The sequence below is a fragment of the Homalodisca vitripennis genome, chromosome 8 (assembly GCF_021130785.1).
Source record: "Homalodisca vitripennis isolate AUS2020 chromosome 8, UT_GWSS_2.1, whole genome shotgun sequence".
Classification (NCBI taxonomy): domain Eukaryota; kingdom Metazoa; phylum Arthropoda; class Insecta; order Hemiptera; family Cicadellidae; genus Homalodisca; species Homalodisca vitripennis.
The window spans coordinates 30,203,029-30,311,539 of record NC_060214.1 but is presented as its reverse complement, the minus strand read 5'-3'; the positions used below and the strand labels follow the sequence as shown (position 1 = coordinate 30,311,539).

Below are 108,511 nucleotides of genomic sequence, written 5' to 3'. Positions count from 1 at the left end.
AGGGTTAGGATAATACAAATATCACATACAGTACTTATTTAAGCTTTGTGGCACTTCGTCACACTTTCTAATTTTTATTCCTGTTTATTGATTTCAATAGCTATTTTTATTGTATTTAGTTTAGCAACTAGAAATTTTTTGCTTGTAAAGTTACATAATAATTTAGACAGTTATAATAAATAACGAGGAAACAAAATATAATACAACAAGACATAGACTATATAGTGATAACATAATACATTATACAATTAATGTAAATGCAACATCTTAAACCATATTTAGTAACAAATTATGTTACTTTCTTACAAAACAGAGACCACCCATTAAGAGCTCGCTTTGGCTTTTATGGTTCTAAACTTTGATGCTGCCCAGCATTGATGGCCATAGGCATTTCAACTATTAGTTCCTTTTACAAGATTTTTTTTTCCATCAGGCTTTTCAAAACTTAGAACAGCTAAAGCGTGATCTGGATGTATGACTTCTGTTTAGTCATAAAGTACTTAATTAAATAATTTTGTATCAAAATAAATGTTGTTAACCTTACCACTGTCCCCAGGAGGGTTCACTTCTAGCTGGTTTATAACTACCAGTTGAATCTACAACTGGGTACAGCAAAAACTGATGTGTTACTTAAATCTAGGGGCAACCCAAGTGATGTCCATGAGGGGCACATCACTAACCACAAATATCGAAATACTGGGGTGCAAGAGTAGAGTGATAGGTCTAGTCTACTGTGAGGGATGACTGTTGGAGTTGGTGGGGTACCCTAAGTGTCAATGGCAGTTGCCTAAACATAAATGTTTGCCACCCCGTGTTTTACTGGAGTCTGGTTCATAGCTGGCTTCTCCTTCTTCTCAGGAGACATGACTGAGATTAATGCCCAAAATTCTTCCTCATGGATCTTCATGGTTAAGAGGTAGCCCCTACCCTCAATCTTACCCGTCCAGATATCCTGACTCCGCAAGCAGCGTAAAGGTTATTTTAGGAAAGTGCAATTTCTAAGGTAGGCTACCATGACCTACTTGGTAGGTCAAAAGTTGTAAATTTGTTCAATGTCTATCTTCTGGAAAACGAAATGCAAATTTGAAAATTTAAAAATTTAGGAGTCCGGACCCCCTTGGATCCCTCGCTGGCTACGTCCTTGTTCCATAACTAGTCTTGTAACATGTAATTAAAAAAAAAATTATAGTTATGAAATTTCTGAAAACTACTGAAATCATTGGAACAATCGTAGAACTAAATATATAAAACTGTACACGAAGACAACACCTTAAGTTTGCCCGGATTCCGTAACATCTTTCAGTATCAGTAAGTCGAAATAAAGAAATTACGAAAAACATTTTTTAGTAATTAAAACTTAATGATTTATATTTAAAAGTAAATAAACTGCATATTATAAATTAAAGGTTAAGCAATTTCCAGTATAATTTGATTGCAGTACTTTTAACCGAAACACCGTAAAAACTTCATTATTACATGTACATGTTTTCTAATGTTATTTAATATTTATGAAATATTCATAAATTTAAGAAAGTCTCTTAGGACTAGCGAAGGATTAATTACAATTCACTATCGTTCCTGAAGCCCACTACACTTGGTTTGAATTGGGGCCGTTATAAAAGTTCAGTGTTCATTAATGGAAGCAAAAATAAATATCTCTTATATGTATACTTGTTAGCTAAGATGGAAAGCTACGAAGACGTAGTTTTTGATCTTTTGGAGGCCATGCAACTTTAGGAGTGGTCTAGCATCTAGTGTCAGGTTTTCATTAATAACTTACGACATAAAACCTTTAGTGACTGGACATATATGTGTCATGTATGGAGATAGAGACTCCAGTGAAGACAATATAGTCACTTCCAGGGCCGGGACCTTGTACTGGGGCGAGTTGGGTAAGAAGCCACGGGCGTTAGGTCAGGGGCGCTTAAGCTGGATACGATCATACGGAGTGTACATAACACCCCTTCCACAACTTTGTGTATAACCATTCATGCAAAAATAAAACAAAATTTTCCTCTTACTTGTGCTGATACATGTTACAACAACAGTGCTTTGCTTTCTCGTTGACATCATACATGTCATTGTTGTTGTTAGCGCTATTGGTAGCACAATTTTGGAGTGTTAAAATCAGAAATTTATCCATGATAGTACTTAAGAAAATAGGGGTTATTTGTTATTACAATGTGTAAATTTGCAGATCTCAGATGGAAAAGGAAGAATAGGAGGAGACACGACTCACGCATGTGCTAGCTTTGTTAATGGTAAATACTTGTGTAAAAATCTTAATAACCCGTATTAAAAGTCGCGAAAGTTTATTCAAAAGATTTTTTAAAATATGTTCTTCATTTACAGTATCCAACAGAATTATTAAAGTCATAGGTTTATCCCTTAAAAATTGTTGCAAGCCGTGGTGTAGTCCGGGAAAGAATGCTTGGACCACTTCTTTAATTTACACATAGTTTTAATTGTGAATAACTAGTATGTAATTTAAATTACGTATATTGAAAATAAACTTGTGAAACAACTGTTTGTATTTGCAGATTCCACGGCTTTGGTATTTTCAGATTGGGCTTGAGGAGGAGGAAGTTCATGACCAGATATTTTTGGACAAGAAGATTAAGAACTAGTTCTCCTGCAACTGTTAATGTGCCAACATTAACAAATATAAACACCCCTGAAAAAGATGACCATCAGATCCACTTCTCCTACATGCAGTACTACGTGGAACATTGACCCAAAAGCCGCTAGCGATTAGTTAGAGGTCCAAAATAAAAATTGTTCTTTACATAACTCGTAACTCTGTTTATTTGATAGAAATCTTTATTTTTGGCAATTAAACCCATTTTAAATTATCTACTCCTAATTTATATTCGTAGTAATAAGGAAAATGTTTTCAAGAAACGAAGTCTATCATTATTTTACCAAGATACGGATTAAAAATTGGACTTAACATCCCATGCCTGCCACGTTAATTTGGAATCTGTTTATTTTCGCCAGACGTGCATTAGCTTCGTTTCTCTGTGTTATTACTTTAGGGCCTGCGGCTGCAGTGTTGGAGGGCGGATGGAGGTAATGAGTGGTAATATCACGGAAAACAACTGACCTATAGTCTAAATTTTGCATACAGTTTTATTTCAATTTGAGTAACATCGAGTTTGATGACGGTGCATGTATACAACCTTGGGATTTGGCTGAGTGATGTGAACATTTTCACGTGGGTCTCATGACTAGAACGAGAAAATCGTAGAATGATTATGTACACTCATGATATTATAACATATGATATTTAGTGGATTGGTTGGTAAGAGTTTCGTTATGTTCTATTGGGTCCTTCGCTACTCCTTTGCAAAAATGTATTTGTATAGAGACAAGATACAGTTCCATGATGGTCCCTCCATAGGATTGGGCTTAGCAAAGTCCATAAGTCGAAGTGATATATCGTGACTGAACTCAGCTATAAACTTGAAATTCTGTATATTTTGATTCGCGCCATAATTAAAGGTTTTGCGGATACCGTGTCTGTCTGTGCGTCCTTTTCCATTGGAAATCTCAAGAACAAACTGGAGGTGTGGACTTGAAATCTTTGGATGTAAGATCATGTACACTTAGGCAACGTCCTTTTTGACGAAAGACATGTCCCTCTATGCAATTTGGCTGATACTATATGAATCCTAACTATCCACAGGATATCTCGATAACGTTTCCTTCCAACTGTATACTTTAATTTTGAATGAAACTGGATTTCTACATAGACAAGAATGATATATCATTGAAGTTTATTACTGAGTGGGCTGGAAGATTTTGTGATATGAACAGAATGCATATCAACATCTAAAGAATTCAAACTATAGACTTGAAACTGTGCGTGTAATTTCAGCGTGGCATGTCACGTGACATGTGGTTTAGTGTACTCCTACCTAGTTACACACATAGAACCATTCAAGGACTCATATTTCTTTTCAATATTAATAAAACTATACACATTTACTTCATTGTTTAATAGTCTATCCTTATGTGTACTCTATACTTATTGACTATCATAATGAATACATGTGGTTGATTTTTGTGTTCAATACCATCACATACTTAAGCGAGGTTAATGTGGACAACTGAAATTGGCTCTAGTTTCGGCCGTAGACTAACCTGGTTTATTTGTCCGCAAGTACGTATTAATTACGTAAATATGTGTATAAAAGTATTCAATAAATCTATAAAGAACAAATTTTATTTTATTTCATAGAAATAAAGGTTTAGTCTTAGGAATAGCTAGCATGTAGGTGGGGGTTTCCCCTTGTATTTTTGGTTGAAGTTTTTATGTTGGAATACGGGTCGTAGTCATATTTGTTTTCTCGGATATTTTTTTCCGGACCCTTTTCCTTCTTCCATTTCAATCCAAATCAACAGCCCCGCTTTGGTGTTGTATTTTAAGAATTATCAGGATCATCCAATCCAGTAACGCTACGTTTGTAACATAAACAATTTACGAGATGTTTTGACTTTTTGATTGTGGCATTAATTTTACTTTAAATCCTAATTCAAATGTTTTGAATTGGAATTTTGCAATAGGCCAGGACATTAAAATATTTATAGAAATGGTCATACTTTTTTCTAAAATTTGAGCAAGCATTCCATATCAAACTCTCATACAGTATTTCTTATGCAGTAATACTGTCAGAACATACAGCATTTTCAGTCACACTACATTCATTCATAGCAATTTTCCCATTTTCCAACGCCGGTTGTCAGTCTTGCAAGTGTACGCGGTCACCCAGTCGAAAACCATAAATTCGTCAGCACTATAAAATGCTTGAGACGCTAGAAAGCGCTTTAAACGAGCGTACCATAGCTGGGTGTGCGACGCGGTGTTGCCAGTTTTTATAACCGAAGAGAAACGTTCTTCTTTGATCGCGGAAACAGCAGTGACAAGAATCAAAATATCTTTCGCACTACATGCGTCATGTTTTGTCGTTGTCATCATCACTTCGAGGGTATCGTGGACATTGATTTTGACGTCGGGTGCGTAAACGACAGACTTTTTATCGTACAGCTAGGTCGGGGCCTTAAGATCCAGTTAGTGAAGTAAGACCTTCCGAAAAGAAGGATACGAAAAAATTATAACCTTGAGATTCTATTGTAGAGTCTAAGACCATCAATATAGGTGACACCATCGATTATGTCATAGCAAGAAGAGCAAGAAAAAACGGACTGCGCACTGCATTATTTACAATGCAAGAGGAGCAAAGAAGTCTGTTGGTGTCCGGCCAATAGTGGCGTGGATCGTTGCCGTTTTTGCCATGTTTTACACGCCACGCAAAAACGACCTCGTTGTAGTAACTTTAATTATGTTAGAAAAAGTATTCGAATGCTTCAGACGTTTAATATCAATAAGTATAAGTAACTATTACTGAAATCTATTATAGTTACCGTTATTAGGAAACAGTACACTGTCACTACTTCGGTTTCTATTACCCAACACATTTCGTTTAATAGCCATTATCGATAGAAATAAAACCTGAATATTCATTTTTAATACACTTTTTAACAAATATTGGTAAGGAGTTTGTGTAATCATATTTTAAGGACTATTATTGAAATTTACTTGTAAAATCTAGCTTGTTTTCATATTATTTTAAATAATTTCTAATAACTACCAACACAACTAGAAAACTGTGAAATATCATAAAAATATTATTGCACAGGGTGTATTTTTAATTTAAAAAAGAAATTAATTGTATATTAATGATTCATATTAAATTAAATAGTAACAATTTATAATATCATATGTTTAATAAATAAAACTCTGACACAGCTACACCTTGTTTAGGGTTTAGTGTTTACTAAAAGCGGCTGTTATAGGATATTGGTACTCTCGTCTTGTCATTTAAGACTATGGCTAAAACGTGTGAATCTGTGATGTAATGGTTGTCATATTTTGATGTCATTAAAGTCGCTGTCACTATTATTGCCAGCTTGTTTAACAACAATAATCTATACGAGTCAACGTCTTGAATGACACGGTTGAGTGCCTCGTGTCAGCTCTTTACCATGGACGAACTTAAATTTGTTTCTATTTCTGAAACTGTTATCTTCACTTTTAATTTTATTAATTCATGCATGAAGCGTACAAGTACGTCCAGTTTGTAAAATTCGTCTCATTCTCTAGTCTAAAGAGACGAATTTTATGAACTTTCATTATCAGTTCCGGTACTCAGAAAAGGGTAAATTTTTATTCCTAAACCACTCTGGATGTTAACACATTTTTTACACTATTAGCCAATATAGAATATAAATTGCACAATAGTCTAAAGCGAAAATAAAATAGCAAATCTTTCTGCTCTTCTTCTTATTTTTTTTAAGGAATGTCGCCTTGTGTAAAATTATTAGTACATAGTATTATTGGTCTAATTACCGGGACACGCTTCTGTTGCTACCGGACTGATTTGATTGTTTCGCTCCGTCGCGGGAAAACGCACTCGTGTTTTTATTATTTTAATAACAACCTTATTCCAACAATACTGTTACAAGTTGTAACACATAGGTATATACAAATCGTGCACCTTGCGCCCTATACGGCGCTCTCTGAAGCTCTCTGATTAATTATATAAATGTTAGATATATTATTTATATAAAACAATGACTCAAGGGTACTTACCTAAACCATTCCATAGTCCAAATTTGTAGTCCATGAATTGAAACAAATTGCTGACGATTTGTGTAATAGCTAACAAACTAATTGAGCGTAATGTTTTTTACTCTAACATACTCTAATTTTAGGAACAGTTTTTGCCCTATCAAATACTCTAAATCTTTACCAAGATAAAGAAAGATGACTAAGAATTGTGTACTAGAACCAATTTCCGAGGATATGAATTTTGTTACGTAAAAAATGGTATCTGGTATACTTTTACTATTACTAAAGGTATATTGATCACTTGAAACGAAATGTCCACTAAAATGATGCATTATTTGAACTTTTATACATTTTTCAATAGCTTCAATACAATAGCAAGCAATGATATCGGTCTTAATTTATACATTACTGATTAACACCTGATTTGTAAATAGGAACGCATTGGAGGATTCTCCTGTTCTGATACCTAAACATGAAGTGTAAGTTAAAAGTATGGATATGCACTCTGTTTAGTTTGTGGTGGATAAAGACGGAGAGACGGAACTCGGGACACCTTTCTAGGAAATAGACGTGAACTTTTTAGTCACTGTTACAACTTTGACTATTTCCCCAAAATGTGATTTTGGGGGGATTGCTCAAAATTGTTCAGTGTAAGGCCTATATCTGACACCTCGTTTGAAAGGTCTTGATAAAGTGAAGAAGAACAGTAGGAACTAGAGCTTTCTATCTCGACCCAGTACAAAATGGCAGCTCATTGAAATGAATTAAGTTAAGAGCATGGATGGATCATGCTCAACCTTCAATGGATAAAGATAGAAAAATTACACTAAGGACAGCCCTCAGGAATCACAAGCGAACCATTTTCCCAAAATGGGCTTTTTGGGGGGTAGTTTAAAAATTGCAAATGTAAAGTTACAGTAGCACTAGTAATGACAATTTTACGTTAAGCAATAAAACAGCTATAACTTACTAACCTGTGTTTTTATATAAAATGTTAAAACTGCTGTCCCAGGACAGTTGACAATGTCCAAGCCTGTTGTAGAAGCGTCACGTTGCAAGTTTGAGCCGTGATTTTCCATATTTATTCATTAAAGGTTGAGCGTGATTCATACATGCTTTTAACTTAATTAATTTCAATGAGCTGCCATTTTGTACTGGGTCGAGATAGAAATCCATTAAATGTAATTAATGGATCTTTACATTTAAAAAGTCTGAGCTGCCCCTCCAAAATCCCATTTTGGGAATGGGAAAAGTTGTAACAGTGAATAAAACGTTTACTTCAATTTTCTAGAAAGATTTACAGAGTTCCATCCCTCCATCTTTAACCATCAAAACTAAACAGAAAAATACATACTTTTTACCCACACTATATAATTATATAAGCAATCCGGTAAAGGAAACCGAACAATACTTATAAAAATTAATATCACATGTGAGAATAAAATTATAATAAGAAAAACCTATCTATCACAATAGGGTTGACAGTCTAATGTATAATCGGCTTCCAAATTAATAACTAATGTACTAATTTAAAATTAGTATATGCTTCATACATTGAGTGGGATATAAATTGAGAGCAATGTAGATGATAAAACAAATACGTATTAGTAACCAATTTAATTTTCATTTTAAAAAAATAACGCAGCCAACATCAGTTTGTTATTATTTTATAAATGTTGACATTTAAAGACTAAGATAAGCAAATTATAGTACAGTAATCGAAGAGTATTAGATGCAAAACTTCAGAAACAGTTTGAATTATATACATTCACACACGCGCGCGCACACACACACGCACACACACACACACACACACACACACACACACACACACACACACACACACACACACACAATACATACGAACGTACGCACATACACGCACACATACAGGACTTATAACGTAACCCAATATTAGCAATAAAACATATTACATTTCTTACTATTAATAAATTTTAACTTTATACACCGTGTCCCAAAAAAAACTGAACAACTTTATTAGATTGTAATTATTTTAATAACACACATATAAAAGAATTTTTTGATTTAAAGTAACACGCATAATCTTAAGTTATTTTGGGTACAACCTTTATTTGTGAACCTCAACATGGTTTCCATTGTTGGCAAAAAGATAGTCGATTCGGCTATCTAACTCTGCCCACACTCGATGACGCATTTCCTCATTAATTTTGGAAAAGGCCGTGATAATCCTTAGTCTCAATTCTTGAATGTTTAACACTTTAGACTTGAAAACCTGGTCTTTTACAAATCCCCAGACAAAAAAATCACATGGTGTTATGTCTGGGGACCGTGGGGGCCAGGCTATGGAACCACCGCGCCCAATCCACCGACGAGGGAAAGTGTCATCAAGTGATTCTCTTACAAATAAGTTCCAGTGCGGAGGGGCACCATCTTGTTGAAAAAAAAAACGTTGGGCTGTAGGTCTTCTAGCTGTGGGTAAGCGTAGTTTTCTAGCATGTCTAGATAAATGTTACCATTAATTGTTTTTTCATTGAAGAAAAAACGGGCCAATAAGTCTGTCATAGGAAATAGCACACCACACATTTAACTTGGGACTGTCTCGAACATGTTCCCGAACTTGATATGGTCTTTCTGTACCCCAAATACGCACGTTATGTTTATTCACTTTTCCACATACATGGAACGTGGCCTCATCAGAAAACACTACCTTCTTTAGAAAGTTCTCATCAGCAGTTAAACGATCAAGCACAGTAACTGCAAAGTGTTTACGTTTAAGTTTGTCATCTGGAGTAATTTGCTGCAAAATTTGCAGCTTATAAGGTTTCATTTTCAAATTTTTCTTTAAAATTCTTTGAACACTGGATTTTGATAAATTTAACTCACGTGCTGCAGTGCGAATAGATTTTTGAGGACTCCGTAGAAATGTTTGTTGCACGTTCTCAATAGCTTCATTTGGCAGTTTAGGCCTACCATTGTTTTTTGAATGTTTTATGCTGCCAGTTAACATGAACTTATCATACCAGGCTCGAATGCTGTTCCTTGATGGTGGATGGCGACCATAGCGTGTTCTAAACCTTCTTTGCACTACAATATCTGATTTGGTTTCAATGTACCACTCAACACACTGCGCTTTCTCCTGTGCATTCATAGTGACTGCTTTATTGTAGGTTATGTTTTGGGGTTAAGCAGTTTGAGCAAACAACAATGAAACAGCTGATCTTTACAACTAACATTAAAAAAAACTTTATAAACTCTACCTTCATGTGGTCATGCTTATAATAATCTAAATTTAACTTTGCGGATTTTATTAGGCTTTAAAGTTGTTCAGTTTTTTTTGGGACACGGTGTATTTTGATGCTCTTTTAATACATTTAGATTCACTACAGTTCCTATCCTATGTGTTTAATTAAAGAATTGTTTATCTAGATATCTGAGAAATAAATAATTAATAGCTCCATTGTGTTACTAGTGTATACTTAACATACTAATTATTTTATTAAGCTTCTGTACAAAAACAAAAACCTCTCGCACAAGTTATTAAATTTAAACTAAAAACCAACTGACCTCTTAGTTAATGCAAACTTATTTACATTAAAAAATTAATGTGGGGTATTCTACAAGGTTTTATTTTAGAGCCAGTCTTATTTCTAATTTGTCTAAGTGAAAATTTCCTTATACAGTCACGTGTATACACTTTTCACAGTTCACTATTTTCGACATTAAAACTCGGCCATATAGCTGACCTCGTACACATCACTTATAAAATATCGCCTTGTAATAAATGATCCAACGCCGGCAGCTGTTATTCATGACTAATTCCTAAGAATAACAAACGACCAGAATACCAACAAACTATTGGTCACGTGGGCACGAGGCGAGATTCCTATTGAGGAAGATCGTGTCTTGAAATTTATAAGAATGCGCCTAGATTGATACAAGTATGAATGACTGGGTATTACCATGAAGATTACATATGCTCAATGATCTCTACCAGCCGCGCGTTCTAAGAAACGTGGAAAGTTTATGCATTTAATATTGCCTATTATAGGCTCACAATTCCCCATACCCCATGCAAATACTTTACTCTGCACAGCTGCGCTAATTTTGCTTTTTATGAGATACTGGCATTGTTCGAAGACATACTACATGGTTTTTGTGGTAGCACTCCGCTATTTCAATACAGACCTGCTGTGATACTGGGCGAGAAGGTCCTGGATGAAGTTGACTGTACGAAACTCCTATAAATGATATATATATATATATATATATATATATATATATATATATATATGAATGTTTGTGTGTTTGTCCTTTATGGAATCGTGAACTATTTGACCGATCATCATGAAAATTTGTATGTACATGTATTTTTCCATGGAGAAGGTTTATATTGTATGCCCATTGATGTAACTTGCCACCAGGCAGTGCTGCGAACATAAAAGTTTTGAAAGCGCCTACAAGTTATAAACTGCAATCACGACACAGTTACGTATATTAAGTAGCCGAAGACTATTTGAAGGCGCTAAGATGGTGTAAATTTGTCTTAAAAATAAATTATTTATTGAACTTAAAACTTGAATAGAAGACCACTTTATAATAAAGTACATGTGTGGATACAAAAATAAAAACACACTTTTGACAGATTTTCCTGATCGTGGCAACAAGGCCAAATCTACATCGGTGTTGTAAACATAATTCGCTTGAACCAGAAGTGTTCATACGCGGGCAAAGCTTAAGAAGAGCGTGCGAAACCGCGGGAAACAGGTAGTATTTTATAAAAGAGAATTGTGACTTTCTTTTATAAAATAAAAGAAAATTAACATTGCCATGTTTGTATATACTGGAAACTACTGTACACTGTCAGTTTAAGAGCCAAATGGTTCGAGGTCGTGACATTCACAACTGCGATACAAGATATCGTGAAAATCTCGGACCTGCGCGGCATAGATTGAGAAGATACGAGCAACATCCAAAGTTTCTAAATGGGCTCCCTGAAGAAATAAAATCAATGAGTGATCTAAATCGGTTCAAAAGTGCATTGCGACACGTTTTAGTGTCTCATTCATTTTATATAGTTGGTGAAGTCATGGACCATCTCACTAGCTTCAATGTGCGATAGTACTGCTTAAGAATTTTTATTGTTAGTTAAAATCGATATTGTTTACGATATTTTAAAAATTAAATCGTTGGAATAAGGCATTTTATTATTTTAATGAATATAAAATTATTATGTGACGCATTCAATGCAGTGTTAAAATTGTTTCTGGCAATAAAGGTATACTGTATTGCTAAAAAAAGAATATTCCGATAATTTTTAAAATCACAGACAGAACGTGACACAGCGAAAAGTTTAAAGTTAGATGCTTTGACACTGCCATCCTTACACGACACGATTCTCGGTACCGATGTGACATGACTACAGGACGATACGGAAATGACCACGGAGCGAGAGGTCAACACAAGCCTAAGGACTCACGCTTCAGACATACGCAAAATATTAATGGAGCCTATTTTAAAACACGGCAGATGCACTTTCAGCCGTTTAAAACCACATCCGGGATAGTTTATTTATGGTTCCAAATAAGAGTTTCTCTTGCTGACCTGATCAAGAATACATACATAAGTATAAGAATGAAAAGAAGAAGACTTTGTTACAATCCTTCAATATTTTGACACAAATGTCGTTCTCTAAAAAATATAAAATATAGTTCAAATAAGCCAAGAATAAAAGTAAACACATAATACATTTTTACTATCAGTTAAAATGTTTTAATATAAATTTAAATGTATTGTTCAATTCTTTACTTCTTGGCATATAATTAGAAATTTTGGGAAATGGCCTAATATTAAGATTACAAATTGTAACAAATATGTCTTAACAACTTAAAGTGAAAATAAAATGTAAACAATTTTGTTGTTTTTGAACTGAACATTAAGAACAAAAGGAACAATATATTATACAGAGTGTCACAAACTTCTGTGGCTGATAGTACTGATCATTTCAAAAACAAAAATGTCATATAAAATAGGTCGAAAAATGCCTTATCGTTTAGCCGCTAGCCGTCATTTTGTATTTTTTAAGAATTTATTATTTCTGAAACTAGTTGTGGTAATGAAAGCAAATTTGGCACATAAGTTTTAATAGACAAGAGGGAAATTTAGAAAAATAATTGTGTATTTTCTTTAATATGAAAAAACGGCGCATGTTGAAGATTTTTAAAGTCAAATAACAAAAAAGCAAGTATAGTTATAAAACAATTAATAGACACCCACTATTTGGAAAATGTTATTAGAATTCCAACGGTACTTGTTTAAACGAAATCCGTCAATGCATAAGCGAGCACGACCATAATCAAAGGTACGCTTGCACAAGCCGGAAGCGTCAAACGTCCTAGTTGAGGGATGTAATTTGTTTGTTGCTTTTATATATATATACTACTACTAACAGTATATATTTTCTACTTCCGGTCTACGATATTAATTTTGGTTCCTTACCTCGATCAAGTAAAGATATACATACGTAAGTTTCAAAAGACTACTAAGATAAAAAAAGTATCTTCCAACAGTTGTGCTTTCGTATGGGGGAAAGAGTGGAAAACCTAAAAACTAAGTTAAATATTTATAAATTATAGTTTATTATAAGTTGCGTGATAAAAATCAGTTTTTAGCGCTGTAGTCTGGGAGAGCAAGGCTCGTTCAGGCGTGTTAGTTTCCATTCTCCACGTTCTAAGCCACAATAAAATGTCATATCAAAATGTCAAGAAAACCAACCGGTTTCGAGTACCGTATGTGCAAACATTCATAGGTGTACATAAATGTGAGTTTTATAATAGGGTTTTAATCATATTTACAACGCTAAATTCTATTGTTTAAATTCCTTGCTGGTGCAATCCGTAGTAAAATCAGACATTAGCTTGGTTTTTTCCAATATACATCAAACTAATGATCTAGAATTGCATATTTATTATTTTCTAAAATTAATTTTAAACCAACGGTTCAGCCTTTTTGGCTTAATTATTTGAATATTTTAACAGCTGTTCAGTGTCAGTTAATTGGATTACATTTTGTAAATATTATATTATAAAATGCTACGGGGAAAATTGTTCGATTTTTCTCTTAAATCAAACCTTTTTTGAAAAAAATTATTTTTTAATTAGCCAAATTGGTCTAGCCGTTCTCGAAATTAGTGCTTAGCTACAAATGTTTTATTAATTTTTATTTCTATATATATAGTTTTCATTTATATTTATTAAAATTATATTTTTATAATATATTGTTATACACATAAGCATGATTATAGCATGTACGAGTAATTTCAGAAATGTTTATTTTTAATTAATATATTATTAAATAGAGTAATAATATTCATGCTTGTTTAGTAAAAATTCTAAATAAGTTCCCCCAATTCATATAGTACGAACAATTTGCATAAAACACACACACACACACACACACACACACACACACACACACACACACACACACACAGTTGAAATCAGTAGAAACACACTAAGCAAAACAAACAAATTTACTAACTTTATACTCGTGGCTTAGTTTCTGTTATATACTTCCTGAATCCTTTTTAAAAAATACATTATAAAGAATGAGTGGTTTAAGAGGATAACAGGTGTTACAATTTCGTAATGCCGTAATTATTTAAGGCTTGGGTTTTCCTTCTTCATGGGTAGTTATAATTAACTTCTAAGGTCCTGGGATTATCAGCACACCTGGGATGGTCATCAAGGATAATATAAGCTATTGTAATTTTCCCTCGACATACCAAGAATACTTAAAATACTTCTTGTAATCTAGAGATCGAGGTAAATTATGTTCGAAATGCAACTGAGGCCACTCCAGGAAGCTGATGAAAAAGCGTTTTAAAGTGTATTTGTACCATCCAATAGCACAGCTTACTAACATCCTAAATACTCATCCTTATAATAATATCCTTATGCCTACCATTCAAATATTAGCATTAGCGTTCTATTGACTTCTTTAATGGAATGTTTGAATATTTCCTGGAAGAATAAAGGGATTTCAGACATTTGCATCAAGCATCATTGTATGTTAAAAAAAATATAACACAACGTTTCAAAGATTTAAATACACCCCTCTTCCTCAGGTGTGAAATCCCTAATACGTGTGGTTAAACAGCATAAATAATTTAATAATAATACAGTTTTAAAAACAAAAAAGGTTTTTTCGTGAAAGTGAATAATTTATACATTACTCCGAATAGGGTAGATTGATAAAAGTACTTTTCACATTCTGGAAGCTTGAATTATTTTAGTGGAAGCTTGAAAAAGTTATTGTGTACGTGTGTATATCATTAAACTCCTCCTAAGCGGCTGGACCGATTTTGATGAATATTTTTGTCGACCGATTCACAATTCGGTCCAATTTAAATAGTATATTTAATCAATATTTTATTTATAAACTGTTGTTGATGTTGGAATGTTTTTGAATTGGATACAGCACACTGCGCTACGACACATAATACAAAGTGAACTGAAACAGCTGTTAACACTTTCAGGAAACGGTATTTATAAGCTGTTATAAAACGACCTAATTGTACAAAGCTGTGAATGTTTGCATCGAATCTGGTTAGCTCCTTTGACATTAGAATGGCATTTTTACTGTAGTTGAAGAAAGCAAATGGGGAAAGCATACTATTGCCCTTATACTAGAAGCATATACCCGTATTCATATTTATTAATCAGTGAACATATCAAAATCACTTAAGCACCAAAAATTAATCTAATTTGGATACATTTACTAACATATGAGACATTTTTTTTTGTTAGTGCAACAGCATAATTCAGTTGTGGAACCGTAAATAGATTAGACCGGGAGTGAATTTAAACGACCAGAACAGACTCATATTGACCTCAGCAACTTTTTAGTAGTACGATACACTTTCGTCATTGAGACAAAGAGGCAAACTTTTATTGTTATTGAATTCGTCTGAGAACTTCTAAAAATTATTATGGCATGTTGAAGGGAAATACGAATCTTATAAAAGCTGTTTCACCTTACGACTAAAACGAGGATTCTAAAACACTGTTCTTTAAACTTAAATCTAAAATGGATCAGGAGATTGGAATAGCTTTGAGTGACTATCGATTATCTCAGGGCTGTTTATTATGTAATAGAGAAAGAACACATGAGTATATTGTCCGGTTTTTCAACAAGCCGTGGGCAACTGGTAGTTTATTTATAAATAATCAATAATGTAGCTTAATATAACGTTACGTAAAATATTATAATAAGATTATTGAAATTATATTAAGAGCAGTCATCTTTTAAAAACTCCTGAAGGTTAGATCTAAATGAGCTACATGTACATTGTTTTAGATCCGTTGAGTTCTGTTGGAAGGTCATTGTACAATTTCGAACAAAAATATGAAAAGCTTTTGAACCAACAATCTCTCATTCAGGGAATGGGGTTCCTTCCCTGTATGACAGGGCTTATGGAGTTTAACATCCTACATACGGCTTCCATTTTCAACAAGCTGACATCACGATAAGTCGTCACGTGAACGAATAGCGAATAGCAGAGTTCTGAAGTGAATCCAATCCATGTCGCTCCGTGAGATGCTATTGCGGTGCGCAGAATAGGCTATTCTGAATAGCAATAGTGAACGTCGGAAAAACCATCGACTGCACGAGCTAAAGCATCTGTACAAGCCTCGCAGCGTGCCGAGAGCACGCTGAATAGCTTGAGTGACGTGATCAGAGAATGTAAGATCGCTATCAAACAAACCCTCAAGAATTTCGACTTGGTCACTCACCGCGGAAAATTCATCGTCAACATTCCAACACCTCTATCCGTGATTGCCTATACAAGACGCTGAATAGCTTGAGTGATGTGATCAGAGAATGTAAGATCGCTATCAAACAAACCCTCAAGAATTTCGACTTGGTCACTCACCGCGGAAAATTCATCGTCAACATTCCAACACCCCTATCCGTCAGTGCCTATACAAGACGCTGAATAGCTTGAGTGACGTGATCAGAGAATGTAAGATCGCTATCAAACAAACCCTCAAGAATTTCGACTTGGTCACTCACCGCGGAAAATTCATCGTCAACATTCCAACACCTCTATCCGTGATTGCCTATACAAGACGCTGAATAGCTTGAGTGATGTGATCAGAGAATGTAAGATCGCTATCAAACAAACCCTCAAGAATTTCGACTTGGTCACTCACCGCGGAAAATTCATCGTCAACATTCCAACACCCCTATCCGTCAGTGCCTATACAAGACGCTGAATAGCTTGAGTGATGTGATCAGAGAATGTAAGATCGCTATCAAACAAACCCTCAAGAATTTCGAATGGGTCACTCACCGCGGAAAATTCTTTGTCAACATTCCAACACCCCTATCCGTCAGTGCCTATACAAGACGCTGAATAGCTGGAGTGACGTGATCTTAGAATGTAAGATCGCTATCAAGCAAAACCTCAAGAATTTCGGTCACTCACAGCCAAAAAGTCACCGTCAAGATTCCATAACCTCCCGTCAGTGCCTGTACAAGATAGTGTGGGACAACATGAAGGACAGTGCACTTGCCCAGATTGAGCATAAAGGCATTTTCTACGGACCATTTACTGATATTATTAAGACCTGAGTTTGTACCAGCAAAAGCCTTCCGAACCGCACCAGGCTCACAAAACAACTGTAGATCAACATATTTATTAAGCGCTTACAAAGATATTTTAACCTTGAATCTGAAAAAAGGTAAAGAACATATTTTTCCACCTGTGAAGTTGCATTTTTGCAAGAAATTTTTCTTACTACACTGTGACCAGTTACCGAAATTGGTGTAGTTTGTTGGTATGATTCGTGAATGTCATTTCGTGGTATGGTGAATAAATATCCTTAGGTAACAATTTAAAACTTAAAAATGTATTTTTGCACATTTTAAACTGCAACCAAAAATATAAATTAAAATTTTGGTGTTGTTTCCTAGTAATTAGTGTTTAACATAGTTCCCAAAATATAAGCAAAATATTTTTGGTGCACCAAATATTTCACCACTAATATGTTTAAGCCTTTTTTTACTAAAAATAATAATGCAAATACAACAGGGTACAGGGAATCCAATACGAAATAGTTAAGAGGCTCTATGTTATTTTTCCGAAACATCTTTTTTATAAAGGCTACAGTTATTATACATCTTGGGGGCTTTATAATATCTTCTATTACATTTCCCCGTAAAGTGGACACTTATACTATTTGTCCTTAAAGCTTATATGAAGGATCAATATGGTCTGTAGACACTGGTTACGGCAAGTAGAGGCTCTCTCTCCATTTGTAGTGGTTGAACAGCCATTCTCTGATATCATAACTCAACTTTTGCTCGACGTTTCAAACAATTATGCTATTATCGCTCAGAGTTAACGAGAAAAAGTTATCTATTTAAATTCAAGATCACGTCATGACGTTTGTTTAATGATTTACAGTGAAACTCGAGGAGGCATTTGTTGCTGATAGTGAGTTTTATGTCACTTCAAACGACATGCTAGACATGTCTTCACGAATCTCCGCAGTTACACTGTAAACATGGCCTTTTGGTTCACTTGTCCACATGATTAGGTGGTAGGGTTTTCCCTTTGAAATATATATAAAAGACATTTTAATGGAAATAGATGTTTCATCAAAAATAAATAAATCAGACAGACTTTGAACTTGCTACACATAAAGGTTACAAGTTTAACACATGTTTATGAATAAAGCAAACAAGTGGCTACTCAACAGGAACAATCCGGTTGTTTTCAACTATTTTAAATCGATTTTTCGATTTTTAAATCAATTGAATATCAATCAACCTCTGAAATCTTCCAATCACTATCAGGCAATTGGAGTTGTAAATCCGTACTGAGCTCGCAATTTCTTGGACCATCAGGTTTGTGGGAGTCTTTGTCATAAGGGTACAATCGGTATTTCAAATCCATAGTCCCTAGAGCTTAGACCTCAGCCATGTAAATTCTCACTTTCTGAACCTCTATGTCCTTAGGTTATTACCAAACTCGGCATTTCAAAATAATACGGTCTTGATAAGATACCATCTTCTGAGTCCACTTGTCCTTCAAGAATTTTCTGGCTTTGGGTACCATTTGGTACTTTTAAACTCTTATTATACGGCTATAAGTTAACAGACGCTATAAGGGTAAAGATGTTATGACTTTTTATTATTATATAAAGTAAAGACCAACCTCGATTATTCATCGTTTCAAATCCCCATGTATAATTTAATTTTAATCTCAGAATTAAGTGGAGTTCAAGAGAGTGAAAATTACTATCAACTTTTGTAACATTCAATATTTGAAGAAAAGAATATAAACCAGGTAAAATCATTATTTAACCACAATGCAGTAGCTTAGATTGAGTTTGCTGAAGGAGAAAATGAAGAAAGGTACTTGTTATTGGAAATCTAATTTGAATTGCAGAACGAACCACATTTACTTTTAATTGCCTTATCAGTGGCGTAGCGAAGGGGGGGGTCCAGGGGGTCCGGACCCCCCCAGAAATTTTAAGACATATTAAAAAATAAAGCATGGGGCAGGAAAAAAGGACAGTTATCATTACTCTTGTCTACAAACATTAAATTGATTGATTTCACTGATTGAAGTGACCGTTGTTAAAAATATTATTGTCCTTTCGTTTAAATCATAAAGTATCAAACGATACTTTTGGACTCGGCCTTTCGAATAGTGTAGTGTAATCACGGTATTTCTATAGGGCGCGGTCACGTGACGTCGCAAAGTAACCTGAACCGTAACACGGCGAACAGTTTAAATTAGCGACCACTTCGTTCAAATTCGTCGTGGGGACGTAAAGTGACTGCTTAGAATTAAGTTACGACGTTGATTTTAGGTGTCATTAAACTGTAAACGTGTATATAATTATCGAAAAAAATCACTTTCGGTCGGATAATACACTTGAAAAACTCTATTGATTAGAACTTCAACTAATTTGGACTTCAATGATTGAGGTAAACGTGGGGTTTTCGATTGAGTTAGGACGACGATTTTTGTTATCATTAAACTGTACACCGTACCTATATAATTATCGAGAAAAAAATCACTTCCGGTCGGTAAATACCGAAGAAAAGCTCTCTACAGATTCAAGTTTTGACGATTTTGGATTTCATTGGTTGAGTGGTTGAGGTAAAAGTGGTACTTAGGATTATGTTAGGACGGTGATTTTAGGTATTAATTCAACGCCGACTAATACATATATAATTATCGAGAAAAAAAAACAATTAAATCACTTTAAATTAGCGACTTTTTTCCTATGGAGTCCCACAGGGATCTATACTTGGACCAGTCTTGTTCCTTGTGTACGTCAGCAGGCTGAACTCATCGCTCCTGAGAGGGAAAATGGTCCAGTATGTTGACGCTGCATTAAAGCTCCAACAAAACATGAATTAGAAATCATTTTCTTTTTAGAACTGAATTCATGTATTCAGTTTTTTTTTTTTTTTTATTAAATCTGAGGACCAATAACTCCAAATCGAATGCACTAAATTTCTGTTTGCGGTAAAGAGAGATTGAGGATCGCGCTGCTGTGATGGCGGACGATGTCCTCATAGAGGAAACTGATTCCACCTAGTTCCTCGGAATGTACCTTGATCGAAGTCTGACTTGAGACAATCACATTGAAAGTACCTGCTCAAAGGTTTCTTCAGGCATTTATGCTATACGGAACCTTTCAAAACTTTGCTCCCGGGATGTACTAAAAATGGCCTACTTCGGCCTTGTACACCCCCATCTAACGTACGAGTTGAGGCTATGGGGCAGCTGTCCTAAATTCAAATTTGAGCGAGTATTTAGAAGTCAAAAGAAAGCTGTCCGCATCATTTCAAAATTGAAATCCCGAAATTCATGCAGAGATGCCTTTAGGGAGCTGGGATTGCTAACTTTGCCCTGTCTCTACATCCTCGATGTCGCCCTGTACTGCCGATTTAAGTGCGAGTTGATCCGGGGCAGGGACGTCCATCAATACGGGACAAGAGGCAGGGACAACCTTCGGTTACATCCGCACAGAACAGCCGCATTAAAACGTTTGCCATTCGAGGTTGGTGTTAAGTTGATCAACAAACTCCCTGATGAAATCAAAAATTTGAATGAACCAACAAAATTTAAAACTCAATTGAGACACTTTTTGGTGTCGAGGGTGTTTTATTCTGTGGAAGAGTTTATGATGAGCCGCTGGGATGAAATTTAAAGTAATTCGATCATCCTCTATTTCTGGTGGTAAATTTTAGAAGAGTTTTAAACGTATGGCTGTAAGTATGTATGAGACTTAGGAATGTGTGGACTGTGTATGAACGGGTATGAATGGGGGCAATTTAAAATAGATATACATATTTCTAAATAATTTAATTTGACGATTGTATGCAATTTTTATAATTGTTGACACAATAAAAAGTATTATTATTACCTCCGGTCGGAATATACCGAGGAAAAGCTCTACTGATTCAGATTTTAACGATTTTGGATTTCACTGGTTGAGTCGTTGAGATAAAAGTGGTACTTAGAATTATGTTAGAACATTGATTTTAGGTATCAATTTAACGCCGACTAATAACTATATAATTATCAAAGAAAATTTTAAAAAATCGCTAATACACCGGAAAAACTCTACTGATAAGAAGTTCCGACTACTTTGGATTTCACTGACTGAGGTATTATTTCATTTTCCTTAGTATATTCCGATCGGAAGTGATTTTTTTTTCTCGATAATTATATATTTATTAGTCGGCGTTGAATTAATCTCTAAAATCAATGTCCTAACATAATTATAAGTACTACTTTTACCTCAACCACTCAACCAGTGAAATCCAAAATCGTCAAAACGAATCAGTAGAGAGCTTTTCTTCGGTATTTACCGACCGGAAGTGATTTTTTCTCGATAATTATATAGGTAGTCGAGTACAGTTTAATGATAACAAAAAATCGTCGTCCTAACTCAATCAAAAATACCACGTTTACCTCAATAACCGAAGTCCGAAGTAGTTGAAGTTCTAATCATTAGAGGTTTTCAGGTGTATTTTATTTCCGACCGAAAGTGATTTTTCCGATAATTATATGCTCGTCTACAGTGTAATGATACAAAAAAATCGTCATTATAAATCATTCATAAATACCTCAATCAATGAAATCCAAATTGCCCGAACTTCTAATCAGTAGAGTTTTTCCGGTGCAGATTCCGACCGTTAGTTTGATCTGTACCCGAGCAACGCTCGAAAATCGCCCTTCTTTTCTAAAGGGTTTTCGGCCGTCAGTGGCCCAATATCCCCGAAGGGGTATTTCATTTTCTTCACAAAATATATTTGAGTCAATTATACGCTTGAGTGAAGCTCTGTTTTGTTCTTTTTCTTTCTTATCCAGTGAATCCAACATCACTTTGGTGCCTTCTACTCGGCCAGAATCGAACTTCGTAAAGTTTCTGTAGCTGTACAAGAAAATTTGTGGTACTAGAGTTGCTGTGAGAGTTTAATTTGCCTATTACATCTTTCCACTTTCTATAAGGCGTAGTTACTAAAGCTCCATATTTTTGGTATTTACCTTTTACCAGTGAATTCATTGGCAAATAACACACAAAACGTCCCCGAAATTTCTGGCTACGCTACTGTACCTTATATACGAATGTTTCATCATCTTTTTAAAAAGTTGAATTGGTTAAGACATGTTTCTGTAATAAGATTGATATCTATCATTGGCTATGTCAAATGTATTCCATTTTATCGTTCAGTGTCATGTAAGATCCATTACCGGTTCAGATGAGGGTAGAAAATAGAAAACGGCTCTCTAGCTGTAATAAACAAGGCAGAAGTGCGCCACACCGCGTGTGCTTCGCTGAGGTTGCATTCAAAATTTCAAATCTAAAGCGTATTTCATTCTCGAGATGACCAGCAGATAAATAGGCTGATGATCATAAACAAAGAAGTTGACACATAAAACGATGCAAAATAGAGCCATCAGTGTTTATATAATAAAAGTTCTCACTCCAAGTCACTATAGAATAATGCCGTATGTGTTGGGATTGTTAGGCTACAAGTGAGTGTTAATATGGCACAAGTGTTTAAATACTGTATTTTATAGGTGTTATAAGCTTGCTTACACATTTATTTACACAACTATTATTTCATTGCCATCATGGTTACCCATAAGATCAATGTAAAAATAGTCCCTAACACTCAGCCGAATCCGATGGAGTGACATGCACCATCATTGAACTCAGTGTTCCTCACATAGAAATGAAACTTCGTGCACAAATTCAAGTCTATGGGTAATTTTATTTACGAGATGTGGACAGGCAGACAAAAATAAACTTTTCCAGCCCCACGAGTGATAGATAGTCTCCGCTAAAGCCCAACCAATAAATAACTAATGAATAATAAACAATACTGTGCTGATTGATTATGATAATATGTAATTGGTTCCATAATGTGACAAAGTGGACATATTATCAGATTCTATTATATTTTGAAAGGTTCAAGTGATCAATCATTTTGAACAATCCTTGAAATAAAAAACGTACGTTTTTGTGAGTGGTAGTCTTTTAAATCACAAGTTTTAACAGCAAAAATAGTATCGGTCAAATATGAGTTAGCTTCTATAGCTGAAGGAAAGTAACGTCGTGGTCGTTAACGTTAGATACGTAGTTGGCAATACGGATGCGGTAATTCCTAAGAAACGAAAGAACGTTGATTTTGTGCTTTCTTACATAGTTGGATGGGCGTGGTTGGATATACCATATGTTCCAAGGTTTGTTACATGATAAATAGGGATTTGGTACATGATGAACGAGATTTGGTACAAAATGAATGTAAATTTTGTAAACTATTAACGGGAATTTGTACACGTTGAAAGGGATTCGGTATAGCCTACAAGGGATTTGATTATGGAGAGGATTTGGCCCTTAAGAAAAAAGTTTACATACATGATGAACCGGGTTTGATACATGAATAATAAGGTTTTGTTCCATGATCAACAAAGTTCATTAGATGCTAAACATGATGGTTAGATTTGGTACATGATGCGGAAGATTTAGTATGTGATATACAGGTTTTGTTACATTATCATCAAGGTTTCGTATGTGCTAAACAGGATTTGGTACATTATACAGAAGATTTCGTATGTGATTACAGGTCTTGTAACTTGATCGACTAGGTTTTGTGCATGCTAAACATAATTTGGTACATGATGCGGAAGATTTAGTATTTGATATACAGATTTTGTTACATGATCAACAAGGTTTCGTACGTGCTAAACAGGATTTGGTACATGATGCAGAAGGTTTGGTATGTGATTACAGGTCTTGTAACTTGATCGACTAGGTTTTGTGCATGCTAAACATAATTTGGTACATGATGCGGAAGATTTAGTATTTGATATACAGATTTTGTTACATGATCAACAAGGTTTCGTACGTGCTAAACAGGATTTGGTACATGATGCAGAAGGTTTGGTATGTGATTACAGGTCTTGTAACTTGATCGACTAGGTTTTGTGCATGCTAAACAGAATTTGGTACATGATGCGGAAGATTTAGTATGTGGTATACAGGTTTTGTTACATTATCATCAAGGTTTCGTATGTGCTAAACAGGATTTGGTACATGATACAGAAGATTTCGTATGTGATTACAGGTCTTGTAACTTGATCGACTAGGTTTTGTGCATGCTAAACAGAATTTGGTACATGATGCTTAAGATTTAGTATGTGATATACAGGTTTTGTTACATGATCAACAACGTTTCGTACACGCTAAACAGGATTTGGTACATGATACAGAAGGTTTGGTATGTGATATACAGGTTTTGTTACATTATCAACAACGTTTCGTACACGCTAAACAGGATTTGGTACATGATACAGAAGGTTTGGTATGTGATATACAGGTTTTGTTACATGATCAACAACGTTTCGTACACGCTAAACAGGATTTGGTACATGATACAGAAGGTTTGGTATGTGATATACAGGTTTTGTTACATTATCAACAACGTTTCGTACACGCTAAACAGGATTTGGTACATGATACAGAAGGTTTGGTATGTGATATACAGGTTTTGTTACATGATCAACAACGTTTCGTACACGCTAAACAGGATTTGGTCCATGACGCAAAAGGTCTGGTGTTTGATAGATGGGTCTTGTAACATGATCGACAAGGTTTCTTTCATGCTTAACAGGATTTGGTCCATCATGCAGAAGATTTGGTATGTGATAAATAGATCTTGTATCTCATACAACAAAACCAACAGGGTTTCGTACATAATGAGCACGATTTGGCATATGATTAAAGTCGGGGGTTAGTACAACATGTAGGTTTTGTGAAGGACAGCTCAAGATACGCGTCTTGGAAAGTAAATGAATACACCATGCATGAATACACTTACCTAACTTACTGGTTAGGTAAGTATAAGCATGTTGGCGTTTCGTTATTGGATAAATATTGAAGAAAATTTGTTTAAAATAAATTTGTTTCGTATGAATACTTGTGACAATACACCAAAGAAATCGAACTTAACTTATCTACTTTTTCCGGTAAATTGACAGCAAAGAAATAAAATTGAACTGTTTTATACGAAAAGAGAATAAACTTATTGTCCTGCCCTTTTCTCCGTTTTCTTAAGGCTTATTTGATATAACTCTATGGATTGAACAGAATGGTGGTGGCCACTTATTACGAAAAATTAGGTTGTTAACAGATGTTGGCTCTTACCGTTTGTTAGTAAACTATCTTTCAGTATAAGTACCCACTACAATGCATTAAGTCCATACACTTCAGCTACCCTTGTGGAGATCGACTTCTTGTTCTTTCTATGGTACCTGTACGCGTTTTACACGTAATCACATCACATACAATTACTTTGTGTAAACGCACTTGGATTAATGTTTCCAAAATTGCACATTCTCATATGCTACTTTGTCTTCCTCATGCACAACGTTTTGAAATGAATGGAAATGCAATGCAAAATAATAGTAAAGGGCAAACAATCTTTGAAAATTCTATTTGGCTTGATCTGTCATTCATTCTATGTTCAGTTACAATATCTGTAGTTAACATGAGAAATTTTATATACTTTGGACTAAATCTGTTTGAAATATTGTTAACAGGGAATATTTTAGTATTAAAACAATGATGTTTTCGATCGACAAGCATAATTTAGTATTTAGCTGCAGTATTCGTTTGGTTGCAGTTTTGCTTTACTGGGGTTATGGCTACTAATAAAATGTAACCAAGTAAAACCTTTGAACAGCCGCCATTTTGTACTGGATCAATCTTTCTGAGTGCGGTTTGCGGCATTAAACTCTGCTAGATAAGCCTTTAAAATGATGTGCATATTGACCTATGCTCCTATTTAAGATTTCGTTCTGACTCCTTGCGGGACGTCCCCATGATATTACAGAAAACTGATAGTTCCTTCAAAAAGTAGATTTTTAGGTGTAGTGTTGATGTACCAAATCTTGTTGATTTCTCTGTTATCGTTCAGAAAATATTATACCTGTGCAGGACTTTATGAACACCCGGTATATTGGTTAAAACAATAAATGTAGTAATTATAAATTTGCTCTCGCAAAATGCTACAATTTTATGAAAAATGTAAACTCTTTAAAAATTGCCATGTGTATGAGTGTTTTTCAGTTTTATCTGCAAAACTATATAGTATCTAACACTTCATTATATGTAGAAAAAATGTTTAAATTTATTCATTTTATCGAAATTATTACCTACCTTAAAGAAAATCGGAAAAATGGGCAAAAAGTTTAGTGTCAAAATATAGGCTATATAATAATAATACTGAAAACTGGTTGTATAAATGTATAGATTTTTTTATTTGCTATTTATTAAAATTATCTTTGGCCAATGAGGATGATGATGTAATTTATTTCAAAAATAACCACGAAAACTATATTACAACCAATATGATCAAATACATTGACAATGAGGGAAAATAACCTTAAATAGCACACAGGGATCAACTTTACAGGACAAGTAAAAGTGTTTTTTTTTTTTTACTGAGTTGACAGCAGGCAAGTATGGAGGCCAGTGGTGGGAATGGAAGCTTAGTGGTACCAAAAAAGAATATATGGGTACCAAAATTTCCTTGACAAATTTAAACTGAAAAATATGAAAAAGAAATTTATGTGGGGTCCTGTGGACCCCAGTGTGCTCTTTGAAGGTTAAATCGCTTTGGTAAAAAGACATGTGTAAATGTTGGAGTGACAGAACAACCATTCTCTGCTAGCTAAACTCGACCAGTGTTTTACGTTTCTATTATCACTCAGGGTTTAAAAGAATGAGATCCCTATTCAGATTCAAAATCACGTATTTACGTTTGTTTAATGATTTACAACTCTAGCAGTTATCTGTTACTGATTGTTAGTTTTATGCCATTTTAAGCGACTTGCATGTCAAAATATATTCGCGAATCTCTGCAGTTCCATTGGAAACAAGGCCTTATGGTTTACTAATACGCAAGATTAAGGCATTTTACCTTTGTAATCCATTGAAGAAATTTTAATATAAATAAATGTATCAACAAGAAATCATTCAGACAAAATTTGAACTTGCTACACATAAACGTTACACGTTAACATTTTTATGAATAAAACAAACAATTGTTACTCAACAGGCACAATCCGGTTGTTTACCACTAAACCAAATCCTTAATCACTAAAATTATAGATCGCATTTATTTTTGGGAACTTTTAGCCTCTGGAATCTCCCAATCACCAATCATTTACTGGAGCTGCAAACACTTTCGGGAGTTCTCAACTACTTAAAGTACCTGGTTTATGGATTCTTGTATATGGGTACATTTTTCCTATATAATATATAATCTCTAGAAGATCATAGATACTCTGGAATCCCCCAATAATTATCCAGCAATTAGGGTTGCAAAAACTATCTAAGCTCGCAATTCCTGGACCACCAAGTTTATTATTTAGTATCAGATATGTGAGTACAATCAATATAAATAATCCAAGGTGTCTAGGAGATCTCAGCCTCTGAAATCTCCCAATCACCCTCCAGTAATTAGGGTTGGAAAGTCCTTACTGAGCTTGGAACTCTTTGGACCATTTAGTTTATTAGTCTGTCATAAGGATACTGTCAGCACTTATAGATTCCATATTGTCCAGTTCTTAGCCTCGTGAACTCTCACCTCTGTATCAATATTTCTCTAGGAGCATCCACCCTCTGAAAGCAAACAGCTGTCTTTAATTCCTAGGTATTTGAAAACACATACGGTCTTGATAAGCTTGCTAACCAATTCTTATTACAACTTTTAATTGGATGATTTATCCCCCCAAAACCTAACATACAACACTGATTCTCTCGGCAATTATTTACTTGTTTTGAAGAATTTGAATAACTACTCTCGGCTCAAAAAGTTTAGATGCCCGAGTTTGATAGTTGAGCAAACTAACGATTACATCTACTTAGGAGGAATTACATTAAAATTGAACTTTAACATATTGCTCCGTTTAAACAAATGCGGCAAATAATTTACAATAACAATAATACCCAGTCATTATGAATATAACAAATAAATTTTAAAATCTCATAACCAGGAAACTTGTGATCTGATTAAGAGAACAAGACGTTTGTTTATACAAAATTAATGAATGAATGATGAATAAACAATGCCTTTATTAAAGAGGTGGAGTTAGGGCTATCAAGCCCTCTCTACCACTCAACCTCATGTTGTATACAGATAATTTACAATAGTTTATACAATTGTGGTAAATTATTAACTTATTCTTTAAATAGAAAAACAAAAATGCTTTACCTATGCAAAATTTAATTATTTTAAAGTGAAAATCTGTATATTTAAATGAATTCTTAAAATACAAAAGAAAATCTTTATACATATTATCATGAATACAAGATGATTAAAAATGAAGAACAAACAGCAAGGAACATTCAATCACTCTAACACATTGATTGACCACAAAACCGCAACAAGCAGCACCACCCGTCACCCCCACAGGCCCCCCTGCAGGAAGCCCCTAACCCCCGTCCCGAAACGAGCACGGTCCTCAATACATCTGATATCGTCGGGGAGAGCGTTCCAAAGGCGACAAGCTTGGACAGTAAAGGGCCTATTAAAAATTGTTGAACGATGAATTGGAATTGATAGTACCTAATGTGGCCCCCTTCTTGTAGGTCGTTCACTAATATCAGAGAAAAAGTTGAAATGGGGTTTTATACTGTTGGCATATAAACAGTATATTTGGTTTTGATAATTAAATTTAGAATAGAAAGAATGTGGAATTTACGTAGTATATGAAATTTCATGAATTGCTGAAAATATTACTTAACGCGATCTTGACGTCTGAGATTAAAAATAAGTACAAGTATATTTAGATTTAAATTATTATCTTTTATTTTTGGGTGGTTAACAGAAACTCGGCATAACTCATGTTATGGACATTTTAAGTTGCCTTGACCGTGTCATTTTGTAAACCACTATTTAAAACTCTTAATTTTTAGCACAGGTTTAATTGTACAGGTTTTATTAACTTGCCGAGAGTGAGGTCTGCGCGTTTAAACGTGCACATCGCCATATTGTCCAGGGTGATGTCGCCATGGAGAACCACTTTATCACCGCGTTTAGACAATGACAAACGAATTTCTTGGCTAGGTCGCAACCGTTTCCTTATAAGGAAGTCGGAAAGTCCTATCTCATAAATGTTAAATTTGCGTTTTTCGGTACCTGTTTTTCAGCAACCATATAAGATGGGAGCGTAACATTTTTACTCCAATTTAAGATTATTAATGTCTAAATAATTATAACTTTAAGTAAAAAGATATGTAATACTTTTTCATTTATACGTTTTATAACTTTATTCTGTTTCTTGTTATATAAAGTTTTTTTAATCTTTTATATTATTTTTCTATTAGGCACTTTATAGGTATTTAAACGTTATAATTATTCTATAGATCCTATGAAACAGGTACCGATAAGTGAAAAATGCGGAAAAACTAGTTTAATGGTAAAAGAATTCAATATATGTGAATATACTTACATTGGTAAGCTCTAATAGTGTTCAGATGCATAGAATGGATTGTCAGGATCTTATCCCTCCAGCTTCTTTTAAGCGGATGCTTTTGACTGATGATCCTTATTTTGCAGTTCTAAAATTTGTTTTTCAGTCTTCAGAATTCTTTGTATGTCCATGTTTCCTAGTATTTCAGCACATTCCTTCCCCGCAGGTATACCAATTTTTTTTTAAACTATTTTGTAATATTACCTTTGTTGACAGTGGCTGCAGCATCATATACATCATATACGCCAAGTTATAATGTTTTTCAGTGAAACAAAAACATTTTTTGGCACTCAAGTCCATAAAACGTTATTGAAGGACTCGTTTGGTTTCTGGCTTTTCCCACGCAGAAATGTTTGTAGTAACTCAGGAGCTGCTGGGTCTTGAGATACCTTTTTTACTGCTTCAATAAAATTTTCAGGTAAACGAAAGAGTTTGTCCATGGTCATATGTTGTATTTTCGGCTTGGGCTCGCTGAAATTAACACCATCTTGAAGATCCTTTGTGACAGAAACCATGATTAGGTTTCTTATTTGACGAGCATACATGGAGGAAACTAGTCTAAACTCCCTCCTTCATTTGGTTTATACTCCCATTTGTATGTCTTTTTATATCTCCCCATGTTTTTAAAATGTAGTAACTTCACTAAGTCGAGCACTCAAACTTAGGCTAAAGGCAGAACACAACGACATACTAAATGTAACAAAACGCCATGAACATTATTTTTGGCGCCACTTCTCAACCATCCAAGGTAAATCCGAACTTTTAAGTACAAAAAAATAGCTTTTAAGAGAGCTTTGATAGGTGTAAAGTCATACCTTGCTAGTTGAATACATTAGATTATACGAGTTTGAAATATCCCAACTTTGTGTATTATCCTTTCAAAATTAGCTGTAGATTAACATAGTGTCCGGAAATAAAAAATAATTTAACTGTATTTGTTAAGAGTGTAAAGGAGATTATACTTCTAATTTGAAATAGGCGATTTCTGCTCTTACAATCTCAAAACATTGTGTGTACCTTGATATTTCTCTGTTTACTCAATATTTTATTTCTAGAAGTTACGTATTAAAATAGCACAAGAATTAGTTTTCCAAATTTTATTTACAATAATAAAGAAACATAGATACATCAACCCTCCGCCACCCCTCAGTCTTGTGTAACAAAACTAAGACGACTCCTTGATATAAAATTTTGAAAGATCCAGCTGCACATATTTGAAAAATACTGCAAAATCCAGACACAGAAGACAATTTACTCACTGCTGTCAGTCATGGAGTTTGGAACCAGCAGAGCGCTACGTCAAAAAATGGTGTCCATGCGAGAGATTTCACCACTGCTGTCAGCCATGGAGCCTGGGACATGCAGAGCGCTAGGACGAGGAATGGTGTCCATACGAGAGATTTCACGTCTGCTGTCAGCCATGGAGCCTGGGACCAGCAGAGCGCTAGGACGAGGAATGGTGGCCATACGAGGGATTTAACCACTGCTGTCAGCCATGGAGCCTGGGACCAGCAGAGCGCTAGGACGAGGAATGGTGTCCATACGAGGGATTTAACCACTGCTGTCAGCCATGGAGCCTGGGACCAGCAGAGCGCTAGGACGAGGAATGGTGGCCATACGAGGGATTTAACCACTGCTGTCAGCCATGGAGCCTGGGACCAGCAGAGCGCTAGGACGAGGAATGGTGGCCATACGAGGGATTTAACCACTGCTGTCAGCCATGGAGCCTGGGACCAGCAGAGCGCTAGGACGAGGAATGGTGTCCATACGAGGGATTTAACCACTGCTGTCAGCCATGGAGCCTGGGACCAGCAGAGCGCTACGACGAGGAATGGTGGCCATACGAGGGATTTAACCACTGCTGTCAGCCATGGAGCCTGGGACCAGCAGAGCGCTAGGACGAGGAATGGTGTCCATACGAGGGATTTAACCACTGCTGTCAGCCATGGAGCCTGGGACCAGCAGAGCGCTAGGACGAGGAATGGTGTCCATACGAGAGATTTCACGTCTGCTGTCAGCCATGGAGCCTGGGACCAGCAGAGCGCTAGGACGAGGAATGGTGTCCATACGAGAGATTTCACGTCTGCTGTCAGCCATGGAGCCTGGGACCAGCAGAGCGCTAGGACGAGGAATGGTGTCCATACGAGAGATTTCACATCTGCTGTCAGCCATGGAGCCTGGGACCAGCAGAGCGCTACGACGAGGAATGGTGTCCATACGAGAGATTTCACGTCTGCTGTCAGCCATGGAGCCTGGGACCAGCAGAGCGCTAGGACGAGGAATGGTGTCCATACGAGAGATTTCACGTCTGCTGTCAGCCATGGAGCCTGGGACCAGCAGAGCGCTAGGACGAGGAATGGTGTCCATACGAGAGATTTCACTTCTGCTGTCAGCCATGGAGCCTGGGACCAGCAGAGCGCTACGACGAGGAATGGTGTCCATACGAGAGATTTCACGTCTGCTGTCAGCCATGGAGCCTGGGACCAGCAGAGCGCTACGACGAGGAATGGTGTCCATACGAGAGATTTCACGTCTGCTGTCAGCCATGGAGCCTGGGACCAGCAGAGCGCTACGACGAGGAATGGTGGCCATACGAGGGATTTAACCACTGCTGTCAGCCATGGAGCCTGGGACCAGCAGAGCGCTAGGACGAGGAATGGTGTCCATACGAGAGATTTCACGTCTGCTGTCAGCCATGGAGCCTGGGACCAGCAGAGCGCTACGACGAGGAATGGTGGCCATACGAGGGATTTAACCACTGCTGTCAGCCATGGAGCCTGGGACCAGCAGAGCGCTAGGACGAGGAATGGTGTCCATACGAGAGATTTCACGTCTGCTGTCAGCCATGGAGCCTGGGACCAGCAGAGCGCTACGACGAGGAATGGTGGCCATACGAGGGATTTAACCACTGCTGTCAGCCATGGAGCCTGGGACCAGCAGGGCGCTATCTTGAAGAAAGATTAACTATCCTCCCATCCTTTACTATAATCCACTCTCCAGCGTGGAACCATACAATCACCTCTGGCCATCTTGAACCAGAGGTGGCTCATTCTTCTTGGCCCATTAAAATGGGGTAAAACTGCTCGACATTCTAATATCAACTCTTTAACTGACTATCAATCATTGTGGGCAATTTAAAACAATTTGGGCGCAGCTGGAGTTGTGAATATGAATAATAAAATCGGACCTAAACGTTGTAGCATGTGTACGCTTCAATTTCGAATTTTGACTAAATATTTAACATAGATTACCATAGAAACAATTAAATATGTTTCTTGATTGTTAGCATTTTTGTCATAAATTTTAACTTTTTGTGTCAGCCAGTTACTCGTAAATAATACTGTTTTCACTCTGGAGCATTTACGTTCGTCGTTTAGTTCCACCCACCTTATATTTATCTTTCGGCAAATCAATGTTTTCATGAAGAATTGTAAAATGATAAAAAATTATATCTATGCTTGATTTAAAATATTTTAAAAAGTTCCTTATGTAGGGAGAATGTTGCAAATTGCCACCAGTCTTTCAACATAAAAAAATTAAGGTTATAAAAAGGGCCTAACAATTATTACACTATATTTTTAAAAAAATGCATGTGACCATCAAAAATACTAATCTTTGCATAATTTTGTGCCATTAAGCACCCCATTGTGTTCTCCTAAATTTGCCTTTTGATATTCAAAAGTGTCTACCACTTGCTTTTAAAACACTTTCCGTACACTAAAAGTGTTAATTCCTATCAAATTTAAACGTTAATTGCGGTCTATTTATTAGTGGCCTGGGATGGTTTGTTTAATAACAAACCACATAACAATGCCAGCTATGTCTTAACCTGTTTTAGTTAATCTGAACACGTTGTTGCAGTTCAGTTACTTTCTACCGGTATGGACAAGCTTACCCTCAACAGCTGCTGAACCTTTTTGATCAAGTTCGGGAGAAATGATAACATGCACGAAGATGTATATTTTTCCCCAGCGTTTAATGGCGACCTCCCAAAACAATGGACAAGTGAACCGCCACAACATGAGATTCTGAGTTTTTCAGAACTTCACTGGATGGGTGAGGTAGCCAACCAAAGGTACTGGACACTCAATACTTGGTGCGGTATTGCTGGTATCCAAATTGTTGGCCCGTTATTTTCTAAGACCCCTTACGGAAATATGTTTAAAAACTTTCTCATAGATTACTTGCCTAATTTACTGTTGAATATTCTTGAACAAACAAACTCAGGAATGCGGTTTATGCATGTTGGGGCGCCAGCCTGACTACTCTGAAGCGGTGTGTCAAACTCTCTTCCACTCAACTATCCACCCAGATCCTAGGATTTAACGTGCGTGAACTCCTATTATGTAAGTCTCAATGCTGCCGGTTTTCAGCAAAATCTTTGAGAAGCTTTTTCTTTCCCGATGTCTAAATTTTCTGGATAAGCACCACCTGCTATCTGCAAACCAATTCGGATTCCGAAGCGGTAAATCGACAGTAGACGCAGTCGCCCGTTTAGTCGATGCAGTGGTAGAGGGAATTGAAGGTCGAGGGAATACTTTGAGTATATTCCTTGACTTATCAAAAGCTTTTGACTGTGTCGACCACCAAATCCTCACTCACAAACTGGAGTATTACGGGATACGAGGAAGGTCACTCAAGTGGCTTGAATCGTATCTTAGTAATCGAACACAATTCGTAGGCATTTCAGGCGTTAGATCGGAGGAGCTGGGGCTGAACTATGGAGTTCCTCAAGGCTCAATACTCAGCCCTTTTCTCTTTTTGATCTACGTCAATGATGTTGGCTCATCTGTGCAACAAGGGCGGCTCGTCCAATACGCAGATGACACGACTCTCTATCTCAACTCAGAATCACAAGAGGCGCTCGAAAAAATGTCTTTCATTGAGCTAAACAATTTAGTTCAACACTTCAACGAGCTCAATCTGAAAACAAACCCATCGAAATCATCTTTCATCAAATTCAGTTTGCGACAAACAGATTCAGATTATAGTCCAACAGTCATGTTGGATGAAACTGAAATCACTGAAGTCTACGCTATGATATTCCTAGGAATACACCTAGATCGAGGTTTGACTTGGGATTCTCATGTAGATCATGTTTGTTCAAAGCTATCCTCAGGCATTTATGTCTTGCTGAAACTGTCCGAATACTGCCCAACCCAGGTACTGATGACGGCATATTACGGACTGATCTACCCGCACCTCTCCTACGGAGTGGCTTTGTGGGGAGGTTGCACAAACGCAAACTTTTCCAGAATTTTCATCCTTCAAAAAAAAGCAGTCCGAACAATTGCAAAACTGAAACGGAGAGAGTCGTGCAGACCAGCTTTCAAAAACCTGAAACTGTTGACATTTCCTTGCCTCTACATATTGGAAACCTGCATTTTTTTCAAGTCCAAATGCGAGACCATAAGAGGTAGTGACATACACCCTTATGCAACGAGAGGCAGGGACGACTACTGATCTGTGAGACATAGAACGGTAGCTCACGAACGACTGCCTTCTCAGGCAGGAGTTCGATTTGTCAACAAATTGCCAAGCTCGATTAAAAGAGCCCCAATGCTGAAGGCATTTAAGACTCGTCTAAAAACAACACTGACCACTTACGCATTTTACAGTACGGACGAGTTCATGGCACACAACTGGGAGACATAACAATTGGCTTACTGACTGGGGAAAGGGTGGAACAATTCGAATGACTGGGAGAGAGTGAATGTCAAAACTGTATGTTAGAAAGGGATTTTGATGCAAGTATGAGTGAAAAATTTTAGCTTAATTCAGTTATCTGACGATTGCATAACATGTAATATGTTCACGCAATAAAACATTATTATTATTATTATTATTATTATTATTGGAATTCTTAGAACTTCCCTATATCCCATGTACATAAAATGTGGTACACACATGCCTCATGACTTGCACAGAAAAACAATAGCGTCTTTATGAAGATTAACTACCATAGCGACTGAAATATAATTGCAAACCCTAAAAAAAGTATATTATTATTTTTCATCTTCCCGCTATCCGAAAAAAGTTAAAATTTCACACACACACACACACACACACACACACACACACACACACACACACACACACACACACACACACACACACACACACACACACACACACGCACAGTTCTCGTCATATAAATTGATTACAAAACGTATATTAAAGAAGATAAACCCAGATTACTGGTTTACATGGAAGTTGTACCCGCTATAAAAACTACGTTTTGCTTTGTAAACTTCCTGGTATCCTATGAATGTAAAGTTTGACATACATGTGTATTATGCATTAATGGCAAACCAACTCGGGGAGCCCATTGTCTTGATAATGTTATTTTAGTCTCCCTAGATCAGGTTATTTCATGCAACATCTTTGATTTTTCTTTCTCGGATCGTAATGGGCTTATTTTAAATATTCAAAAGAATACTTTGTCTGAAGCATCTTTCATAATTCTTCCAGAATCCTCTATTGATGGTCTGACAAACCATTTGTTTTCACATGATTGGAATGTTTTGCTTAGTAATGGAAGAGTATTCTCTACCCAAAAATTCGTTCATGCATATTTCTCCACTTTAGTTAATAGCATATTTCTCCGCTTTTCAGAGCCAGCGTCCAACGAACAGCTGGAGAGTTCTCCCGAGCAGGGAAACTAGCAGCGCGGGGGGGGTGAGCAACAAAGTCGACGTCTCAAGGTTGCTCATTTGAACATGCGATCCCTGAACACAGGGTTTGATGAAATGTGTTCTTTATTGAGCGATTTTGACTTTGACGTTTTTTGTGTGTCAGAAACTTGGCTACAACCTAGCACCCCATCAGAAAGTTATGGTATACCAGGATATGTCTTGTTGCGAAGCGATCGTCACTTCAACCAAGTTCTTGACAGGCGCCAGATGGGTGGAGGAGTGGCTCTTTACATCAAGGAAGGCATTTCATTTGAGCAACATTTCTTGTCTGAAGACATAAATCCTGGAGTAGAACACATCTGTGTAATTCTAAAGTGGAAAGGAGTGCGGGTTGGGCTTTGTGAAGTGTACAGACCTTCTTATGTGAGATCCTCCAGCCTTGAGGAACTATTTCACTCGCTGTTTGTGGAACTGGCAGTACAAGTCAACACTGTGATTTATTTAGGAGACACAAACATTGACCTTCTCTCTGCCACAAGCAACGATGCAAAGTATCTCCGCCGTCTCCTGAAGGACTCAAATCCAGTTCAGATGGTTAACGAGCCTACAAGAGTTACAGGGACTTCAACCACATTAATCGACCATATTATCGTGGACAAGTCGACTGAAGTCAAGAGAACCGGTGTAGTAGACACTGCAAGCATTAAAGATCATCGTGGGCAGGTTATGACAGATCACAAACTTGTTTTTTGTGAGATTTTTGTGCCTAAAGTAAGGCCAAGCTCAAAACTGATCACATACCGAGATTACTCCAAATTTGACCCCGAAAAGGCAGTAGAAACTACTTCAAATGTTAATTGGAATATTGCTCTAGGCATGGAAGGAGTGAATGAAATTGAGCAGTTTATTACTAGTAATATTAAGAAAATATTTGATGAACATGCACCAGTTGTCTGCAAACGGGTAACAAAGAAGAAAGCCCCTTGGAGAAGTGATCAACTCAAAGAACTCACTAAGACTAAGAATAAACTTAGAAATCAATATTGGAGAACCAGACAGAGAAGTGACTGGAATCAATACAGAATTGTTAGAAACAGGTTAAACCAGTTAATTTGGAAAGCTAAAAAAGACTATTTCTCTGATAACCTTACTTGTACTAAGTCTTCTAAGGAATTCTGGAGATGCCTTCGAAAGTGTGATATTGTTCCTGATAAGGCGAATAAAACTCTTCAAAACAGCTTAGAGGTTAATGAAATGAATAAATATTTTGTTGAGATGGGCTCAGGGTTGGAGGTAGATAAGGATTTAGTTAGATTCTTGGAAGCTAATAGAAGGGGTAATGGAGAAACATTTAAATTCAAGACTATTACCGATGATAACGTCAGATGGGCTATTGACGCAATAAAATCTCATGCTACTGGAACGGACGAGATCTCCATCCAAATGATAAAAGCTGTTAGCCCATATGCAATTAAAGCAATCACCCATCTTTTGAATGAAAGCTTTAGATCAGGTACTTTTCCCAATGCTTGGAAATTTAGTGTTATTCAACCATTGCCCAAAAATACCAACCCTACATCTGTACAACACTTGAGGCCAATTTCTATCTTGCCAGCAATGTCAAAGGTGTTAGAAAAATAGTTATCGCTCAAATGAATGAATACATTGCAGATAATAAGTTGCTTCCTAAATTGCAGTCAGGGTTTCGCAAAAACTACAGTACCTGTTCAGCGCTGACAAATTTGTTCAGTGACATGTTTCAAGCCAAAGATCGTGGACTGCAAAACTCACTTGTACTTCTAGACTACTCCCAGGCCTTTGACTCGATCAACCATGAGATGATGCTGGCCAAAATGTGCTATATGGGCTTCGACGATAATACTGTGAGATGGGTCAAATCATACTTGGGTAGTAGGCAACAAGTCACTAAGCTGGGAAGTGACACTTCTTCGCCACTCTTCAAGCAGCGAGGTGTCCCTCATGGATCCTGTCTGGGTCCACTTCTCTTCAATCTGTACACTTCCGATATGACAGATAGTATACAAAGCTGCACGGCTCATTTATATGCAGATGAATGTCAACTGCACTTGTCTTACGAACCCAGCAAGATAAATTTAGCTATCAACAACATAAACACTGACCTTCAGCAAATCTCCGTATGGTCAGTGAAAAATGGGTTGAAGCTGAACGTAGGCAAGTGTAATGTCCTGCATGTGGCACCACAAACTGTTACTGACATGATGGATGACCAAGGTTTAGTTGTCAGGCTTAACGGAGAAAGCCTGGCTGTATGTAACACTGTAAAGACCCTGGGTGTTGTGCTAGACAGTGAGCTCACCTTTACCCATCATGTCACTTACGCCATTCAACGAGCGCTTGGTCGTTTAAGAGGTTTATATAGGTTCAGAGATCTTTTACCTGAGCCTACAAAACTTCGTCTCATGCAGTCGTTGGTTTTGTCAGTATTTCAGTACTGCTATCCTGCATACGGTAATAGTATTTCAAGGGAAAATGTCACTAGAATACAAAAGATGCAAAACACTGCAATCCGCTTCATTTTCCAACTGAAGCGTCGTGATCACGTGACCCCTTTCAGAACTGCTGTTAACATGCTCCCCATGGAGGACGTGTGCGGGATACTCACCGGCTACATGATACACAAAACTCTGAAGCTCAAAGAACCGGAGTACCTCTGCGAAAAGCTCGTTTACCGGGATGAGGTCTCTCAGCGTGCAACTCGACAAAACAGGACCCTCCACCTGCCTAGGGTGAGGCTTGAAGTAGGGAGGAAAGGATTTTCGTACTTCGGTCCGAAGTTGTACAATGGTCTCCCCGGTAACGTCAAAGCTTTAAACTCAGTTACCAGTTTTAAAAAACGACTAAAGAGCTCTTTCTGTGATTTGTAAATTCATGTTTTTTTTTGTAATTATGTTCTATGTGCATGTAAGTTATTGTCAGTATAAGTTATCTATTTAATTAGCTTAGGACATATTTATTGTACTTGACTTAAGTTGTACTGAAAAACAGTGTAAACTGAGTATCGCTTGTAATAAAGACATTTTTATTTATTATTTATTTATTTAAACAAACATTTTACTCTACAGTGAAAAAACAACGTTCCACAGTTAGTGAGATTAAAGGTCGATATCAAAACGATTGGTTTAGTGGGGAACTGGACCAAATGAAAGAAACTTTTGTTTTTGGAGAAATCGACAAAAATTTCTACTAATGATAGGCTTCATGTTAACTATGTAAATCTCGAGAAATGTTATAAAAAGTTCGTAGAAGAGGCAAAGCTTACTCATAATGTCGCAAAAATAGAAAATAGCAGTAAACAATATAAGGCCTGGGGATTTGATAAACGAAAATACAAAAATTTAGTATTTCAATCAGCATTATCAATAAATATCACTCCACATAATTTAAACCATTTGTTTTATCAATTCGGTTAACACCAAATAAAGGATAGTATAAAAAAGCCTCATGTTAATAGATTGAGCTTAATAAGAAATTACCATATTGAAAGAAACACATTTATCTTTGTAGAAGTCTCGATTGATGATGTCATTAAAGCTGTCAAAAAAGTTAAAAACTCAGAAAGCAAATACATTTATAACTCATCTAAAATTATAATATTTTAACGAATTTACCACACGTTTTTGAACCCATTAACTATATGTATATCTGCCCGATTCTTAAGAAAGGGTCTAGGAGTCTCCCTGAGAGCTGAGAGGTATATATTATACCTGTCCTATAATAATAGAAACTGTTTTACATGATGAACTTTTTGCGTATCCGGAAAATAACAACAATCTAAATTTATTACAATAGAAGAGGTATATACACCATTGATGCAGTTTATTCACTAATTAAGGAGGTCCTAAACACTTTTGAGATTAAAGCCTTTGCTCAGGCAACATATTTTGACTTGAGCAGGACCTTAAAACTTAACTATTACGGTATTAATAGGAGTCCGGCTTTAAATAGTTCTTTAAAGACTATTTATCTAACCGCAGGCAAAAAGTTTGTTTGTATTAATGGAAGTCGGTCCAACAATTTGGTGATCAGGAATGTTGTACCTAAGGGTCAGTAATGTGCCCTATTATGTTTTTATTATATACAAATTAATTTCCTACCGTTGTTAAGTTCAAATCTCTTTTAAATGCTAACGACACAACTCTGTAGAATATCCATACAGACTTTGACAAACTACAAGTTCTTGTCATTGAATCAGTTGAGGAAGCCTCAGTGTGGTTTAGATCAAATGGATCTTTACTAAATGAAGTCAAAACTCAAAACATTTTGTTTACTTTACGGCAAACCCCTACAATTGACACACCATATTATTTCTTTTCTTGTGCTAAATTTCTAGGAATATTTTGGTAGAGTAATTTTTTTACTTAGACGTATTATAAATTGTGTTACTGAAAAATATGTTAAATCTGCGTACTATGCCTATTTTCAATCAATAACAAGGTATGGCCTAATATTATGGGGTAATAGCGCTAAAATTAATGAAATCATTATCCTGCAAAACAAAGCTACCAGAATAATAACAAAATCACAACCACTAGAACACTGTGAACCACTTTTTATTAAGCTTTGGTGGAAACTTTTATAAATTTATATATTTTTGACTCAGTATTGTATATTACAAAAAACATGTCATCATTAATTTTGACGAGTGGTACAGGGGAAGCGGGGTAAATTCTAGCGAATTCCACGAACTAGCCATTCCAAAAATATGCCGTTATATTTTTCCCACCCCTCTACCTTAGTGCCTGCCTACCCCAATGCCACCTTATTGGCAGTATTGTGTAGGCTACATGTGCTTTATTTAAATTAAGGGTGTCATTTTAACAGTATAGTTAATCTAGTGCATTATTTAATCGGTACTAGTAGTTTAGGAATTATCGAAATTTATTAATAATACTTATTGTTACGCAAATTTCCTAATTTATAGAACTGTTACTTTTGTATTTGTGTTTATCAATACTTTTTTAATGTATGTGGTTTAAACTTATGAAATAAATTGAAAACTACAAATAAAATTGATAAGTAGCAATACATTTAATAATACTAAGCAATGTTACAATCGTATTGAAATAATTACAAATATAAAAACAATGAAAATAGTTTAATAGAAAAAAAGCAACGAAACAATATGATTAATACTATGCATACATTCTAAGTAACATGTATGTAAACATGTATTATTTATTTTAATTATACATTAAATACATAATGTTGTTTTATTCTAAAACTTAAGTAAAGTATTTATAGTCTAGCATGACCAATGTTTTTAGAAATGCATGAAAAGTGATTGACAGGCGGAGGCTAACCACTCGTGAGCTCCATACAGTAGCCGATGCCTACAGTCCCAACTTTCAACGTAGCCGCTCAGCAATGTCGACAAGCCTCGTCTTAGAATGCTCCAGATTTAATTATATTAATTTAAATCATTGTTTTCTTTACTCAAGACGGTGTTAATTGTGCTGTTCAATGACACATAATTGAAATCAAGTTAAATACTGCTCAATGTTGGTATTCTGACTAAAATTTGTCAGTTTCGGAATGCGACAAAAATTTCCAGGCTGGAGGGTGCACTAGGATACGCCCCAGCATGAGTCTGGTGCAAGGCACATCGTATTACTTAGATTGTTGTCATGGACTATGAAACAACATGACGTAAAGGTCTTCATACACGTAATCAGGGCCGTACTCAGCTGTGGCGGGCCCCGAAAAAGATATTCGGCCGGGCCCTGTCACACTGTTTCACCCCCCATTTATCCAATTAGCAAAATTTTATTATTTTGTTATGATAGTGAGATTCAATAAAGTGTTGGTAAAATAAGTACTGCAAAAATCTTATTAATCGGACCATTTTAAGAATTCTTTTAATTAATTTACTGAACACTAACAGTGTATAATAATTAATCTATTTATTCGATTGAAATTATTTTGAGATATTATTGATTGTGAAACAAATCTTTAATAGACGTGCTTTTTAAATTTAATTTTGTTCTCAATTGAAGATAGTTCGTCTTTTTATCGACATTCCAGTTATGATTTATCGAGTCAGACCGGACGTAAGTGTTGAGATATTTGTTGTTTGATCGCGGGAACTATTATTGACTTTTCCATTTAATATTACTCGTAAATGAACACGATCCAGATTGTTAAATCAAAAGTAAGATTATTATTTTAAAAGTATTAGCCACAGTCTATTCGGAATTTTAATGAACAATATTACAAATTTAGCCTATAATAGTGTTACAGTTATTAAACTGAGATATCTCATCTGTCGACACGGTCCCTTCAAACAGCCGGGGGGGGGGGGGGGAGGGGAGAAAAACCGGCCCAATTGTTACATAACGATTGGTTAAACGATTTAGTTTGAACTGTTTGAATAGTCTGACCATTCGTCACGTGTGAGGGAAGTTCAGAGGAATAGTTGATCGGAGAACTGATGGGATTTCCATCAGGTAGAAATGCTCCGACAACGAAAACTGATGTGTATGTGTTTGTGGAGGGGGGGGGGAGAATCGGCCGGCCGGGCGTCTGCTGATAATATTAGTTCCAGGTTTGGATGTGACCGTGATATCAGAACATAACCTCACTTTCTTTGCTTTAACCTACGTAATCGGAACGTGTGTGAGAAGCAATCGTTCACCGAACAACTAAGACGGACTATAATCGTCTGACGGATCGTTACGTGCATAACTAAACAAAGATAACCCCCGTCCCCCACTACACTATAGAGGCATCCTTGGATTAACCAGCGTCATTTGGGATTCACGAACACAGCGCTGCCCACTTACTCTAAACAATTCATCACCAGCACTAATATCGTCGATGTTCATTTACACATGCACGGATCATGTCGCGTAAAATATAATGTTTGAGATTTATCCACTCCTAATTCAAGAAGTTGTCAAATCATTTCTTGATTTCATAAGCTCTTAGAGGCAGAAAATTTGCTTTTGGATACTTCTCAGCTCTGTAGGGAACTCCCCGGCTTATTCCGGTGAGGTGGCCATCCTGACAGAGACTATTTAACCTACTTAACCATTTCATAAATGATTAGATTTTAATTATTTTAACAAAAGAATTGAGATTTTTTTCCTTTTCCAGCTCTAATGTCACACAAGTTGTACTCCAGTTTAATTATAACCCACTTTGACCAACTTATGTGAATTGTACATTTCGGTTGGAATGCCATTCGGTTCATCACGTTTTCCAAGTCTTGTGTCTTCTTCTGAATCTGTTCATTATGCATTTGCCTAGAACTTCTACAGCTGTAAAATCACTATAATTTTAAGATTTCAAGTGATCACTAAAATTAAAAGGACCATTTCAACAAGAGAAATTAGAAACTTACCCCTAATTTCAGCCCTTACCCCTCCCCAGCCCTAAATAACCTGTCTTGCTTGTTGATATTGTGTTAACAAAACTCAACTGAAGGTTGAGATATTTCCTGAATTAAAGATTTTGGTTGAATATAGACTAATATACCCATTATATCCAAAAAAGTATCTGTTTCAGTTATATGAATTGGGAACTTTAACACAGATTTGCTGGACCAAATTTAAAACCAACAATTTTAACTTTTGAAAGTTTTAATGGACTTTAGTTACAACTAGTAAACATTAGAAAAGTCACCACTTTTCATTCAAGACTTCCTCTGTTTCAACATTTTTTCTTTCATAGCAGATTTTACTTTTTGGAACAGAAGAAATTAGAAGTAGCAACATCTGATGGGTAGGGTGTATATTCAAAGATATCCCACTCTCGGCAAATGACAACGTATTGACCATTGACCAATGCAGTATGGTGCGGAGTGTTCACCATTATCCCAGTGTGGAAATGATTAAATAAAATCTGCTGGATTGATTAATTCTTTGTTGACTCTTAGAACCCAGGCTCCAGGAGTTCACCCATTTCCCTTGATCCATTTTTTAATGTTGCAGGTGTGTTCCTCATCATCATCATCATCATCATCATCAGACGTTTCCGTTATCACGGGTCGTCGTACACAGCCTCCTCCACTTTTGTCTGTCATTCCAGGTCTCCTCTTCCTCCACCTGTATTTTCTATAGTCCCCTTCTCTCTATGTCTTTCCACACTTGGTCTTCCCATCTTCCTCTTGGTCTTCTTCCTCTTTCCTCCTTCTCCAGTGCTATTCTAGGCATTCTATTATCTCCCATCTTCTTCACATGCCCCATCCACTGTATTCTTCTTCCTTCCATTGTCTCTTGCAGAGAAACTACCTTCAATCTTTCTCTAGTTATTTCGTTCCTTATTCTATCTCTTCTTGTACTCTTCTCTATCCCTCTTAAAAATCTCATTTCTGCAGCTTGCAATCTGCTTAAATCATTTTTAGTCCACGTCCACGTCTCTGCTCCATATAATAAAATTGGTTGGAAATAAGATTTATACATCAATACTTTTGATTCTTTCCCAATGTTCCAACTCCACACAATCTTCTTCACCATATTGAAAAACTTTCTACTCTTCCATATTCTGTTTCCTATCTCTTCTCTTATTGTGCCCCTATCTGTTATGATACTTCCTAAATAACAGAAATCCTTCACCTTTTCAAGTCTTTTTCCTTCAACTAACACGTCTTTATTATTTCCTTCCCTTCTATCTACTTTCATTACTTTACATTTTTGTATGTTCATCTCTAAACCATATTTCTTCGCCACTTTTGCCCATTTGTTCAACTCTCGTTCTAACTCTTCTTCCCAATTTTCCCATATCATTATGTCATCCGCATATGCTATTAAGTTCTTCTGCTCCTCTGTTTCCTTGTACTTCTAGAATAATTTCATCCATTATAATATTGAAAAGGAAAGGTGACAATATGCTTCCCTGCCTTACTCCTCTCTCTGTTTTAAAAGTTTCCGTATATTTTTCTTCAATTCTTACCCTGTTTTTACATATGCCGTACAGGTTCTTTATTCTTTCTACTATTCCCTCACGCAATCCTCTCTTTCTCATACTCTCCCATATCCTTTCTCTCAGTACTTTATCATATGCCTTAGTCCCTCAAAGTCCAACCCCTCGTTCTCGTCGTGAGGGATGGGCAACGGCTCAAAGAGACGGCTAACGGGGCTCTGGTGAAGCTACGTCAGGTCTAGCAAGCCGGTAGTGGATAAAACTTGCTTTCAAAAATAAGAACAGCCTCGGAAAGGATGGAAATTTAGGTGTGTTCCTATGCCCTTTATAAAATATACAAAAAACATTTTGTTCTTAACTCTCCGTTCAAAAAAATCTGTGTTTCCAATTTGAAACCCAACAACTTTCTTTGGAAGAGTGGGAAAACAACACGAAAGAACATTACAAGGGGTGTGGGGTACAAGTACTTGTACTAGTACCATTAAAACGGTAGTAAACTCTGATGGACTGGAATAGTTCGCAAAGAAAGAGTGTTGGATCCAAAGGCCCTTTCCTGGAAAATTTTACAACATGAGATATAAAAACTGCAATTCTGAAGTGTAGGAGAAAGTTGTTTGTGCTTTTTACAAAGAGAGGTAACGGAACTCTAATTTTGCATGCTTATCCTTAAATTGAACACTGCAAATGCATGTAAGAAATAATAAAGAAAGTTGATTACACTCAAAAGGTTCCCAATAGGTTCCATTTTAAAGAGATGCCCGATTTTAATCAAAATTTTGTCAAACATATGTTTTAACCATCAACATTATAATCGATCATAGTCGATCATAGTGAAACATGAAATAACACAACTTTGTCAGCTTTCTATGATCCTGACATGGATCACTGTGGTTTTAACATTTTCCTAAATTTAATATTCTCTTGAAAAGAAAAAGTTCAAGCAATGTTTTGTAAGTTACAAGTATACTGAAACAAGATCATGGATATTGGAGGAGTGTATTTTGAAGAAACCCAATCATACTTACTGGAAAGTATATTTTGAGGCTTCAAGATCGATCATTTTCCAGAAAAAGCTTCCATATTTCGGACTTACATCACTATTTAGGCATAAGTTTTCATAATCCAACCATACTTTGAAGTTGCAAATCCATGATTGATATGAGAAACAATATTGAAGGAGACAAAAGAAAAAGAGTATGAGATTAGTACATTAATTTATTGTAAATAAATAATCAAAAATATAACAAGTTAGCAAACGAGGCAGGGGGAGGTAGTTAGTGTCAGGGGTTGGTAGCATTGGGCTTATATCTCTGAGCGACCGCAGCAGCGCACTCCTTACATTTGTAGGCTAGCACTTGCTTAATGTGCGAAACTGCCACATGAGGGAACAGAGCTCTCACATACGCTGCAACAAAACATGTGAATTGTACGATTTTCAAATAATTATTACAATAACTAACTAGCAATAGAGCCACTTGTGGTTAAATATAACAGTCTCTACAATAAAGCCAAGTCCTAAACAAATTTTGACTTTTTTACATTTTTTAACTTATACTGCTCCTAATTTGGGATGGGTGACCGCTAATTAGGAGGTAGCCTTGAGTGACACCAATATTGCTTGAAAAGAATTAGTTTTGCCACTTCCACTCTTGTTTAGTGTCCACTGCTGACTGGTCCATATTTAGCACCCACTATTCGGTCCCAATGTGGACCATCTACACCCAGACCCATTGTTAATCAAACATAATAAACCAAAATATGCATGAATTTTAAAGATTCTCACTATTTCTGTGTCTCTAATCTAAAACTCAATTATTATACAGGGTGCTCCGTTACTCTCTGAACAAAGGTATATTGCTCAGGTTAAGACAAACATTTCACCATATGAACATGCTTAGTTTCCCATCCGTCTATCTGTATGTGTTTCTTATAAAAAATAATATCTTAAAAACTAATAAGTTAATTATATCAATGAGGTTCTCAGTGAAAAGCCAACAATACAAACACTGAATAAATGGCAACTCTCAATATGGGCCATGTCTTGTCACAGTAAATCTGCTATAAATCAGCTATTTATTATTCGATTTAAATAATTTTTCTGTCATTAGATTTGTGATAAAAGCATCTAAAAACTGTTATTCTTGTAATTCTTGAGAAAAATAGCAGGTTCTTAAAATATTCAAAGCTTAAAAGTTTTAATGGCCGCCATTTTTAAAATACTAAAGATAATTTCATGTTATATTTTTCAGAAACTGGCCTGGTTATCACAAACATTTGAGTCAAATTTTGTGAAATTATTTTATTAGTTTTAAAAATATATAATTTTTGTATAAAATCACATACAGACAGACAGATGGGAAACTAAGCATCGGAGACCAATGTCATATGGTGAAATATGTTTGTCTTGATTTGAGCAATACCGTAGTATACCTTTGTCCAGAGTTATGGGACACCCTGTATAGTATAAATTGTAACAATTAACATTTAAATAATGATTGATTATGAAAGTATTATCATACTTTCCTTGTTCTGCAAGTAATTTGAAAATGTTTTTTCTTTAATGTGTATTGATATTATTCTCTGTGATAAAGATTGCTATCTGAAGTTCACTACTTCCAATCATGATTAGGACTACACGATTTTTAAACAAAACAAAAAAAATAATGACTGAAACAAACCTATAAATCTTGAACCAAAACTGCCAATGTCCTGTACAGATGAGTAAGCCAGAGCTTAACTTAATGGGATTAGTTTAAACTTAACAAATCAACAATTAATACAACAAAGAATGATCAATAAATCTAACTTATACCAGGCTGCCAACTTTATGAGAATTTGATGCTATCTTCTTTCTTGAAGTTATTTTCTTTCTTTATTACTCCTAAGGTTTATCATAACCTTGGATAATACTATGGGATTTTTACAATTTTGTGTGTGAATTATATCGATATTTGGTTTTATAACTGAGTATTGTTGTAGCAGATTTTCCTTATGACATTTTGTCTGCCTAATGTGTTGTCTAAATTGTGTAGGTATTAAACGTTTTGTTTCCCCAATGTAGTATTCTGACCAGTAATTACAAAGAAATTCTTGACTTCATGTGTACACAGTGGATTCGTGTCCACTGGTTTTAAAACAGTTCTTCAATGTTTTAGCCGGCTTGGATACTGTTTAGTCAGTAAGTTTTTTGTCAAATTTAACTTTAATTAACTATATTGTGTGCCAATAATCTACTTCGCAATTATATTTTTCAGTAGTAGCCCAAGCTTGTACGTCTTTTGATTTGCAAATTCAAGAAGTTTCCTTGTTTTATTGGTCTTCTTCACACTATTTTAACTGCCAATAAAGAGTAATTTAGTCCTTATGAGTTGAATTGAAAAATTGATTGACAATTTTAGGACATATTTTAATATCTCTAAATCTACTTTGTTAGCACACTGTCTTGGGATTAGAGGAGAAAGTCAATCCCCATGGGTAAGTTAAAGATCACATAATTTAAGAATTTTTCCATATAAATTTGAAAACATTTTGTGAAAGGTGTCGACAACTATAGATTAAGTGCTTGGGAAACTTGGGTTACGATAACTTTGCAGATATCTAGGTTGAAATTTCGTTGGCTGAGTAGAGAGGCTTCTCTTATAATGCACAGTGAAAACTTTTCACTTCCAAACATTAATGTAGTTCTAAAATTTTGATGATTCTCTAAATAACCGGTCTTGAGAATGCTTCATTGTGCCATAAATACTTTGCAAATCCTGGAAAGCAGAACTCACCTATGATAGCATGTATCTTGCTCGGGTCCAGGGCCGGCTTGACTGGACGTGCGTCTCCGGCGCTCAGGTAACGAGACCATCGTTGCCCAGTCACCGAGCGCGTTGCGAGCTCGTGGTGACTGAACAGGATGGAGGCCAAGCTGCGTGTCAGCTTGCGGTAGTCGCTCCACTTGACGCCGCGCAGCTGGTTCAATGAAACTTCTACGCCGAAGCCCAGTGAAATCTGGACAAGAACACATTGCCCTTAAATTAAAACTGTTAGAGAAAAACAATTAACAGATCAATAAGCAGTAAAGAGATCAATTAGGTGGAATCTCTTCAATGTTATATTTATCACATTTTTTCCTTTATCTACTGTCTATAATTCATTCATTATTTACAATGCAATTTATACACTTGCTCCAGTCATAGAACTCTGATTGAAAAACAACCTTAACTGGAAAACTTCATGGCTGGTTTCAACGTTATTTGGTTTCATAACAAGATAGAATGAAAGATGTAATGGTTCAGGAAAGATAAAAATTGCAGGAAACAGAAATAATATTTCGAGGTGTAATACCTATACAATGAGTTACACTGTTCCTCCTAGTCCTGAAATTGTGATTTCGTCTACGTATACTTATGAAACCCAAAGAGGTCAAATAGAGTCCTGAATCCACCAGGATCGATGTGCCTTCTGCAATTTAAATCAAATTTCCATGGATGGATTTAAAGATCTGGCTTCAGGGTTGCAAGATATAACATGAAGAAGGAATCAGGAGTATAGAAAACATAAAGCTTGGCTGTTTTCTCAGGGATATATTTGATATCAATATAATTGTACAGTTTTGTTTAACTTTGACATCAATATAATTTTTACTAAAAAAATATAGTCTGAGAAAACATTATCGTTTGATATTGTTAATGCTTTTGATTCCTTCCCTTACCAATTCTACCGTTGATGATTATTGACTTCTTCCTTGGGAGTAACACTTCTATTGACTTCACAATAAAACAGATTGTGTACTTATATAATGGAAATTGATTCTCCGCTCTAAGACTAGCAGGGGTTGCTTTACTGTCTTAGTTGGGTGGGACTTCAACAAGAAGAGGTTTACTATAACTGACAGGGTAGCTTTTGACAAATTCAATAGTTGTGATTTGACTAGCATCCTAGATTTAAACTCTCTTAATCTGGCAGTGCAATCTATAGATCAGCCCTAGATGAGTCATGGCACTGAAAATGACTTCCTTGATTGTGGGTGGTGAAAGTCTTATTCCAAAACTGGACAGTGATGTGAGTATCGTTAAGTCTTTTGACTCGCTAATCCTCACAAAAGGTACCTTTCTTCTTCCTGTGAATTGAAACTAGGCTGGTGCATCCCAGTGATTACACTACTATTTCACACATGTCTCAAGAGGTGAATTCTTATTGTTTATTTGTTGGATATTGAATTTCCTAACTTATATATACTCCAAATATACTTAGAATTTGAGATATTTTCACTATGAATATATTAAGAGAACTATAGAAAAGAAAAGAAATATATGAAAGATTATCTTTCCAGGTCTTCCTAAGGTTAGTTGAAGCTAAAAGAATTGGAATTTATGGGTCTGACAATTTATTTGTGTCAAGCAAAAACATGATGATCTGAGAAAAAAAAACTATTGATTGATATTTTTAACTCTTTCCATTCTATTCCATTTAAACTCCATCAAAACTAACACGGCTGATTTTTTTATTTAGGAAACTTCCTCTATTGGTTTCTTGGCAAATTAGACTGTGTGCACATCAAGGTGGCTTCTCAGCTTATATTATATTATATACAGTGTATGCTAAATCATCCAAGAAGAATTGGAGAGGAACCTAAGTTAAGACCGGATGTTGCTACCTCTGGATAGTTACAAAGCCAACCATATCTAATTTAAAGACATATATTTAATGCATCCGTTGTGTTAACTGGATGGACAAATATAAAAAAATGTAAGGTCCTATTGGGAAAAAAAGTAATACCCGAAAACGTTTTCGTGTTTATAGTTTAGATTAGGGATAATAAAAAGAAATCAGTTATTATGCTATACATTAAATTCACTATAATGCATGTACCTTAATCACCTCTTCTCATTTCTAAGTACATCCCTGCACAATCGATATTAAAAATACCAATTGGGGATTTAAGGGAGTGGTGGGAATCACTGCAGTATGACCCCTCCTCAAATAATTTTTTAAATTTTCATGTCATAAAAAAGTAAATTTAGGTTCCAAAATCTAAAAATATCTTTTAATATGTATACTTTTTTATTTTCCGGAGAAGGGATTCTGAAACCCCCATTCTATGAGGAAATTGGGGAATTAGTTAATTTTAAATTGTTTTTACAGTATGTTTATGAAATCATGCATGGTTTCTTCTATTGTTCATTGATGCTGCCAATGGGTTGTGTCTGAAGAATACACTTTTCCTTGTGCCAATATTCTTGTAGTATTGGCCTTAGTAGCCTTGTATTCAATCTGCAGCAATTAACATTTAATTTGCATACAAATAAAAAAATCTTTCCAGAAGTATTAAAATCTTGACATGAAAACAAATGCTTAAGATGCCATCAGTTTTGGCCATAACGTAAAGTATACGACTCTTCTAAACCTAACCTGAAGTAATATTTAAAGGAAACTGTAATCCTGCCAGAATTAGGATCAAACTTACTCTGCTAGACGAGGATCCTCTGGAGGAGCTTGCGTCTGACGTCAGGAATTCTCTCATTGCTTGCCATCGCTTCCAGCCTGCAACAACACAAAACTTGATTTACTACGTTCAAATTTAATTCATGTTTACATGCCAACAAATATGTGGAAACAGATGGAAACATCCCTTTTAATTGATTCCTTTCTCTTGTATGCGTAGATGTGAAGAGCTATAGAATAGACATCACAGCTGTGTTGACAATATTTTTCTACCTATTTTAAGTTCATATGATTGTCATGGAGACACAACTTATGTTTCCTCAATTAGACCCAAACCGACTAAGAGCATGGTTAACTTTCGACAGAGTTAGCCATGATATATTCTGTTAGCTATTCTAAAAACTTTAAACTTAGAATTTAGTAACAGTTTTATTTAATTTTATATTGAAAATAGACATTAGTACGCATAAATAATTAATAGCAAAGTCTTTTCACTACTTAAATGTCTTCGAGATGCCACAGGGTTCTAAATTTGGGCCATTTTTATTTGTAAAATTAGTAAAGTACCTGTAATTGTACAAAATGCCTAGTGTTATTTTTTATACAGACAACTTAAAGGTGTAAATCCACACCGGTTTACAGAGAGCAGAATAAGGATTTATTACAACACTCTTTGGATACGTTTCACCTACAATAAAAAAGGTTTTCGTGTATCCTTTTCCAGACTAAAACATGGAAGTCTCATAAATATTGCATAAATGGTGTCTAATTGAAATTTTTTATTACACAATTCATCACTTTTTGAATTTATATGTTTATTTATATGCAGACTATACGCATTGTACTGTACATGGTGTTTCAGAAGAAGATAAAGAGATATTTCTCATAATATCACCTTAGTATGTTTGCACCAACATGGCCATGGGCCATCAATGGTGCATGCCATCGTTAGAAGAAGTTGGCCTGAGCAAATTTTAATTACACGTCATAGACCACTAATAGCTAAAAAGAAATTCTTGTTTGTCAATGTTTAGTTTAGCTCCAGTTCACCTTCCTCTTAGTGCTGAATGTGGAATCTGACGTGTCACAGACTTGACTCTTAGAATCTGGAGTCATATTTTTCTGAAGAGATCCAAAAAAAGGCGGTGACGAATAAGCTCAAAATGAACTGTTACATTGTTTTGATATCAGAGATGCCTAGAGTACAAAATACAGTGCAATCTCATTGTCTCATCAAGTGCAAATGTATTAAGACACAATCTCTAAGCACGATGGAGCAACTGGATTTTCTACACATATCGTACATATATACCCGTAGCTATGGTGGGAAGGGTTGATTCAATGTGAATAATGAGTTCAATCAAGGAAGGTAAACTGTAGCTAAACTCAACATTCACAATGAATCAATCCTTCCCACTATAGCTACGTAAAGTGTGAAACTTAACTTTTGTTGTTTTATATATAATACATTTAGTAAACTTGTTTAAAGCATTTAACAGTTCTGTAAAAGAACTTAAACAGTTCTCATGAAAAGTTTTTACATGGGAAAAAAATTACATCATTTTGTCAAATTACAAAACTTTTTCTGTTCCCAAATGTCTGTTTTTAAAATAAACTAAACATTAAGAAGATTTATCTTGACATAGCAAAGTACTATTAAAAGCACTTAGGTAGGAAACACTGTGTAGGCCACTAATAATGGTAATAATAATAATCCTGCCGTGTACCATTTATGACCCACGTTAACAAATGGCTAAAAACTAGAAAACAGTCTTTAATGAAATTATACCAAGACACACAATTCTTTATAAAATAAAATACATTTCAGTGTTTTAATGTTTTACATGTGTAATATACTGAGGGAGACAGCCAGCGTGAGCCATGGATGGCGCATGCGCAACTGTTCTCTTTCCACTCCATGCTAGAGCACATGGTACAGTCAGTGCCAAACAAACGTTGTGAGTGCTTAATTAACTTTTTTTAAATATTTTAACCAAAGAATATTTCCTTTTTTTTATCAAAACAACAAGCCACCTTTTATATAGAGATACAGACATATGACTGAGTCTTATTGATAGGTCAGGCAGACATACTAAGCAACAGCGTCGATTTGTTTACTGACAGTACATGTTCATGCAGCGAGAGGGTTGTTGGTGGGTGGATGTTTATTATGAGATGAACGTACTGTTTTGTTATTAATTTATTCTCTGGTATGTATACTCTACGACAAATGTACATATTCTATAGGCTTCACAGAAAATATTGCACTTTAGTGCACTTCACTTTGCCTTTAGAAGAAATATATATATATAGTGAAATAACTAAAAATGTATTACTTGAAAAACAGAGCTGTAAGAGTTAATTTAATTGATTTTATTAATTACTGTTTTCTCGATTACGAAATCTTAACTTTCTATAGATTTAGTACCTAGAACAGTGTAATACATGTAACATAAAATGTATTTTAGAAAACAAATTCAAATCAAAATTAACATAACAATAGATACAAGCCCCAATACAAACTTAAATTTAATAATATACTCGTAGATTTGAACTAAAAATAAAAATTTATATAAAGATCTTTCTTTTTAAAATTTTTGAATATTTTGGAATGGGTAATTTGGTTTTTAACATATAACTTTCTACTAACTGTCTCTTTTTTATTGTAATTACCTCAGCATATGTACCTTAATATTTGTTTTATATATAAGTAAATAATCTAAATTTTTTAAATCTTGGAACTATATTTCAACTGAAAAAGAAAAAAGGTTCAGTTGAATTGAGGTTATCTTTAATTTATCTTAATTTTTTAAGAACTTTTACTTGTTGTACAATTACAGACTAAAAATCAGAAACAGATGGAAATTTGGTCTCCTTCGTTTTATTGTAGTATAGGAATAGATGAGATCAAAACATTATTCACTTTTTCAAAATTATTAGTTTGATGAGCAACCACCATTTATATTTAAAAAATGTTATCATACAGTATTAGTTAATATCAAATCTTTAAACTTTTACATGTAAACTATTTTAAAATGTACAAGTTTCCAAAATATATTTTCAGGGTTTATTAAAAATAGATTTAAAATATAATTTTAAACAGCAATGAGTGTTTGCATAAAATAATTTACACTACTTGGTGTTTATTTGAAGGCTGAAGTACCAAAAAAAATAACATTCCAAAGCTACTTACTCACTTACAGAAAATTATCACGAACACCATTGAAACATTAAGACCCGATATTAATTTCAACAATGCCATTTTTTTTTATTTAAAAGAAATCAAGCCAATGTCAGGTAACCCCTCCTCACAGTTCAACAAACTGTACTGTACAGTATATGCTGGACATGACTGAACACGCAATACAACCTGTTATTCCCCTCTGTGGTAAGTTTAGTGAAAGCAATAATTTCTTATCAAAACAACAACGAACCTTACATTAATGTTGCTCCAATGGCTTGAGTTCACTTTTCATTTGTATCAATTACATGGTAGTAAGTATTGTTTGGACTAGAAGAGTGAAATTTGTTGTATAGTTCCCCGACTTCAAAAATTGGATGTTTAGGAAAAAACTTTGACGTACATATATATATATATGTGAGAAATATATACTTACAATTGACTGATTATGCAAACATTGGACATGTATATACAGTCTGCTAACATCAACAAATAGCTTTCAATTTGTTAGAAATTTTATTTAGAAAACTTTTAATCCAATAACTGTTTGTAAAATAATAAAAATGTTCTTAAAAACAACTCAAATTATACTGATTAGTCAAAATTACATTTACAGCATATGGTTAATTTAATATTTAACAAAACTCCACAAAATATAGCTCAAAAATAAATAAGTGTACAGCCCTTCTGTGTAGTTTTTCTGATGGAGGGGACTTTTGCATAGTTCATAGTAGAACATTAGCACAAGCCAAATACACATCTTTATTTACAGATTTAAAAATAAAATATTGAATTTTGTAACAAAATATTTTAAATACTGTAAAACAGTACTTAAAATATGTGTACTGTACTTAAAAAAAAGTAGAAACATAAATCCTTTAATATTTTTGCAACAAACAACTTTATATCATAGAGTGTACAATCTGTGAATTGGGTAAAATTACCCTTTTTTACTACCTGAAAGCTTTTTTAAATTTTATTTGGATCTGTTCATCATCTAACAGAAGGCAGTAATACAGTTTTTTCCTAAATCTAAATGCTCAATCATTTTTCACTTACTTGAGCATCCATCACTGAATGATAACACAGCATCTTGAGTACCCAATTTACAGCAAGGTTTAAATTTTACTGGCCAAGCACTTTTTCAACTACTCAAGTTCCAAAAAATTTTTAAAGAAGGGTTTATGTCTGCCATTACAATTTCTGATAAGTGGTGGTCATGATCATAATTTTCTTGGGCACAGCTCAAGCCTAGGCTTAGCATTGCTAGTCATGAATGAAAATAGTCGTCCAAACTGCCCACTTCATCTCAGATAGACTGTGACACTTCCTTCTAATTGCTAGACCATAAAATATTTGTATTTTCTGTACAACATTGTCTATGAGCTGGTTTTTACCAGAAAGCAATTTATCACCTGCAAAATTAGAATGTTTTAAATTTGATTTCAGAATAAGTAAACCCATTCTTTTCTTTACGTGCCTTATGAATTCTAATTTTTATTTTTGCACGACAAGAAGAAATTATAAATGTGTAATATGCTTGGCTGTAATATGTATTACACAAAAGTGTAGCCAAGTGATTTGTGTTGGTGAGTCAGAGAAAATTTTACAAACAATAAGTGTAACTTACATAATTTTGTCCACAGCATTATTTTATGTTATATATTGAAATAATACAAATATTTCTGGCAGTCATTTGCAATAAAAATATAAAAATTGTTAAAAATGTGAAAAATTAAATTGTGACTCCCCACCCATCCTTGCCATGACCCATGGGGTAATGCAACAATGATTTTCGAATACCCTCTAAATATTATCCAATTACAGTTTTATCTTTGGAAATGTGATGCACCGTTATTAATCATTTAAAAAATATGAGTGCTTACAATAACAGTAACACTGACTGAAAATTGAAGATGGTAAACCAATGGTGAATCTAAAAATTACAGTTACACATTTAACACTTTTTCTTCTCTTCTCAATTTCAATCTTCTCACAAAAATACAAACTTTGGAACTGTAAGACCGTCACGACTTCATAAGATGAGACAGCTACAACCAGCAGTCTAGTACTGGAGTTCATGTGCTGAAGATGAGTTAAGAATCGGGATGTGTGATGAATCTAGGATAAGTTCGTGTTTTCCTTTCAGATATGGCACAGGGTGGTGGAAAACCTGATGAGCCGTGGCTAAGGTCATAGCCCTTTCCTGTAAATTGATTTTGTAAAGTGCAGCTATAGTTTTTAGCCAGCCTGATATCTCTGTAACGTTTAAATCACCTAATCTAATATGAAATTCATAATTACTTAGCAACTAGTTGTTTAATACCATCACAACTGGTGGAGCACTTAGGCCAATTTTAAGTAAGGTGAAGAGATTTCACCGATAAAACCATCTGAAGCCTGGGGATCAAACCAGCCAACCACGAGTAGAAACCATCTTTACAAACGACACCTACAGAATTCATTTCATTACGAAACTTTACAGAGAAATAACAATCGCAACTGGGCTATCTATTTTATGGTATGACACTAAATTTAAATATTATAAAGAACTCATCCTGTACTCTGCAAAACCTGGCAGATACGGAGAAGGGTTTTCATGCATGCACTTCTACCAGACAACTTCGTTGTGGTGGATATCAAGACATTACTAGACCGGGATAGTGGGAGTTAGATACAAACTGGAATTGGTCTATCAAAAGGATTGCACATCTAATTGTTGTTTGAATTCAGACTTGCTTACTACAAAGACCTTATTGATAATACAGCCGCACACTGATCTATTAATGAGTGATATTGAGTAGTCTCATCATACACCATACCCAAAAGCATCCACTTCAGTCAATCCATGTGTTTAAAAAATAACATCTTCACTGCTGGTCTTTAACATGATATGAAATACGACTTTAATATAGAGGTGAAGTTAGGACTTAAAAGTCTTCCCTTCCACTTAACCTCAATCTATCCTTGAGTGATATTGAATAGTCTAATCAAACATCACACCCAAAAGCATCCTCTGCAGGCGTTAATGATTGATTATATTGTCAGCTGCTATTATAGTAAAGCAGTGATTACCATCATTCAAAAGTGAAACAAATATATTATCTGTATAATTTTACACCATCAATTGAACAGTTGAAATGCAAAGTACGCCAACCCCAAAATCCAAGTTTTCAGATATGTAAGGGTAAAGGTAAAAATCATTACTTTTGTTAGGAACCATGTACCTTACGTGAATAAAATTTGCATTGCCATATTTTTGTTAATGTTACATAATTTTTTGTGATGTTGACATTTTTTTTATTACAATTTTCCACTGCATCTAAATAGTAAAAATTGTTTTCCCCTTTCAACAATGTGGGTGTTAGTAATTAAGTTGGCTCACTTTGCATTTTGTGTTTGTAAGATGTTACAGCTAAGCTCTCGAAACAGAAAACGACTAACAAACAAAACAGTTTACAGGTTGGTCCATTTGACACTTTAGTTGATAGGATTGGTCCAGTCTGCTTTAGAAAATAACTTGAGAATCTGTTATGGATTAACAGTTGTTGATCAATATAAAAAAATAGCTACTACAGGATGGTTAATTTTAATGTCCTTGCAGGCAGCTTACTTGAAAAACCATTGGTGATGGCTTGAAATTCACCTTTAATCCAATGGTTCCAACAGTAAAGAGTTAAGAGAGGACTTCTAACTCGAATTTAGCTTCATAAGCAAAGACCTTCATTTAAACCATCTTCCTTTTCCATGAACCACAAGCTAACAACATTTACCATCTTGCACACAGTCATATTCCATTAAACACTAAACATGTGTAACTGAGGATTTTGCAAGTGAAACACAATTCAACAAATATAAACGATTTAATATTTTAACCATTAGATTAGAATGATTGACAAGTCTTTGGTTACAATCTGACTGCCACCTGAATCCCAATTCTTACCCACAACTCTAACAAAACATAAAGACATCATAATTGGATTAATGGAGGAACTAAATACGGTAACATACAATAAAATTAAACAGTTTCACAAAGAAGGTTTATAATTCTGGATTAATTCTATTTGTATAAAACTAAAATCTTGGAATAATTCAAATTAACTTGAATTTTAAATCAATAAAATTTGAATATAAATTTAAGCTAAATTAATATGGTATAAAACCTATTAAAAGAAAACAAACATTTTTCAATAAAACATAACACTATAACTTTATACTAATTTTCAGTACAAAAATCTTTATTGCATGGAATGTGATTTGTTAGGGGTGTAAAATTATCATTAACTTATTTATTTGGAATGTAATATACTTGTACACTAATTGTAAAAAATTTTTTAACACAAAAACAAGATCTAATTTTAAAATTCATACCAAGCTTTGCACATAAAATACTGCAATAGCCTGTTAAAAATAGAATTTGTTAAAAATATTAACTTCAAAATTAAATATAAATCCATTAGGATTTTAGACATTATCCATCACTGTACAGTAAAATCCTACAATTCTTTCAAATCATCCATCGTCAATAACAAACTTGAAACAACATAGTATATCAGGATGTTTTAATGAGTTCAAAGTCACCTTAATTAACTGTACAGTTCAATAAAAAATTCAAAAGTATCTCAACTGCATCATAAAGTGAACAATAAACTATGTAACACTGATACAATTATGGTTCAAATGTGACTTAGTACATGGATTAATTTTTACTCATAAGAATAAAACTTGAAAAACTACAATGTTACAAATCTGAATGATCATTATCATAAGGCATATTTTTAAACCCCAAGATTAAAAAACATTTAGAAATCCCACTAGTATTATAAATACAACAATAAATTGTAGTGCAAAATTTTCAGTAATTGAATGCACAACACCTTAAAAAGCCATCCAACAGTTTAAATTGTTCACTGTTTTGACAACCACAATTAATTAGAATTTATTCTGGAAAAGTATCTCTAGTTACAAGTTGATCCTTTTACTATAACATACACTTCTGAATCATCCTTTTGTTAAACTATCACTGGAAAGGGCTTAAAAAAAGCTTAATCACTATTGGTATTTTTATTATTGTTAATTTACCCGTTTTATGTTGCCCAGTGATTATAAAAGAATGGAATGACTCTGCACACCATAAATATTCAAACACTCAACCCCACGACACAGTCTGCCCACTAAAACCACTCCCAAAGTCCATCCATGGCCTCACATGGCCAAAACTCGTGAGAAACTCTACGTAACGTTAGCGGCCTGTAGCTGATCGAAATGTGCGGAGCGCAGGTGCCTCCTGAGGTTGCTATTGTTACTGTACATGCGCTGGCAGAGGGGACAGGGGCGGGGAGTCTCCCAGCGGACCCGCGAACTTCCCACCCCTCCCGCCGCCTCGTCGTACACTTGCAACACGGCTGCAACACAACAACCTCAGGTTAGCCCCTGCTCCACTTCAGAATGGTGGTGAGGTTAATTTTAGCTCACCTACTTTTAGAATTGTAACCACATTTTCTTAAGAATAAGAGAAGATATGAGTGCCACGGAATCACGGTGCGGATTACGGACGTGACTCTGACCTTTTAAAATAAACTCAGAGATCAGGTAGGAGTAAAGGCTGTCTCCAACCCCATCCAATATTGTCTTTGAGGAAGCACCAGAGAAAGTAGAAATTAATCTCGGTTAGAATTAGAGTCAAAGTAAGTATACTAGCCTTTGCAGACCATTTCATACAAAATTTGGAGCATGTAAGGATACTGACCAAAGTATTAAGTGAACCAGGAAAACACTTAACATAAAGGCTAAATACGTGAATTTTGGAAAAATTCAAACTCAAAGGACCTTTACAAATTGATGGACATGAGCATGAACAAGTTGATGAATTTTAATACCTTGAGGAGGGGTGCAGAGTTATATATCTTGAGGTAATCACAGTACAGATGAACCGGAAATACAGAACAGACAGAAATCTCAGAAATTAGATGCTTTTTTGGACGGAATAGTTTTACTAGAGCCCCTGAATAATATGCAAACGAAATAAGAAAAGAAAAAGCTTTTAATATTTACGTAATAAAAATGTAAAGCAAGCAAACAAGAGATATGGATAAGAGAGTATAGACCAGAGAACTCTATCCAGTGTTAATATAATAAGTAAAATAAAATATATCTGAAATATATATATATATATATATATATATATATATATATATATATCTGAATGTTCAGATATATCTGAGATATATCTGAATGTTCAGTTCATGTGCTGAGGAGGTGGGAGGATGTCAGATGAAGATGATACATAAAATGTAATCTGGAAGGAAGACAACTCCAGAAAAGAACAAATCAGAGATGATGTAATAATATTAAGGAGGATAAAATTGGAGCTGCTGAAGAAGAAGGACAGGGTCAGTCAAGACGAAGGGGACATAACGGTTCAACTTACTTCGATATAAATGTCCCTAGGAGGAAGAGTAATTAACCGTTTTCTTGACCAACCCTATAAAGTCACCGAAGATATCAAGTAGCTGTAAATAGGATATCTGTATCCAGGGATTCAATAAAATTACCTCCGATACCTTCTATATGACAGGATCTACAAAAATCCCTTAGTTTCTCCAAATGAGTGTTTATGATTATGTATATATTTATTAGTAGATGTTCAAGAATTACCAAATAGGAAGATGTTTTTAAATGTGTGCTTTTTTAGATTCATCCATTTTGCAAGGATTTTAAATCACAATAAGAGTGATAAAACAAATTGTATATCTATACTCAAAGAAATTTGAATTAAAACTACTTCCTTATATCAGCTTTACTCTCTGAACCTAAAAATCTTTTACCACGAGAGAGACATGACTGGTAGTGATGTGGTGAGAAGATAATGACTGTTAGAGGAATAAAAAACTAAGAAAATTTGAGTCCCTTGGACATGACTCCCTATTATGTACTTAATTATCTCTCTGAAGTGATAGGTTATCTTTAAGATTTCAAATGATTGTGTTCAAATTTGTTTGGGATTAATTAAGCCTGGTTTCTTATTGCTATTTCCTACAAAGATGATTCCATTCAAGTACAATCACAGACTGCCAGGACTGGAATAGTGCGTGTATAATATTTTTGCAAGTATTTATTTTTCTCTTCAAAACTTATTTATGATTTTAGGATAAGATTTCATCAATAATCATTTAACAATTTTACACCACAGACTAGTGTATAAATATGAAAATACTGATATTACACGTTTGGTGCAGTGTTTGAACCGCTTTCAAAATTGTCGATTGCAAAAAATGACTAAGTAGAAAGAAGCTGTTCCAAAAATAATGTTATTTTTTTAATGGTGGCTGAGTGTTGGCAAAGCCCTCATTTTTATGACAACATTTCTAGTCTGCCTGTAGGATATCTTGTACCGTTAATTGGTTAATTAAATTTCATATGATGTAAATTTCGCAACCTAGTCAGCCAGTATAATTTAATATTATTTTTATCCAATGTTCCGGAACTAAATTATTGGGCGGAGTAACTACCTAATTGGCACGCGTATGAATATCTTCTTCTAACCCTTTGTAGCAGCCCAACTATGTGACCGAGCAGACCTCGCGCGCTTTGTCCGTAAGTAAAATTTATCTTTTCGTATTATTAAATTAGCCCTTTGATGCCAAACATATAAAAATGAATGTAACGTAAAGTAAAGTTGTAAATAGTAAAGTAACGTACCCTTGAAGATCTTTTATTTGCTTGATTGAAATAGATAAAAGTGGTGGCGTCGTCCTAGCACGTTGTTATAAATAGTAATTTGTATCATTAAATGGCTAATACCGTCGCGAATTTGTTTTAGGCGAGTTTACGTGTCCCACGTGTCTCACGGCTCACAGGGCACATATTATTTGAGTAGATGGCTACCAGTTTCATAACTTCTACTCATCTTCTAGTAACCACCGACTTGAAATAACCCTTCTTAGACTACAGCGCCATTGTCTCGTGCCAAGACGCCGACACCCGGGTTGTGAGTCTACACATTGCGAAGGGAAGTAAAATCTTAATGTTTTATAAAGTAAAACATCGTAGGCGTAATTCCAGAGAACATTGGATATTTTAGGCCCACCTATAAGATACACATTTTTAGTTCTTATATTCTAAATGGCAGCAACGTGGCATTACATACTTTTCCTTTACCATCTAAAAGTGGTGCTTGTAAGTTTTAGTAATTAAACTGAACTTATAAGTAAACTTTGCAATTCGAGTATTTATTACTTCGACCTCAGAAGTCACCAACCCCCATGTGTTATCGTCATACGGTACAATCTTAAGAACAATTTAAGCTACAGACTTGAAATTTTGCTAGAATTTTCATTTCTACATAGGCGTGATTGAGTTTAATAATAGTGCATGTTTGTCAATGGGATTTGGCTGATTTAAAAAAAAAAAAAAAAAAAAAAAAAAAAAAAAAACAGTCAAATCCCAGCCTATCAGTCTTGTATTCAGGGGAAGAACTCAATATCAAATAGAGCTATATGCTTGAAACTAGGATAAAACTTCATTTCTTGTCAGGAAACATCAGGTCAATGATGACACATACACCTCCATGGAATTTGGCTGAGCATTAATGACGTCTACTACTCAGCAAACCAATTCAGCAGATTAACTTATATCAAACAGAACTAGATAGATAGATAGATTTGAAATACTGATGAAACTTCATTTGTACATAGGCAGGAGTTTATTGCAGTCAAGAATATGCCTATTGTATTTGGATAGTGGGAAGAACCATAAAGCACTAGAATACTGTGGAGATAAGGCACATAACCACAACAGTTAGCAAAGCTTGCACATTTGATGGAAACAAACAAGGAAAGAGATTATGGGAAAAAGGAATGGTGAGAAGAAAGTTGGTACTCATTAAACTAAAACCTCGCACAGCTTCTGCAGCAATGGTGGTCACCTGGTTCCGGCTAGAAAATTTCCCTACCAACGTAAAACGCAAACATATCAAAACCTCTGAGCTTTGAGGTGGCGAGATTCCAAACCACACTGTCATGCACAATGAATAGACAATGTCGTTGCTGGAATCAATTTATTACTTTCAAGAGAGAATAAGTTTTAAAGACAAGTTATCCCATTATCTGCCCATTTTTTTATATACAATCAATTCAAGAAAGAAACTCAACTCACTACTTAAATGTAAAAAATGTATGGGTTTTCCCTTTTGCAAATGATGTCTCAATTTATCCTTTCCCTCAGCAATGTAATTTATTGATATGTCTTCCATCACAAGCAGGACTCTGATTATATAACGAACTCCTAGAATGTATAAAATTAAAAAGTAATGACAAATCATTCAAAAGAAAACCGAAACAATTTTGTTGTCCAGAGCATTCCATACTCTGAATTTCTGGAAAATAACACTGTATAAATAACAAATTTCAAAGTTTAAAAACAACTTAATTTTGTAATAATATCAATAAAATGATTAAATAAATAAATTTACTCAAATTAAGTTTTATGCTTTAGTCAACCTAGTGTAGGATAAAGCCACCATAACTATGTTGCATAAAGCATAATGCATTCTATTAACATATTTTATGAATATCACTTTGTACTCGGATAGTTTTCTTCACATTTTTATTTATTTTGGAAAATTCAGGATTTTGGAATTTTCATTATTTTTCATTATTTCCAACAGTACTTGTTTCAATAAAATCTGTCAACACATAAGCAAGCATAACCATTTAAAGATATGTTTGTACAAGCCGGAAGCGCCAAACATGTCACATTTGAGAGGTATCAGTTGTTTCTTGCTACGTAGGTATACGTAACTATACTGTATATTATTGATTATAAAACATTAATGCTTGCAGCATGATTAATTCTTGTAAAAGGATAAAGGACAAAAAAGAGATTAAAGAAATACAAATATGTTCTTTCCAGTTTTGTATTTTCCAAAACAGACATTTTGTGTCATTAACATAAATTAATTATTCTAACAAAGTGTATGCTTACATAAAATATAGCCATTTAGTATTCTTAATCTCTAAAGTTCATGATACATTTTGTATGTGATTATATTCCTATCTATTATTGTATAAATCCCTAATATACAGTATAGTCTAATATGTATTCTACATGTTACTAACTATAAAGCTGACAGCTCAGTCTAAGTGGGTTATAATACTCAAGTGTACTACACAGGGTGGGCTATAAGTCATTTGACAAGATGCATTGTGACAGTAGTTATTAAAGCTTTAAGTTGTTTACAATTAAAGCATTTAGTTGTTTAGTTCTCATATTACATCACTTCCTACAACTTATAATTTACTAACTTCAACATAACCCCATAATAGTATTGTAAAAGACAACATAACCTCAAAATAGTATTGTTGTAAAAAACAGTTAACTAACAACTATAGTCAAATTGATACTGAGCAACTGCTAATGTATTTACTGTGTAGTAACATTAATGTTGTTTATCTGAATGCTAAAAATAATATGTCCCTGGTTCAGATATGTTGGCATGATTTCATAAAATGTCTACACATATTAAAATAAGTCAAAATTACATTGGGAATTAAAAGTTATTATTTAAAAACATTATCAGATAAAAGGAAAAGTTAAAAATTAATTAAATCAAAATTGATTCTTTTCGTTTAGTTGTAATGATTAGCAGGATTAAGATCATTGAGCTTCTCAAGGTGAATATGATAAAAGAATTAATTATAATGATTCAAATTGATTCATGAAGTAAAAGTACCGACAATACTAAAACAGATGTAAAGGGAGGGAAAAAATTCCAGCAGTCTATGACCAAAATAAGAGGGAAACCTAAATGGTAAAATAATACAATTGCCATTGACTATTCGCAATAAGGATAGAATAATGCGATAATTTGTAAAATATGATAAATTAAATTATAATTTGAACCAACAAACAAAATTAATGTCAATTAAGGTGAGAAAACCTAAATTCAAAGTAAAACTATTAAAGCAGAATTAATTGGTTTGTATAGAATAGTAAGCACATAACAGACAAATTATCACAAAGTAGACACAACTGAGTGTTAAAACCTTACAATTTATTCCTAAAACCCCACATAGAGTACATTATAATTTTAATAATTTTTTTAAAGTAGTGGATTATCACATTTTAATATGATTACGTACAGTTTTAGAACCACCTCTGATGTGAAGAGGTGATTATATTATTTCATTTTCAAAGTAGAATTAATATTTAAATATTTAGTTAAACTGAAGGCCTCATAAAGTAAATACAATTTAAATCTGTTTATAACTCATCTTGATAGACAATAGATGAGCAGAGAATAAGTGACATTAAGAATAGAATAGAATAGAAAACAAACTTACAAAGTTAAAAAAGACCATGGCTCTCAAGAACTGTGGTATTTTTTAATTAAGGAAAACAATTTTGTAATTATCTGTATAAAGTGAATTGTATCATAGCAAAAATCTGATAAATAATTAGCTTATACAGATTACATGTCATGAATACTAACTAAGCACAAGGGTGAATGTGATAAATAAGCAAAAGATCAATATTGACATGTTTGTATTACAGTGTAATTATAATGTTTCTTTATTAATTAATTCTTACTTTAAATTATTATCAATAATATAAAAAGTACAACTTTTAAGACTAGAATATACTTTATCTATAGTTTTCAGGAAAAAATTTTTAAAAAATCAGAAATTATTGCACTTATTTTAAAGAAAAGTGGGAATTATTTACTTGTGACGTTACTAGTATGGTCAATTGTTTGATAAAAATATAACACTATTTTCAATACAGTAGACCCTCTATAATCTGGCACTGCATCAGCTCAGCACTACAGTAATCTGGTGTATTTTGATAGGCATGGAGTGGGGGAATTCAAATTGAAACACGTTACTGAAAACTGTGTTAATCAACAACCTACACAGCTCAGTTGTCTCGTGTTCACATTAACAATGCTATCGCAGTATTGTCCGTGTTCACGTTAACAGTGCTATCGCAGTATTATCCGTGTTCACGTTAACAGTGCTATCGCGGTATTATCCGTGTTCACGTTAACAGTGCTATCGCAGTATTATCCGTGTTCACGTTAACAGTGCTATCGCAGAATTATCCGTGTTCACGTTAACAGTGCTATCGCGGTATTATCCGTGTTCACGTTAACAGTGCTATCGCAGTATTATCCGTGTTCACGTTAACAGTGCTATCGCGGTATTATCCGTGTTCACGTTAACAGTGCTATCGCGGTATTATCCGTGTTCACGTTAACAGTGCTATCGCGGTATTATCCGTGTTCACGTTAACAGTGCTATCGCGGTATTATCCGTGTTCACGTTAACAGTGCTATCGCAGTATTATCCGTGTTCACGTTAACAGTGCTATCGCAGGTATTATCCGTGTTCACGTTAACAGTGCTATGTGTTCACGTTAACAGTGCTATCGCAGTATTATCCGTGTTATCGCTAAAGTGCTTAGTGTTGTACTTTATGCTTAATTTATATATCAAGACAGTACATGAAACATTCCTCAGTGTATAAAAAAACATAAAACCTTAACTCTGCTTCAGAAGAACGAGATTTTAAAGAGACTTGATAAAGGCGATAAGCTTGCTAACCTCGTACACGAATATGGTGCCAGTCACGCAACAATACATGACATACGGCAGAATAGTGAAAAGATTAAGTTTTTTGCAAATAGCAGTGACAATGTGAAAAGTGCATGGAAAACATTGGAAAAGGGTCAATTTACTCAGTTTGAGGATAGCATATATGCTGGGTTTCTTCAAGAAAAGAACAGGCCAAGAGTGAGATTCAGGGGAGATTCTGAAAGAAAAGACAAAGGTGAGAGAATAATGGAGAACATTGATTTCAAGGCAAGTGAAGGATGGTTAGAAAAATTCAAAAAGTGTTTCAGAATTTGGTTGTTAAGTACGACGGGCAAAAAACTATCACGTTATGTTGCTGCAGTCAAACTATTCAAGGAAAAGTGTAATGAAATCATTGAGGAACTAGACCTAACTACCGATTAAGTTTATAACGCAGATAAGAATGGTTTATTTTACCTGCCTGTTCCCAATGCTGCGATAAATGCCTTTGCAACTGCTGTGTAGTGGACAGAAGAAAATTATGTGTCTGCTAGTGATATTCTTGTTTTAAAGAGGCGTCAAGAAAAGTATTAAAAGTGTCTTTTCAAGCCAAAAAACAAAAGAAAATCGAAAGTTTTTTTACTTTAATGGAATACACCTACAGCACTGTAAGTTAAGGTTATGTTTACTTCTAGTGTGGTACAACATTGATAAAAACCAATTATTACAAACGTAAAAGAATGTTTCAATGTCTTTCATTTAAATTTAGTACACGAGTACTGTAATAGTAATTTTGAATAGTGTACGGTGTACTAAAACCCACATTTTGTATATTTTAAGCATTTTAATTGATGTCCTTTCCATAATCCGGCATTTTCACTAATCCGTCAATACCGTGGTCTGATATCTTCCGGATTAGTGAGAATCTACTGTACTAATAAAAGGGGTTTAAAAAATTGTACAGATAACCTTTAATCTCATATCTTTAAATAATTATTATTTATCTATCTCATGTTTTTTTCTATACAATGTCATCTTCTCTTTGACCGATGATATTGAACAGTTTACACAACTAGAGCAACGGTGGATGGAAAGATCTGATTGTCTACAAGATGATATGCAAGATAAGATCTTGATATAAAAGTTAGTTACAGATGCAATGGCAGTATTGAAGCTTGTACTACTAGTCCATTAAAAATATTAATTTGTCCCTTTTCTTTCGTAGTTTATACTAATACTTGTTTTATAAAATTATGTTGTATCAAATCACATTCAAAGAGTATTAGTGTTGAATCTACAATGGTTGGCTCACTGTAATTAAAATAGAGCATTAAATTAAAATGCAAGTTGATGAATGAGTTTTTTCCTTGAAAAATTTGAAAGGTTAATGTACTTGTTTGTAACCCAATAAAACAAACCCATAATAAAGCTAATAAATACATTTGGTGACAAATATTCTATGCATAGGCCAACATTTAATTTTAAGTATATACAACTCCTGCAGGATGAAGCCTACAAACCTTCAACTGTCTAATTTCAAGATGGTGGATTAAAGAGTTGTCACAAGGGTGTAAACTATTCTATGAGAATATTTAAAAACATTATTCTATTGTCTTGAAAAAATGTTAATTTAGGTGCTAAAAATGGTAAAAAAATATATTTTTAGGTTGATACGCTGACTGCTGCAGAAGCAATAATAGTGCACATGCTGTGATGTATGATAACTTAAGATCACTCTGTGTAGAGTAGCAATAAAGGTTCTCTATAGCTACATTCGTGTACTTTCTGCAGAGAATGTTTCATCAGCTTTGCTTCACACATAGATTTCGAATGAGGCAATCAAATGAATCAATAATCAGCTGTTTCATTAAAAAACTTTTTTGTAAACATCAATTAGTGTAATTTAAATTGGATTTAAATTTTATCAGTTTTTCGTTAAAAAGTGTTTTGAAAAAATGAAAACCAATCTTTGTTTGTTTTCTATTTTAATAAGCAAACTTAAATAATTCCTTCAGTATAGAAGGTGTGAGGAACAAACAAATAATAAACACTTAAAATACTATTCTAGTAGCATATCTAGTTAAACCAAAACCAAACTGTCTATAGCAGGGGATTTCAACCTATTTCAGTCTACGTATTCACACGGTCAGTTTTTTCATAATTATTGTGCGAATACCAATTAATTGTAACATATGTAATATCCAACCTATCCAAGTTATTAAATCCACCCAAGTTCATTTAAAAACATAATTAGCAAATATAGTTATTCCATTAAAATTAACGTTTTCATCTAACCTAGAACCCATATATACATTTTTGATTACCATCAAGGGTTATACATGTCACAGATTGAGAACCTCTGGTTTACAGAAAAGGCTCCTTGCCGTTTTAAACTTTGTTAATGGTCCTTAATAATACATTATAAGTAGCTCTTTACTCATAATAGTACAATACGACTTATCTAATGATATCTATGGTAACATTACAGTATTTGCCTAAACTACGTTATTATTCTTTGGTACATAGTATATACTACAAAACTAAAATATCACAACAAGTGTAATTAATTAATTTATTCCACCAGCATATTATTATATATCGTTCTCATAGTCAGGAGTTGATTTAGGATGTGAGGGCTTGATAGCGGTTTTGGTGATTTGAAACGACTTTGAATTTTCTCCCCAAGAACGTTAAACCTTAAACCGCTATTTTAACACAAGCTACAGAATTTCTCCCATCTCATTTAAAAATGTACTTTACTCACACTCAATCCATTCTTGTAGTTTTAGTAAAATGCGCATTTTTCGTACATGAGCATTATAATTTTAAAATATTTGGGAAATAAGCAGGAACAATATAGAAAAAACTAAGAGGGACTTAGGGCATTTTAAATTGAGAGATATTTACGAGGCTCATTCAGTAAGTTACGAGAAAAATTATTACTACTCGAAAACGGCTGCATTAATCCATACGAAACTTTTAAGACATAAAGTTGGCAACCTTACGATAACATCTGATCAGCTGTTCAGTCATATTTTGTAAACATAGCCTCAAATTTATTCAGTTAACAATGGCAAGTCCGTACAAGTATTGCACTGTGGGAGATCAACATGTTGTGATCAGATGTTTAGTCGTGGAAGGTGCAAAGGTTTTAAAATTCACCTAACGAAGGAATGTTAAAAAATATATTGAGACAATTGCTTGAATCAATCGAATGTTTACACATGGGTAGAACAGTTTCAAAGTGGCTATACAAAAGTTTCTGATGAGCAACGCACTGGACGACTGGTCGAAGTTGGAACTTCCTCTCTTGACTGAATCTGATCTCTTGAAAAATTTATATTCAACTGAAGAAGATTTTTTGAAAAGAATTATAATGCATGGATCCATACATGGATACATGGATCCGCCACTACGAACCAGAGTCAAAACAACAGAGCCTTGAGTGGAACAGAGCATACGACTTCTCCCATACACACAAAATTCAGGACCAACCCGTCTGACGGTTGTAATGTTTACAGTATTTTGGAATTTTTAGGGGCCAATTTATTGTGATTTTCTTTAAGGCAAATGAACAGTCAATACTACAGTGACACGCTGGAAAACAAGACAAGACCTGCCACTTGAACGAAATGCCGCAGGCTATTAACTGAAGGCGTAATTTTGCTTTATGACAAAATTGACGAAAGAAAAATTTCAGAAACTGGAGTGGGGGATCTTTCCACAGTCCTGACCTCGCCCCATCACACATCCATCTGTTTGAACCTCCTAAAGAGGGCCTACGAGAGAAACATTTTCAATCGAATGAAAACATCAAAGATCAGGTACAAAAATAGCTTTGAGATCATCCCAAAGAATTTTATGCCAAGGACATTTAGAAATTAGCAAGAGGATGGTATAAGTGTTGCTGAGAACTATGTTGAAAAGTAACCTCAGTTTTGTACTGACTGAACAAACCATTTTTGAGCAGTAATAATTTGTCTCATTATTTATTGAATGACCCTTGTAAAAAACTTACAACTAAAAATATGAGGGTAAAATGGTTTGAACATTTATCATTGTTCTTATCATAGAAGGATTCAAACGGTAAATATACTTTGGCTCTGAAGAACTACTTGCAGTGAAACAAACAAATTTTATCCAATAACAATAATTTTACACCTCATTTCTGGTTGTAGAATTACAGGATTCTCATTTTAAAGATATGGTTATTACAAATCCAAAAGCTTTCTTTTAAAGCTAATACTTTTTGAATATTAGAAAACAATAATGTACGAAAAAGGTTTTTGATTTTGATTTCTGGAAACTGTTTATTTGATGAGACTAAAAAGCGTTTGGATGCATATTAGTCTAATCTTCAAAATGACAAATCTCATGTAATTATACACCTAAAATAACATAAGCAAAGTGTTTTGAGATTCAATATTGTTCTTACATGGCTAAAATCAAAATGGCCACCAATGCTGGCTTTTAAGGCTTTACCTGATTGCTGAACCATTAATAATTTTTCATCCTCAGTTTAAGAATTATTGAACTAACAGTTATTTTCAGAGATGAAAATATATATTTGTATATTTAATATTTACGAGAAGAAAAAGTGTTCCCAGTTTATTAATAATCAAGATCCAAGACTGACAAGACTGTTGATTGTCATTCAGACCAACTGTCAACAATCCCCATCGGGGTTCAATTCTGGCTGGTTCATACCTTCCAGATGAACATACACTGGGTACAGCAAAAACCGATGTCACTTAAATCTGGACAACCCTATGGATGTTTAGGAGTATGGATATCTCACATTACTAACCGCATAGGTTGAGATATTGGGGTGCAAGTGTAATTCAATACGTCTAGTCTACTGTAGGGGATGACTGTTGAAATGGGTGGGGCTCCCTAAGTGATAAAGGCAGCTACTAGAGCAGACATATGGGCGTACCAACCCCTGTCTGCTTTAACTGGAGGGGATGGTAAGGAGCTGGGCTTTCCTTCTTCCAAGGAAGACATGACTGGGACTAATGCCCAAAATCCTTCCTCATGGATCTCGACAGGAGGCAGTCCCCACCCCCAACCATACCCGTCCAGAATATCCTGTTACTCTGATAATAGCGCAAAAGTCCTTTCAGGACTAAGTACAATTCTCTCAGCTTGTTGTCCTGAGAGAACAAAAAAACTGTCTACGATCCGATTAACTCACGCAGCCTAGAAGATGGGTTGGGTATGGTATATCTCGAAGCAAGGTACGAGGCAGAGTCCCACATTGCAGGGTCCACACATGAATCGGGACTCCTTCCTCCTTCTTTCCTGCAAGGATGTCTTCCCGCAGACTATACACTGCCGTTGAGGGTTCTTCTTGTTGATGGAAGCGGACGTCACATACTGTGGAAAGTGCCGCCCCAGTAGTCGGAATGGTGAGTCAGCTCTACGCGGCCGTCCCTTGCGGTACGTCGGAGACGAGGGTACAAACTGAATTGACTGCTCAAGAAACAACCCGATATCTGCAATTGAAATATTCTTTCCTGTCACCACTTATTTGTCTTTTCAGTCACTTCAATGTCTTACGATTAAACAATGCCTCTTTAAAAAGCACATCTTTGGCCCAATTCTGGTAAAATAACACTTTTTCATTAGCTGAATGCAACTGACATTCAATAACTTTAGAAATAGATCACAATCACAACACACTCAAAATAAATTATCTGTCTCACAATTTACCTGTCTCACCGTATCGTTCCTACAAAACTTAACTATAAAATGACTTAACAATTTGCAATTCTAGATCAAAATATCTCAAAAGATTTCAAATATGTTTATATAAAAATAATGCAAAAATATTCAAAACAAATTGTTACACAGTTGTTACTTTTAATATTAACATTTAATGTGAATGTTGAGTTTAGCTCCAGTTCACCTTCCTCTTAGTGCAGCGTCTGAAATCTGACGCTGTCACAGACTAAACTCCTGGAATCAGGAGTCACGTGTTCGTCTGAGGATATCCAAATAAAAATCGGCCGACTGAGAAACTCAAAATTAACTCTACACTTTTTGCCATGTTTAAGATTTGTGAAAATTGTGCCACTGTAAAATTTAAGCATTTATGACACACTCTATCTCATGTATTTTTGTTAACTTCACAGAGTAATTTGATATACACTGGGCTAATTAAAATTCGCTAAAAATATTTTCATATCATATTAATAAAAACACCTGTATACTTTTGCATTATTTTGAACTACTTTTAGTATTAAAATGCAATATTTCATATTAAGAATTGTTTAAATAATTTGTTTTACCATTATGAGCTGGTTTATACAAGTAGCTTCCTGCAGTAAATCTCCAAATAAAAAAAATATTAAGGATAAATTTAAATCCTGGTTTCATAAATTTAATGCATCATTTCCCATACAATAACAATTAAGGCTTTAATTAAGATGTAATGGGCTACCTGAGTGAATTTGAGGCAAGTTGTATGATAAGATCATCATTGTATTATAAATTATCATTATCATCATCATTTATAGTAATTATTAACTATCGTATTCACGTTTGAACTCCTGGATCCATTGCTCAAGAAGTGACGAATAAAGTTGAACACGGCAAAATTTGAAGCTATATGCTTCATTAGGAAGAGGACCAGTTCTTTAGGAGAACCTTCATCACGAGAGAGAGGCTACGGTGGACCACTAAAACCAAGTATTTGGGAATAGTGTTAAACCACACTCTGACTACCAGACAGGCCGCTATCACCCGCCTCAACCTGTGGAAAGCTTCCCACAATGTTCTCTCCTAAAGCCTATATCTCCCTTCTGGAGAAGACTAAGATGCTGCTGTATAGGGTCATCATTCGTCCAGTCCTTACCTACACTGCACCTGTCTGGTACCCAACATCTTCCTCGACCAGGAAAAGGATAGAAGTGTTTCAAACCTCCACACTGCATTTTCTAACTACACGGCCATGGTACGTCAGGAGCACAGTGATACTTCGTACCATTGACCCATGGGTTTCCCAGGAGGGTGGTCCCTCCCGGAGAGAGACTGAGGACACTATCAGACAACCCGGCCTAGTAAAAATCCCTGCACGAACTCACTGACACAATGACTGCCCATCCCTCATGATCACACACTCTTTATTGAAATTCTCTCTCCAATTAACGATTCGAGAAGTTAGTCTTCCCCTCCTGACCTACTGCACAAAATCTATTTGTGAGCTAGGAACTATCTGTCCAGCAGCCATTGGGATTATTTCCCACAAACAGTTCAAAGAAGGGAGAAACATCCCCGTCGACCTGTCTGGAGAGTTATGTAACAAATAAATTAATAATACTATTTGCCCATCTATGCGGTCAGTAGTGTTTCTCTACATTCATAAAAATCCAATTAGTTGAAAATAGCTCCTACAGAGTGTGCCACTATTCCGCATTGTCAAGCAACTCTATCCATTGGTAATACCACAAACCTAAATGGAAATAACTAAACACAGTTCAGTTTAAACCTAGTTAAACAAATCATCCTTGAAGAGGAGAAAACCCACTGACAAGGTTAGTGGACTGATACTAATGACTCCAGATGTTGGCGATGGACGAAGAATATCTCTCGACATAGTATTTATCAGTAATAGATCAAAATTTCAAACAGTCTGACCACAAATGCCTCAGAGATCTAAAAACATTATAAATTCACCTAACCACAATTCAAACTGATTGACAATGTCTTTATCAATAACATTGTTTTCTTTGTTGTTCACTCGTCTTTGTTGTATTTATCTAAAATCCTATTCTTAACTTAAATAATACGTAACAGCTGTATGAAAAATATCGATGCTGTGGCATTTAACTAAACGTTTAACCTACACTTAAATAGAAATATTGTGGGATATTACTAGTTATATTTATTTTTCTTGCTGTTCTTAGAATATTCATGTGCTAGTCTTGTTTAATTAATAATGCAGATAATGAAAACATTTGTTTAATTTTATTTTCGGATAATAAAACCTCTTCACAAGCTGTTTGAGAAGAAAGGATTTTTCCAGTTTTCAAAACAGATCAATCAAAATTACTCCTCAAACTAGCAGATTATTACTAGAAACAATTAACTTCTTCATGATTTCGGGTAAAAAGCAATCTTCTTACAATAACTTGGACTTCCACAACATTAAATAGCAGAAAGACTTTTTTCATATTTCGCAATCATCCAAAAAAGATAGCAAAGCGTGAAATTCTATTACATAACACTTACACAAAGAATCTTTACATTATTAGTAATGATATTTGGTGTGACAGGAGTAATTTTCCCCCTATTAAGTATAAAAGAAAAATGGGCTGAACTTTCCTCTGACTTTCTGTTTCTTATAACTATGCTTTCTTAATTGGCACAGGGTAAAAAAGTAAAAAATGAGTAAAAAAACATAAATTTGTAACCAAAATGAGTTATAGCTAATAAAATTTATTATTTTTTATATGGAGACAACTAAACATTTTAAAATAAATAACTAATACCAACAGTTGTAATTTTTATGTTATATTATATTAAAAAGAATAACATTCAAAATCTTTAATAAAAATGGATGGACTGATTTCTTTTTTCCAATTACCTAAACCCAACTTAACTCATTTGTGTAATAAATAATTCAATTCTTGAAATGGAATAAAGTAAAATATTTTTAAAGGTTAAGACTTAAATTTTTGAAATGGGGTAATTTAAAGAATTGTATAAAAACATAAACTACAACTTTTAATCTCAATGATTTTAGAAGTGCTTTTTGGAACATCTATTTAAAGCTAATTTTAGCTCAATATAAATATTTTATTATATTAATTAAACAACAATTAATTCTGTCATTTTATACATAAATATGGAAGTTAACGAGAAACACACCCCACTACCTCAAATTATCTACTGTACAATATATCTTGAATATAAACAACTGGCAGATGGCAGACACCTACATTCAGTTCAGATTCAGTGAGTTGGAACAATCAGTCTGATTCCAAGAAATAGGTAGGTTGTCAACTACAGCCCTTTACAAGTATACAATTTACAGTGTACTACGTTGTCAATGATAATTAATAATAAAATAAATGCACAACAGATAAATACGAACAACAAATCATTTTTTAACAAACTACTGATAATATTCTGTAACGTCTTACTTCTTTCCGTTCTTTTATTGATGTTACTAATTACCAACATCAAACTCTGCTTATTAACTTTTTTATTAAGATGTGTTTTTGTGCTTTTATTTGTTCTTTGAAACCACCTAGGTTGCACTCTTTTGTGGCCATGCTGTGTCATGGATCATATACACATCAAGAATCAGTAGGAAGAAATGTAGTATCAAGGAAATTAGTATCAGGAATCTACTCATTTCTGGAAGTTAGTATTAATTAATAGAAAACATAAAATATCTAAAAATATTCCTGCCAGAAAAAAATCCCATTTCTAAAACGATTCTGCTCAATTACTTGGGGAAAATATAATCCCGCCAGTTTCCTGTGCCAGGGCCGCAGGAGAAGAATCAAATAATTTAACTTATATATCCTACTAAAACCCTAGACTTTCAAAATCAATCCTGACTCCTAAGTATGAATCTACAAACATTTTGTAATAAGCTTCCTCAATCAACCAGGCTAGTCTCTACAACTAGATCTAAGTTTTATATGATTGGCTTGTTGAACATCCATATTATACAATAAGGGGATTTTTAGAGGATGATATCTAAATACATTTTTAATCTGTATCTGTATAGGTTAGTATAAGAAAAATTAGGTATTAGTATTAGTCTAAGTATGTATTTGTGGTCTTTTACATAATTTTGAATTTAATTTTAATAATTGACAAAGCTTTTTCCTATATGATAGGTCAAAGGCTGATAAAGATAGTGACTACCTACTTAAAACAGAGAGAAAGCAATGTTATTCATGTATATCAGCATTGTACACTCTTGGCAAGTTTTAATATACATGAAACCTGCCAAACTTATGACACAGATACCAGAGGCTGTGGTTCCGATGCTCCAGCTATGTTAGTTACAGCCACTGGTTATAAAAACATATAAAGGAGTAAAATCAATTATTTATATAATTGGTGTAATGCCAAGAATTGGTATCATGGAAAACTTTGGCTGAGCATTAGCAAATATTTTACATTATAGATAACAATGATGGCAAAGAGAAAATCGCAAAGTAAACAAACTTAGTACAATCATATGACATTTTAGGATGTGATATGGTAACACATGTAGCCTAATGAAACTAGCTTTATGTTTGAAATTTTGCATGTTGCCTCAGTAAAACCTGTTACGTGACAATTGGTGTTTGAGTGCTCCTACATTATTTAATAACAAACTTATATAAATAGCAGCTTTACCAAAGCGTTTACAGAAAAACAAAATGTCATTTATTATATTTTGGTAACACTGTCAATTTGAATTTCCTATGAAAAATATAATTCAACAGGAATGGGGTTAAAAATTATTAGAACAATCTTAGAATATTGATGTATATTGACATTCCACAATTGTAAAATCATTCCACAAACATACAAAACAATGTAATACTTCAAAATCACTTAATGGATCGCATGGCATGTAGGTCTAAGGATTATTTTATCGGACATCACATCGCATTTTGCGCTAACAAACTTAAAATTGGCTAAAACTAAATTATTTATGAGAACAATCTTTAAAATAAAGCACTTTGTATATTCCTAGGTACACAACAGTACAATAAATTATTTGTATAAAAATAACTTACAGGACATCTAGTTATTAAACGATCACTGACAAGGTCAAAGAACTTGCGGAACAAGATGACATCCCCTAGGATTTCAATAAGAGTGTAATAGAGAAAAACAAAAAGACTAGCGAACTGTGTGAGGATAAAAGAACACAAGAAATCATGAGAAAGGGATCAACAAAAAAGGAAAAACATTTTTAGTTTAAAGATTGTCATAAAAATTGGGATGAAGTTGGGATAATACTTTGAGAATCTCAATTCTTTAAGAGATTATTAATTAGAATATCAAAAATTAAATTATCAAACAAACTACTCAGTCAACCGTCAGTTAAAATTACAGCACTTTGGTTACAAAATTAACTACTGTAATAAAACGGGAACGTAAAATGAAACAAAATATATAGAGTCAAATAAATCAATAAGGAGTCACAACATGATTTTCAGAAGTTCATCCAAAATTAACCAAAACAAAGGCTGCCCCTTTCCTGATCTGCTGCCATCTTGAGTCTGCCGTATTGATCATTACTTACTATTTTCTACAGGTCAGTTGTCATTGATTGATTGTTGTGACATGTGTTGTTTAGTTCAGTTTATAATATAGTTGTTGTTAGTTTTAAGCGTCTCATATGGATATATCTGTATTGTCTTATTTTAGTTTATTGCGTACATTACAGTTCACTAAAGTGCTGCGAATGTGTACGAATGCGTATTGTGCCAAAATCAAACCAATAACCAGTGCTATTCGTTGATTGTCGTTTCGTCTAACGTGGTATTCAGATAGTCGTACAGCTCACCTGTGATAAATACGCTACGTATACATATAGGACGCAATCACCAGTAAAAAGATTTTTTACATATCTTTTTTATTATCTTCTTTAAAAAAGCAGAAAATAAATTCAAATTTGGCAAAAACGGAATGGAATTTATTAAAATGTCTAATGCACGCTAATAATATCCAGATCAAATTTTTTTAAGGGTAGGCGTTAAGGGTTAAGACAGTTTATGAGAAAATAGGCTAGAGTTGAGACCAGCTGTTGTGGTTTCTAATTTCTGCATGCCATAACGATCAGTACGATTTGTTAATTTTACCCAAGTTTACACTTAGTGTTGGTTTAGCTGGCCACATTCAAACAGCTGATTTTGAAATGTAATGTTAATGTATTTTTTATGTAATATTACTTTTATAAGAGAGTACACGTACTTAGTTGGAAGTCTATGTGGCAAAGCCACCTCATTCCGCAAGCACTCTGACCAACAACTACTTTGTATACTGGAAAACTTAAAGCTATGTATTGGTTTTTGAGCAAATAAAACAAAACCTTGCAGCAGTTTGTGGTTTAAAACATCATACACTTGTTTTACATTTTTTATTGCAATATTTTTCCTGAAAAAGAAATCAATTACTAGCTTTGTATAGAAATTTTCTGAGCTACGAAACCTTGCTTTTTAGTTTATTATTAACTACATGTGAAATTCTCATGGAAGTAGTGCACAGTTTAAAAAGCAATAATGTCAGTTCTGTAAAATTTTGTTCAAAACAAGAAGATATTTATTTCCTTCTAAATCTACAGGAAAACTTATTTAATACTTAAATTATATTTTCTAACTGAATCTTATGGACATTATAAACATCCTGTTATTACAAAATGTGACGATTTTGAAATATTTTTTTTATGTTGGTAGGTAAAAAATCATCAAGCATGAATTTCATAAACATGTAGTTAGGACACAGAAGATGGTTTTGACCACCTCCTCCCTGGCGTTGTACAAATGTCTCCTCAGTTCTGATTTTATGTCTTTGGACTTTTTATTCTGAATAGCTGTGACGCACTCACGCATCCTCTACAATGATAAAAACATAGTAAGACTATCCACCAGCTTTGCTGTGTAAGCTGGTGATGATCCAAGGAGGGTTCACTTCCAGCTGGTTTATACCTTCCTGCTTAACCTACACTGGGTACAGAAAAAACTGACGTATCACTTAAATCTGAGCAACCTTTATGGATGTCCAGGAGTGGCACATCACTAACCACCACCTCCCTTTCTTCCAGGTGACATGACTTGAGATAGTGTTTGCTATCCTTCCTCATGGATCTTGACAGGAGGTGGCCCCTCCCCCAAATCTTACCCAACCTGAAAATCCGTCACTCCAAAAACCAGTGCAAAGTCCTTTTAGGACTAACTGCAATGAGAGGTTTCTCAGCTTCAAAACAAACAAAGCCGGTGTTTGTTTTGTGGCTCAGTCCACAGATTATTGTGTTGCGAACCAAATCCACCCTGCATTTTCAAACTCTTGATCGCTGGTATGAGGAAATCGGTAATTTTTTGACCTTGAAGGTCAACAACAAGAGATGAGGGAAGCGTGGGCCACAGACTGGTGGTAGAGCTGTTCTGTTGGGTCAAGGACTGGGACCAAGAGATATTGTGGATTAGGGAGCAGATCATAGCTCAAGGAGATCTTAGTCCTCAACTCACCAGACATCTAGACATGTCATCAGGTTCAAAGCTGACAACGGAACCGTAAGGCACACCTGCACCACATCGGTTACCATATTGTGAAGCACACGTGTCTGTCCAAAGCAGTAAATGAGTTAAGCTTTTTAATCTTATACATAAACAAATCCAACCTATGTCTTATAGGGGCAGGACTTCTTAGCCCTAACTTCGCCTAGTGAAATAAAGACATTCTTTACTATTTTAACCTATTTTAAATAGGAAAAATTTCTCTCTATATCATCCCATAGTGAATTCAATCTTTATTTAAACTTTATTCCGCTGACCCATTTAGATACAATTATTCTTAACTCTTTTATCTACCTTCGATCATTTTGATTATATTTTTTAAACGAGAAGCAATGTTTTTATTAAATAACCATTACTAATACATAAAACAAGTTTGCTGTTACACCCTAAGAAATTTTTTTACAATTTATGATTTTTAGGTTGAAATACTGTTATAATACACGAGAAATAATGTTCATGATAGTAAAAATATTTCATTTTAATCCCTACAAATTAACAAAAGTGTAAGAGGTAAAATTGATAGGTAACCAAAAAACAGCATACTCTACGCCCTCACACTTTAAAAAGACCTGAATGAAAACTAAGGTCAACATCTACCACATTTCTCAGATATAGGGATTGACAAGAAATGCAAGCAAGATATTAGAAGTCGTACAAGAATGGCGTGGACAAACTTTATTGTATCAAGTCTTTAAAACAAGAGTGAATTTTAAATTCCTAAATAATTTTAAAATATTTAATTCTAAATAATTCTAAAACCTTTTAAGTATTAAATATTTTTCATTGGATTTAATATAAAAAGTTGAAAGAAACTATGAACTGGAATACCAGTCAAAAGTACGTCATTTATAAATAGCGCAGTTACATGTTGAAAAGAGCAAGAAGTAGTTGTATATTATTTGTAAGCAATAGTAATCAATAGCTATATGGATTTCTTTGATTCTTTCCGTTGAGAAAGCCATATCAGATGAGTATCTCTTCCTAATGAATTTCACCCTATTCAGCTGCACTAACCTACAATACTATTATTCAACTGTAATATTGCACATAACTAATTACTCTAGCGTAGACTAAATTATGAACTATTAGGAACTTTAGACTCAGTCAAATTTCTGACCGCTCCCGTATGTCTGTGGATGTCTGAGTACAAGGAAGCCTTCATGTCTGCGGACTGCTTCCCGTTGAATTTGCCGTCAAACTTGGACACGGGGGTGGCGAACAAGGAGGCGATGCTGTCCGCCAACGGTTTCCGCGTATCGTAGAACCCTTCGGGTGCCTCACTCTTGGACGTGAATATCGGAGACAGCTCCCTGCTCCGCGTGCCCGTGTACTTGTACCGCATGTCGTTCTGACTCGGCAGGTTGATCTCGTGGTAGCTCATCACGTGACGCCGCAGGTAAAGCTTGTTCTTGAACGGTTTGAAGCAGAGCGGACAGGTGATGCACTCTGGGTAGTGGATGAGTCGGATGTGTTGCCGCAGGTTGGAGATGTTACTGTAGATCCGCCCGCACTCGGGGCACGGTCTGGGGTCCAGCGAGTGGGGTTTCAACGGATCACTCGGCAACGTGGGGTCCAGAGAATGGGGTCTACACATCTCACCCACCATATCTGCAACATTACACTGCACTGTCATCTCTTTCTCGATTCAAAACTCAGTTTCCCAATAACAATTAAGGCTTAATGCATTAAATTCAATTCTATTTTGTCCCACCGGGAAGAAATTAACGTCTTGTCAAAGAATTATTTCTTCCTCGACCACGGTAAACGACAAAAACCCCTTTCCCATAAAAAAGCTTTGGTGTTTTAACCAAAAGAATGCCATTTACAATAATAAGGCTGATAGGTGGAGAGATTTTGAAACTTTTGCTGCCCAAAATTTGGTGCGAACTCCAATTTCTTTTTTATCAGTGATGTATCAAGAGGTGGGTGGATGTGCAGACAGCATTCTCTGGCTAAACTATAGCATGCAAATTCAGCTATGAAAAAACTCCTACCTTGTAAAGATTCCTGCGACGTCTCCTGAATTTGTGAGATATGACCTGACATGCTGGACGCTGCGTCTAGAGCACCTGGACACAAGAGTCGGTTGGTGAATATAAATGTCCTTCAAAAAATTATCAAAAAAGAATTATTAGCAAAATTAGGTTATGGAATAATGATAACATGATTTTAGGATGGACAAAGTTGAAATTGCCAAGGCCAAACCGGTATAGTTCAGGATGGTATGATTGTCCATACCACACAAGAACGTAGCCAGGAAAAAATTTTGGGAGAGTCAAGACGACTGATATTTTTGTTCCTTAACCCTTTTAGGACCGCGCGTTTTCAGATTTTCTATGCCTAAAAGACCGCCTTGTATTTTTAAAAAGTGTAAGGGTTTGGGGAAAAAATTGTATATTCTAAACTAGTGGAGATATTTCAATAATTTTGTCAACAATGTTTTCTGCATGAAGTGACTAACAATAAGAAAATAGGTTTTACTTTGTGCAAATCAAAAAAAGGTTTGTTAACACCTATAAATAAAAAAAGTTTTTTGAAAAAAAAATGTTTTTTGGTTTACAGGAATTTTGTGTAATCTAAAAAAAAAATAGAACAGTCCACACATATAGATACATGTATTTACAAGTTATTGCTTAGGAGATTGTAACTTATTTCAATACTTTTCTTCAATAAATGGCTGAGATATGAGAAAAAATAATAATAATGGTAAAAATTAGAAAATAGATAGAAGCAGAAAAAGATAACTTAACGACAGAGAACAGGCCAATTAAGCAGTAATAAAACAATATTTTGTCTCTAACTCAGTTATTTCATGGTCTTATTAAGTTTGAAAGTTCATGAGAACTATTCTAAAACTTACTCATACTAAAAAACTAAAAATAAATTATTTTGCACACAGAAGAAATGTTACAGAACTGCTGACAAGTCTAACAAACATGTTTAGTGAGGCACACTCCATGTAAGGCTTTATTACATTTGACACAGGCAGTTCTGGATCTCTTCATTTTACCACCACTTTAAAGACTAATTTTACTGCATACAGCACATTTTTCTTGTTTCCCTGGTAACTTGAATATTCCATAAGTTTGAGTAGAAGAGCTGGCAGCCGGCTGGTTGTCTGGAGCATCACTGCCACCACCAGTACCACTGGGAGTCTTCATCCGTAGCCATTCCTCAGTTATGTCTCTAATAATTGACACAACAAACTGATATCTAGTCATAGGCTTACCTAAACAATTTGGTTTATATAGAATATACGAATTTAGAACCATTTGTCCAAAAACGTTGAATACAACTTTTTTTCCATAATTTGACTGTAATTCTGTAATTCAGACTGTAATAAATCTTCAATACTATCCTCGTTCAAATGTCTTTTAGTAATTTTGAAGCACGATAATCGTCTAAACACAATGAACAAAACGTAAACAAACTCGGCAGGCCGCGTCAGTCAGCTGGCGCTGGCGATCGCGATCGCATCGCGTGTTGGTCGCGGCTGTGAGCTAGCGCTACCAATTGCGCAATTTATCATTTCCCACTCCTCCGTGGATTAAAATTTTACTAAATTCAAAGACGATTGTGAATGTAGAAACTATCAATAGATGTGGAGTCAAAATTTGGTTGAATCAAAGTTATTAATTATTTTCTCATACCCATAAAACCAAACTACTGATAAATCGTTAGTATTTTTAGCCTAAAAGACAAACTAACGATATATCGTTAGTTGGTCCTAAAAGGGTTAAAAAGTACTTGACCACTTCAATGTTCAGTACGATCTTTCAGCAGTAAATGTCAGTAATAATGAATTATTTAAATACTAATAATCGTTTGCTAAAAAGTAATTGAAAAATTAAAAATTTGGGGAGGTCTGGATCTCTTGGACCTCCTTGCTGGCTACGTTCTTGACACCACTATCTGTATACACTTCTACTGTCCACAATATTTTTAAATGAATTCAAAACCTTCAGCTGGTCATTTTATTCTATCCAAAATCAGCAAAATAATCAATCAAATTGAAAAACATTTTATCTTAACCATATTGAAAGCCCATTGACATAACCTGTTTGAATTGGATTTTGTCAATTTTAGTGTCAACTGAAAAAGGATTCTGGTCAAAATTGAAATATATTTGGAAGCCTGAATCTCGAATCCATCGAATCTTCGACAAAGATTTGGATTTGAGAATTTACTAGTGGGTCTCGACATACTAATCAGTAAAGATCCAACGCATCATTAATTATCAGCTAAACAACAATAAACATTACAAATCGCTAAAATGTATTTTTGCCGTACTTTGAATTTTCAAAACATTAAATACATTAGTATTTTTTATATTTACGTTTAAACAGTGGTGCAATTTATTGATCACTAAAATATGTTTTTATTGTATTATATTTATGAATAGTAAATATATAACCTTATTAATATCATACTTTTGTAAATATTGCGCTTGCTGTTTTTATTTGCTATGTTTGTTTGTGTAATGCCACGTGTATACTGCTTGTCTATGTAAATGTCATAATTGGTTCACTTCACAACTTTTTAATGTTTTTATATAAAGTGTATATTATGTTTATATTTTTATCATGACTAGGGATGGTTTGAAATTTTCCAAACATTTTAAGTTAAAAATTATGGCCTTACTTTTTCAGATTAAAAGCATACATCCTGGAAGCCCATATTATAATCTATCAAATTACCATATTAAATCAAATTAAAGTAGAATGTAGGAAATGTGACATTGTTCTCAAAATATATCCATTTCTCTGAACCTTTGCAAATCCCAAAATAGGTTGGTAGTCTTACATTTTCAGGCAGCCTCCAAAGTTTTAAGAATAACAGAAGTAGGATTGGTTGTGATTTTGTTTAAATCATACATAAGTTAAAAGGAAAAGAAAGCTATTAGGATTCAAAATTTGGAATGATTTGTAAAAGATTCGGAATCGGATTTGAGATTCGAAACTTCAGGCTTTGAACCTTACCTTGTGCACTTCTGTTCCCTGGGAGACTGTCAGCATTTGAATTGTGAGATGTATTTGGCTTAACTTCACCGTCACTATAGTAATCCATGGGTTCCATTTTTGTCTGTAAAAATAATAGAATTGTCTCAATATCATGCTAATCTAACCATGATGACTATTTAAGTCAAGTGCTACAAAATAACAGAGAAAACTATGTAAAAGAATTTGAGGGTACTAATCGATTAAGATATAATGAGAGATATGTAATCAAGTAAAATCAACCTTCATATCATTACAATAGGATCTCATAATTGCGGCCCTATATTGGAATCAGAAGAGTTGGATTTCTGAAATCTCCGGATTAGTGGTTTACAAATTATTATTCTTATATTTTCTCATTGCTAACATGGTTAGCCATAAGACCCATGTAAAAATATTTGTTAATGCTCAGCCATCATCAAACTTAGTGTTTTTCATGAAATATTTTCAACCTCTAAAGTAATAGGCGTCACTAGCGCTCAGCCAACTACTTACTATGGAAAGGAGACTATTTTTTACATACAAAGGACCTCCTGCTATGTTATGACAGCAAGATTACTTATGGATATTACAGATGGATGACTACTAAACTAGATTAGATTCTAGTTTATGTTTATTACTAACTTAAATATGCAGAAATAAAACCAATTTTCAAAAAAGGAAGTAAGCACAATCCAGAAAACTAAACACCAGTATCAATTTTGCCTTATTTTTCCAAAGTTTTTGAAAAAATAATGACAGATCAAATAATATCTCATTTTGAACACTATAATTTGTTTGCAGATGAACAATATGGTTTTAGAGCTGGAAGAAACACAGTTCAGGCTATTGCAGATTTTGTGTATAGAGTGGCGGAGGGCTTGGATACATCGTGGAGCACAGCTGCTGTGTTTTGTGAGTTGTCCAGAGCCTGACTGTGTGGTACATGAAATTCTCTAGTTGGCAATGGATACGCTCTTATCTTTCCTCCCAATTCTGCCGTACAGTTGTATAAAAAAATAATACGTTATTTAAGTCGGAGTGGAAATTATTTAATTGTGGGGTTCCACAAGGATCAATTCTGGGTCCTGCACTATTTTTAATATATGTAAATGATCTCCTAGCAAATACAAATTCTAGTTTAATATTATATGCAGATGACACAACAGCAATTCTCAAATCTACGTCTAATATTGGCCTTCATATGTTGATTTAAAACTCTCTTTTTGAATTATCAAGATGATTTACAGCAAATGGTTTAAAATTTAACTCAATTAGATGGTTTTCAAATTGTTCAAAGCCAGAACCATTTGAATTTAACATCAAGTTAGAGAGTCAACGCATTAAAGTTTTGAAATCAGCAAGTTTTTTAGGAATCCACATAGACTCAAATCTAAAATGGGCTGAATATTTACAAATTTTGGGAAGAAAGCTTTACTCTGCTTGTTTCCAGATGTCACTCTTAAGAAATGTTGCTGACTTAAAAACAAAACTTATAATTTATCATGCTATGTATGCTTCAGTCATACAATATGACATTTGGGAAGTTCTAGTAGGCTGGCAGACATTTTCAAAATCCAAAAGAAATATTTAAGGATTATGACATTTTCCAAAAGAAGAACTTCATGCAAAGGAATATTTAAAAACTTAAATCTGTTAACCTGTCCATCAGTTAATGTGCTGAGATGCCTATTGTTTATAAGGCAGAATTTCAAACTTTGTTTCGCAAATCACTATAACCGTAATTACAATACAAGAAATAGAAATCTGTTGCACTTTCCAATTCATAGACTTTTTTGTTTGAGCGTTCACCACAGTATTTTTGGAAGAAAATTATACATTAAGTTTCCTACTAGATTTAAATCACTTCAAAAAGACAATGAATTTAAAATAAAAGTTTCAGATATGTTAAAAGAAAATACAGGGTGTCAATTAAGTCTGGAACCTCTTTTTTAATTTTTGAACCACAATAGAAAGAAATACCAAAGTTCACACGTGCTTACTGGTGAGACGAAGGGAGGGGAACATTTTGAACACTTACTTTGATCACAGGTACTTAAAAATTGGTGTTTACTTGTAATACTTAATAATTTACATTGTTCAATTGTTTTAAAATTCAAATAGAACTACTGAATGAATCCACCTTTTGAAGTCCGGTTTGCGGCATTGTACTCTGCTAAGTAAGACCTTTAATTTGATACCAAACTTGACCTATGCTGCTATTTAAGAATTTTGTCTGACTCCTTATGGACCGTCTCCCAAAGGGATTATCTGGTCGGTAATTGGGCAGATGTGTGCGTTACTATCACCAGTAAGCACGTGTGAACTTTGGTATTTCTTTCTATTGTGGTTCAAAAATTAAAAAAGAGGTTCCAGACTTAATTGACACCCTGTATATATTACTCTATTGAAGAGTACCTATGTGATACAATAATTTAATAACATTATGAACATAAATACATAAATTTATAGATTTTATTTTTATGACTGTTTTATAAATATAATAACATTGTACTTAATTAATTGAACTTTTGACTTTGACGATGTTTCATAACTGATGTTACCCGTTCTTCCAGCTGTGCTGGATTAAAAGAATGTATATCATGAAAACTGTGACAATAAAGAATTTGATTCTGACCTCTATGAGAGCAGTTGTAGGTACTTCTGAGTATGAGGTAGATTCACGAGAGTGGTGCGAGTTGGTGTCACCGGGGGCAGGCACACAGAGCCGCTTGGAGGGGAAGGAGGGGATGTGCCCTGTCTCCCCCCTCTCCTCCTCCAGACTGGGCTCAGGTGAATTTCCAGAGGATCTAGGACTTCCCTTTAACGTGGGAGCAGGCCTTAGGTCGTTAGCTTTACGTTCTGAGTTTTGAGGTAGCTGTAAAAACAAAATAAACCAGTGATTACTCATAGTGTTAGAGACTTCAGTAAAACATTAATGTAAAATATAATATAAATTATTTTTTATTTTCAATTATACAATATCAATATATTTATAAGCTCAAAACTTTATTACCAAGTACCACATTATATGTAATAGGCAGAACCAGTAGCGTAACTAAGGCAGGGGGATAAGTGGGGTAGAACTCCCCCAAGAGCCCCAAAAATTTAAAAAGTTAGATGTATAACAGCAATCCAGCTTATTTTAAATAATGCACACAATTTTTTTATTACGAATTTGGCCTAATATAATTTATTTCCATTTAGAAGTGTCCCATACCCTGCTATGGTGTATTCTTTTAACACTGGAACTGTTAAATGACTAGCAACTAGTCGCTTTTGTAGACATCTTTTTAGTCAAACGTTTGCTATTGAAAATCAGATTTAAGTACGAAAAATTGTATATCATATTAACTAGGTTTCATAATTTAATTTAATGTATTGTTTATTGAATAATAATGCGTAATAAGTATTCTGTAAATCGTTTTTGCTCACTAATTTTTACAGATTGCAAAAAACAGGATTTGTTTTCTACTTTTTTTTATTACAACCGAGCAAGTGATGTATGTTGAATACTTTCTAAATTTTAAACGTAAACGAACGTTTCTGACTCTTTGGCGAAGTTCTGCTGAAAGTGTGAACAGCTGTTTACTGTCAGTTAAGTTTAGAACATATTTTGTCATTATTCACATTTTTTTAAATTCTAAAATATACCAGGAATCTAACCCAATTTTTGCTGTCCATAAAAATAAATCTTCCTCTGACTTCAATGAATAATACATTTTTTAAATTAGCTACTTAGACAAACCACTTCGAGGGGGATTGTAGGTATGTGTATGATAGGACAGCACACTCACTACATGTCCATCTGAATAGAAAAGATTTTTCAACTACGATAATTTTATTTTATTTATAATTTCTAAATGTTATTGTTATAAAATTGTTTAGTGTTATTTATACTGATTACATTGTTGATTGTTAATAAGTTTCAAATGTGTTGTGTTTTTTTCTGTTTATTAATTCTTATGAATTTTAATGTAATACAATAGACTTTGAAAATAATGATATTTCTCTTACAGTGCATTACTTTCTACACCAATGATATGCAAACAGTTTTTATACTTATTTTTAGTCTGTCTAGAATTTTAACTTGACTTTTTACACTGGTAATATGCAAAAAGTGTTTACACTTTTTTTAGTCTGTCAAGAATTTTGAATATAATTTTCAGTCTAATGTCTATTGCAACTATTTTGTTACTTAAGGACAAATAAAGAAATCAAGAATCTTTATTCCACTGACTTTGTTCTGGGACTGGGCGGACAGGCCTCTGATCTGCAAGGACTCTGCGGTGTGTAAGAACGTCGGCAGCTTGTTCTGGCAGATGTTCACTTGTCCAGCGTACATGAACTCCACGAGGTTCATCAGGTGTTCATACTCCACGTCCTGCATGAAGATGATCGGGTGCTTGCAAGGGTTGCCCTGTACACACAAAACATAGACTGAAAAAATTGTGAGTGGCTCTTTAATATTGAACCCTGTACAAGGAAGAAACTTCACATTATAGAATTATTATAAAATTTGTTGTCACCACATCCCTACTGTTTATCAAAAGTTTTCAGATAAATTTTTAAACAGAACCTAAAGCTTGCTAAAATATAATCTTCTGAAATATAAAAATAACACTTTTGCAATTGCTGAAATTGTTATACTTATTAATGACAATGCAATTTAGAACAAAAATTAGAAAAGACAGTAGATTATTTTAATGAACATGTTCAGGAATAATAAGTAGTATATGTGGACATATTTTTAACAACAGCTAAAATGCAACTGGATAATGTTCAGAGAATATTAGAAAACTATTGTTGCGTGACCCACAAGTTTTCGGAGACTTCTTACCAATTGTAGTTCTTTGTAACAATGGAATTACGGTTCCATGTGAATTACAGACAATTATGTTGTTACTGCCCAATTAACAACCTTGTGGCAGAAACACTCACTACTACGATTTATTTGGTTTTGAAAATGAAATCTATAGCTATCTGGGTTTACAACTGCCCCTACTATTCAACTTATTTAAATTAATCTAATATATCTGAATAGTAGTTTTTAATGTTTTAGTCTTTAAATATGAACATTTTAATGCCAAAAAGAAAAAAATAACAACTTGAAAATTAAAAATAATGTCATCTAACTGGTTTTAAAACTAGATGACTCATATAATCCTAACTTTCCTAACTTAATAAATGAGGTTTTTCGTTTCATTTCATATCTGTATCTTAAAAGAGTTTGCTTAATCAGTGATGTCTATAGTAATGGGCGTAACATAGCAAAATAGCTACGACAATCAAAAGGTTAACATATCCATAATTACATTTTTTTTAAACTAAAAATTTCAAGTGAGGTTTCTAACTAGTTTTTAAGTTCTTTCAGTTAGTTAGAATCAGTTAAAATTCAAGGATTATGTCAATACACATTTCTGTCTTGATTCCATAATAGAACAATCATTATTTCTTCAGTAATCATTTCATTTATTTATCTCATTTTCACATATACAAATATGGCGATAATAATATACACGAGAAGGTACCCACATGGGCAAAAGCCTGTGTGTGAGAACCGAGTCCATCTTCATTCGAGCAAGAATCTTCATTATAAATTTGTAATCATTACCATTTCTACTTTCATTTGATATCTTTCAATCAACATGTTATAAAATGCACACGTTTTATTTTAAAATCACTGTATTTTCTATGATGTTGGAGAAATCAATGCCCAACAATTTAAAATTTCAGTTCTAATACACAAGTAGTGGTTTTAGACTAGAATTTAAAAGACGTGACTGTAACTGAAGATAGAGAACTGGGTGTAATTTCATATGAGGCCTTGGATTAGCCAATTAACACATTCCCGAAGTGTTGTAACTGTTGTTAACAAACTATCTACTAATAATTTACTCAATATACTGATATTTCATGTAACATTTATATGTAACCTATTTTATTTAGTCAAATTAATAACAATTTCTGATAGTGTCTTAATTTATAAAACAAAGCATCATCCTACTGAGTTTTATATTTTCCCCTTCCCATTCTGTCAATTAATGTTTATCATTGTGATTTTGTAAGTCTACTTTTAAATAAGATTTTTCTGCATATTTGGGTTGTTTTGAGGGTAAACAACCAAAATCATTGTGCATCAAGAAAATCTGTTACAAATATAAAGCCTTTTTGGTGTTATTTTTAAATTGAGTTCTTTTAATGTTGCATGTCTTTATTAATATATTAATTTATTATGTGTTAATGAGTTTTTCAAACCATGTGTGTATATATATATAAAAAAAAGAGATAGCTCAGCAAATAACAATTGCAATCCATCTCTGAAATTTTTTGAAGCAATTTGGGAGATAATATACTCTAAAAAATAATGTGTCCATAAATTGTAATTATATTTTGTAACGGTTTTATCTCTATTAATATAGTACTTTCAGAAAAATAAATACTTTCCCCAGAATTTGTATATCCTTTGAAAATATCTTAAATATAAGAATTAGATTCTACATTGAGGTATATTAGGATTTATGAAAAATTTCTATCATACCTTTTTTCATTATTTAAAGAATGATGTCTATGCTCCAATAAACAAAAAGTTTTACAACTGGAAAGTTCTCTTCTTGGTATACAATACTATCCAAATATGGCATTTAAAAATGAATAAATTTATTTTACAAAACAAAAACTCCATTTTATAGGCTACAGGTGTATCATAGATATCTAGCATTATTTTTCATTCCTTCGAAACTAAAACTAAAAACATTAGAGTATAAATGAACATTGGTAATCAAATAAGATTTAGAAAATAAACGAGTAATGCTTACCTTAAAGAGCTCTTTGAAATACGGACTACATGCTGAAAGAACTAATTTGTGAGCTTTTATTCGCTTTCCTTCACAAGCCAAAGTGACATCTACAAAGTCCTCTTCTAACCTTAAAGCTTTAAATTGTGATGTGAAATTTGACTGGAAATTATTCCACCTCAGGCAGAACTGCTGGTCATCTGCCATCGTGTCCACCTGAAAATTTTTACACATTTACATTGTTTTGCACATTAGTTATATTACAGTAACAACATAAAGTACAACCTTGTTTATCCAGATTAATTGGGATCGGAGGTGATCTGGAAGAACAAAAATGCAAATATTCTGAGAATACAGGGAAAACAAAACAGATTACAGGATTTCAAACATTTGCCACCGTTCAATGAAACAAAAAATCAGTACCATTATGTTTCGAGATCTCAATTCATGAAATGGGATGAAGCCAACATAATACATCGGGAACCACATTTCTTGTGATTCTTGACTTAGGCGTGTCACAACGCTCTGGTATAATTTTTTTATTTAAACCTAGTCTAATTATGTGTTAGGTTAGTTATTTACCTAAAGAAGAGATCAGATTGCAGATCTCAAAACATAGTGTTACTGATTTTTTGTTTCACTGAACGATGGCAAATGTCTGGAAAAATCCTGTTTCCTTCATCAAAAATAAACTTCAAACGTTATAGGTATTATACATTTTATAACCTATAACGATGGCAAATGTCCGAAATCCTGTTATTCTATCAAATCTTCCAATCGTCAAAAACAAACTTTGAACAAAAAAGATTACAGATAATAAAGAACTTATTTGTCACAAATTTAACAGTAAAAGAGTGCCACAATTTATTCCATGTTATAAAAAGAATGGGATGAAACAAGAAATAAAAAAACAAGCGTTTTTATTGTATCATAAAAATTCTATCAGTTACTTTTGTTTAACTTTAGTACATGGCTTCTAAGAAGGTCAATCAAAGGGGCCTTTCTTTCCTCTTATATGTCAGGCTAATGGCAAAAATTTACATTTATTTGGTCTAACTACATAAAATTTACTCATGAAATGTTCCGGTTCTTCATTGTCACATTGTTTTCATTGTCCTCTGTAATCATTGAATAAAAATCTCCTAGTACAATTTTCAAATCGGCCATCTCACCAATGCTATTTTTGGTTAGGGTCCAATCATTTACATCTCCCAAATTAACAATTATTAAGGTATCATAAGGTCTACTACAGCACTGTTAATTTGTTTTATTTTAAATATTCAAAATGTACAACACATGCTAATGAAAAAACTAATTACGCTGGAAATTCAACAAAACAATTTTATTCTCTACAAAATTGCAGGGTATTTATTTACAATACCGTGACCATGAAAAATGGACTTTTTTTCATGGGTTGGGCATTTATAGCCAAGTGTTATTATCACAGGTGCATATAAACTGGGGGGAAAGTATATCATTGTATTATATTGATGCCTTTCGGGCATTATTGCATTAAAGATGGAAAATAACCGACAAAATTTTGTCGAACAACACTTGGAGGGTTAAGGATCAGGGGCATCACGTGATCTGGGATTCGACTTTTGCAAGCTCGAGTTAATTTTTTTTCTAAAAGAGCAAGCAGTGCGCAGCACTGCGCAGCGGGCAGGCATCGTTGACAGGATTAACGTCATCATTTCAGTAAAATTGCCAGAGGTACTGTCAAAAACAGAGTTTTCAGAGGATTTCAAAAAATCGTAACTCCTTTGATTTTCGTTGCCGACGAATTTTTTCTTCACTATTGTTTTCAGGAAAAATTGTAGTTTTCAGGAAAAAAAAAATGAACATACCTTTCCATGGTCACGATTTTGTAAATTGATACCAATTGCAGTCCCTCCTCTACATAAAACCGATCTGGATAAATGGAGTCTGGATAAACAAGGTTGTCTTGTACTAAATATGTAAGTAAGTATTTTTGAATTGGTACCTATAACAATAAATATTGAAATAAAATCTAATAGTAGTAATTAACAGAAGTACATCAGGAACGCAAATATCTGAAGTTGATAGAGTCAAGCTTATTTAGGATATTCAATTTCAAATGAGGCAGACCATCAGTAAACACTTGCGTTTTTTGGAGACTTATTTGGACCTCAATAGACTTATCAGGATGCAAGAAGGAACATGAAGTTAGGTCAATGGATTGAAGCTAAATTATTATCAGCTGTTATCTATTGCTTTCTGCTACTGGTAAGATAACTTTTATGTAAATTTCTGCTTATTTACAAAAAACGGTATTTTGGCATAATTTACTATTTTACCATCTGCTTCACTGTATGACTTGAGATTTTAATCTGAATTACTTAGCTATTATAAGTAAATTAAATTAGCTCGGCTTGTAAAATATTACTATTATTTGGTCAATGACCATTACTTATTATATTTGAGTTGTATTTTAAATATTATAAAATTCAGTAATATGCTGCAGTTCTAGAAAAATCGCACAACAAAAAATATTCCAAAAATATTGGTAAATTCTGACACAGTTGTAAATCTCTGATAAGTAAAGACTAATGCTGTAATAAATGGATCTCAAAAACTGCAAATCCAATCAAAGGTTTTCCTCTAACAAATTGCTATGTAACCAAGAAAAAACTCAAAACATTATTCTTAGCTTATCCAATAACACTCAACATGTCCAATCCGCAAAATTACTCTGTATTCACATTGATTCTAAACTAAACTGGTCCCATCACATTAATAACTTATGCCGTAGGCTCTCGCGAGTAAGTTATCTTTTTTGGAAACTAAGAGATGTTGTTTCTATTGAATACTTAAGGACAGCATACTTTGGTTTATTCCAGTCTCATATTTCTTATGGATTAATACACATGGGTCATTCTTCTCACGTTAAAGATATTTTGATAATACAAAAGAGGGTTATACTGTAGAGCTGAATTCCTAGAACACTGTAAACCACTTTTTATTAATTTAAAAATTCTCACAATTATAAACCTATACATCTTCCATCTATTATTATATTATGTAAAAACTAATCTGCGCTCATTCACACTTAGACAAGATTTACATTCATATAATACTAGAAATCGTGATAAGCTTGATATACCCAAGCACAGGCTGGCCAAAACAGGTTCATCTCACATGGTGAACAGCATTGTTTTCTTTAATAAACTTAATGTAACAGCTTGGACTGCCTCAACTGGGGTGTTTAAGAGTAAGGTATTACATTGGTTACAATAAAATTCATTTTATAATCTAGAGGATTTTCTAAATCATGATGTGGATGTGGAATTTTGATTCTGAATAACTAAATAGTGCCAGAGTAGTAATTAAACTCACACATTGTAAAACCGCAATTGTAAAATTGTACTGTAAATTTTACATGTCTAATTTAAAAAATATTGTATTCTATTTTCTCCATTACGTCTATATTATTAATACATGACTATGTCTATTTCATTATATGTAAAATGTGATCAATGGCAATAAAAATTATGATTATGATTATAAAGATATCTTTAAGAATATGGACAAGCAATGATGTACACGGATGACACTGCACTCCAAGTTTGTAACAAACAAGCAGAAAAAAATATTAGAAATTTCATCCTTCACTACACTCAACATGGCCAAGCAGTATTGTTAAAAAAATTATCTTTTATTTAATAGGAAAAAATCCAACAATTAAATTTCAGAAACAGAACCAGAGTTATAATTGACAAGCAAACTCACTTGGGGATCACATGTAGAGAACCTACGTGGAAAATTAAATACCAGCCTGTAAGCTCTCAAAAAAGTAAAAAGCTCCTGTGACCTTGAACAGAAACAGCAGCATACCACTCGCTATTTGAGTCGCATATTTGGTATGGACTTGTAGTATGGGGAAACTCCTCTACCAGGAATGTGAGCCGAGTTTTAGAAAATTGCCACAGAAGAAAGCAGTGAGAACTTTAATAAGCCTAAACCAATATTAATCTTGTCTTCCAAGAACTTAAAATACTGACTGTCGCATCACTTTACATTCTTGAAGTGGTCAAACATGTAGACAGAAATCACCAGAGACTAGGAGATGCTCACCAATACAGCACTCGGAACAACACAAACTTTACCATGCCGATTCACCACATGTCCCTCTACGAGAAGAAACCGTACTATTCAATCTTCTACCTGAACAGTTAAAAAACCGTGAAGACAAAATCTTCAACAAGCATCTCGTGAAGCGATTGCTGGAGCACAACTTCTACAACACCTTGGAAAATTTGTCAACCGGAGGAACAACCAGACTAACCTCACCTGATTTTAACCATTTTTAAACTATTTTAACTATTTATGTAAAAACGCTGATGCAACTACTGCTCTCAAAGAATATGTAAATAAATAAGTTTGTCTATAGAGATGCACTTTCTAGCAGTTTATTAAAACGCTCCAGTTTTATAAGATTGTCGCTTTTTTTATATTTCACACCTAACCTTACATAAATCTAACACTTACATATTTCTAGTCTTAAATACAAGAATATCTGGCTAATGATATTGGGAGTACCAATAGCAGAGCGGTCCAAGAAGTCGGACTTTGGATCTGTGTTGGGGATAGTGCAGGTTCAAATCCTATATGTGACCGTTATACTGTTTTATCAATACCGATCTTGTACTATATCCCCGCTTCCCCTTATTCTGTTTGATAAGATCCTCACGAAGGCCAGTGGCATATGAGGACGGGCAGATTAAGGCTTAAAGGGGATCGGCCTCTCCCATTAAAAAGAAAAAAAAAGGAACAGATGTCACAATTACTAGACATTTTAATTTGTTAAACGGCAAGAAAGAATATTTAAAAAAACTAAGTGTTTTAGTCCAAATTTAATAAAGTTATAACATTTAATGTGGGTGACTGTAAAAAAGTGTAAATGTTGTCCTGGCTCTTCTTGATAAAGCATGGAGTATACACCTTGGCACTTTTACAACGTCACCTAGAAAAATGTCTGGCACTGAAAAGGTTAAATGTGTATATAGGCCTACTTTCAGAATTTGAATTTACTAATTAAATAATTTGTATTTCACTTTTAAATTGCCACAAAAATTTAAATTATAAAAAAATCTCATCCATGGTCAAGAAAGTAGCCAGGAAAAAAATTTTGGGGGCCAGACAACTAATATTTTAGTGGACAGAGAGTAAGGCCACATTTTGTTCCTTAAAACTTTCTTTACCTGTTTCTTTGTTGAGAACAATTTTTCAGCAGTACATGTCAGTAATACTGAATTATTTAAATATTAATAATCGTTTATTAAAAAAGTAATTTAAAAAATTAAAATTTGGGGTGTTCCGGACCCCCTCACTGGTTACGTCCTTGTTCATGTTCTTTTTAGTTCAGAAATGTGTTGTGTGTAACTAATAAACTCAGAGGGAATACTGAACTGGATCTTACTCTGAAGCCGACCAAATCAATCTAAATAATATTGAAAAGGGGTAAAACCCATTATTTCTTATTTATTGAGTTATAGGTTATAAAGTCAAACTTAATACTTTTTATAATACTGATAATAATATGTATTATGTTAAACTCCTTTTATTTAATATTCTAACCTTTTAAACTGTGACTGGCAATTAGAACACACACAAAAACTGAACCTCACACTACTAATTATTTATGTTACCATAACATTCCTATAATAATAGTGGGTATGTGATTGTTTTGTTTATATTATCACCTTCATTTCTTATATCTGGAAGAAGTGTGATGTGTGATCCAATAAATTAATTTTTTTTTGTAGAAATAATAGTGTTAATCCTACTGCTGCCAATCTGATAAAAATGAAGTACAGTATTACTTCGATATGAAGTAGTAATTAACACCATTTTGTTGCAGTTTAAGTACATGTGGTTGATATCTTTTAACTCGCCCTACAGTAGAATTAATGAATGATTGGAGAGCTGATCTGCAACTAAGCAATATTTTTATACCAAGAGCATGAAATTTATTGTCAAAGTTAAGGAAAACATAAAAAAGACAGTTAACAGCTTGAATATTATAAACATTTTTGAACTATACTCCATTCACCTTAACTTTTGAATGGTGACAGCTTTCAAATCTCTTTTGGGAGATATAAAATAGCATTCATCACCTAAGGAAATTTGTTATGGATTTAAAATTTACTCCCTTTCCATAAAATGGGTGGTGGCGGGCTACCCAAAACTTTGAAGCGGGTTAAGTATTGGGTGATATCTCAAATTAAAGATCTTTATAGGACAAAACCAATGTAACACAAGTAAGACCAATTTGGAAAGGTTTATGGAAAACTCTATCCAAAATGGAAAGGTTTACTATGTAGGAAAAAATGGTGAATTAATTCATTTCAATTAGATACTATGTTAGACTTCAACGTAAAAATATCTAAATTTCACAATTTTTCTTATTTTATCTCAAGACCTTTAAAATGAGACATCACACAATGATTTACGTTAATACTTTAACGCAGAATAAGTTTTTATTCCGCTCCTCCTTTTGAAATTTGCATGTTTATGGGAGCGAATAATAGTTTAAAGGGAGGGTAAGAGATTGGTTTCCTGACAATTCCTTCTGTTTCAAAGTCTTGTATCACACTGACACTAGATAATGACAGATTTAACTAGCTATTACCCAAGATACCCTCAACAGTACATTACTTATATCACAGTGAAGGTGTTATAAAAACAACTAGGTGATATCTAGTCACCATAGCTACATTGTCTATGGCAGTTTTTGTTTTGTTTTTTTTTTTTTTTTTGTTCTCTTAGGACTAGAAGCTTATAAATTGCACCTAGTCCTAAAAGGACCTTTACGCTGCTTCCGGAGTGACAGGATGTTCTGGATGGATAAGATTGGGGGTGGGGGCCGCCTCCTATAGAGATCCACGAAGCAAGAACCTTTTGACACTTAGGGAACGAACCCCACAATCTCCTTCAACAGTCATCTCCCACAGTAGATTAGACCTATCGAATTACTCTTGCATCCCAGAATCTCGACATTTGCGGTTAGTGATGTGCCGCTCCTGGACATCCATAAGATTGCCCAGATTTTAGTGACATAACTATTTTTTAAGTGCCCAGTGGTAGGTTCAACTGGAAGGTATAAACCAGCCAGAAGTAATCCCTGCTGGATTGACTATGGAGGTTGTATATTTAGCTACTACTCCAGCTTTACCAAAGTCAGTATATGTTGCACCACAGTGAAGGTATTAATTTGAAAAATAACTAAATGAGTCATACCATTTAAAAATTTTGAACTGTCTGTCACAACCTTCCAAATTGGCAGAGAGGGGATTATTTTTAAATACATCAAGTGATATTATTAACTTGTGTACATAACATCAACTCACCAAATGAGAATACAATCTAAACCAGCTTTTACTAATAATTAACCTATTTGACTGTTTTTCTGGATGAAAATTTAAAATCTCGATAGAAGGATGTTGGTACTCTGACAATACAGCAACTTCAGTTTTACTATTTATACTATATTAATTATTTAGAGAAATTTTAAATTGTGAGGTTTTGTTGTTAGCCAAACTAGACAGATTTATCCTAATGGTAAACTTTGATCAAAACACTGATGTCCTCATTGTATATTCTACAGAGCCAAAACCAAACATATCCGTTGTCTGCCGGTGGCTTGTGTTACTACTCAATCTATTGTCACAAATGTGTCTACTGTACGTCTCGTTGTTGATGTTTTTTGAGTGATGATGTTTTGTTCACGTTAAATGTTATAATATATTAAAGTTTTGTTTCGAGTTCAAATCATAAAATTATACTAATTAATAGAAACTATTAAATCATACTACTTACGTTCAAATTATAAAACAAAATAATGAATAAGACAAGAAAGTAGAGTAATAATTGCTAGTTTTTATAATTGTTTTAACTTTTATTATATTGTAACATACATTTCAATTTAGGTCAAATGGTATATTAACAAAAATAAGGTACTTTGGGATTATACCGACCACACCAGTATGAAGAACACAAAAATATAAATTTATAGAAACAAACATGATAGAACGAAAAAACAACTGTTTAATTACAAGCATTTCCAGGTATTGTGATCGATATTGTTGTCGCTGTTATCTTATCTTTCTCGATAATCCCGATTAGGGCAGGGCGCGGCATCACATGATTTGCACGGTACATAATTGCCTTTCCATTACAATTCAATTTATATTTCTGATCAGCCCCTCTAGAATTTGATATTTTACTGATAGGTACTATCTCGAGGGATGTTTTTCTTTCGTCGATATCAGCGCGGGCTTCGGCAGCACCGAAGGCATTTTGGGTGGCGGAGTGTGATCAAGAATAAAAACAAGTCTTGAGTGTTTTTTCAATAAAGAGTTTAGTTTTAGTTTGGTAATGTTTGTTTTTGTTGAATTTTTGTTTTGAGAAATGTACAGGTAAAACACGGAAGTACAATAAACCGACTCACCAGCTGAACGGGCGGCGAGACTCTGCAATCATGCTATCTACTAGACCGCTCGACTTTGACCTCTGTCTGAGGGTGAGGAGGGGTTTGCGATAAGACAATTCCTGTTTTATATTGACGAAATGTTGTTCTACGCTAATCTAGTAATCAGTAGAAGCAAAATCTCAAATAACGATTCATTCCAGGGTGTGGTCGGTATAATCCCAAAGTACCAAAAATAATTTTTAAGGTTTTTTTCTAATAAAAATGCTATTAATTTAAATGTATTGTTATATATTTTAGGGAATTTAGCTTTTAAAGCATTAATTTTTTTTATTAGTTAAGGCACTAATGCATAATTCAGCCATGCATTAGGAAGATTTTTTTCCTTACTGGGGATCTAAAAAAACTAAATTATTAAAAAGAACAGACTTTATGTCATTTACCAGTATTGTGAAAAGTATGTCATTAAAACAATCAGTTCTTGTTTTTTGTCTCCCAAAAAGAATCAATGTCAGTGAAAAGACCACTGTGTCTGTGTTTCTACTACTTGTTATTACACAATATAAGTTAGTTTAGATTGGGTTATTGTAAATGTTACTAGTAGTATAAAAGTTAAAGATAACCTTTACCAGTGCTTACGTGATCTGATCTGGATACTATATCAAGGGATGTTATTCTTTTTTCGCCAGAATTGTGGGGTGGCACCACCAAAGGCCGCACTGATGGTCAGAGGCATTTAAGATCGGTACTTTCCTGACCTCAGATTATGTCCATGAGTGTTCAACTTTTTCGCCATCTGATCATGTTTGAATATAAATCGTAAATATGGACAGAGAGACCTCTCTCGCCAGCATCACATCCTCTTGGGAGGCAGAAAACAAAAACTGATCCGTCATAATGACATGTAATTTTTAAGTCAAACGAAGTCTAATGTTATTAATAGTATAGTTATTTAGGTCTCTGGTAATAAAGTCTTCCAAAAATAGTGGCCTCAGGATAGTACTAAAATACCTTAGTCAATTAAAATTTTATTAAGTGGCAGATGTTTCTCTGGAATACTAATCAAAAGGGGGTATTTTTACATCCAAAAATGCTGTGCTAGTGTAGCAATTTTATTTTTTTATACACTAATATGTACAGGGTGTGGCAAAATAACCTCCTTATTCTCATTGCTTTATTGTGAGTGGAGGGAGACACTCAGAATGGTGGGGATAGCCGCAATCGACGCAGGAGAGGGGGAAGTTTAAATGACCCTCCGCCCGTAGGCACCAGTCGTCAGTCGCCATCATGGTGTGGAGGAGTGCACAGAGAGCTTTTGCGGTCGAAGCGTTCATTCGTAGCAATGAATCAGTTATCATGGCTCAACGTGAATTCCGAACGCGGTTTCAAATTCCTCCTCGTGATTCAGTACCGGACCGCAAGTCTATTGTGCTGTGGGTGAACAACTTCAGAGAAACTGGTTCTGTTGTGAAAAAACGAGGTGGAAGACCTTGTAGTGCTCGTACACCAGAAAACATTAATGCGGTTAGGCAATCAGTTTTGCAGTCTCCTCAACGATCAGCTCGCAAACATGCAGCCGCCCTTCGAATGTCCGACCGTAGTGTTCGTCGAATCCTACACATGGATCTTGATTTCCATCCTTACAAGATGGTTGTTGTCCAAGAGCTGTCTCAACGTGATTGGCAGAGTCGTATGGAAGCGTGTCAAATAATCTTGGAAAATCTCCCACCAGAGGCTATTGTTTTTTTCAGTGACAAAGCGCATTTCCATCTGTCTGGAAGTGTGAATAAACAGAATTTTCACTATTGGAGTGAAAACAACCTGAAGGAAATCCTCGATGTGCGTTATCACGATGTGGAATCATTGGCCCTCATTTTTTTTGAAGAGGATGGCAGTTACTGTGAACTCACAGGTATGACAACATGCTAGCAGAATTTTTTGAACCTGCCCTACAACTGAGGGCTTTTGAGAATGTGTGGTTCCAGCAGGACGGTGTCACAGCACATACTGCCCGAATAGCAATGAACATTTTGAGGCAAATGTTTCCTGGCCAATTAATTTCTCGGGGAGGGGACATTGTGTGGCCAGCGCAATCACCCGATTTAACCCCATGTGACTTTTTTCTGTGGGGTTACTTAAAGGCCGAGGTGTTCAAACATCGCCCCAGAAACCTGCAAGATCTGAAGCAAGGTATACGGGAGGAAGTTCTGCGCATACATCAAGCCATGCTTGAGGGAGTCCACGACAGTTCAGAATTCACTTACAACAGTGTATTGATAACCACGGCCACCACTTATCTGATATTCTTTTTAAAAGAAAGTAGAAAAAACTTCCCATGTCATAGAAGAAGTTAAAATGAATAAATTTGATTTTTGGAAAACACTGTGGTTTTTATTAGCATTTAAAAATAGGGAGGTTATTTTGCCGCACCCTGTATATTAACACACTAATACCTTAGTGTGCTTGCCATCTTATAAGAAAACTTATCTTAGTATAAACTTGTTTACACTATATATAGTAAAATCAAAGAAGTCCCCAAAAATCCCACACTCAATTAAACAAAGCACACTAAAAGAATACATTATTATCAACATTTCCATTAATAACTTTAATCAAATCATCACCTAAAATAAAACTATTAGTTTTTTATAAACAGCCATTTTTTTGTCAACGTTTGTCACTACTACTGACTGATCAGCTGTGTATGTTCACTATATAAAATGTTTAAGAGAAAAAGTTTATTTCTAATGCAAATTGATATAAAATGTATGTAAAAATAGTTTTACATTTTAATTCATTTTTTCGGTAAAGTGCACATTGGCAATTAATGCATGTTTTAAAATTCTGTTTATCCGGATGCCAGCACTGAAAAGGTAAATAGATATTACATTATAGAATGTGTTTTAATAAAATGATCTAATGATCAGTTAGAAATTAATATTTTTAAACTGTTTGTAAATAATATCGCTAATTTAATGGGTATATGGGATTTATCTATTACGAATCAGTTATTAACAAATTAGCTTAGAACTTTATTTTTTAAATATATATTTATCCATCTTGGCAATAAAGTAAAATTATGAAAATCATTAGTGGGATGTGAGAGTATGGTTTAATGGATTGTAAATGTTTCATTTTTATTCATAGTAAATAAGTTCTTCCACACAAAACATTTATTATAGGCATGATATTGTCTTTCACCACACCTTTTTCACTATAAAACAAAAATAGGCTATTTCTACTACACAAATCCTTTCTAAGATAATATACCTAATATCAAACAATTTTATAGCTACATAACTCAGAATATTTTCATTTTTAAAACCTACAGATTTAAAAAGCCATTCAAAGAAAACTTTATGACAATCTTATAGTACTGTTTATTAGTTTAAAGGAATTTAACAATGCCTTGACATTCATATACATAATATTCTCTTTAGTGTTGAATATTTTTAGCCCATTTCTTATTTTGAATCCTGTATCTATTTTCTGAGAACTAAGTTAGCCTACTTAGTTTTACATTTTTTTCTGGACTAAATGTTAGGTTGAGAAGTATATAAAATTCAATTTCTGAACTTTTAAATTGAGGTCAAGAATGTCCTATTACAACTCAATTGACCTGACCACAATAATAAGAATTAGTAAAATATGAACAATTTAAATCTGTCCAAAAATCTTAAATTATTGTACCCATTAGGACTAATGGTAACTTGCTGATTCAAAAGAATAATTATTAATATTTGGTATTGGTCTATTTGAGTAACATAAATAAAATCATCTATAACACTACTCCATAACATTGAAATAGATTGCGGTACTTAGTTACATCACATCTGAATACGAAGCAGACGCTAAAATGGTCCACACAGTGGCCAAAAGTCTCATTAGTCTTGCAAGTAGGCTAGACCATCTGAGAGAAATCTTATTCTGGGAAATCTTACCTGAAAAGATCCTTCTCACTGAGTTACAACATAAAGTAAATGGCAATACACACTATAGAGAAACACGAGCGATAGTTCTATAACAATTAAACAGTCTTCTTTTGAGAATTTTTTTACTTATTGATATTTCTTCAGGTCCTTTTCTTCGTTCTTCCACATTTGAGCTCATCATCATTAAGCAAGTGCGCGGTGGAGGGGGAAGAAAATGGATGGAGGTAAGCTGCAAGGCTGCGCTGCCAACGACTTTCTTAAAAATAAGAAAATGCCCAGTGAGAAATAAAATCGGTAACCACACTTTTGAATCACCCATTTTCGTTAATGGCTGAGTCTGACTTACACTAAATTAGTATTTTAAACGATTTTATCTTAAAAACGAGACAAATTAATTTACGTTGAGCATAACAACTCAACTAAAATTATTTCGTATATTAAACAAGGAATAAAAATATTCCCTTTCCTCCGAATTTAAGTCAGACTGGAGAGACTAATCAATAGCTCACTGCCTCGGTCTCCCAAGCAGCTGATCTAGTTGGCTTATTTCGACATTTGACAGTTCTTTTTCTGCATTGAAGGAGTAATGATGAAGAAATGACATTTTAAATTTAATAATAATGGCATTTATTTATTTTTGTTCCTACAATTTTGTTTTATTAATCTTATTTATTACATTTTCAAACAACCTACAACGCTGATTAATGTGGAGTAAATACAAAACCAATCATTCAATATTAAAAATGTTATTGAAAACCAAGCGCTAATTAATTTCTTATAACACAAAACTATTTTTATTACTTAGAGTTTGTACTGTAAATGTAAAAAGTTAAGGGGAATTATGTTCGTTTGATATTCCACTAAATAAATATTTTCCCAATACATATAACGTTTTGGTATACATTTAAACTACACAGTGATGACTTCGGGCAAGAAAATACGGCCAGCGTACATAATTTAAATCACCGAAATCTGAGCTAACTTTTCAAATGCATTTTTCTTCTCTGTACGATTCTAAATTATGTGTTAAAGATTACAACTTCTTAAACATTTGAATTGTTTCAAGCTATAGCTTGTATGCCGTTTATTAACTTTAGAATTCAGATCAATCCCAAGGTATTATATTTATATATAATTATCAGAATATCCTCTCAAAAGTACTTGATAAAAGTATATAAAATATTTTGTAATTTTAGTAAATATTTTCCACTTTGCATTCAAACACGTGTCACATTAAAACTACCTAATTATTTTATTTTAAAAAGACACGCAGTTGAAGTTTATTTAAACACCAATAATGATTAAGTTTATTATTTAAGCATTTTAATTTATCATTGCGAGTGAGCTGTGAATTTTGAACAGATGCGTGCCGTAAAGTACTAGAACCTGCGCTCGCACCTTGAAGTAACACGACGGCCATATAGAGAAGACGGCAATCGTGTCCTACGCGATTACAGTGAGCTTGATCAGATGGTCAGACCTAGTACTATTGCTACACTAATGGATTCTGTTATCCTATACATTCACTCAGAAAGGCGCCTAATTTCCATTGCTCTTGTTCTTATCAAAAGTATTCCAAATCAATTAACATTAGGTATTGATTCATACATTAGGTATAACAGGTATTTCATTTTAAAATCATGTAATATATTTTTTTACCTGCCAGATATTAAATATACCAATCAATCATGCATACTTTTTTATATTTCTTAAAAATTTTACTTAATTAATTCATTGAACTGATTTAAGAAAAAAAAAACACCACATTGGGTGGGGTGGGGATTATGGAATAAATCTAAATATACATAAATTAGATAGATTTAAATCAATGTAAAGCATTTAACTGCTGTATTTAAAACAAATTGGACTCCTGTTAGAAATATAATTTTTAAGTACTTTAGTGCTTTTGGGGGTTTTATCCCCCTCACCCCCTCCTGGAATTGAAGGTTACCTACATTTAAAATTTGAAGTCTATAGCTTAACTTATCCTCAAAATGTCCTGCAGACATACAAAAAATAGAGAGAAGAGGAATTATGTTAGCACTCTCAGTGACAGCAATTTTTTTTAATTTCAATAATGTGGATCAATCTGTTTTCAAGATATTTTATGGAAAGTTAGGCTTAGCTATCACACAGCCAAATCTCGTGAGAGCCATGTAGCTTCATCCAACTAGATCTTGCCTACACAGAAATGAAACTTCGTGCTGTATTTCAAGTCTATACTTCAATCTATTTTCAAGATATCCTGCAGAAAGTACTGTAACTCTACATAGTAGATGTCATCAAAATTAGACACAATCGTCTCTATCACAGTTCCAATCACATTTCACATAATATTTAAAAATTTAATCCTTTACGAGTTTAGAATAAGAATTCTTCAGAGAGATATAGTTTGGATATAAGATTAATCACAATCATTAAATAAGTTTTTTGAGCAAACATGGTATTTGTGTTGAAAAAGCAAAAATGTGAAAAATGTTATTCGATTTTCAAAAATGACTCCTATATTCCAAACTGAGGTTAAACTAGTCTGCTTGTCTGTTTGTATGTTTATGACTAATGCTTACGTACACATGTAGCGGAGGTTTTATAAAAACCACTTTACTTTTCAGATGTTTCGAGACATTTGCACTTTAAAACAAAATTTTTTTTCTGGAGATTGCAATAAATACTCTCTTCAATCATATGAAATGAGTAGAAAATAAAAAAAAAAGGAAATGGTACTCCCACAGTAGTACTCAGAACAGATTCATTTTCATAACATCAACATCTTATAATTCTGTGAACATTTTAATAATGCAGTTATGTTGATTGAATATTTAAAAATTACACTTTAAAACAAAATTTGATTTTCTGGAGATTTGCAATAAATACTATCTTCAATCATACGGAATGGGTAGAAATAAAAAGAAAATATAGGAAACGGTATTCCCACGATAGTATTCTGAACAGATTGTATCACAACATCAACATCTCATAATCCTGTGAACGTTTTAGTACTGCAGTTATGTTGATAGAACATTTAAAAATTACACTTTAAAACAAAATTTGATTTTCTGGAGTTTTGCAATAAATACTATCTTCAATCATATGGAATGCGTAGAAATTAAAAAAAAAACAATATTCCCACGATAGTATTTTGAACAGATTCCTTTTCATGACATCAACATCTCATAATCCTGTGAACGTTTTAATAATGCAATAATGTTGACACAATATTTGAAAATTATTGTAAAACACTTAACTTACCTTAAGTTTGGAAGAATAGAAAATTTGCTTTGAGTGTACAGTTCTGTTACAATCCGAGTTTACAGAGTAAACTAAACAACAAACAATCCTGTAACAAGTTTAACTCACAACAGTGTTACTGACAACTGGCGAGGTCTTGAATGTGTTCTAGCAGCAGCAGTCTTGATGTGTTTTTGATGGTGGATAGTAATGATGATGATACTGACGATGATGATGATGGCGGCTCTATGATTGCCACATCTTCACCATGTCATTCTCTATAATGGATCACTTGTAGGTACCCTACACACTCCCATCCATCAAAACTGTCATCTTGCGGTTACGGCACAGTTAAACCAAGTGAGTAGAGTAAGAAAAAAGATAAGATTGTATTCATGGAGATTATGTGGCAAAACGCTTTCTAGTCATTATCATGAATCACCATACCCATAAAATAATTAATTAT

At 34.2% G+C, this 108,511-nt stretch overlaps 1 protein-coding gene across 3 annotated transcripts; it reads right to left on the bottom strand.

Moving 5' to 3' along the window:
• Positions 1-46,423: 46,423 nt before the first annotated feature.
• On the bottom strand, positions 46,424-105,036 carry LOC124367469 (protein abrupt-like). Of its 3 annotated transcripts, XM_046824303.1 has the most exons (9): positions 104,827-105,032; positions 92,458-92,652; positions 89,880-90,059; positions 88,278-88,517; positions 85,643-85,745; positions 82,658-82,732; positions 51,681-51,757; positions 49,000-49,222; positions 46,424-46,631 (listed from the first exon to the last, which is right to left on the bottom strand). In XM_046824303.1, exons 2-9 carry the CDS (start codon positions 92,641-92,643, stop codon positions 46,507-46,509), a joined length of 1,209 nt encoding a protein of 402 aa, XP_046680259.1. In that variant the 5' UTR covers positions 92,644-92,652; positions 104,827-105,032; the 3' UTR covers positions 46,424-46,506. The 3 variants fall into 3 exon arrangements, with proteins under 3 accessions (XP_046680259.1, XP_046680260.1, XP_046680258.1); XM_046824304.1 differs by lacking the exons at positions 46,424-46,631; positions 49,000-49,222; positions 51,681-51,757 and adding an exon at positions 58,684-60,244 and having other exon boundaries at positions 104,827-105,034; XM_046824302.1 differs by lacking the exons at positions 46,424-46,631; positions 49,000-49,222; positions 51,681-51,757 and adding an exon at positions 77,891-82,271 and having other exon boundaries at positions 104,827-105,036.
• Between the last annotated feature and the right edge of the window lie 3,475 nt (positions 105,037-108,511).

Bases quoted from the DNA above. Each gene is read 5' to 3' on its own strand.
- LOC124367469 (XM_046824302.1), bottom strand. From the start codon at position 92,643: ATGGCAGATGACCAGCAGTTCTGCCTGAGGTGGAATAATTTCCAGTCA. The intron at 90,060-92,457 runs GTAAGCATTACT...TTGTGTGTACAG, and splicing joins ATTTCAAAGAGCTCTTTAAG to GGCAACCCTTGCAAGCACCC. The intron at 88,518-89,879 runs GTCAGTGGAATA...TTGTTTTTACAG, and splicing joins CCGCCCAGTCCCAGAACAAA to CTACCTCAAAACTCAGAACG.